Below are 144,179 nucleotides of genomic sequence, written 5' to 3'. Positions count from 1 at the left end.
TGAGGTATGGAAAATAATACAAAGTCAGGCTTTTCATTGAATTGGCTTGTTACTTTTATTTGAAAAACTGCATCATGAAAAGTTCCTTAACTATCTAAGAATTTATAATTAAAATATAAAATTACAAAAATATATTTGGTTCCAGATAATTTCAAATGGATCTTACTGTGGTAGAAAAGAAATATTTCAGTAGCAAAGCAGAATGAGGAAAATAAGTATCTTCCAGCATGAATTTTATAATAAATTCAACTAGGTCAAAATGATATGTAACTCACTATGAAGAGAAGGACTAAATATTGATTTACTTTGTTATTGATCTGAATCACAAAATAGATCATTTTCTAAGATGTAATGGAATTATCATAAAAACTCAATTTAATTCTTCTCCAGAGTAATTGTGGTATATTTAGGATATGGCTTTAATGTGAGTGGCTGTAACATAAGAAAATTAACATTATTATTAGTTTGAAAGAGATTTAAATTGTATTAATGTAAAATCACAAATTATCATAGAAAAGCTATGAGATAACAATTATAAAATAACATAAATAGTATACTTGGTATATTTAACTGAATATATTTCTTATTCAAACAACAGCAACAAATTTTATATGTGTATGTGTGTATTTGCTATCATGAAATTGTAATAATATGGTTTAACATATTTTCATTAAACATTTATTTCACAAGTTGAAAAATGTCCTTAAAATAGAAGTCATAACTTAACCATATATATCATTATAGCAGTTTTTAACCTATGTAAATTTTTGATGACTTCCCTTTACATAGGTGTATGATAATTTTCCTTCTCAAATAAGTCTCTTTTTAAAAAGATAAATTGCTGTGAGCCCACATCATCACATGTTTTACCTATTCTTTGAATAATCTTTGAATAATCACTGAAATTTGAGTTGTGAAGTTATACTATAAGTCATCTTTAAAAGAAATACTATCAAATCTACACAAAATATCTCAGAAAAGATGTAGATGAAGTGCTTCCAAACTCATTTTGTGAGGACAGGATTGCACTGTCAAATCCCTATAAGAAATAGGAAACATTTTTTTCCTCATAAACATAGATCTGAATTATTCACAAAATATTAGTGTATAGACTCCAATATATAAAAGTGATAATCTTGAAAAAGTAAGATTTATCACAGGAATGAAATGATGATTTATCACTTGAAAATCACTCAATGTTAGAACATATTAAAAATAATGTTATTAGAATATAGCATCATACTTAGATGCAGAAAAAAATTGACAAAATGTAACTCCAATTTACTAAAAAGAAAATATCTAACTAGAAATAAAATGGAACGTCCTAAGCCTGATAAAGGGCATATATGGAAAACCCACAACTAACGTCATACCCAGTGATGAAAACTAATCTTAACCTGTATTTTAGGAATGAAGTGTCCACATACTTGGAAAGTAAATCTTAGTCTGCTGCAATGAGCAAGTTTATAACATGAATTAGCTCATGGATGACTGAAAAATATAGGTAAATGACATCAGTATATGGCAGAAGTTGGATTGTTTCCAGTGCAGTTATATGTTATGCCACCAGGTAATGACAGTTGAACCCAAAAGGCACTAACACAGCTGAATAGAGAAAGCTACAAAAAAACCTGAGTATTGATACATGCCTATTCTTTTTAGTATTGCTTATTACCTGTTTTTATAACTTTTTGTTGTTTTTTACATTTTTAATATTTCCTTTAGTTAGCAGCCTCAACACTTTCTTACACAATTTCCATCAAGCTATATTCACCTTTTTTCTAAGGTAAAAATTTAAAGTGCTATACAATTCCATTGTCAACTTTGTTATTCTTGTAATTGTTTCAAGTTAGAGTTGGCCAAAGGAGAGGCCCAAATGAGATTTGGGAAAGAGAAGTAAACCAGTGGTCCTCACTTTCTGACTCACTATGGTTTCTATGGAGTCAAAAAGATGTAGAGATACTGGGTAAATTCCAGATTGACTTCACTCACCTCTACTATGCCTAGTTTTTCTCAACTGCTGTACTACAACCTGTGGCCCAAATGCTTATATGAGATGCTTGGCTATAGAACCACAGAATGTTCTCCTGGATCCAATTCAGATACCAATTCAAGCATCAGTCAGGGGTCAATCATTAAAGCAGAACATTAAGAATGGGAATCTGCAATTGGTTCTCAAATCTGATTAGATTTAATAAAAACTAATTTGATTACCATACAGGGTATATATTAATCTTAAAGGACAAGTACATGTTTACCTAGGCCTTTACTCCACCTCACCAGGGAGTTCCAAGCCCTACTTATTTATCTGTAAATGACAATCACATACATTCCTTTAAAGTCTACTATAAAAGGATGTTGCCAGGAGTAAGGAGGACACTAGTAAATGCATAGCATGCAATAAAAAAAGAGTTCTAAATTAATAACAGTAAAAAAATTCTATAGAAACTAAGTTTCCATATGATAAAGTAGCTGCTGCCATAGAAGACTTTAACTATAATAAGGAATATAGTGGACTTTGTTGTTTCAAATTTCACTGGAGAATTTGAGCTCAGATTAAATTCTCAGCCTGCTTGAGTTTAACCACATGCAACCTTCTAATTCTTTGATACAAGTGGGAGTTAAGGGATGAAATCAACTGTTTGGACATTCTGTCAACCATCACCAAATTATTTTGTCAATAAAGTGAAATAATTTTGTAATTAAAATCTCACTCTAACTTTTAAAAACAATATTACTACAGAAAATATTAGATTATAATGTTGGAAATAAATGATGTATATCTGTTGAATCTCTGGATATTATAAAAATTAATAAACAGAAACCTCAATTAAAATAGAGTCAGGTGGCCAGAAGGGGGAGCTCTCATGCCCTAAAACAATAGCAGAGCCCAACACGAAGAAGGAAGGCTTCCTCTTTTTGCCTGGCAAGAGTTCAGCCAATGAAAGACTATCACAACTCAGCCAATGAAAAGCCACTGTACTTAGAACTCTCAATTCCTCCATTGGACTCTTTATTTACAATAGCCCTCCCAACTTCCTTTTCCTCTCTATAAAAGAGTTCTCTCCTTGTTACTTGCACATCGCTCACTATGGTTGCAAATCGAAAATTGTTATTCTTGGCTGATCCCTAGTAAACCCATTTTTGCTGGAGAAATAACTGGAAGCCTACTTCTTTAAGGTCAACAATACAATAAGTTGCTTTCTCAGACATTTAGTCTAAGAGAACTGAGTGTCCACTTGATGGATTATTTTTTTTAAAGATATTTTTCAATAGCTAAAAAAATTGCCAAGGACAGCTATCATAAAACAATTACATTAAGGAAGAGAAAATGCTTCCTATTTTTAATTTCAAGTTACTAACATGGTATCTTATCAAATTTATCAGTGAATGGAAAAGGATAATAATGACAGACTTTAATGGAATCCCATTATACTCAGTAATGTATAAGTTGCCATTTCCTAGCGGAAATGCCATTTTTCTAGGCTAATATCTCAATTTGAGTCTTATAATAACATCTGTATTGCAAGGATGAAATAATTGTTTCAAAAACTTAGTCTCTTTATGCAATGTGTTTTATGAATCTATCATTGAATAACAGTTTTTTCAGCTTGTAAAGTTTTCTTCTTTACTTTAAAAAAAAATTATTGGTGTGCTTTAAGGTCAGCCTAAGGGAAAGCAAACTAATAGTTAGTGAAAAAATTGTTCTATGCTAATTTAAACTTTCCTAAGTTGTACCCTGAAAAACTGTATGTAAATTAAGATTATTTTACATTTTGATTCAGCAGGAATCTTGTATCAACCTAGATTCAGAATATCCAATACCAGATATAACCAAAATCTTTGGAACTATGAAGTATTTTTATTCACATGGGTCATTTCCCACACAACTATGCTCACTATAAAAAGCCTTTTCTCATATTTTATATTTTACTTCCAGAGTTTTCCACTAAACAGAAATACAGTACTTGGGATTCTCAGCCAAGGAGTATATAATCCTACTACTACAATGTATTTATTTTATACATTAATAAAATGTGTTAAGTCTTAAAGTAAAAAAAAATAACAATAATTCCAACAATTCTGACAGTTAATAAACTAGTTGTTAATAACCTAGTTCTTTTTATTTAATAGAGCAATCCATTCAACTTAACATGTAAGTACAACCTCAGTGCTACTAGAGATTGATTAGTTTTTAAAAAAGAACCACAAACCTCCAAACTGTGATACAGAGATATATCTCTCTTCAAAGTGCCTTATTTGGATTAACAGTAAAGATTCTTGTCGAATCAAAATGTAAAATGATCCTAATTTGCTTAAACAAATTAATATATATGCTTGTATGTGGTAAGCAGCAATGGATCTGGAAAATATTTTTTACTGTGTATGTATTAGTAAAAATCGTCAGAAGCAGTTTACTTTCAGCTGTTAAGACCAACAATAAACCTTCATTTACTACCTTAGGCATATAACCTCTCTAGCCTTATTTAGTAACGTAGTCTGCAGGAAACTTGCTCACCTTTCAATCTCATATGACATGTTGTTGGCCCATTTTGTTGATAATACTATGCAGATTGCAACTAGTGAGCAAGAAGTAGCACTGACTTTAGACATATTGGTAAGACATTTGCATATAAGAGGGTGGGAAACAAATCTGACAAAACTTCAGAAGCCTGTAGCCTCAGTGAAATTTCTGGGAGGTCAGTGGTGTAACACATGTAGAGATTTAAGGTGGAAGAGAAATATCTGACTCCTCATAATAAAAAATGAGGCATAACACAGAGTGGACCTATTTGGATTTTGGAGGCAACATATTCCTCACTTGGGTGTGCAATCCTATCCCATTTGCCAAGTGACCCAAAGAGCTTCTAGTTTTGAGTGGGGCTCAGAACAAAAGAAGGCTCTGCAACAGATCTAGACTCCCATGCACACTGCTCTGCCACTTGGACCATATAATCTAGCAGATCCAATGGTGCCTGAAGTGTCAGTGGCAGAATGAGAGACTGTGTTGCCTTTGGCAGGCCCCCCCATAGGCCCCAGTCTCTTAGAGTTTTGGATCAAAGTTTTACCATCTTTTGAGAATAGCTACTCTTCTTTTGAGAAACAACTTTTAGCTAGCTACTGGACCTTAGTGGAGACTGAACCATAGGCCACTAAGATACCATGTCACCTGAGTTGCCCATCATTTATATCCCACCAAGTCATAAAGTTTGCTGTGAACACCAGCACTCTATTACCAAATGATAATGGGTTTAAGAGGCCCTGAAGGCACAAGTAAGTTACATGAGGCAAGTGGCCCAAATGCCTGTGACCCCTACTCTTGCTACACTACCTTCTTTCTTTCAGTGACACTGTGGCCTCATGGAGAGTTCCCTATGAACAGCTGACTAATAAAGAGAAAACTTGGTCTGGTTTATAGTTAAATCTGGATGATATGCTGGCACCACCCAAAAGTAGACAGCTATAACATCACAGCCTCTTTGGGGGGCATTCCTGAAGGAAAGTGGAGAAGGAAAATCCTACCTGTGGCCAGAACTTTGAGTATTGGACTCGATTGTTTGGTTTGCATTGAAAGGAGAAATGGTCAGAGGTACAAGTCAATATTGATTTATGTACAATGCCCAATGATTTACCTGGATCATTAGGGAATTGGAAAGAATACTATCAAGAAATTGGTGACAAGGAAGACTGGGGAAGGGCTATGTGAATAGAACTTTTAGAATGGGCAGTGAATATAAAGGTATTTGTGCCCCACATGAATGCTAACTTGAGAATTTTATTCCTCAAGTGTATATGATGATCCATTATATGGATGCCAATTAGTCCCTTTCCCCAGCCAGCCCTGTCATCATCCAGTGAGCTCATGAACAAAGGGACCATGGTGGCAAGGATAGAGATTATGCCTAGGTCTAGCAATTTAGACTTCCTCTCACCAAGGCCTACCTGACTACAGCCACTGCTGAGTGTCTAATCTGCCATCAGTACAGAACACTGAGTTTCTGATAAGGCACCATTCCTTAGGGTGATCAGCCAGTTACATGTTGGAAGGTTGACTACTTAGGACTGCTTCTATCTTAAAAAGGGCAGCGTTTTTTTCCTTACTGAATTGGCATTCTGGATATGGATTTGTTTCCCTGCAAATAATGCTTAGGCTAACTACCATCTGTGGACTTATAGTCTTAGTCATTGCCATGGTATTCCACACAGCATTGTTTCTGATCAGGGAACTCAATTCACAGTAAATGAAATGTGGCAATATGCTCATGCTCTTGGAGTTCACTGGTTTTACCAGGTTTCCCATAATCCTTAAACAGGTGGCTTGAATGAATGGCAAAATGGCCTCATGAAGACTCATTTACAATGCCAGGTATGTCTCAATACCTTGAGGGCAGGAACAATATGCCCAAGGAGGCTGTGTATGCTCTAAACCAACCTCCACTGTATGGGGCTCATCACCACGTAATTAGGATTCACAAGTCCAGGAACTAAGGAGTAGCACCACTAAGTATTACCTCTAGTGATTGAGCCATGAGCAAAATATTTGCTTCCTGTACGCATCAACCTTAAGTTGTACTGATATAGAGGTCTTAGTTCCAAAGGGAGAAATGCTTCCAAAGAGAGACACAATGTTTCCAATGAACTGGAAGTTATGACTGCTCTGTAGCATTTTGGACCCCTCATGCCTCTGAATGAAAAGACAAAGAAGGGAGCTACTCTCTTGAATGCGGTGATTAATCCTGCTTACCAAGGACAATTGTACTGCTACTACAAAGTGTATGTCTGGAACACAGGAGGGCATCCTTCAGGGCATCTCTTAGTACTATGATGTCCTACGATTAAAGTCAATGGAAAATTATAACAACTCAGCTCAGAAAGTATTGTTAACAGCCGAAACCCTTTAGGAATGAAAGTTCACATCACCCCACCAGGCAATGAACCACAACCAGCTGAGGTGCTTGCCAAGAACAAAGGTATATGGAATGGGTAGTGGAAGAAGGTAGCTATAAATAACAACTCTAACCATGTGACTAGTTGCAAAAACAAGGACTATTAACTGTAATGAGCATTTCTTCTTTATTATTGTTATAAATATGTTTGTGTGAGTGTGTGTGTGTATATTTATAATATATATATTTATATCTTTCTTTCCTTATCCCTTTATAGTGTACCATAAGATATATTAATAATAGTTTATGTCTCAGTACTTACGTATGTGCTATCAAGAAGAGTCACTTAAGACTAAGTATTTTGAATTACATTCTGGGGAAGAGTTTAGTAGCATGTTTTTGGCTATCTGTAGAGCAGTTGTATCATGTTCAGTGGAGTATGGATTTGTTGTTGTCTCTCTTTGTAGATTAGGTGTGAATTAAGGAGATGTGCATGGGTCCTGAACAAACAAGAGGTGAACTGCGATCATCAATTTTTTACGTCAACATGGCTAGGCTATAGTCCCCAGTTACTCAATCAAACACTAATCTAGGAGTTTCTGTGAAAGTACTTTGTAGATGTGAGCCACATCTACAATTAATTGATTTTATGTAAAGGAGATTAATTGGTGTGGATCTGATCAAACTACTTGAAAGGTCTTAAGAGCAGAGCTAAGCTTTTCCTGAGGAAAAAGGAAGAAGAAATTCCCCCTGTGCAGTGCAATGTCAGCTTCTGCTTGAGAGGTTCCAACCTACACATTTCAGAATTGCTTATGCAGCCTCTAGAGTCACATAAGTCAATTCCCTATATTATAGAAATAAAATGCATTGAAATATGCTTACTGCAATTAAAGAGCATATACCTGCATTCAGTCCTCCTTGGCCTATTCCCTAGTATTACTGAGGGATACACTATTCCCAGAATTCTGTAATATACCATAGTTTCATGTCCAAGAACTCAAACATCAGATAATTGATCATCTGCCTTTGCTTATATCTCAGAATGCCAGAAACAGTGGGACTGAGAATTTTCTTGTTTATAATTTTTAATTTTTTATATAGTTTTGGTGTTTAACATATTTATAGGTGCTGGCATGGGTACACATTGATGTAAGCAATATTCGTGGATCAAAATTTGGGGAATAACTATTTTATTTTTCTTCAGTTCTTGCGGGTACATCTTATGCTGAATTTATCTATTGATATTTTCATTTAAGATACAATGCATTAGAGTGTAATGAATATAATGTAGTGCATATAATTTAATAGAAGATACCCAATATGTGTAAGGACAAATTAGGATTATTGAACAACTGTCAAGGAAAAATGGCTCTGAACTACCTAGCACTTCACTACATTTAACTCCCGTGATAACGCTTCCATAGCATTCACACTGGAATGTGGATTTATATGATCACTGGAGAGAGATAAGTAGAGGGGAAAACTGTTCAATATGTTGCAACTTCCATAAAACCTTGTAGAAATTTATTGATTTAAGCTGCGCTGGAGATACAGTATGTCCTAGTCTCATAATACCAGCAAACACAAAAGGTAAAACAAATAATCCATCAAGCATCCTCTATTTTTTTCCCTTATCCAGTAAAGGGAGTGGGTGAGAGGGAAGGTGGAGTTCTAATAGCAGTAATGCTCTGTATATTATTACTTCTACTATTTTCTGCCCTGATGAAGTGACAGTATAGCATGATTGAAATAACATTGGTTTGATTTTTGCATGTAAGAAGATATGAAAGTTCACCACTTGAAACCTTTTCCAAGTTACATATACATTGTGAGTATTATTTTCTCCAATGAAGAAATGGAATGGGACTACCTTTCAGAAAGAGTGCATGTAAGGTGACTAAGAGAGTCTTGGCACATACTCAGTAAACAGTCATTTAAAAAAATTAGTATCTCTCTATTTTCATTTGTTTTTGAGATGAAAAGAATTTCTTTAAATATCTTGTCAGGAGAAATGCAATTGACAGGACATAAAAATTAGGTAAAGCCAAAGGAGCAAATTTGGCACAATTTGAACAGCTTCATTGGCCAACTTAGAACCTTTCAGTCCAGTTTAAAGCAGTGTTTTATTTAACAGAGGGGAGGAAGTTTTCCTAAGTCCTCAAAGAGCCGCTGTCACTCAAGGATCAGTATGTTCATGTTTACCTATGATCCTGTACATCAGTAATAAAAAGTTAAATTTTCCATCTACTAGAGTTTATTTTGGAGAGTATTTCAAAGGTAAAAGATGCTGTCACACAAGAGGAAGCACTATCTTCTTTGGCAATCTTTAAAATCAGGTTATTTGTTGTCAGCTATGGGAATCTGACGGAAGACATCAAAGCAGATTCTGTGATTAAATAGTGATAGCTCTTCAAACAACGAAGCCTGGTCGCCAAGAAAACTGAAGAATTGTCCCACTATGATAGTTAGGAGGGAAAAAATGAGAGGCAAGGAGAGAGGCACCACATAGAATGTGAGCCTCCAAAATCATATTAAAAATGAGGAAAATGATACCTATGTTTTAACCTCACTGTGAGAATTATGATTATCTACAATACATAATACATCTATTACAGTAGTAGTCATGTCTCAACAAACCATAACTGTAAAGGATTATGATCATTAAGTGAGAAAACGATTGCTGGGAATGAGAGGAACAGGCTATATAGTCTACTACTAAATTGCATTTTGATTTTGGATAAGACATTTATTCAGATGGGAACTAAGATTTAATTTTTATCTATGAAATGAGTGTTCCCTTGGGCTCTAAAACACTTCTTATAGGCTGAAGTTCACAATAGTTTAATAATATTGATTAATTAATTCAAAAATATTATGTATATACTCTAAACCAGGCATTGTTCTAGGGGCTAGAATCTAGTCACTGGAAAAAGTGTCCTTGACAAAGCAGATAAAATTCCTTTCTCAAGGAACTTAATTAAATTTTAATGGCGATGAGGGGAGGCATATATAGAAAATTAAATGATTAAATAATGAATTATTAAATAATAAAATAGAGTTTCTCCAATGATATTAAATGATATGAGGTAAAATAGATGAGGGAAAAAGTTGAAAAGGGCTTATACATACAAATAAACACACCAGAATATTCTCACAGGAGTGGCAATGGAGAAAAGACCTGGCAGAGGTGAAATATCTAGCCAATAATAACACTAATAATAGTAATAATACCTTTAGCTATTTTTTAGCAGTTTACTGAATGGTTTTCATGTACCTGGTATTGTGCTATGCAAGTTACCTGCAGTCCCTTAGTTGATCTTTATACAAACCTCATTTTTACAAATTAGGTTAAAAAAGTTAATTAATTTGCCCTAGGTCACAGAGCTAGTCTGTTGTCAAGTTGGAATTTAAATCTAAGATCATTAGACCAGAAGTCTTTGTTCCTAACAACTATAGTGCACTTCTATAAGTGAATAAGACTTAAACATCATAAAACTTCCTCAACGTCTCATACATGAAAGTCTATGTTGAAAACTCAGGGGAAAATGCAGTTTTTACCTACTTCCAGTGGATGTACCATTCTCTCTTTGAGAAATGTCCTCAGCTCTGCCTTGATATTTCTCTGGCTTTATTCTTTACGAGGCACCACAGTACCTCATAAAAACACACAAACACACAAACAAACAACTTCTGAAAGGCTTTGAATATTTGCCTTCTTTCTAGTTCTCATTATCATGTTCTTTGCTTCTTCACCTGTGACTGTTTGGAGGAAGAGCCAAGGTTGTAAAATGAAACTATTTATCCTTCCTAAAAATAGATCCACACATTCTGAATGACTCAATTTGAAAGTTGTAAAATCTTTTTTATCCCCTTTTCTGGACTATGAGGACCCAGTCGGTCACTGATTGAGGAAGTTTAAGCCAGAAACGTTGGAACGTTGATATTTACTCCCAGGCTTATTTCACAGCTAATCACTTTAAAATGCAAATTTTCCATCCATATGTTAGGAACATGACCAAGTATCTATTAATGGATGGACAAAATACAATATGTTCCAGTCTGACACAGGTTACAAAATTATATTATGATTTAAATTTGGTGGGGAACTGTATCTAATAATGACAATTGAGAATATAAATATGCTTGATGAAAATTAGATGACCCCTTATAAATAAATTATATTTAAACATTTATGCCAAAACATGAAATATTTGTGATATTGTCACAATATTTCCTTATAAATCTTGTAGTGGTATATCAGTGGATTATAAATTACACTGTAGTTTGCCATTACTAATTTTTGTTGGTAAAATAGTACTATTTTCAAGTAATAGAAAAATTTCTTAGTGAGTTTAAAATATATTTTGGCATCCCTGTTTTGCAGCAGGCTGGACCTGGGCAGCATGGTGTGTTCCCTAGAAATCCCTGTCTGTGGCTCAGGGTCCTATCCCTACTAGGCACAGACACTGAGACCCATCCCAGAGTTCCTGGATGCCCTGGCCTGGGGCATGTCCATGTACAGTTCGCTCCCACACTCCTGTCAGGCATCCAGGCCCTTTAGGCCTGTGTGGACAGGGACCACTCCTGCCCATCAGACCATCTTTCTATTTCCAGCAGTTCTGCTCACAGCAGTTCTGATGCAGAGCCTAGAAAGGAAGCGCCACTAAGAACTTTAAGGCTCTAATTTTGTGCTATATATCAAATATGGCAAATCTAGAATAAAACATCATAGAATGTGTAATAGTGAGGATGCAGAATAGGGACTATAGCATTATCTGGGTTTTTTTGTTGTTGATTTTTAAAAAATGTCCTCACTGAAATCATGTTATCAGTATGTAATTAATTTAGATTTGATAAAAGATGGATGACATGTGAGTGAAATCAATACTTTCATCCAGGAAGGTTTTGCATTTGTCACATGTAGTGGTTTAAATGGTAGCCTCCAAAATAGGTCCATGCCAAATTCCTGGAACCTGTGAATGTAACTGTATTTGGAAAAGACATACTCGCAGATGGCAATAAATTAAGGCTGTTGAGATGATGAGATCATTCTGGATTATCCAGGTCAGCCCTGAATCCAATGGCAGTTGTCACTACGGAAGACACATAGAGGAAGAGGAGAAGACAATGTGAAGATTTGAGTGATATGACCACAATGCGAGGAAGCCAAAGAAGACAAACAGCTGCCAGAAGCTGGAAGAGGCAAGGAAGGCTTTTAGCCTACACTGGCCTCCAGAACTGTGAGAGAATAAATGCACATTGCTTTAAGCTTCTAAGTTTGTAGGAATTTATTACAGCAGCCATAGAAAATTAATGCAAATTCTCCAAGATTAGGTAGATGTCTTTCATCCTTTGGATGTTAAGAAACTTCTCTCCTTAGCCTCCCTGTGTTAATGAGCAAAATGAGTTAATGACGAGACTCTATGTGGAACTAAAAATGAGGAATAGTTATCTTCAATAATTATCTAACTACTGTCGGTATGAATGCTCAATCTGCTGGTAGCAGAGAGCATGCTGAGCCTTTTATATGGCAACCCTGCTCAAGGAGGCTAGTCAGCCATTAGGTGGCATGGAAATTATAAAGAAGGTCTTTGAGGGACATTGATTCATCTTCACCAGACTAGATACCTACTCTGGATATGTGTTTATCTTTCTTGTCCAGAGGCCTCCTACAGTATTATCTTCTCATTACTTACAAAATGATTGTATCTATCAGCATGGAATACCACATGATGCTAACTCACAGCAAAGAAGATATGGAGTGGAGGATAAGCTATGGCTACCAAATCTCCTGTCTTATTTTTTTTTTAAATAAATTGAGACTAACTCTTTGAAGGTAATTACTTGTACTTTTACCTCCCTCTTGGGTAGGAAATGGGCATCTTGTTTCCATTAGTATAGAGGCATCTAATACTAATATGGGAGCTAAATGTAATGGGAGAGCAAATGTGAATTTGTGTGATGCAAGAAGTGACTTATATCAGAAATTTCCTTTTACATAGGGCAACTGAGTAAATACATTAAGTTTGGGACACAGCGTTTTCATTGTGGGAGAAGGCTGATGAAAATATTAAATGCAGAAAGAAAAGGGAAAAATCATGTGGTGCTGGTTAAATGTGCAGTATCAGTATAAACTTGCAATATTTTATAAAAAATATTTTCTCAGGTATGTTCTCTGAAGTACGCTACATAATGCTACTCATTAGGAATGAGCATTTCTAGTGTTTAGAATCAGTATCTAAATATTATTCCCTACTTAAAGGAATTAAGATTCCTTAGAGAAATAGCTGATTCCAGGCCTCAGGAAGGGAAAATATGAAGAAACCTGGAACAATATGTTTTGCTAGAAAGTAAGAAATTGTTCAAAGAATAGGAGTACATCAAAAAGAAATGGGACTCCTATTGTCCAAATTTGTAACAAACATTAAGATGATATGCTTTACCCAAATGTCCCAAAATAATGTTAGTAATGAATCACACATACTGTCATACAGAGTGAAGTCAGAAAGAGAAAAACAAATACCATATGCTGACGCATATATATGGAAACTAAAAAAAACAGTACTGATGAACCTAGTGGCAGGGCAGGAATAAAGACGCAGACGTAGAAAACGGACTTGTGGACCCAGTGGGAAAGGGGAAGCTGGGACAAAGTGATAGAGTAGCACTGACATATATACACTACCAAATGTAAAATAGATAGCTAGTGGGAAGCAGCCGCATAGTACAGAGAGGTAAGCTAGGTGCTTTGTGACCACCTAGAGGGGTGGGATAGGGAGGGAGACGCAAGAGGGAAGAGATATGGGAACATATGTAAATGTATAACTGATTCACTTTGTTATAAAGCAGAAACTAACACACCATTGTAAAGCAATTATACTCCAATAAAGATGTAAAAAAAAAAGTACATTTGCACAAACTTGAAAAAAAAGAAAAAAAAACAATGAACCAATGAACAAGAGGAATCCATGAGTCCACGACAATATAAATAAATAAATAAATAAGGAAAGTTATTCCCTAAAATAGAATGCACACTATATAAATGTAGACATAATGGTGGAATTAGATAATCACTGATTGTCAACTAACATAAAAATAATTAATTCAGACAATATTTATTCTAGCAATAATCATTGATGCTATAGTTAGTGAATAAAAATTTGTTGAGGAATTATATACCTCCATATTTGTAACATTTATTAAAGGGGAAAATTAGTAACTTTTACAAGGTAATTTTGTCTAGATCCTTCATATGAGTTTGTTAATAAGCAATATATTTATGGAGGAGTCTAATTCTGTAGTGAATAATCCTGAATTGATTGTTATTATTATCATTATAATAATAAAAGTAACACATTTTGGACACAGGACAATTTTCTTGACAGTGAAAATGTTGATGTTTTTATAGCTAAGATCCTCATCTAAACGTTTGTTTTAGTCCAAAACTCTTAAGTCAATAAATTCAGGGATTAAGAGTGCAAGGTCTTTACTATTTTATAAGGACATTTTAGGTATTTCTCAGCACCTGGTGATTAAATGTATTGATATGTCAACATATAGAAAACATAAAAATGTGAATATGAAATAAAACGGTCTACGGATAGATTAAATTTAATTTGTGGTTGTGAAGGAATTATTTTACTACCTTTCTATGTGTATGCACTATCTACTGAAAATTATATCATGGAAATATGTATTTTTAAAATGTCACCAAAAAAGCAACCAATTAAAGGCATGATCTTCCCCCAAATAAAGAGCAGACATGATTTTCACATCATTTTTATTCTGCTCAACTCAAGGACTCTCATGGAAATATCTTGTCAGAGTAAGTAAGCTTTCCTACAGGCATCATTAAACACATAGAATGAGGCAGAGTCATTGGTAGGGATCACGCAGAACATCTTACTTCTCTGTGATGCTATTTCTCCTTTAGAGAAAGCATCTCTATTATAACGAGACAGGACTATAATAGAATTACCTAGCTGAAAGGGAGATCCAAGATGGATCACTTTACTTCAATTCCTTTTACAAAATATTCTCATAATATCTATAGTGTCACATTTTTTACAGTAGGCTGTGACCGTTCCATTGAGTAAATTTGACTAACAGTATTAAAAGATCCATCACATAAAACACAATTCGATCATAGTTAAAACAAAATTCTACATATATTTTTATGTCGAAGTAGTTTTGGGCTTCAATGATTCCACTTTCTGGGTTTAAATTAGTACGCCCTTTAACACGGAAAGATCTTTTCTTCTAAAATAAATACCGAAGATGTCTGTAATCATTACTCCTCCTAACTAGTCCCTTATTCATGTATGCATGTGCTGTTGAATATAATTCTGCTATGGATATATAATGGGGATTGCATGAGTATTACCAATTTTAAATTCAGATTAATTCCCAATTAGCACTCACTGAGAGAGGTGGATCTAGATTTTGTGAAGCCTGATTCTTACTCAGTTTGGGGGACTGTCTTTAAGAAAAAGAATGCAAAATTGCAATATAAACATATGTTTAGTACACGTAAAATTGTAAAACTTGGATACTATTATAGGGCGGAAAGGACAATACAAAGAAAGCCATGGGGGAATGTAACTTATGTGTGCAAAGATTAGTCTGGTACTTAGGAAAGGAGGACGTAGGGCATGGAAAGATCCTTTGGGGACAGCACAGGACAGTGCAATTTACATGGACATTGCAGCAACATGTGCATTCTAACCATAACAAATATTAGTGGTTTGACCTGAAGCAAATGACTGAATCTTCCTGAGACTCAGCTCTCTCATTTTGAAAAAGAGAAAATAAAAACTAACTCATGGATTGTGGTGAGGACAAGGAATATATTGAATGTTAAAACACTCATTTTCCTGAAAATAAGAGCTTACAGTTTAGAGGTTGAGGATGCAGAAAGTCACAAGAGAATGCATTCCTCTGATGAAAACAAAGTACGCAAGCTCCAAAGTCATAAATATTCTTGCAGTTATCAGAGAAGTTAAATAAGCCCTTTCTAGGAAAAACTATTTTACCTTTAGCACAACATTGGAGAAAGAGGTGGCAGCAATAAACATGTATATGAAAAAACCAAGTAAAATTTTAATGGACTTTTAAAGACCTAATATGGCTCAGAATACCAGTTTAGAGTTATCTGGTATCCCAGACACAAAAGGAATCCTCACTTACTCACCAGCTATTGGTGAGTCTCCACCTGGTGCTCACAGGGCAGGATGGAGGCAGGGAAGAAAGTCTGAAAGAGCAACCCTGTTGTTAGTATACAGATCCAAAACCCTACCTGCTTTCTGAATCATTTCAAACCTATCTTAGGAAGCAGAAGCCTTCTGTCCCTGAGGCAGTGGCATAAAACCCACTACAACGATGCAAACAACTAAATATCCTCCACTTCCAGAACTACATTTATCAGTGAAAACTCTAAACTTGCTGTACTCACCTACTAGATGAAAAATTATTCAGATAGGCTATCTTTCTATTGCTTGTTTCTACTATCAGCACCCACTCTAAAACTCTCATTTCCCTAACTCTCCTCAGAATCACTTAGCACATGCTCAGATCCTATAGTGGGGACCTCCTAACTCCTTTCTGAAATGAGGACAGTCCTCAGCATTACCTCACTGGAAGAGCCTTATTTACTCACACCGTTTTCATGGCCTCATGGTAGGCAGAGTATACTTCCCCACCCCTTAACTTCAGGTTTGGCGGAGACTTGTTTTGGCTGATATGATGTTAGTTGTTATGATGTAAGCAGAGGCTTAGAAGGGGCTTTGGGTTTTTTTTGAGGTTCTGGCAGTACCATGAGAAAAACGTGCCCTGAGTAACCGCTGGCCACTCAGGCTGGACCACAGACTGAGGCCCGTGGAGCAGACCCAGGAACTGGAGCCAAGCCTGGCCAATCTACATCCTGCAACAGAGTCATACCAGCTGTATTTCAGACTACAGCCAAAGCCTGAGCTTCTCAGGCTGACTTGCAAAACTGTGATGGGAAAAATAAAAGATTCTATGTATATGCCACTAAATTTGGGGGCAGTTTGTTATGCAACATTATAATGGATATAGCTGATTGTTACAGAAATTGGTACTAGAAAGGGGGCACTGCCAAAGTGGAAAGAATCCTGAAATATGTGGCTTTTGTTATGGAACCAGGAAGTGAACAGTGAGGAAACTATTATAAAAGTTGGAAAAATGGTGTCATATATTATGTAGTACTGAAAAATGTGGGTAAAATGTCATCTACAGTAACTCATAGGACAAAAATATCTATCTAATAAATATTAAGCATGTTAAGGCAAAAATTGTGCCAGACAAAATTAAACAGATAAGGAAGATTTTATTACAGACTGAACTCAACTCTGCTGAAACAAAAAGCTGGAGGGTTTTTAAGTACTGGGCTGAGCTTGTGGAAAAGTACTGAAGGACTTCTGGGGGGAAGTTGATCTATAGATGTGCCCAGCACATGGAGCTATTCTTAAGTTTGCCAAAGTTCTTCTCTGTGATTCAGTAATCTGTGTTTCCTAATTTGTGCCCATTGAGGTTGGGCTCCTACCTCCCACAGAGAGAGAGACGGGTTTTCAGGACTTTGAGAAATACCTTTCCTGTTGTAAAACTGGCAAGAGGCTGAGAGAAGATATACACACATTTCAAAAGGGCCAGAAAGAATTTACAATTATAAATCTTCTAAAATAAATGCCAAGTATATTCTAAGAAAAGAGGCCCGGGGGCTATAGTTAGGGAGAAACCATTGTAAGGTTTCGGCAATTTGAGGGGAATGTTAATGCCATCCTGGTCAAGGCTTAGGTAAGAAACTTTGAAGAAAGACTGTTGAAAGGGAAAGAAGTGGCTACAAGCTGCATTTGATAAGGTATCACCTCCCAACACCCGCTTCAGCTTAACAACTTCTACTTCATCAGATAGTAGATGGACGCTTATGAGAAAAATCAAATCACTGACAGGAAATAAAGAAATATTACACTCTCTTGGTATATAGTACTTGTAAATATCCACCGACTACATTTGACACAGTGATGAATTCATGCCTTGAGCTTTATACTAACTAACTAAATTTGAATTATTTACTCTGAAACTTTCTGAACAATCTTTGGCTAATTACTTAACTTCCTCACTCATATAATAAAAGAATAATAGGGCTTCCCTGGTGGCGCAGTGGTTGAGAGTCCGCCTGCCGATGCAGGAGACGCGGGTTCGGGTCCCGGTCCGGGAGGATCCCACATGCCGCGGAGCGGCTGGGCCCGTGAGCCATGGCCACTGGGCCTGCGCTTCCGGAGCCCGTGCTTCGCAACGGGAGATGCCACAACAGTGAGAGGCCCGCATACCGCAAAAAAAAAAAAAAAAAAAAAAGAATAATAATTGTTACCATAGAGGGTTTTTGATGATTAAGTTAGAAAATTATCTTCAGGAATTTGTCATTCTATAATAGGTAAATTCTATAGTTTAGAGAAAGCACATAATAGAAATAAATTTCAGAAAGAGTCTGGAGGAATAGTCACCAGCACAAATGGCTTAAATTATACATAGCTAACTTAAATTCTTCCCAGAATATCTACATGTTTCAATAAAAATCAGCATTCTTTAATAACCAGGCAACAACAAAAAGATTCTGTGTATTATTTTCTGTTGAATCAATTTTATATTTTCCTTTTTCAAATGCAGTCCCTTCAGTCAGAACAACCCTAATCTCCCACCTCTACTACTATAATAATCTCCTTATTGATTTTGCACCATCCATTCCAGTTACAAATTATGCTCAAAAGCACAAATCAAATGAACTTTTCAAAATGCAAACACAAATTACTTTGGCTTAAAACCCTCTGAAGATTAATATTCCTTTCAAGATTAAAAAAAATCTTTAAAATTTTCTTTAAAAACTCACTAGTCCTGTCCATGGTTACTTCTCTAGCTTCATACTCCACCACTATCATCACTGATTTTGAGTCTCCACCTTCTTACTATACAAACCTTCTTTGGGGGATCTGCACAAGCTGTTCCCTCTGTTTTGAGCTCTACCACATCCATCTCCCTCTAGGAGCCAGCACCTACATATTCTTCTAAAGTCACTTCAGAAATCATATTCTTAGAAATAAAAACTGAACTCCCAGATTGACAGGGTTCCTGTTTTAATTTGTATAAAATTGAGAACCTGTGTTCATAGCAATTATTTTTGTTTTCATTTTGCATTTATTTGTATGATCTTCTTTTGTTAGTTATCTTGCCCTTTCCTGTAAGGTTCATAAGGGCTGGGACAATGCCTGATTTCATAAATATCGTATCCCTAGGACCCACTATACTGACAGAAATGTAGTAGGTATTAGATAATGATGTGTTGACTTAATTGGTTTAACTGTAATAGAAACTGCAAATGTCAGTACTTGGCCAATACACTAATCACTTATCCTCTGTCTCAAAAAAGGAAAGTCTCAGTCTGTGACATTTTTCCTCAGGACAGATGTGGATGTCAGTGGAAAGGCCCCTTATTATTGGTTACTTCCCTTATAAATGGCTAGAAGACATGGGTTTAGCTTGGTCTCAAATTCTCATTTAAATGTATGTATGTACCACAGCAGCCTCAACTGCTGATGGAGACTCGGGCCACTTTATTACTTTTTGTCCAGCTCCTGTCTATCAAAGAAGAGCCAGCTTGTCAGAGATCTCACTACCACAAAGCTGTAGATACTAGAAGACTTATTTTCCAGACATATACTTCTTCTTCAGAGTTTAATTACTATTAGCTCATTTATTTAAATGAGTTAACTGTGATTAGTTTAACATTAATACAAGTAAAATATTTCTCTTTGACAAGATTGGGTTGACAAATGCATAACTATCACTGAGATATTTGAAAGTAAAACATTTATATTATCTGAATATTAAAACAAGTCAGTATGGCCTCCTCTTTTTTAAAGGAATACAAAAATATAAGTGTTCTGTGTAAGAAAACTAACATGCAAAGTAACAAAATTTTACCATTTCTTCATCTCCATCAAACTTAATAAAATTCATTTTTCTAAATATTTTATATATAAAACAAGACAATAGCAATGGTTATCTTACTGAAGAATGGAAAATTCTGCTCCTGCCTAAAGGACCTGAACAGATTCCTCAGGCATATCCACAGGACACTGTAAGACTGGTTGACAGCAATCCTGTGCTGAATCACCCACAATCAGTAAACCTTGCTCCCATAGACCTGCTCTGGAAGCCCATCTAGTCAAGGACCAGCTTAGCTTCACTTTGAGCCAATCAGAGCATTGATACATTTAAACTAAACTCTTTGCTTCCCCAAGCTCTATAGAGATATGTTGCCTTTTACTTTGTTTGTATTGTAGGGGCAGTTTTCTTCTTTTTCTTCGATTAGCATGGGTTCTCTTGGAATAAAAAAAGGTTATGTAGGAATGAAAAAAATTTATAATGGTAATGACTTTCATCATTGCATGCTACGTGACTACTGTCCAAATATCATGAAACTGTAGGACTTCCTCAAATGACATATAATACACACTCTATCCCATGCCATTTTATCCAGTTTTAAATATATAAAGCAGGCAATATAGTTCTCAGCCAAACAATGATTACATTGAGAATCATCATGACATTTCAGATGCATTTCTTTCCCATATTAACTTGGAGAAACTTATCCTCCATTCTTTCCTTTCTTCTAATGTGCCTGTCACATAGCCCCTCTGGGAGTATTGCCAAGTGCACCACTCCTGTTGTCACTGCAATTATTAAAGAGTAACCATTTCTGATATTCATGAACAACTAGGCCAGTTAACATTCTACATTTATCTTTTCTCACTGTTCATTTGGAGGGGACAATGTTTACAGAAGGTAAATTCTAAAACATATCCTAGACACTCCTGGGTCTGAGAACAGAGTTCAGATCTGTTGGTCCACCACCTGACTCTGGATTAATACACCGCTGAGCAAATTGTTCTCTTGTCTTATGGAATCTCTCTTTATGGAGAGATTTATAATACTAAAATGGTGCATGTATGTCAATGGTTAACATGATTTAGAACATCCAGGGTAGTGATAGTATGCCTTCAATTAGGCCCATTAATTTCCCCAAACATCTTTCTATCTCTTGTATGCTCATCAGCAAATATATTGAGCTTGATTTCCATGAAACTGTCAGTAATTCCTTTATAACATAGATAACACTAAATAAAATATTAAATGTATGTTTATTACACTAAACATCATCACCTTGTTTTATATATAGGCTATTAATACTGCATTAAGTTACTTAATTAATGTAATTAATCAAACATTAAATAAATGCTTACTATACCAAACATCTGTCTTTCTCAGCAAAAGGGTTCCTATCACATTTACCATATGTTTTCATAAATAGGAGTAGTTGTGAAAAGCCAATGAAGATTAAATATCATATTCAGAGATTCTGGAGGTTATAGCCATACTTCAGTCAGAAAATAAAACAAATCCCAACAAAAAGCAAAGTTTCACCAATATTAGTTTCTAAGTATTATTGGAGAGCTCTGGAATGACATGGCACATACATGTCTGACTATCATCACTGTACCATTGAGTAGTTAACTCCATGGTCCAACTGTAAGGAAAGAACAGTTATGAACACATTTTCTATGCTGTACTACAATAACATGAGCAGCTTTGACAGTTCCCTTAAGAGGGCTACTCCACCTCATCTTCCTCATCCCCTGATCACCGTCCTCAGAACACATTCTATTCTATAGTGTTAACATAGTATATTATTGATTTTGGATGAGGGTACATGATTTCTCTCAAAATTGCATTCAGGCATATTGTCCTATCAATTTAGTGACATGGATGTTCCATATACATATTACCTCATCCTCCTTCCATGCTTCCACCATATACTGGAAACATGAGTGTGAATTGGTCTCAATGATACACTAAATATATAACTATAAAAACCGTGCTTCCCCAGAAAATACTCTTCTCCTCAGAGTGTCCTCACAATTACCCCTTCTAGAGTAACATCTGAGATACATGGTAAGCATTATCATACAAGGCAAAGTGTAGCAAAACATTATCTCTCACAGTCTTATAACCGCCTCAACACAGTGCCATATGTAGCTCAGTCCCATGATACAGGTGCTTCATTATTGTATACTCATTGTCCTGTGAGGTTCAGAGGTAAAATCTTTTTCGGATTTTCTGAAAAATGACGACTGTATTAACTATAGTTCATAAATCAGGAAGCAAATGAGAATTCCAATCTAGTGACATTCATTCTGATCAGTAAAGGTCACTGAAAACCCATTGATCACTTATATTATCTGTCAAATTATCATTCAAAGCTCAGAAATGAGTTTTGGTCTAATTGCATTTAGAGGAAAAAACTATTTTGATAATTTTTCCTACTAGTGCCCATCACTCAAAGAAGCTATTCCCTTGTTCTGAGAAGTTCTTTATAGAAGAGGCAAACAGCACTATTCCCAGTACTATCACTCACTTTCTGTGTCCTTTACTTTCAGTAACTACTTCTCCCTTTTTCAAATTATCCACATACTAATCCATACTCTCTCCCACTGAATACAATTCAGAAACTTACTTATAAAACCGGTAAGGATATAACTGCATCAGTTCTTTCCCTGGCATCTGTTCCCAGGATTGAATTGTCTAATTTCAGAGGTATTAGAAATTCAGAAGCTCTCCCTCTTCTACCCTGGACAAAATTATAGCTGATCTCCTAAGTCTTAGCATAGCCATACACAAGATTCTTTTAGGGATACCTACAAAAAGATTTAAAGATATAGAAATAATGTCTTGTACCAAGATGACTTTTTGGCTGACACCTGCAAATATAACACAAGAAAACATGAATTCCAACAACACAGAAAATTTTTGTGAGTCAGTGTAGTAGGCAGCCTCTAAGATGAATTCCAATGATCCCCACATCCTCGTATCCACATTTTTGTAATTTGCTTCTAACCAATAATATGCAGCAACATTGATGGGATGTCGCTTCTGTGATTAGATTACCAAGGAATATGACTTCCATATTGCTAGCTTACTCTATTACCTTCATGGTTGCATGCTTTGATGAAGCTGCTGCCATGTTGGACAGGCCCATATGGCAAAAAACTGTGGTTGGCTGGAGGCAGCTCAGAACTGAGGCCTTCAATCCAACAACCCTCAAGGCACTAAATTCTGCTAACAACCACATGAGTATGACCTCCCCCAGTCAAGCCTTCAGATGAGACCCTGGCCTTAAACCACACCTTACCTGCAGTGGTGTGAGAGACCCTGAAGCATAGTACCTACTTAAGTTTTGCCCATATTTTTCGACCATAGAAATTGTGAGGTAATAAGTGTGTGTTCATTTAAGCTGCTAAATTGTGTGGTAGTTACATAGCAACAGAGATAATACAGTTGAGAAAAACAGAGTTTTATTATGGCATAATTCTCTACACCATCTTCCCAACTTTGTACCCTAAGAACCTTTAAAAAGGAGATCGCACTTTATTTTCTTGCATGCAATGTAGCAAATATTTATCAATGCCAACCTCTAATTTCTTTTCACCCTCTGCTTTTTAAAACAAATAATTTAATCAAAGACTTTATATTTATATTATATTATTACCTTGAGAGTTAAATATAATAGGTAATGGCCAAATGACAAGGTGGTATTTAGCCCATTGCTGAGCAGCAATCATTTTAAAATAGGTACCTTGATCCAAGGAAATAGAGATGACTGATAGAATACATGTTTTTCCAATTTGTTCACTGTGACTTTTACTATAGGTTTGGCAGTAAGTTATATAAATCTCAAATTAGAATACATCTAGACTTCTGAAAGGATCCATTAAAATTTTCCATAGGTAAATGGGTCCATTTGCCAACTATGACCAAGATACTGTCCTCCAAAGCAGTCATCCTGTGGCAAGCTTTAAATAAGTCTGATACACTAGCATTCTAAAAAGTCTTTTGAATCCATTGTTGCCTATTATTACATAAATATTAATTAATAAATGATTATATTGGTGATCACTTCATATAATTTGTTTTTGTTTTGATATTCTGATTGGAAATTCTATTAGCCAAAGTTGGATTTACCTACTCTTCAGTAGAGAAAAAGAATGAAAGAAGAAAAAGGAAATAAATGGGAAATTACAAATTTTAAGGGGAAAGAGAAAATCATATAAAATACACAGTACAATGACTAAGACAGAGAAGTTGATAAAGATAAATATGTAACAACAGAAAGAAAAATCTAACCATTTATTATGAATACACTCACTGAATCAACAATTCCTGCTTTTCATCACTTTCTTTTCATTCAGTCTAGATTGGGAGTTAGGGACAGTGGTAGCATCTTGCCATTGCAGAATATTTAACAGCCTGGGCCTACAGAAACTTCCAGTAGTTACCTAACACAAAAGATTTGCTCTGATGACTCCAACATATACCTTTACTTATTTCAAAGCAGAAAGGCAGATTACTTACTGAGGGCTTCCTGTTATTTAAGATAAAGACAATCATTATAAAAGCAATCTAAACTATTATCTAAATCCAGATATACTTTTATTTTATTTATTTTATTTTATTTTTTCCTGTACTTCTCTTCCCATTTATTATGGGCTTAGTAATAACAAAAATGATTTTAAAATGCAAGAAATACACATTAAGTCTAAAACTCAATGAGACACTCCTCTTGGTTTCACTGTATTTGTTCTTTTTGGGTACAGAGAACTCTGAGGATTGTCATGGTTCTCTCCTGATTCTGGCTGCTAATTTATTTATTGGCTTCTCTTCCTTATCCTTGAATCCTTTAAGTTTCCCAGAGCAATCTCATACATGATATATATTTGATCCCACTAAATAACTTTCAAATGAATTAGTCAGTTAAAAGTGATCTATAAACTTACAAGTTTCTTATGGTTTTGAAATGACAGGAACACTCAATTTGGTGAAATGTCATTTATAGAAACAGTACCTATTGATAAAATTATGAAGATTAATTAAATAATGATGATAGATTTTTTTCATTTAAAATCATAATATATTAATAAATGTTTACATGTATTTTAAATCAAGATTCCATTAACCAACACATGTTGTGGTAGACAGCTTTCTGTTAACATGTTTGAAAAGCACCATATGAGACCTTGGGCAATTCTATTCCAATATATGCATTCTCCTTACATCAGTCTTCTCATTTTCTATACTACACTTTGAAAGATACTACAATTATGGCTTCTTTAAGTAAAGATGGAAACCAGGAGTTGAGCAACTCATGTACTTCACTTTAATAGCTGAACTTTGACAATCAAATAGCAATCAAAACTCTTGTGACCTTGCAATGATTGTAACGCCAAACAGTAGAGGATGAATTGTGGCTTTAATAGAAACAAAGAGAACCTATTTTTTAAAAGTATGAACTTTAAAAGAATTCATGATTATAGAGATACTAGTAAAATTGGATTATTTTCTTAATACTGAGAATTGCAACTTTAAATTTTTTAAGAATTTAATTTGGAAGGCAGAGAATACCAAGGTTCAATTAGTACTTTATAAGATTTTGTAAAGATTGATATTTTGCATTCTAATATTAAAATCAACTACATACTTAATGGATTACTTGTCTCTATTTCTACACTGGGTTTATGCAACTTTGAAAGATTAAAAAATCAGGTAATTTAGGGTAAAATATTTGGTTTACTAAAATTTACTGGCTTGTCTAAAATTTTACAAAAATATGCCTGGTCAATGGGAAAGATATTAATTCAGGCTTTGAATAAACATCATACTATTTTTTCTAAAATAATTTCAATTAGCAATAAAAAATTCCTATAAGTTAAAAAGAAGACACATTAATATTTTGAACAAATTTTCTTTAACTTATGAAAAGTAGGTGTCTGTTTCAAACATTTAGTGATCATAAAAATAATAAATTCATAACACATAAAATATTAAAAATAAATATCACCTAGAAGAAACAAAGCTTGCCCATAATTCTCAAATAGAAGATAATGAATATTTGCTGTATTTCTCATCACTCATTTTTCTGTATGCTTTTTCTTTTCCTTTTTTTTAATATAATAAGTTTGCATTGTTTTAAATACTAATTTTTTCACCAGTATACTCTGAACCCTTTTCAATAGCAGTAAAAGATCTCCTAAAACATAATTATTAATATCTGAATGTTATTTTGGCATATAAATATACCATAATGTACTTAATCCAATACACATTTTTTAATAATATTAAAACATGTACACACTGCTATATTTAAAATGGATAACCAACAAGAACCTACTGTATAGCAGAGGGAACTCTGCTCAGTATTATGTAACAACCTAAAGGGGAAAAGAATTTGAAAAAGAATAGATACATGTATACGTCTAACTGAATCACTTTGCTGTATACCTGAAACTAACACAACATTTTTAATCAACTATACTCCAATATAAAATAAAAAGTTAAAAAAAAAAGCATATAGTTTTTTTCCCCCTAAACATGCATGATCTTTTTTCCAGTACTCTGGTAGTTTCTGATTAGCTGCAATAATTTCCCCTCATGGTATTTGTGGTCACCAGATTGCAGGTGACTAGATCATCATACTTAAAAGAATGAAGCTATATGTTTACTTACACAAATTAGGTAAGGGAAAAAATTAGTTAAAGTAAGATAGAACTGTATTTTTAAATTAGATAGAACTTCCTTCTTTGAAAACTAAAGTTGGTTTTGCTCTTTAAAATCATGTTTTATCTATTCAGTAGATAAGCCTCAACACAAGAAGAACTGTAATGTGGTTCTCTAGAAAGGTTATTTCTGAAATACTAAAGAAAGACACCTATCCCATCATCCCTGCATATGGGGACCAGGATTAATTATTAACTACCATAAATGCCAAGGGAAGAGATGAATGTTTTGTAAAGGTGACACACAAAATCAAAATATCCTTTAGTCAAGGGATTGAAGGGATATTTGAAAAGGATGTTCAGACATCTGAGAGTTCTTTTCAGCATTTCAGCTTTAGCAAATACTCTATCAGGCTATTGCCATATAATTTTTTGAGATTTAGTGAAGTAGCTAAAATCAAGAAGACAGATTTCACAAAATTATACGATATCCCATCATTTTGAAATCGTCCAAACAATTCAGCAACAGAGAATTTGGATCTATAAAAGGTTTTGTCTAATATCATTTAGTATAATGGCCATTCCTGCATAAATAGACCTTGTGATTCAGGATAGTGAAACTATGTAGTTTTTCTTTAAAATGTGTAAATATACTTTAATTATTCTTTATTCATTTTCTTGCTTTTAATACTGATGGTTAAATTTAGGTGTCTTAACAAAACATTGACTTAATTAGTTTTCTTCTTTGTATTATTAAGGCTAGGCTGAACTGACAGATAGATCCCTAAAATTGTAAATGCTTAAATGCAAAAAAAAAAAAAATTTTTTTTTAGTTTATAGAACAGAAAAATGGTTGGTGGCAACCTAGGCCATCTTCAATACATGTCTTACAAATTAATTCTCTGGGTTTCCATCTTGGCCAAAGAGAAGAGGAAAGAGCAGGGAGAAGCATGGGGGCCAGTTTTCATAGTCCTGGCCTGTAAGTGGCAAACATCCCTTCCTCTCCTATTTCACTGGTTAGAACTCAGTTTCAAGGTCACACCAAGTAACAAGAAAGCTTAGGAAATGTGGTCTACCTGCTGCACAGGAGAAGGGGAAAGGGATCTTTTAAAACAATTATCAGCTTCTTTAGAATCTTCAAAACTAAAGAGCCTATATGAAAATAAATGCCAGCTCATACCCTGTTCCAGTTTTCTGAAGAAGTTCTTCATGACTAAATTCTTAGGAAATTCAATTGATATTAATATCTTCAAAAGCCTGAAAATCAACTGACCACACACACACACACACAAAAAAAAAAAAAACATGGCTAGTTTACTCCTTAATCATTTTCTTTTGAAAATATTGACATAGGCAAAAAAAAAAAAAAAAGAACTTATATCCATCAGAATTTTCAAAAATCATAATGTCATTTGAGGAAAAGTTTAAGAAAATTCATCTGAAAAGTCAAGGCTAAATCCTGATGCCCCAGAAATTGTATCATTTTTGAGGATATAATTTGGATTTTCTAGATCATTTCTTCATCTGGAGTCATGGAAAAAAAATCAATATTCATAGTTCAGAGTTGTTGCAAAGATATTTCATTTAATCTAATGTAAAAGAGCAATGCTTCATTCTGGTATTCACACAGCATGCATCTTCATACATTTTCTATTACTGCCAGTGGTTCTCAAACTTTAATGTGAATTCAAATCATATGAGGTTTAAGGTACAAACACAAATCCATGCACTTGCTTTCTGAGGTCCTGACTCTTTGGAGTCAGAGTCTCCATGTTTCACAAGTACACGAGGTACTTCTGATACAAGAGACCCAGAGACCAAGTTTATAGCACAGTTAGACCTCAGTGTCTTTGAAGTGTGAACATCCATCCTACATCATTTTGTATTTCTCAAAACTGGGGCCATGTTTTCCCCATATTGAGCACTTTATTAGTGACTGTTAAAGAATTAATACTTTAGTGTAATTTAAACATAAATTTTAAAAATTAAAATAACTGTTTGAAAAAAAAAGACACCTCTGCTACTTATTTTTTGATGTGATCAAGTCATATAATTCTCTGGATTTCAGTTTCTAAGCCTGACAAATGAGAATTATATATATCCTTGTATGGTGTTGAAAAGATTAGATAAAATGTATACATAGTGTTTTGCACAAAGTAGACACTAAATTTATCATAGATCTTATAATTATTTTATTATTCAGGTATACTAACTATATTTAATTCATTTAAGTTTCACCTAGATAATATACAACCTAGTAATCAAAATATATATGTTTTTCACATTTAGATCATACGTAAAAGGGAAATTTAATCAATATAATTTTTTAAAGAGATATAATTCCTCAGTGATGTTGGAGTACATTTAAAAAGTACAGAAATGTAGTGACTAGGCTAAAGATTTGATGTTAACTTTTCAAACTTAAACAATCCACTTTATTTATCTGAGATTCTATATTCTTAATTAAACAATGAAGAAGTAAGCATAAATGAAGTGGAAGGCATCTTCAACTGTAAATTCTATGATGATATGGCCCTTCTAAGAAATCATATTGAAGGAAATAGTCACATGTCAGACCATGAAATCCCTTTTTTCCTATACAGTATCAATATTTAAAAAAATAATAGAAAGTAAATTAGTATTTAAATAAAAACATGTCTAATTGAATTTAATTGAATATATAATTCAAAGAAAAACAAAGTCATTCCATTTTCAAATTTTATCTTTCTGTGGTATTTCTGAAGTTCCCAAAACGTCTTAGATGTGTTCCATATGTTACAAATGAAACATTTTTCTACCAATTTTCACACTAGAGAAAACATTTCAAATACTAAAGTTATGCTCAGTATAATCTGCTGAAATTACATTTGAATAATAATGTATAAATCATTTTTAACATGATCATTAACCCAAAGCTATCTGGTATTAAACTGCCTAAGAGACCAATACTTAGTGTTCCCTTAATCGTCACTTACAGGAAATATTTCTAGGAAGAGTGCAGGGATTACTCTGGAGTTGCAAATCGTGATTATGTGCTTCTTTATCTACTTCCTTGTTATTCTCAGCATAACACAGTCTGATATTTCATTGTTGTTCTATTTTATTTAATATCTAAAGGACAGTTTACAAACCCATATCGTATGCCATATCTCTTCTATAATTAAAATTTATTTTTTATTAAATATAAAGGGCACTCAAAATTGCTTCCTTTTCCTGTAACACATTATTTCAGTAAGCTTTCTATTATATTCTGGTATATACACATTATATCACACTATTATACAACATCATGAATACTCTATATTCATAAATTTGGAAACTATATGTTTACTTGTTTTGTTTTGTTTTTTAAATTTTAACATCTTTATTGGAGTACATTTACAATGGCGTGTTAGTTTCTGCTTTATAACAAAGTGAATCAGCTATACGTATACATATATCCCCATATCTCCTCCCTCTTTCTTCTCCCTCCCTCCACCCCTACCCCAGCCCTCTAGGTGGTTACAAAGCACCGAGCTGATCTCCCTGTGCTATGCGGCTGCTTCCCACTAGCTATTTTACATTTGGAAGTGTATATATGTCCATGCCACTCTCTCACTTTGTCCCAGCTTACACTTCCCCCTCCCCGTGTCCTCAAGTCTATGCTCTATTTCTGCATCTTTGATCATGTCCTGCCCCTGGGTTCTTCAGAATCTTTTTTTTTTTTTTTTAGATTTCATATATATGTATCAGCATACGGTGTTTGTTTTTGTGTTTCAGACTTACTTCACTCTGTATGACAGACTCTGTGTCCATCCACCTTACTACAAATAACTCAATTTCATTTCTTTTAATGGCTTAGTAATATTCCATTGCCACATCTTCTTTATCCATCCATCTGTCCATGGACAATTAGGTTGCTTCCATGTCCTGGCTATTGTAAATAGAGCTGCAATGAACATTGTGGTACATGACTCTTTTTGAATTATGGATTTCTCAGAGTATATGCCCAGAAGTGGAGTAGCTGGGTCATATGGTACTGCTATTTTTAGTTTTTAAGGAACCTCCATACTGTTCTCCATAGTGGCTGTATCAATTTACATTCCCACCAACAGTGCAAGAAGGTTCCATTTTCTCCACACCCTCTCCAGCATTTATTGTTTGTAGATTTTTTGATGATGGCCATTCTGACTGGAGTGACGTGATACCTCATTGTAGTTTTGATTTGCATTTCTGTAATGATTAGTGATGTTGAGCATCCTTTCATGTGTTTGTTGGCAACCTGTGTAACTTCTTTGGAGAAATGTCTACTTAGATTTTCAGCCCATTTTTGGATTAGGTATTTTTTTTTTTTGATATTGAGCTGCATGAACTGCTTGTAAATTTTGGAGATTAATCCTTTGTCAGTTTCTTCATTTGCAAATACTTTCTCCCATTTTGAGGGTTGTCTTTTCCTCTTGTTTATGGTTGTTTTTGCTGTGCAAAAACTATTGTTTCATTAGGTATCATTTATTTTTGTTTTTATTTCCATTTCTCTAGGAGGTGGGTCAAAAGAGGACCTTGCTGTGATTTATGTCATACAGTGTTCTGCCTATATTTTCCTCTAAGAGTTTTACAGTATCTGGCCTTATATTCAGGTCTTTAATCCACTTTGAGCTTATTTTTGTGTATGGTGTTAGGGAATGTTCTAATTTCATTCTTTTACATGTAGCTGTCCAGTTTTCCCAGCACCACTTATTGAAGAGGCTGTCCTTTCTCCACTGTACATTCCTGCTTCCTTTATCAAAGATAAGGTGACCATATGTGTGTGGGTTTATCTCTGGGCTTTCTATCCGGTTCCATTGATCTATATTTCTGTTTTTATGCCAGTACCATACTGTCTTGATTACTGTAGCTTTATAGTATAGTCTGAAGTCAGAGAGTCTGATTCCTCCAGCTCCGTTTTTCTTTCTCAAGATTGCTTTCGCTATTCAGGGTCTTTTTTGTTTCCATACAAATTGTGAAATTTTTTGTTCTAGTTCTGGGAAAAATGCCATTGGTAGTTTGATACGGATTGCATTGAATCTGTAGATTGCTTTGGGTAGTACAGTCATTTTCACAAAGTTGATTCTTCCAATCCAAGAATATGGTATATCTCTCCATCTGTTTGTATCATCTTTAATTTCTTTCACCAGTGTCTTAAGTTTTCTGCAACAGGTCTTTTGTCTCCTTGGGTAGGTTTATTCCTAGGTAGTCTTTTCTTTTTTGTTGCAATGGTAAATGGGAGTGATTCCTTAATTTATCTTTCAGATTTTTCATCATTAGTGTATAGGAATGCAAGAGATTTCTGTGCATTAATTTTGTATCCTGCTACTTTACCAAATTCATTGATTAGCTCTAGTAGTTTTGTGGTAGCATCTTTAGGATACTATATGTATAGTTTCATGTCATCTTCAAATAGTGACAGCTTTATTTCTTCTTTTCTGATTTGGATTCCTTTTACTTTTCCTTCTCTGATTGCTGTGGCTAAAATTTCCAAAATTATGTTGAATAATAGTGGTGAGAGTGTACAACCTTGTCTTTTTCCTGATCTTGGAGGAAACGGTTTCATTTTTTCACCATTGAGAACGATGTTGGCTCTGGGTTTGTCATATACGGCCTTTAGTATATTGAGGTATGTTCCCTCTATGCTTACATTCTGAAGGGTTTTTATCATAAATGGGTATTGAATTTTGTCGAAAGCTTTTTCTGCATATTGAATTGAACATATGGTTTTTCTCCTTCAGTTTTTTAATATGTTTTATTACATCAATTGATTTGCTTATACTGAAGAATCCTTGCATTCCTGAGATAAACCCCACTTGATCATGGTTTATTATACTTTTAATGTGCTGTTGGATTCTGTTTGCTAGTATTTTGTTGAGGATTTTTGCATCTATGTTCATCAGTGATATTGACCTGTAGTTTTCCTGCTTTGTGACATCTTTTTTTCTGGTTTTGGTATCAGTGTGATTGTGATCTCATAGAATGAGTTTGGGAGTGTTCCTCCCTCTGCTACATTTTGGAAGAGTTTCAGAAGGATAGGTGTTACTTCTCCTCTAAATATTTGATATAATTCGCCTGTGAAGCCATCTGGTCCTGAGCTTTTCTTTGTTGGAAGATTTAAATCACAGTCTCAATTTCACTGCATGTGATTGTTCTGTTTATATTTTCTCTTTCTTCCTGGTTCAGTCTCAGAAGGTTGTGCTTTTCTAAGAATTTGTCCATTTCTTCCAGGTTGCCCATTTTATTGGAATATAGTTTCTTTCAGTAATCTGTCATGATCCTGTGTATTTCTGGAGTATCATTTGTTACTTCTCCTTCTTCATTTCTAATTCTATTGATTTGTGTCTTCTCCCTTTTTTTCTTCATGAGTCTGGCTAATGGGTTATCAATTTGTTTATGTTCTCAAAGAACCAGCTTTTTGTTATATTGTTCTTTGCTATTGTTTCCTTCATTTCTTTTTCATATATTTCAGATCTGATCTTTATGATTTCTTTTCTTCTCCTAACTTTAGGTTCTTTTTGTTCTTCTTTCTCTAATTGCTTTAGATGTAAGATTAGGTTGTTTATTTGAGATGTTTCCTGTTTCTTGAGGTAGGATTGTATTGCTATAAACTTCCTTCTTAGAAGTGCTTTTGCTGCATCCCATTGGTTTTGGGTCATTGTGTTTTGGTTGTCATTTGCCGCTAGCTATTTTTTATTTCTTCTTTGATTTCTTCAGTGATCTCTTGGTTATTAAGTAGTGTATTATTTAGGCTCCATGTGTTTGTACTTTTTACAGATTTTTCCTATAATTGATATCTAGCCTCATAGTGTTGTGGTCAAAAAAGACGCTTGATATGATTTCAATTTACCGAGTCTTGATTTGTGACCCAGGATATGGTCTATCTTGGACAATGTTCCATGAGCACGTGAGAAGAAAGTTTATTCTGTTGTTTTTGGATGGAATGTCTCATAAATATCAATTAAGTCTATCTTGTTTAATGTATCAATTAAATCTTGTGTTTCCTTATTTATTTTCATTGGATGATCTGTCAACTGGTGAAAGTCGAGTGTTAAAGTCCCCTACTACGATTGTGTTACTGTTGATATCCCCTTTTACAGCTGTTACCATTTGCCTTATATATTGAGGTTCTCCTATGATGGGTGCATAAATATGTTATGCATTACAATTGATATCTTCTTCTTGGATTGATCCCTTGATCATTACATAGTGTCCTTCTTTTTCTCTTGTAATAGTCTTTATTTTAAAGTCTATTTTGTGTGATATGAGAATTGCTACTCCAGCTTTCTTTTGATTTCCATTTGCATGGACTATCTTTTTCCATCCCTTCACTTTCAGTCTGTATATGTCCCTAGGTCTGAAGTGGCTCTCTTGGAGATAGCATATATATGGGTCTTGTTTTGGTGTCCATTCAGCCAGACTATGTCTTTAGGTTGTAGCATTTAATCCATTTACATTCAAGGTGGTTATCAATATGTATGTTCCTATTACCATTTTCTTAATTGTTTTGGGCTTGTTATTGTAGAACTTTTCCTTCTGTTGTGTTTCCTGCCTGGAGAAGTTCCTTTAGCATTTATTGTAAAGCTAGTTTGGTGGTGCTGAATTCTCCTAGTTTTTGCTTGTCTGTAAAGGTTTTAATTTCTCCATAGAATATGAATGAGATCCTGCTGGGTAGAGTAATCTTGGTTGTAGTTTTTTCCCTTTCATCACTTTAAATATGTCCTGCCACTCCCTTCTGGCTTGCAGAGTTTGTGCTGAAAGATCAGCTGTTAACCTTATGGGGATTCCCTTGTATGTTACTTGTTGTTTTTCCCTTGCTACTTTTAATATTTTTTCTTAGTATTTAATTTTTGATAGTTTGATTAATGTGTGTCTTAGAGTGTTTCTCCCTGGATTTATCCTGTATGGGATTCTCTGTGCTCCTGGACTTGATTCACTATTTCCTTTCCCATATTAGGGATGTTTTCAACTATAATCTCTTCAAATATATTATCAGTCCCTTTCTTTTTCTCTTCTTCTTCTGGGACACCTATAATTCAAATGTCAGTGCATTTAATGTTTTGCTAGAGGTCTCTGGGACTGTTCTGATTCTTTTCTTTCTTTTTTCTTTATTCTGCTCTGGGGTAGTTATTTCCACTAATTTATCTTCCAGGTCAATTATTTGTTCTTCTGCCTCAGTTATTCAGCTAATGATTCCTTCTAGAGATTACATTTTTTTATTGTGTTGTTCATCATTGTATCTTTGGTCTTTAGTTCTTCTAGGTTCTTCTTAAATGTTTCTTGTATTTTCTCCATTCTATTTTCAAGATTTTGGATCATCTTTACTATCATTACTCTGAACTATTTTTCAGGTAAACTGCCTATTTCCTCTTCATTTGATTGGTCTGGTGGGTTTTTGCCTTGCTCCTTCATCTGCTGTTTCTCTGTCTTCTCATTTTGCTTAACTTACTGTGTTTGTGTTTGAGAGCAACAAACTCAATAAAAAAATCTACCAATGATAATACACTCTAAATACTAAATTAAGAGAGACATAAAACCAGAAACAAATTAGATGCAGAAAGGAAACCCCAAGTCTTCAGTTGCTCCCGAAGTCCACCACCTTAATTTTGTGATGATTCATTGTCTATTCAGGTATTCCAGAGATACAGGGGACATCAAGTTGATTGTGGAGATTTAATCCACTGCTCCTGAGGCTGCTGGGAGAAATTTCCCTTTCTCTTCTTTGTTCGCAAAGCTCCTGGGGTTCGGCTTTGGATTTGGCCCTGCCTCTGCATGTAGGTCACCTGAGAGCATCTGTTCTTCACTCAGACAGAACAGGGTTAAAGTAGCAGCTGATTAGGGGGCCCTGGCTCACTCAGGTCAGGGAGAAGGAGGGGTACAGAATGCGAAGCAAGCCTGTGGCAGCAGAGGCCAGCGTGACATTACAACAGCCTGAGACACGTCGTGTGTTCTCCCAGGGAAGTTGTCCCTGGATCATGTGACCCAGGGAGTAGCATGCTGCACATGATTCCCGGCAGGTGTGGGTAGTGACCCGCACTTGCACACAGGCTTCTTGGAGGCAGTGGCAGCAGTGTTACCGGTCCATGCCCACCTCTGGGATCCGAGGTGATAGCCACAGCTCATGCTGGCCTCTGGAGCTCACTTAGGTTGCGTTCTGCTGTCTGTGGGCACATGGAGCAGGAATCCCCTCTCCTCGCGCACCCCGCAACAATGGTCTATTGCCTCTTAGGCAGTTCCAGACTTTTTCCTGGACTCCCTCCTGACTAGCTGTGGCACACTAGCCCCCTTTAGGCTGTGTTCACACAGCCAACACCAGTCCTTTCCCTGGGATCCGACCTCTGAAGCCCGAGTCTCAGCTCCCAGCCCCCACTCTTCCCGGCGGGTGAGCAGACAAGCCTCTCAGGCTGGTGAGTGCTGGTAGGCACTGATCCTCTGTGCGGGAATCTCTCCACTTTGCCCTCTGTACCCCTATTGCTGCACCGTCCTCCATAGCTCCAAAGCTTCCTCCCTGCCACCCCCCGTCTCCACCAGTGAAGGGGCTTCCTAATGTGTGGAAACTTTTCCTCCTTCACAGCTCCCTCCCACTTGTGCAGGTCCAATCCCTATTCCTTTGTCTGTTTTTTCTTTTGCCCTAGCCAGGTACGTGGGTAGTTGCTTGCCTTTTGGGTAGTCTGAGGTCTTCTGCTAGTGTTCAGTAGGTGTTCTGTAGGAGTTGTTCCACATGTAGATGTATTTCTGATGTATTTGTGGGGAGGAAGGTGATCTCCACGTCTTACTCCTCTGCCATCTTGAAGGTGCCCCCTATATGTTTACTTTTAAAGAACCACAATTTTGCACCACATTGGTAATTGTTTTCTCATTTTGGTATAATTTCTTTTTGTATATTGACTTTTACAACAATGGTCCTTATATATTAACTCATAACCATATCTGTTATTATTCTGTGTGTATTAAAAGTGTACTTAATGTAGGCCCAGAACCATGGAAAATTATGAGTGGATATAGATGATAAAATGTACCTCATCCCTTTATGGACAATACATACCATTTGGAATTGAAAGTAAATTAATATGAAACATATAAAAGACAATACAGGGCATTATTTAATAAAGCAGTGAGGTATACCAAAAACTAGAAAGATATTTCAAAATACATACTACATGAGGCAGAGGAGGTATAAGCAGGGAGTTTTCTGTTTGCTTCTGTTATTTAGAAAGTTTTCAATAATCCTAATCCACAATGATTTAGTTTTCTTTGACATTCACTGTACCGGTGCTATGAAAAATATGTTACCCTTTTATTCCCCAAAAGAGCAATTTCTTAACTGCTCAAATAAATGTACAGGAGTTCTCCTTCCTACTAATTCTCCTTAACATTTGATTCTTATTTTGCTTCTCTCTTCATCATTAAAGTGCAATTTCAATGTTGACATTTTATTTTATTTTATTTATTTATTTTTTTTGCGGTATGCGGGCCTCTCACTGTTGTGGCCTCTCCCGTTGCGGAGCACAGGCTCCGGATGCGCAGGCCCAGCGGCCATGGCTCACGGGCCCAGCCGCTCCGCGGCATATGGGATCCTCCCAGACCGGGGCACGAACCCGTATCCCCTGCATCGGCAGGCGGACTCTCAACCACTGCGCCACCAGGGAGGCCCAATGTTGACATTTTTGCATGACAGGTGCAGAAAAGTCATGTGATAAATATGTGTTGAGTGTATAAAATAAAGACTAACTTTTACTCAAACCTGATTATCTCATTTAGTTTAATTTGAAATAACTGGCTTTATATTTACTTTCCTATTACTTCTTGCTATTTTTCCAGCAATCCTACATTGAAATTGTGTGGAGGAGCCAAAAATTATTTTTCCTTTATAAAGTTTTTGTATATTTCCATTTCTCTGCATTCCCTTGCCAGCCCTAGTTGAATCTCATTTCTGTCATACAACTGTCAACCACAAAACCAACAAACGTATTTTGGATAACTACATTATAGAATCTGGCACCCTATCTTTAATATGAGATTCAAGATGCACACAGATTATAACGTAAGTTTAAAATTCTTCTGGGGTATTTCCCAGAAGAATTTATTTTCCCCCTAATGTGACTGTGCTCTATTAAGCATGTCCACGTGGTGAGGTCCCCTTGCCAGCCTTGTGTCCCTGCCACTTATTACAATAATTATATGCACTTGCCTTCCAGTGGTTAAGTACTAACCCATGGTCTCTATTATTTCAGGATTTTATACACTATCTATCTTCCAGCCAAATTCTGTAATAACTTTTCAATACCATTAGCCCTTGCTTACAGAGGAGAGCAACCCCTGATCTTTTTAGTAGTATAGGTGTTCTTTCTTCTTAGTGAAATTTTTACAATCTTAAAAATAATACGTTTTCTGGGCCTTCTGGTGGAAAATAATATTATTTTATTGCATTTCCAACTGTAGATAGTACATCCACTTCAGCATATCTACTCCCTTCCTCTACCATTTCTTATTACAGCTTTGACATTTTATCTTTAATCAAAATTGGTTATCACATTTTACATTCTTCAAGGAGCCATCCTAGTAGTAAATTCACACCATTTCCTGGAGTCCTTCACAAGGGTTAAATCCTGTACCCTGTGCTGAGAGTGCTTCAAGTTAATCAATTCTTCCTTTCCCAATTTTCATCCTTGTGTCGCTGACCAGTACTCTCAGAATCTATTCACACATGTATTACCCCTACCCCTGCTGGTAAATGATATGTAGGTTTTCTAGCTCCTTTGTAGTATGGTCCTTTCCTCCTTTATCAAGCTTTTCATAGCCTATGTTTTAATGTGAATTAACCCTTGTTACAAGTCTAAAAGACAGGAGGAGGACTGGCCTAGAAGAGGACTCCTGACTTCTGAGAAAAGGCTCTGCTTTTTTTCCCTGGCAGATGGGGAGTTCTGGAGAGGCAGGTAACTTCTGCAGGCTCAGAAGTTTCAGAGGCGGGATAGTCAAATATTTAGGGACATTCACCTAGATATCTCCATCTCATGCATTAAAATCCCAGGTTTTCCCAACCAGAGCCCTGGCTTTGAAATGGTAGATCTGCTTTGGTTGGATATTTAGTTTTCTGTAAAGTTAAGCTCTTATTATGTCTTCATCTTGGTTCTCAGATTTCTTTGCCTTTCTTCTGCAGGAGAAGAGGGCTTCATTTATTTTTTTAAGAAATCCTCTGGCCTTCACTCTCAGTTTTCAATTACTTATTAGTTTTCTTTAGTATTGCATTGTTTTCTGTTAAATTAGTACAGTTTAGCAAAAGCATCAAATCCCATGGTCCTTTCAGTTTAATTTTCCCCAATAAGCTTGAAATGCCTGATATAATACACTTATTTATTTTCCATTCAACTACTACTGTCCAAATACACAAGCGATAAATGTTTTAACAACTGAACTTCCACCTTGTGCCAGAGGATGTTGATGAGGTTCTCAATGCTGGCTGAGTCATGCATAATCAGCTCAAAAAACTAATCTTATAACATGCTCCTGGGAGTACCCGATATCAACTTCTGCAGGTTGTGTTCGCTGGAAGCAGATGCCAAGATGCAGTTTGTGGTGCAGCATTGATTAGGGATATTTGTGAAAGAAGGAAAAGAAAATTGGGTTGAGCAGAAGAAGAAGTTGAAGGTGTGTCTAAAATGTGAATCAGGTAACAATACTCATTCTGGATTTTGACACATGGTTTTCTTTTGATTATTACGCTGGCTCACCATAAAGCTCGCCTCTTGGAAGAATATGTATTTATTTGCCAATCCAAGAAATTGTTTCTCTCCAGTATTTTTGTTTTTATAGAAAAACATACTGATATATTGGTATGGATCAAGTTTTGAAGAAGACCTCAAAGACCCATTTTTCTATCTGGAAAAATTCAGTTTCTGAGACTACAGATCTAATGGACAATCATGTGACTCAAAGTTTTTCATGGGAACTGCTATACTACAGGAATTCTTAAAGAAAGTTCATCTCACACCAGTCAGAATGGCCATCATCAAAAAATCTAGAAACAATAAATTCTGGAGAGGGTGTGGAAAAAAGGGAACACTCTTGCACTGCTGGTGGGAATGTGAATTGGTACAGCCACTATGGAGAACGGTATGGAGGTTCCTTAAAAAACTACAAATAGAACTACCATATGACCCAGCAATCCCACTACTGGGCATATACCCTGAGAAAACCATAATTCAAAAAGAGACATGTACCAAAATGTTCATAGCAGCCCTATTTACAGTAGCCCGGAGATGGAAACAACCTAAGTGTCCATCATCGGATGAATGGGTAAAGAACATGTGGCACATATATACAATGGAATATTACTCAGCCATAAAAAGAAACGAAATTGAGCTATTTGTAATGAGGTGGATGGACCTAGAGTCTGTCATACAGAGTGAAGTAAGTCAGAAAGAGAAAGACAAATACTGTATGCTGACACATATATATGGAATTTAAGAAAAAAAATGTCATGAAGAACATAGGGGTAAGACAGGAATAAAGACACAGACCTACTAAAGAATGGACTTGAGGATATGGGGAGGGGGAAGGGTAAGCTGTGACAAAGTGAAAGAGCGGCATGGACATATATACACTACCAAATGTAAAACAGATAGCTAGTGGGAAGCAGCCGCATAGCACAGGGAGATCAGCTCGGTGCTTTGTGACCGCCTGGAGGGGTGGGATAGGGAGGGTGGGAGGGAGACGCAAAAGGGAGGGGATATGGGAACATATGTATATGTATAACTGATTTAATAAAAAAAAAATCAGAAAAAAAAAAAAGAAAGTTAGCTGGGTTTACATGATCACGTACCTCATCATGTAACTCTCCCCAAGTGCAGTTTTTACTATAATTAAATAAAGACAAACAGTAAACTACTAGAAAGAACTTAAATCAAGTACCTCGGATTTTGCATATAAATATGGGTAAAAGACTGATAATGAAACCGGCAGAAATGAGCTTATTTTGAGTGTTTAAGTTGTGACAGGCTGGTTATATCCATTATTTCATCAACCCTTCAAAACTACTTTAGAAAATTTGATAGTATGTGTTAACTCCATTTTACAGAAAAGGAAACTGAGATATGAAGACTGTAGAAATTTTGCCAAATCACCCAACAAGTGAGTGATAGATGTGTAGATGATCCCCTGTGTGTCTGGTTCCAAAATCCCATGACATTCCCACTGCACCAGGGTTGTCTTCTAGAGTTAATTCCTAAGATTAATATATTAGTGTCAACTATTCTTAAAACTGTAAACATCACAGGTAACAGTCCCACAAATTCAAATTAGTGTCTTATATCCACTGTAATACAGGTTCAAGACTTATTCACTTAATTTAGGAGAGGAGGGCTTCAAGGTTTTGCCATTTATTAAAATTATTTAATCATGGGAGCAGCCCTTCCAGACATTTTTTCTGATTACTAAAATTAGGTGTTCCTGAAATCTTTGCTACTCTAGAAATGTTAGTTCACCATAGTATTGAACAGGTGACAGGAAAATGCCTGGATGAATAATAAAGGGAGTATTTGGGAGACATAAGTAATTAATGTTAATTTGATGATAAATTTCATGTAACATGAGTTGAATAGATGGAAACTAATGAGTCAGGGGAAGAAATGAGTCAAATAAACAGCAGCCTCAAGATCTAAATTGGCCAGAGTTTAAGAAGACAATTTTTTTTTTTTTTTTCTTTTTGCGGTATGCGGGCCTCTCACTGTTGTGGCCTCTCCCGTTGCGGAGCACAGGCTCCGGACGCGCAGGCCCAGCGGCCATGGCTCACGGGCCCAGCCGCTCCGCGGCATATGGGATCCTCCCAGACCGGGGCACGAACCCGTATCCCCTGCATCGGCAGGCGGACTCTCAACCACTGTGCCACCAGGGAGGCCCAAGAAGACAATTTTTTTTAACATTCCAATTAGGTAATCATCCAAAAAGGAGAAGTCACTTGCATCTCATTATTATATGAGAAAGACTGATGACACTGTTCCAATGTTTACATTACTCTATATTTTTCCCCACCAGGGGTAACAGCCAGGTATGCATGGACTGCACATAAACTGAACACCATGTTGTGAAACAAAGAGATTCATAGAACATCTGTACATTTTGCCTTTACAAAACAAGGAAAAAAATAAAGTAAAAATTTAAGTAGTTCAAAATACTGATGTTAATATATTTATACTATGGTATTGGTAAGATGGTCCCCTAACATGTCCACATCACCATCTCCAGAATCTGTGAATGTTACCTTATATGGCAACACACTTGGAAATGTGACTAAATTAAGAATCTTGAGATGGGGAGATTTTCCTGGATAATTATCCTGGGTAATTCTAGGATTATCTTGGACATTATCTTGGATAATTACCCTTGAGATTATCTGGGTTGGCCCTAAATGTAATCACAAGGGTTCTTTTAAGAATGTCAAAAAAATGAGGGCAGAGGAAGAAGCAGAAGATATGACAACAGAAGCAAGAACCTGGAATGATGTGAGGAGAGGAACTTGAACCAAGGAGTGCAGGCAGCCTACAGAAGCTTTAAGATGCAAGGGAATGGCACAAAAACAGAAATATAGGAAAATGGAACAAAATAAAGAGTCCAGAGATAAACCCACGCACCTATGGCCACCTAATCTATGACAAAGGAGGCAAAAATATACAAAGGAGAAAAGACAGTCTCTTCAATAAATGGTGCTGGGAAAACTGGACTGCTACTACATATAAAAGAATGAAATTAGAACACTTCTTAACACCATACACAAAAATAAACTCAAAATGGATTAAAGACCTAAATGTGAGGCTGGATACTATAAAACTCTTAACGGAAAACATAGGCAGAACACTCTTTGATATAAGTCACAGCAAAATCTTTTTTTTAATCCACCACCTGGAGTAATGAAAATTAAAAATAAATAAATAAACAAATGGGACCTAATGAAACTTCAAAGCTTTTGCACAGCAAAGTAAACCATAAACAAAACGAAAAGACAACCCTCAGAATGGGAGAAAATATTTGCAAAAGAAGAAAATAAAAAGGGATTAATTTCCAAAATATACAAACAGCTCATGCAGCTCAATATCAAAAAAACAAACAACCCAATCAAACAATGGGCAGAAGACCTAAATAGACATTTCTCCAAAGAAGACATAAAGATGGCAAAAAAACACATGAAAGAATGCTCAACATCACCAATTATTAGAGAAATGCAAATCAAAACTACAACGAGGTATCACCTCACCCCAGTCAGAATGTCCATCATCAAAAAAATCTACAAACAATAAAAGCTGGAGAGGGTGTGGAGAAAAAGGAACCCTCCTACACTGTTGGTGGGAATGTAAATTGGTACAGCCACTATGGAGAACAGTATGGAAGTTCCTTAAAAAACTACAAATAGAGCTATCATATGACTCAGCAATCTCACTCCTAGGCATATATCCAGAGAAAACCATAATTCGAAAGAATGCATGCACCCTGATGTTCATTGCAGCACTTAACAACAGCCAGGTCATGGAAGCAACCTAAATGTCCATCCACAGATGAATGGATAAAGAAGATGTGGTACATATATACAAGGGAATATTACTCAGCCATAAGAAGGAATGAAATTGTGCCATTTGCAGCAACATGTATGGACCTAGAGATTATCATACAGAGGGAAATAAGTCAGAAAGAGAAAGACAAATATCGTATAATCTAGAAGAATGGCACAGATGAACTTATTTGCAAAGCAGCGATAGAGTCACAGATGTAGAAAACAAACTTATGGTTACCAACGGGGGTGGGGGGGTAGGGTGAATTGGGAGATTGGGATTGACATATACACAGTACCATATATAAAATAGATAACTAATGAGAACCTACTGTGTAGCACAGGGAACTCTACCCAGTGCTCTGTGGTGACCTAAATGGGAGGGAAATCTAAAAAGGAGTGAATATATATATATATATAATTGATTCACTTTGCTATATAGCAGAAACTAACACAACATTGTAAAGCAACTATACTCCAATAAAAATTAACAAAAAAACAAAAATAAACAAAAAAAACCCCAAAGGAGTCTGGGCTTTCAGGAGTTAAAAAATATATATATTATTGATTTCCACTTTAATTTTTATTAGAAGGTAAATTAAACATTGCTTCATTCTAAAAAGAAAAATGAAAAGGAAAGGGAATGGGCTCTTCCCTAGAGCCTCTAGATGACACGAGTCCTGTGAATACCTTTTGGCCCAACATAACTGACTTTAGACTTCTGGCCTCCATAATTGTAAGTGAATCAATTTGTGTTGTGTCACCAAATTTGTTACAACAGCAATAGAAAACTAATGTTCATGGAATATTAGATTCAATTATAAGAATGAAAACATGTTTTTCTAGGACGGAATTTGGAATTAAGTGATGCAAAGAAACTAAGAGGGGAATTCTTTTGTATAGATTTGTCAAAAATGACTTTAGTCTATTTGTCAGGTGAATAGGATTTTCTGGGACAGAAGCAGCATTCCACCAGCATATTCCATTGCTCTGTGGTGTGATGGTGAGGAAGCAGAGGAGACAAGCTCAAGTAACAAGGAAGGAGGGTGAAAGAACTTGATATAAAAAATAAGGTAGAAGGTACTAGATACCACTGTAATTCTTGGAAAGTATAAGGCTCATGATGAGAAGAGTTACTCCATCCTTCTGAGAATGGGTAAAGAACAGTAATGAAAGCAATCAGAAAGTGTTGTAAGGAAGGACACAACATTTAGGCTTCAGGGGAATTTGAATCATAGTAGTGCCTTCCTCCTGGGAGAGAATTCCTTCCCTATTCCTGTAAAGAAGTCAATTTCCACTGAATACCACTCCTCATTAAAAGTGAATTCAGCTTGTCCCACTATGTCTATTCTGGCACCTATCTTCCCTAAAGCCAGTTTTCATCTAAACTTTCATCTTAATTAATCAACTTTGGCACATACATATCTTCCAATCTAATTGTAGCCCCATTAGGCTTTCACTGGAAGTTCAGGATCAGGGTTCATTGGGCTTCCAAGTCGAGGAGCCTAAGAAAAGTTTCTTCTCTGACCCTTGGCCATTTTACTCTAAGTGAGCATATAGCTTTGAGTCCCCAGCCAGGGGTTGGGCCAAAGGACCTTGGCCCCTTTGTCAATGCTTTTCCTGATTTAATTTGTCCCAGGTGATTTGAGGTCAGGTTTCTTATTTCCATTTTTGCCTTTAGGCTTTTAAAAAAAATTCCTCCAAACTGCATTAAATAGTGTGGATTTGTTTAGGCCCTTAAATGTTGAGGAGCCAGCAGAGTCTATCAGTCCACCTCACCTCTGAGAGTGCTGCATTTCAATCCCATCCATGTCTGCTTTATCAATTTTTTGCTTAATAACTATTTAAAGACTTCCATCCCCTGTCTTTTCCCATTCTCTTGTGAATCACTCTAATTTTTTTTAGCATCTGTTAAGACACATACTCATAAGAGGAAGCTGAGAAAACATATCTGACATGGCCGTTTAGACTGTTGCTTAATTTTACAGCAGTAAGTTTACATGGCGTGCTCATGAAAAAGGTGCCCACTTAATCACAGCATTTACCATGACCTGGATGAACATCTGATCATCATAAAGCCAATTCAGCGTGGCATGTATTACAGAATATCAGCCACTTCATATGGGGAGTTCCACCTTGCTTTTAAGGAGAGGAAGGACAATTCCCTTTCTCAGGAAAGGAGAATTCTATAGCAGCTGTTTTCTAGTCTACTAAGCTAACCATCCTCTCAGGAGTAACCTGCTGCATTTGGATCATGTATGGCCATATTGTTGAACTTGATGTTCAGTAGTAAGCTCTGGACATTGCAGCCACCTAAACATCTTTCTCCATTTTGCAGTATTCGAAACCAGGGAGCTTGCTCCTTTTTCAACAAAATGCTTCATGTTTTTTTTTTACCTTTCATTTGATTTATCATTATTGTCATTAGTAGTAGTAGTCATAGTAGTATTTTATAAACGAAGATTTTCCTCTTCATTTTTTGAGCCTAGAACTTTTCAAAGTTTATCATAATAATTATATCTCTCCTCAACTTTTTACCTTTTTATGCCCTGGCAACACCTGATCTAGACCGGACTGTTTTTAGTAACTTCTTTTACACTTCTAGGTGATTAAAAGTGGATAAGAAAATATGATTTTTGCAGTCGCTTGTAAGACTGGTTTATTCAAGGAAAAAAGTTAATAAATGTGTTTTTTTTAAAGCTATAGATTTTTACATTCTAGAAAAATACAAAATGAGTTTTGGTTTTATGTCAAATAAAACTGACTATTCAGATTCTAGAGTGGGTAGGATTCTATATAAAACCAGTTATGTGACTACTTAAGTGATGGCCATCCCTCCATTTAATACTGTCAGTACCAACAACAACACTAGGATTTAAAAATAGCCTTGGGATATGAAAATATGTGAACTACATATTTCTCCTCTAGAATAAAAAGTGCTACAGCTACACATTCATATAAAAGCATATCAAACACTTCAGTACAAGAAGTAGTTTTGGTTTCTAATTCAGGTTTTTAGGCACTTATTGCAAACTGAGAACAAAAGCATCATATAAATTCAGGAATTTGTCAGCTATTTGGACAAAACTATATTGCATATAAAGAAAGTTTTCATAGGGGTAATATTGAATTTTGATTCATGATGGTAATCTCAACACATTTTAAAGTGATACATATTATTTGTAATAGAGAATAAAACAAAAACAAATTTCCCTGAAAATACTGCTCAGAGAGTATTATAACACATAGTTACACTGGAGGAAAGTGAAAAAGCATTTGTACAAAAGCGAAGCTTTAAGCAATATTTTCCCTTCGTAAAAGTTCATATTATTAAAGGGGCTTCTGTGACAATGAAGAGTTAAATTATTGGCAGCATGAATCAGGAAAAGCACAGATAGAGGAATAAAGGATACATTAATTTGAAAGCACTTGTATTCCACAGCCTCACCCAGAATAGCAGAACAATTGTACGTGTCCCAGTGAATCAGTAGATTAGGGGAAGTATCTGTGTTCAGACTCTAAATTTTTTCTTGTATCGTTAAGTTTGCAATATTTCATGAGGTCAAAGTGTTTCTTCAGATTCATTAGTTATAACAGGAATGTTAATTCTGTGCATTTTGTTCTACATATTCAATATGACTATTAAGTAATTGTGTATACATGATGTTAAGGAGATGAATGTACCGTGTCACTCTACAGATCTTAATAGTTATTGAATGACAAATTTTAATCTCATTAAAACTGTCAGTGATGAGGTTAAAATATATGCCACTTATTATTAAAAGTTGATTTATACCCTAGGGCACCTGTACTTATCTCTAATGCCACCGTTCTTACTTCACTTTTTTGTAGCCCCCATTAGATTATGAATTAATCTTGTTTCTACATCCTGGCATAATGCTTGGCATATGGTCATCAACCTGTGTGTGTATACATACAAACAGACAAATATATATGTACATATATAATGTATAGTTATATAATGCATTAACTATATTATATAATATAAACATACTTGTTATTTAAATATTTTTGTTTGTTTGTTTTTTTGTTTGTTTGTTTTTTTGTTTTTTTGCGGTACGTGGGCCTCTCACTGTTGTGGCCTCTCCCGCTGCGGAGCACAGGCTCCAGACGCGCAGGCTCAGCGGCCATGGCTCACGGGCCATGGCCCACGGGCCCAGCCGCTCCGCGGCATGTGGGATCCTCCCAGACTGGGGCACGAACCCGTGTCCCCTGCATTGGCAGGCGGACTTGCAACCACTGCACCACCAGGGAAGCCCTATTTAAATATTTTAACATACATCATTACTATGTTATATACTAAATAATATTATACATGATAATCATTGAATGCCTGAGAATAGGTGGTAATTATGACACTTTCATGTTTTTTACTAAGATTTATAATTGACAATAAAGTGGATCAAGATACTGTGATCCTTTATAAGGCAATGTCGTATCATTTCAGAATACCTAATTATTCTAACTTAAATGACAATAAAATAGTAGCTGCTAATATTATGAATCTTTTCTTTGCCCATAACATTGAGGTAACTATTGTAAATATCATTGCCAATGCCCAATTACAGCATTTAAGTTATTCCTTTATAAATTTTGCTGAAACATTCACACATGCTTCCCCAAAATACTTGCCTATTTTAAATATTGCCTTATGAATTATGGCAACATTTTAATTTTGGTACATAGTATATTGAACTTAGTCAGTGTTCTATACATTACTAGCTTTCCATGCTGTATAAAGTACAATGCTACTCACCCATTTTCTCACATGAAATCCGTAATTTATTTAGGCAGTAAATCTCTTACTTGACACCACAAGATTTTTGAATATAATAGAGCTGTAAGAATGAGAAAAGTGAAATTACAGACTGAAACTTTGAGCAAAGCATCTCCAGATTGTTTAGATAACACTACTGGTTTTTAAAACACATTTATGGATGTTGAATATCACTTTGTAAATTAGGAAAATAAATACATAGTTATTCTATAGTTATTGTATTTTCATAAAAGGAGAGTAAGAAATGTATCCAGAATCCTAGAGCTAAAGAGAGAGACACAACTAAAATCCATCTTTCTCCAACTGTACTCAAGTACAATTTCCATCATGTCATGGAAACTCACTATCAGCCCCAACCATACTCATACATATAATCTAGATAGAGATATCTTTAATTCACAACAATATATGAACATGGGGGTAAATATTAGCATCATGGAAGGTTATAAAATGAAAACTAGTGGCTTTCAAATCTGCTCTCATTTTTAGTCCAAGTCTTTGGCAGTAATGACTTTTGAATGTTTTATTCATTTTGAGGGGGTGATATCTCAAACTAAGTAGTATTGTTAAATCTCTAATTACCTGTCTTTAACTCACACTGCTCTATCTACTGCCTTACTTTCTCTTCTCCAAATTTTCTTAGTTTTAATTTGTACTTTTTTGTTATTTTGGTAATTATTTATTAAGTAGATCATGCCGTAAGATTATCTTAGACTTTTCTCATGTTTTAAATTTCATATATTATGGATATCTTAACTTCATTTTAAAAACTGTAATAGCTACATAGCATTTTGTATTAATAACATAAGATGATTTGTTTACTATTATTCTAATTTTATTTCCAAAAACTGACAAATGGCTATTTAGAGGTGCACAGATAAAAAATATCCAGGATCTACAGTACAAGTGGGATAAGAGGCTCTAAATCTCTTTACATTCCTATAAAAAATGCGTTGGAGGGCTATTGATAGTACAAATGTGCTTAGTCTCTCGTACTGTCTTGCACTTGTCCACATCTGCTACTTATTAAACTACCCTGGTGCTTCTTATGGTCAAGAACTATCAGAAGAACACAAATAGATATAATAGGTGTTCTCTCTGTAATTCTTCAGGCTTTCAATCTCCTCCATTTTAAGCTAGGGAGTATCTGGGACCAGATATTATATATCAACATTTGTTATTTTTGTGATCTTTGCATCTATGTTCTTATTGTACCCAGAGTTTGTGATATCTTTCTTAGATAGTTTTACTAGTTTATAACCTGGTTTTCAGAAGATAAGCAAAACCACTTCAAAAAACCAGGGGTGGATAACAAAATTTTAACCCACTCCAAATATTTCTATTTCTACTTCAAATTCACCACTCGCCAAATTTCCTTTCCCTTTTTCATGTTACTATGTATATTTAATTATCAAACATTGTGTCTATATCTGTCTCTCTCCCCCCTCTCTCTCTCTAAACACACAGATATATATAGATATAGATATATAAACACACACACATACATACACACACACACACAAGTCTACCTCGAAAGTATTATGGCTTCAGTTCTAGACTACCAGTGTAAAGTGAATATTACAATAAAGCAAGTCACATGAAGTTTTCAGTTGCCCAGTGAGTATAAAAGTTATGTTTACACTATACTGTAGTACATAAAGTGTGCAATGGCATTATGGCAAAAAAAAGTATATACTTTAATTTAAAAATCCTGTATTGCTCAAAAATGCTAACCATCATCTGAGTCTTCAATGAGTTTTAACATTTTTGCAGTAGTAACATCAAAGACTGCTCATCACCGATCACCATAACAAATAAAATAATAGTGAAAAAGCTTGAAATAGTGTAAAAACTGACACAGGCACATGAACTCAGCAAATGTTATTGGAAAAATGGTGCCAACAGACTTGCTCCGCACAGCCTTCAATTTGTAAAAAATGCAATATGCTTATACATATATATACACATATATAGATACACACACACACACATATATACACACATATATCTGTGTAATATAAAGGTACTTCTGATATGTCTAGATTTTTATCTTTTTTCTCATTTTGAGACAAGTACAATACTTTATCATAGTTTATTAATATATTGTATAATATATAACATATTATAAAATATAGTAATTTGCACAGTGTGATGGTTAATTTTATGCATCAATTTGACTGGGCCACAGAGTGTCCATAAATTGGGTAAAACGTCCTAGGAGTTTCTGTGAGTGTTCTTAAGTGAGATTAACATTTAAATTGGTAGACTGAGTAAAGCAGACTGTCTTTCCTTATGTGGGTAGGCCTCATCCAATCATTTGGAAACCTGAACAGTACAAAAAGGTGACATTCTTCTGAGGAAGAGAGAATTTTTCCAGCCTGTCTGCCTCTGAGCTGAAACACAGGCTCTTTTCCTGCCTCCGAACTTGAACAGAAACATTGGATATTCCTGGGTCTCCAGCCTGCTAGCTTTCAGGATGGTACTACACCACTAGCTCTCCTGGTTCTCAGGCCTTTAGAGTCAGAGTGCTAATAAACCATCCATTGCAAGGATGTAAGTAAGGCTTGCTTACTCACCCTGCAGATCTTGTGGTTAGCCAGACTCCATAATTGTATGAGCCAATTCCTTATAAATATCTTCATTGTAATAATAATTATTAATAAAGAAATGATATAATGGTTCAATATAAATTGTTACCAATTACCTATTATCAATTAATTGTACTAATAGCAATAATTATTGTTATAAAGAGAATTAATTTACTGAATTGGCTCACATGATTATGGAGGCTGGCTGGCCCCAAGATCTGCAGGGTGAGTTGGCAAGCTAGAGACCCAGGATAGTCTATATATATGAAAATATTTTCCCAAAGTTATCAAATTTTTATATTCACTTCTTTATGAATGAAAATAAAATTTTCTCAATTTTCAAGTGAAAATATTATCATCTGAACTTAATTAGACTTTAATTAAAACTAAAATTAAAATAGCACTCCAAAATTTTAATATTAGATTATGCTTTATCTCATCATTTAATGGTGTGTTAATGTTAGTCCCTATAGAAGGCATTATAGTTTCTTCACATAATTACTTGTATTTATAGTTAAATATGTTTCTAAGTATTTTACTTACTGTTCATGGAAAATTTTTTCTCATCTCTTTTATTTTAAATAAACAAAAATGTAAACATATAGCTAAACCCCCAACTGTTTCCTTCTAAGCATCTTTTTCCCTAGAAATAAACACTACCCTAGGTTGACATGGATCATTTTCATTTAGTATTTAGCACTGCAATTTCTTTTTAAAGTCTGATTTGAATCATACAAAATTGCTATAATTGTTGGTCAAAAAGATCATACATTAGCAATTTCATATGACTCAATTTTACTAGATATATACCACTATTTTGAGGATTTTAAGTATATGTAAAGGCTACCAGAAAATGAGTTGTTCTTTGAAAATTATTTTTTAATTAATTAATTAATTTATTTATTTATTTATTTATTTTTGGCTGTGTTGGGTCTTCGTTGCTGCGCGCAGGCTTTCTCTAGTTGTGGCTAGTAGGGGCTACTCTTCGTTGTGGTGTATGGGTTTCTCATTGCAGTGGTTTCTCTTGTTGTGGAGCACAGGCTCTAGGTGAGCGGGCTTCAGTAGTTGTGGCACATGAGCTTAGTTCTGCGGCATGTGGGATCTTCCCGGACCAGGGACTGAACCCATGTCCCCTGCAGTGGCAGGTGGATTCTTAACCACTGTGCCACCAGGGAAGTCCTGAAAATTCCTTTTAAAAGCTACAAAGTTCTATTGAAGTTGGAGAGTGAATAAAGATTGTACTTGATATAAAAAAAAGTTAAGAACACACCCCAATTTTTTTTTTTTTTTTTTTTTTTTTTTTGCGGTATGCGGGCCTCTCACTGTTGTGGCCTCCCCCGCTGCGGAGCACAGGCTCCGGACGCGCAGGCCCAGCGGCCATGGCTCACGGGCCCAGCCGCTCCGCGGCATATGGGATCCTCCCAGACCGGGGCACGAACCCGTATCCCCTGCATCGGCAGGCGGACTCTCAACCACTGCGCCACCAGGGAGGTCCCACACCCCAATTTTTTAAATACAAAATTGCATCGTCTAAAGTAAGAAATCAATTAAGGAAATAGATTTCCATTTCTTTTGACTATAAATCATGTACAGTTACTCTTCATTAAGAAATCAAAATATCTTTTCTTCCAGTTTAAAAATTATTTGAGATATAATAGAGAAAATAAGTTGCTTTTTTAAATGTCTTCTGGAGGTAGTTCCATTCTTGAAAATTTTTGCTTAAATTACATATAAAGTTGGATGAAAACAAATGATTCTATTATTCCGTTTACCATATGTGCATTAATGAGATTGAGGAGCTAAGAGTTTGGACGAATTCTTCACCCAAACAAAAGAATTGGAAAAGTCATTTTTTTCTCTGCTTCACAGATTATTTGGGAAGAATTTCATAAACCATTTCACATAGTTTCCTGAATAATTTTAATAGATTGATGATGAAAAACTGTAGATTAACTAATTTTTTGTTGACTCTGAAATAAATGTATATTGTCAGAAGACGACAATCTAGACCATTTATATAATGTCAAATAATTCTTGCCAAGTAGTATTAAAGCTAGTGATGATTTATTCATTCTGAATTTAACATTTTTCAGATTTATATGTAAATTTATCAACAGCACTCTTTCTTTTATTTATTTCTCTAAAGAAGCTTTCTTCACAGAGATTTTTATAGCATTTAATAAAAATATGTATAATACTAGGTGAAAGGCAAAATAATCACTTTAATATATACTATATAGGTTATTAAAATACTGAATAAAAACAAGAGATAACTTCAATGAACTTGGTAGCATATTTTATGTTCTATTTCTTCACTCATACTTTTTCTGGATAAGAAAACTATTTTTGCCATCTTTACCTCGATTCTAACAGACATCAGTTCCCACAAGGCCATAAACATACCTTTTAAATTTAAAAAAAAAATTGAACAGAGAATAATATAAAGTTACAAGAACTGAAACAGGTCAGAGGGGTCTGAGGTATTCTAGAAATAGGAGGGTTTTTTTTTTAATTAAGTATTTAAATATTTGTTTGTGAATACAAATTCTCTAAATTCTTCTTGATATCCACTTTAATTTTTCACTTCAGAAACACTGGGCTTGTACAAGTCCTAATTTTCATTCTAGTAACTTATTTAGCATTAAATAAATAGACACTCTAGTCAGCCATTCCTAAGTGCATAACTTTTTATGCACTATCTTAGAGAGTTATTCCTGAAATGTCCATTTCTTATACCTATGATATTGTGTGATTTACTTCTCCTCTACATGGAGATGATAATTTTCCTGTTATTCCATATTTGACAAATTGGAGGCATCTTGATGATTCCTGAGAACCCATATACCCCTGAATAAAGTTGTCATTTTTGACACTTCTGCTGACTTGATCTGCTTGTCATTTAACATATATAATGCTGAGATAGCTTCTGTTTTATGTAGAAAATTGTAAGTGCCAGCCAAGTTAGGACCCATTAGAAAGTCTTATTGTTTTTCCTCCAAAGAAGAAATATTCTTAAATTCAACTGTGGACGTGTAGTGTATTAAAAACATTCCTGTGACAAGTCTGATGATACCTGGGTGGACCAAATTATAAAAACCTGAATAAGCACTAAGTCTCTCAGAAGAGAGTTTAGATAATTAACTATTCTTCTCACTTGTGATTGTATAAATGACTATATTACATGAGAAAAATCACATCTATGTGTACATAAGTATATGTATATGTGTGTGTATATATGTATTTCATATTTAATAAAACACTAGATTTTACTTTTGTTTAGTGGTGAAAGAACAGAAGGAATTGCCAAACTGACAACTATTTCCTCTCCCAAAGTGATGCTGGTTTCTTTAATCCTTCTCTAAGACAAAGAGAAAAAAAATGTACTACTACTAGGAGTTTGAAGTCATGTTGTTTCCTTTATTCTAAATTATATTTTAATTACACTATAGAGATTAATATCCTATCATGGAAGAAGCTGAGCTAACTCCTCTTAACTTTCAAAATTCTATGTCATTTCATCCCCTAATTTTATATGTCATGGTTTATATAATTTTCATTTTGAGTCAGTGATAATTTCTTGAATTATCTCACTTCTAGAATCAAGGTGAATTTTTTTATTTTTCCATTCAAATATACAAAAAATATATAGCTTTCTTTTTTTTTTTTTTTTTTTTTTGCGGTATGCGAGCCTCTCCCGTTGCAGAGCACGGGCTCCAGACGCGCAGGCCCAGAGGCCACGGCTCACAGGCCCAGCTGCTCCACGGCATGTGGGATCTTACCAGACCGGGGCACGAACCCGTGTCCCCTGCATCAGCAGGCGGACTCTCAACCACTGCACCACCAGGGAAGCCCAAAAAATATATAGCTTTCTTTATTATTTATAACAAAGCTCAAATTGCTCAGGAAGGCCCATGCCCACGCTTGACAGAACACAATTTTTTTTAATCTTGTCAATTAAAAGTAGATAAACATTTCAAAATTTAAATCAGTTTCATTAAGCCTAATACATTCCATTTTGTATATATTCAGTGAATTAAAAATTCAAAGTCATCAAACCTCCCTCTACCCCATTCAAAAGATATTTCTCTGCTTTTTCCAGTCCAAGATAATGACTGAATGTAGTAGGAAGTTTACAGAATCTCATGGTAGCAGTTGAATTGGTCTCTGTTTTTCTGTCACCCTACAGAAGTTCAGTGATATCTCTGGCTGAGTCTTGTTCAGGACACCTGCTGTGGACCCTTACAACAAACTCTCCTTTTCCTGCTCTCACATCTATTGTTTTCTCCTCTTTCTCACAGGACTCAGCACCTGAAGACTCAGCTATATTCTCTGAACGTTACTAGATGATTTGTGTCTTCATGGTTTCATTCTAAACCAACTAGGCACTTACAGGAAATAAAGAAATTAATAGTAATAACATCAACATTCATCATTATGTGCTATGGGGACACTGATTCAGCCTCACTTGTTCCTATGCTTGGGACTGACAAAAACTTACATGGCTTGGTCTCACCATAAGTTTATTTAATTTTAAATATACAGCAGGTACTAGAGAAGTGGACTATTAGAAAAAGTTGTATGATTCTATTTGGAAAATTAAAACATAGACACACCTACAAACAGAAACACATATTTTTATATAGGTTTCTACACGTTTGTATAAGCAAAGAGGAAATTGTCTAGGGACACAAACTCTTGAAAACAGGGCACCTGACAATTCAATTATACCTTAAATATTTTTATACTTAAGTAGGTAGCTTCTTATACCAAAATTATACTGCTTTCATAATAACAAGCAAAAATTCAAATGTGAAATATTTTAATATACCTATGTATAATTTGTTTATCGACCAAGTTGGGCTGGTAGCATTCAATCAGAGAGAAACTTTACATATCCTCACCAATGTCTTTAATTCCCAGACCCTGAGTCCCACAGCTATTTCATAGCTTTTATAGAAATATTTAGGAACAAAATTCCAGTTCTTTTTAATGACAAAACATCACTGTCTCATCCAAATAAGGCTAAGTCCTCTCTCACATTTAGTGTCTATTTTGGATGTAGAAATCTTCTATTTGGAAGGGAGGTGAGGAGTCGGACTCCTGGTTAAAAACCCGTGTATGATTTTTCAGGCCAGATCACAGGCACTAAGAAAGCTTCATCTGGTAGGCCTCTTGGGGAAGGGCTGCTTCCCCACACCAGACTTAGTGCACAGTCAGTGCACTGCAGTCTCTGAAAGAAGTTGCAGTCAATGATGCAGGCCCCTCTGGCCAGTCACTGTCTTTGCATGTTGACATTCCTAGTCCAGGCACCTGCATTCCTAGGTCTCTTATCTGAGGCCTTGAACATGGTATCTTCAGGCCCTTTAAGGGGGGAGGAGGGAGAAACCTTGGGGACACATTTCCCCACTCTCACTGAGAACCCGGTATTTTTTCACTCCTGGCCCTTCTCTTCGCCTCCCCAAGCCCAGAGTCCATAAAACTGCTGGAGCCTTTTGCTCAGGACTCCCTCAAAATAGAGGACGACCACCTCTATGTCTGTGTTGATCCAACTGACCCTCCACCTTGGGGCCTTTCCACGGGCAAAAATAGAACAGGAGGAGTTGGAGCTTTGAGTTTTAGACTCTTGCTTAACACCCTCTCAGTAAGTGATTAAAGACCTAATCCTTTTGTTTTTGGTTTGTTGCTTTAATCAGCTACTGACACCTGGCAACTCAGCTCTCTCTCTCTCTCTCTCCAAGCTCAGCTGAGTTCCTCACAGGAGGAAACATATGTTTCTTTTCTTTCACCCACAGCAAGGTATGAATTTTAAATTGTACAAATTCAGGATCAATGAAGAGAGGAATTAGAGAAAAGTGGCTATGTTGTTATGGCTGAATGGATGAACATTAGTTCATTCTGGGCATAGCAGAAATACAAAAGCTATTCTTAAAAATTTCCTCTCCTGAAGTCTCAAGAACAATTCCCCCAAACACAAGCGTGTATGCACACACAACACCTCCACTGCCACTACAGTGAGCCTTTTGGATCAAGTCCCTTTGATCATAACTGAACTCTGGCTCCATTCCACAGATCCATTTGGCCCATCAGAAAATCCATCTTATCTCACGATTACAGTACCTTCTAAACTACTTCCTTTCACTAGAGGTCTTCCAATCTGCCTCTTGCCTTTAGGATGTTTGTTTGTTTGTTTGTTTAAATCACTAGGGACTCAGGAATCAGTCCCTGTTTTTTCATCCTCCCCCAAGTTCCAGTGACCACACACTAGGATTTCTAAATAAAAATCTTAAAAATCATTTCATGTAACTTGAGGGATAAGAGAGAAAAGGAACAATATCCAAAGTCAGTGTTATGCAAAGAATTCCTCGTTACCAACTCCCTGATCATTTCCTTAGCCTCCCTTTATATATCCTCGAGGTTTGCAATGCCCTACAAATCATCAGACTGTTTTGACATGATTTCTTGTCTAGTTTTACATAAATCTCCTAGCAGTTCAGACCCTCCCCTTTTCATTTTTTGAGTTTTGATGCCTCAGAAGAAACACTGAATATATTGTAACTTCACATTTATACAAAAAGCTGTGACATCAGACATCCTCATCAACTTAGGGAAATAAGGTTCTACATGAGCTGAAGAGTGATTTTCTTCTCCTCAATGTAAGAAGGAAATGAATTTTAAAAACCTTAAAATTCTACCATTGTGATGACTGAACTCATGAAAAAATTATTGTGCCATGATTCACTGAAGATCTTAGCAATATATTAAATAATTGAAGACCATTTTACAAGCTAACAGAGAACTTATTCTAGGAGATCTATTTCCCAGATTCATATAACAATGAATATTTTAACATTTTCATATCTATTTAAGAATGCATTTTTAAAGAAAATATCAAAGGATTTTCTCTAGATGGTTTAACTTTAAAAATTATTTTTTTCTAATTGAACAAGAAACACTTCTAAATATGACTTGGTTTTATAGGTCTGCTCATGTGTTTATCAAATGCCTGATCTAGTTATAATCCTACCATTTAATATAATAGCAGAACAGTAGCCTGATCTATACCTTAAATTTTTGGTATCGATAGTGGCACTGTTCTTTACAAGTTGGCATAAATTAATTACCATTTTAAATTATTTCAACTTTTCTACATGTATATTGTTTACATGAAAGTATATTTTGAAGAATATTAAAAAATGTGTGTATGTGCCAAAATTTCTGGTATTATTTTTATATCGTTAAACTTATAAGAAAATACACAAATCATTAAAGATGCTTTGATGTTTTCAATGGTAAATTAAATATGTAATTTCTTACTTGACTATCTGCATGGAATCTTTGGCAGTATATTTCAAATGCCCATAGTACAATGGAGTTGAATTTTAGCAAATTTTGACAGAGAATTTTAATTCAATATTCATGTATCACCAGTGAAATATTTGAGCTCATTATCCATATAAAACAGCATGACCTAATTACAATGACTAGCTATACTAACTGTGGCTTAAAATAGTAATCTTATTTAACTAATATATATGAAAATTTAGATAATATTTGAATTGAAACTTACTTTTTTGTGGATTTGTATAAATCAATAGGTGTGCATAAGGTGTTTGTGCAAGAATTCCTGTTTTAATTTGTTGAAAGAAAAATGTTTTATAATGTAAAAAGAAAACCATTCATCAACTGTGACCATTTTGCATATTCAATAGAAACAGAAAGAAAGTTAACTGATTCTGTGAAATTCATAAAAATGGTTCTTTGCCCACGGATTTGAGATTGACTAATATGAATCCTTGTTAGGTGGGGATATAGTATTTTGTCTAGGGATAATTTTCTTGACTGAAGCAAATTTTTCTGAGTACTTTACCCAATATTCCACAAATTATGAGGTTTTTTTCATTCTAGCTGGTGGAGACATGGATTATTCCCAATCCTGTATCTCTCCAAATAGTAAGCTTATGCAATTTTGCACTTACAGAATCTGTTTCCTCTCAAGTTTTACTGTCCTCTGCATGATGTTCAATGTATTGTTTCATACATTTCATCCAGTTTTAGGTTGCTATGCTGGACAGCAAATGAGCCCAAGATTAAGACTGCTCTGATTCCACCTAATAAACTGTGAAGTGATCAAACTATCTCCAAGAAGTTTAAACACACTCCAGAGCAAAGCTCAATAATATTTGTAGGAATAACAAATTATCCATCATCAAATTTCTCCCAGCCATGACAGAGTAACAGGGCATTTGAGCTCTCACAGTGTGCATACCTCTTCTCTGATACCCTGCTCTGCAAACACTAGGCTCTTCGAACTCCCAAGGATTCTAACTCCATATGCTCAATTCAAGGATATCTGTGTGCTCTGATCTGGTCCCCTTTCCTTTGCTACAGCTAGGAAATTCTTTTTAGGCTTTAATTTGTGGCAATATCAGAACTTAGTCATTTGTTTCTTTTCTTCAGACAGCCAATGTCTGAAGACAGTTGTTTCTATATTTTGGGTTTTTAGTTGTTTATTTTAGGAGGATGTTGGATGAATCTTACTCCATCATGGCTTGAGGTAGAAATTGTCTCCAGAGATTTTTAATCTTGAAATTTAAAAAAACATCAGGTTAATCCACTATATTAATGATTTTATACTGATTTGACTGGGGAACAGAAAGCACATGCTTTAGATGCTTCAGGAAGACATATATGAAATAGACAGTGGGATATCAACCTGAAAAAAGTCAAGGGTATTTTTGACTCAGTAAAGTTTGTAGGACTTCTGTGACTTTCAGCATATTGGGATATCCCCACCAAGGTAAAAGACAAGCTGTTGAGCCTCATATCACTTATTCTGAAAAAAAAATGATAATCATTTTAGGCATTTTTGGATTTTGGAATTTAAATATATCATAGTTGTGTGGGCTATATCAAGCCATCTGTAGATTCACCTGTTAGACTTCCAGTTCCTACAGGACCAGAGCAAGAGAAATTCTCCAGCAAATCCAGTCTTCAGTACAAGCTACTCTAGGACTTGAGCCTTATGATCTAGCAGAAGCAGTGATACTTGAAGTATCAGTGTGATAAGAAGCCTCTGAAAAGAGCAATAGGAAAATCATGGCACAGAACTCTGGTGTCTCTCCCTTCTTCTGCAGGTAGCTATTCTCCTTCTGACAAATAACTATGGCTTGTTAATGGACTTTGGTGGAGAGTGAATTACTTACCATGAACATCAAGTAATCATGAGGTCTAAGCTTCGCATTGTGAACTTGGCACTGTCTGATCTAACTCCTTACAAGGGCCATAGGAGGGAGAATGTGCAGCAGCAAGGTATCATCAAATGAAAATGATTTATAAGGGGATGAGCTCAGGCAGACCCAGAAATGAAAGTAGGTTAAATGAGTACGTAGCTCAGATTTGTTTGACACTTTTCCTATTGTTTTGCCTCTTCTCCTTCAATCCATGCTATGGTATCCTGGGAAGTTCATTATGACCAGAGGACTGAGGAGGAAGAAATTTAAGTGTGGATTACAGATTATTCTAAATTATATGATGGTATAATCTGAATTAGTTGAACAGTTCAAGCATTACAGCCCACCCAGGGATAAATCTGAAGAAGCTGACAATAGTTTGGCTGGATGGCCAAGGACTCAGAAGAAACAGGATTGGGAAGTTGGTGACAAAAATGTCTATGGAAGATATACATGATGGACATTTCAGAATGGGCAAGGGCATCTACTGCAGAGGAGTTCTTAATCATCAGATGGCATTCTGATTGCTACTCTGATCTTATTGCTTATAAGGAAAATAATGTCCCCTTTGACTGCTTACGTATAGCTAGTCTGCCTCTGTCATTCTGGGATTGCATCGTACCAGATATTAGAGGGCTCACTTTCCATAGCAGCATTCCTAATCTCAACCCTGGTCACTATTAAGGACAGCCATTATTGGGCTTCTCAATATGTTGATACTCTCTTATCATTGGCACATTTCTTTCTTTTTCTTTTTCTTTTCTTCATTAAATAAGTTGTCCCCTAGGCTCTCTGGTGGATTTGTGGGATGGATTCTCAGGTCATACATAATCAGTCCATTCAAATAGACCCACTTCCCTAAATTCCTAGAAACTTTTCACAAATTTTGCCAAGGGAATCCTAGTTTTGATATGATTTTTGCTGTAGGCATGTGGTTCTCAAAATATGGTGTCAGAACCAGCAGCATCAGTATTGTCAGGGATCTTGTTAGAAATGTACATTTTTGGCCCCAAGCTATGCCTACCAAATCAAAACCTTCAGGTGGAAGCCCCAGTAATCTGTGTTTTACTAAGACCTCCAAGTGATTCTTACGCTAAAGTTTAAGAATCACTCCTGTAAACCATCATCAAATTCAGGTTTTATAGCGCTATCTCAGAATGAGGCCAGTTCCAAGCACCAAGTATACTTTACAAAACATCAACTATCAAGTCATAGATTAGTGTATTGTTTTCTCTTAAACATTGCACATGTTTGTTAAATAATGTGTTCATTAAATCAAGTGAACATGTATGTGGGAACATACAAAGAGAAAATAGTTATATATCCCTGCCACAAAACAAGACTCATTCTTAATTCTCAGTTTGTTAATTTATTTCTATTCTTTATTTGGTATATAATTGCATTTGCATTACTGTAAACATATTTTAGCATATTATGTTTTTGTCAGATGTTGGTATATGACTGTTATGCCAGCCTCATAAAATAGATTGAATAAAGATCTTTCCTTTTCTATTTTCTGAAAAAATAGCATGTAATATTGGCATTGTTTTATTTTTAAATATTTGATAGAATTTAGTAAAATTGTGAATTATGTAGGCCTGGGTGTTCTTTTATGGAAAGGTTTTGAATAACAATTTTAATTTCTTTAATAGAGATTTATTCAAAATTTCCCTTTCTTTTTCCTTAGTGAGTTGTATTTTTAAGAAGTTTTCAATTCATCTAAGCAGTTGAATTTGTTTTTCCATAATCTTTTTATCATTTTAATGTCAGTAGGATTTGTGATGAAAATCCCTGTTTTTATTCCTGATATTGGTGAATTGGTTCTTTCTTGATTTTAATGACCAGTCCAGTTAGAGGTCTGTCAATTTTGTTGATCATTTCAATGAATCGGTTATTTTTGTTTGTTGGTTTATTGTCTAAATTGGATTTTTGCTATCATCTCTATTACTTATTTATTTCTATTTACTTTCAGCTTACTTTGCTCTTTTGTTTCTAGTTTCTCATATTTGGATCTTAATGTGGTAGGCAGAATAATGCCTCCCCCCAAATATCCACATTTCAATCCTCCAAATCTATAAGTATGTTACCTAACATGACAGAAGGGACTGTGAAGATGCAATTAAATTAAGGATCTTGAAATGGGGAGACCATCCTGGATTATATTGGTGGGCAGAATGTAATCTTTAGGGTCCTTATAATGGAAGGTAAGGGAGTGAATTTTAGAGGAGACCATAGAAGCAGAGGTTAGAGTAACACCACTGCTGGAAAGGCTCATGAGCCAAGGAATATAAGCAGCCTCTAAAAGCTAGTAAAGGCAGGGAATGCATTCTCCTGTAGAGCCTCCAGGATGTATGCAGCCCTGCCTCATAAGACCCATTTTCATATTTCTGACCTCTAAAGTGTAAGATAATATATTTGTGCAGCATAAGATCCATTATTTTAGCCTCATAAGATCCATTTTCAGATTCTGATCTCCAAAGTGTAGGATAATATAGTTGTGTTGCATTAAGCCACTAAATTTGTGGTAATATATTGTAGCAACAATAAGAATATAATACACTTAGAAATTTATTTTTGTTTTATTTTGTAATATAAGAACTTAAAATTACATTTCCCTCTAAGTACCACTTTAGCTACATTCTGTAAATTTTGATATTTATATTTTCAATGCCATTCAATTAAAAAGATTTTCTAATTTCCCTTGTGATTTCATTTATGGTCCATGAAAATGTGGTGTTTTATTTCCAGATGTAGGCTTTTCCCAGGTATATTAATATTACTGACATTCAGTTATTTGTTTTAGAATACATTAGCAGCTGCCAGCCACAAGTAACTGATAAAAACTTGAAATGAACTGAAACTTGAATTAAAATATATGAAACTATAAATCATAACATTTCAAAGACTTACTATGCAAAAACTATATATAATCAAAATGTAAATATCTCATTAAAATGTTATATTAATTAAATGTAAATCATAATATATTCTATATACTGGGTTAAATAAAATACATTATTAAATTAAAATAAATTTTGTCTGTCCCTTTTTCCTTTCATGCAGTTAAGAATTTTAAATTGTATGTGTGACTTACATTTGCAGCTTACATGATCTTTCAATTGGACAGCATTGTTCTAGTCTAAGCCCACTGCAATCAACTTCCTCATCTCCAAATATATTTTTCCTCACATTTATTTATTCTATCTTCTTGTTATATGTTTGACTTTTTCATTATTCATAACTGCATCATGTTAGAAAGTAAACTTCAAACATCCTCAGCTTTAACAACCACAGATCTTACAGCTCATCTACTGCAGTATTAAAAATCTTCAATTTCATCATTTTCCCACACACGAATCCTACCATTCTCATTTCTGAATCTATTCGTATTACAATGCATGGCAATCATTATTATTAGTCCCTTGCAGGCATGATCCCTAAATTGCACTGTCTCCTAGTGTGACACAAACTCAAGTTAAACCCAATTACCAGCTTATATTTTGACTGCAGCTAAGTAGAATGAGTGCTGGTGAGGAAGCAACACAAATGTGTCTTGCTTAGTATTACGCTAAATTCATTGCATCAGGAAAAGAAAAAGAAGCATGCCACCATTGTCTATGATGTCTGATTTTCCATTCTCTCAAATGAAAATTTCACCTTCTTTCTCTCCTCAACCCTCCTACTTTAAGTCTATCCATTGTTTTGACTCTTCTTGACTCTGCATTTCTATATACATTTTAGAAAAAGGGTATTAATTTTCCAAAAAATGTTTTCTCATTCCCCAAAATCATACTATTTTGCTACTAAAAATTCAAACAAACTGCTGTTGTTTTCAGTGATTTTATAAAATTAATAGAGCCATTTCCAGGAAATTAACATCTCTAAAATATTGATTCTTCCAATCAAAGGATACATTATATCCCTTTATTTCTTCTTTAATTTCTCTCAATGTTTCGTTGTTGTCAGTGTAAAGAACTTGCTGATGTTTTGTTAGATTTATTCTGTAATAGTTGATGATTTTGATGCTATTATAAATGCTATCTTTCCTTAATTTATACTTGTTCTTCTTACATATAGATAATATACTTGATTTTCTACATTTACCTTATATATCAATTGAATAATTTCCCTATTAATACCATTAGAATATCTTTAGAATATTTTTGATTTTTTATGTACACGATCATGTTGTATGCAAATGAGTTGTTTCTATTCTTCTTTCCAATTCTTGCACCATTAATTTATTTTATATGTCTTATTGAATTCTATAAGACTTCACTAACATGTCAAACTCATTTCAGTATGATAGCTCTTGTCCAAGTTGTTTGCTTTGTCTAGAAATTATCATAAATTTAGGAAAAAAGGGTATGGAAACTTGAACAATTCATTTATAAATTCAACAATAATTTATTGATTTTCTACTTGGTTCCAGGTATGCTTGGAGGTATTCTGGATTCAATGGTATAAAAAAGAGACATCATTATTGCTTACTAATATTCAGTGGAGCCAATATGTGAATAAAATGTGTAATTACTTACCTTAAATCAAGTGATCCTAGAAAAAACTTGGAAGAGAAATTTTTAAGCTAAGATCTGTATTATCAGGCTGAGCCAAATGTACAAAAAAGGGTATGTATAACTTGGTATTGTTTTATTGTTTTGCCCAAAACCATGCAGTGGTACTTCCTTCAAACAGAACAAAATTCTGTTTAGTCCAACATAGTCTTTTTTTAAATATAGAACTCTAAATTACCTCCTTTGGACCTTTTTAATATTTTTAAATGAACTAATACATATTAAATGGGCACACTGTGTTTGTAATCAGAAAATATTTTGATTTGATTTGATTGCTAGTAAGACATTAAAACCCTACAGTAGAGAACACATCAGTATTCAAGCAATCTTGCAATATTTTAGGTTTTAGGGGGAATATTTTTAAATTCTGGTGTATGACATAATTTTCAAGTAGTTTTGGAATGTTTGTCCTGTTCCTTACATGAAGTAAGTGCTTCTATTTTATATAGAAGTATACATATTACAATATATAATATATATTCAGAAAAGGAAAATAGCACCAATTTAATAATGCATGAATACAATTAACATTAATACATTCATTTCAAAAGACTTTAAGACAAACAATCAGTTTCTGTTCTATGGGCACTACATTTGCACGAACGAATATATTGGGTTGGCCAAAAACTTTGTTTGGACTTTTCTGTAAGGTGTTACAGAAAGACCCGAAAGACCTTTTTTGGTCAACACAATAAATAAACAGAGAAGGTGCTTTTAGTGATATGGACAATGGGCACACTATTCAATCACTCCAATTCTTAGAACTGAGGTCATTTCTCAAACTGAAAATAATCTCCAGTTCTCCAGCTAAGGGCTCAAACTAGTTTGGAATTCAAAACAATATGAAGTCCTAATTAAATAAGTATGGAAATAAAAATTCATCATAGCCTTGTTTTGTTCCCACTCTTGCCTTTTTAGTTCTGTTTATACCATTTCTGCTCTGTCATTGTGATAAAGTCCCAATTTGTAGAAACTAGGTCTATGTCTTGTTCCTCTCTATGTATATCTGCCCTTTGATAACATTTCTAGGGTCCTACTTTCTCCCAGTCTTAGAATTGAGGAAATAACATGCTTCCATGAAAAGGGTATCTGTTGCTAGAAAGTAAATGAATTTTTGACTGCATTCAAAATTTACTGTGCATTTTTTGCCTTTTGATAAAAATAAGGCAAACAAAAATCCCAAAATAAAACAACCACACACAAATAAACACTAGCTTAAACTTTTCAAACTAATTTATTCTTAAGGACTGAGTTAAACCAAAACAAAAACTTCTCAAAGGAAATCTCATCTCTAGGAACAGCCTCTCTTTCTACAGCATGATCTCATGGGTTATTTTCCCTATGTCTTACAACATTTCTTCCTTTTGCTCTTCCTGCTGGCAGGCATCCACTACTTTCTCATAGTTTCTGTACCCTTATATTTCCATCCTGCACATTGTTTCAGCTTGCTGTCTCACAGGTTTTACTTTACATGTCATCTTTTTAGCATCTGACTTACTGTCTCAGTCTCTCTGTATCTTAATCCAAAATCAAGAAAGTAATATTCTATTTGTTTGAACCCTTTTGTGAATCTTCCAAGTGTAAATTCTCTGCACAATAAAAAGAACTGACATCTGCTGTGTCAGATACCCACCTGAGATAAAATTGGGTACAGCCTGAGAATGGGTAGGGCAATGTATAAAACATTACTCCACATTAATAAGGATTTTGATTTGGAAAACTTCCATGGATGGGGAACTGTGTTCCACAGGCAATCTGAGAACACTGTTTTCCTGCTAAATATCTACTTAAAATTCTTTTTCTGGTGTTCCTCCTTGCTTGTTCTATTTCACTATTTCCAATAATTCTTTAATCCATCCTATTATATTTTCGAGTGCTTTCCTCATATACTTTTGAACATTTACAGTGGCATCCTAAGTGTTAATTCTAATAATATCTTTACTCCTTCTTAACAATTTGCATTATTTTCCACTATTGAAACATTGTTAAACTTGATGATTTACAAAATTACTGTCAGTATTTTCTCCTGGTGCTTAATCTCCTTCCATATCTATTGCTTCACAGGAGGCCCTTCTTCTGCCATTCAGTTGATGTTATTTATTAAGGGTCTATATCTGGTCCTCGTTTTGCATTACATATCCCCATGGTGATCTCATCAACAGTCACAGATCCAACTAACATATGTATTACTATGATTCTGAAATGTATATTTCAAATATAAGCTCCTATCATGTTATAGAACATTATTTCCAATGTAACTATAATAGACTACCTCAAAATTGAATAAAATATTAATAGAAGAAAAAGTCCCAATAACTCATATCACTGTAAATTGGGTACAATGATAAATAAACATGGCTTCTGGCTTGAAAGACTTCAGACAGAAAGATTGTTGGGCACTAAAGACATTATTACAAAATATTGTTTATGTACAAACCAGAAATATGTTTAGCATAATGGAGCCTTCTAGATTAAACATCCATGGAGTTTGCCTTTTATTGCTCTCTGCTCTATCAAAGCTGTCAACTTGGTCACCTGCTAAGAGGTCACGATTTATAGATGTTTTCCCCAAACCATAAATTTTGAGTTGGAGGATGAAGGGATGGAGTAGATAAGCCACATGGAAGGCCAAGAATTATGAGCCATTTTTACTGACTGTGCAAAAGAAACACCGTTAAGTAAATATGAACACTCCAAGATAATACAAAAACAACACATTGGTATTCCACAGTTTTTCCTCACTGGAGTAATAAAGCACCATGTCAAGGAGAAAAGTTGCAGAGCTCCTATTGTATTTCATGGGCTGAAAAGGAAACTAGCCAGAATCCTGGTGGCATCTAGGGCCTGGAATCAGGGAAAATTTTTGTTGGTTTTAATAGAATTGGACATCTAAATTACTTTAGAGACTGTACCTCTGGTATTGGGGCCTCAAAGTACAACGTCTATGAGAGTTACCTAAAAGATTATATGGACCTTAAGAGCTATGAACTGGAAAACACAGGTTAGAGCACACTATGTTGAGCATAATACTGACAGAGGAGCATTCTAATGGTGTTTCTCTCTTTTAAACCACATTGATCCGTGCTGGAAGTTGGATCTGCAGGATTTAGCTCTAGTATGGCTCTAATCTGCTGGCCTAATTTGAAAGACCACATAAAACAGAGATATTGTGTGTCAGTAAGGAGCAAAGAGCAGCAGCAACTGTGATAGTATGATGGAAAACAGGACATTTCTCTTTTTCCTCTGAAAGTTTGACACACTGTTTAGATTCTATATGTCCCTAAAAGGAAAAAATGCAGCTTTATAAATAGGTTTTTTTTTCTTTAAGTAAATTTTATGCTTTCAAATGGAGCCACTTGTACTAGATACAATGTCAAATAAAAGAATTAGTACATGCCTTTAATGACAAACTCTGTAAGGGAAAGCCTCACAGCAATTATGCCTGGTCAAAGTTCTGAATAAATTATAGAATACTTACCTAGTGAACAAGGCAGTAACGAGTTAAGAGTGGTACTAGAGAGAAGGAAAACTTGAACCAATGCATTAAAGCATGAAACAGAAAAATATATCCAGCGAATTAGGAGTTTAGTAGTGATACAGTATGTGCTTCAAAATAACATAGATATATTTGTTCTGGTATCCATAGCACCAACACAGTTTTAAACAAAGAGTACACCTGTAGTAATTGCAGAATGAATGAATGAAAGAATGAGTGCATAAATTAATGTAAAGTAGAAGGAGACTGAATTAAGTAAAAAAGTAAGAAAAGATTAACTTATAAAGTTTCTTGTAGGCCATACTGAGACACTTTGGTTTTACTCTACAGTAAAATATTGTTGAGTTGTGATCATGGGAGTGTTTACCTTTTTCTCTAGTTGCCTGTGAAGGCAGTATGGAGCTCACCAGAGAGGAGGAACACTTCAACAATAAATCCTCTATATGCAAATTTCTTCACAAATCAAGACTTCAATATGTTTCTGAAAAAGAAATTAGAGAAATTTATTTAAAATTGTAGAAATATTACAAAAATGAAAATCACATATCTTAAGTATCATCTTGTTGCATATTTAAATTCTTCAAATGAATGTGAAATTCAAAATAATGCAATCACAACTTAATGTGTTTTAAATAACCTCATTTACCTCAACATTAATTTCCTCCTCTTAACATATCTATTACATTTCCATTGCAAAGAGCTTTACTTTCATGATTTGTAATCAATTTTATATTTATATTGTGATGAAAAAAATTAGTGTTTTGATGACTAAATCACTTAATGCAATAACTTCACTACATAAATTTACATAATTGCTCTGACCAAAACAAATTTGTATACACAGCTTGCGGGGGGGAAAGTGTCTTTGATGATATACCCATTTTATTGTAATGCTGTGCATCTGAATGACTTCCAATTTATTAAGACTAGTTGGCAAATAAAATGCTTTATACATACACACAAACACACACACACACATAATGGCTCTATGTATAATTAATCAATTTATATGAATTCAAATTCAATAAAATATATTTTATGTGTATATTACCAATGAAAGGTTTAATCTTCAGATTTTTGGCATTGAGAGAAGGGTTTCAGGTTCAACTTCTAAGTACACTCACAAACATGGAATTAGGAGTTAGTGCTGTTACAATATGTGCTTCAAAATAACAATAGATATATTTGTTTTGGTATCCATTATATCAAAGCAGTTTTAAGCAAAAAGCATTAATCATATTGCAATATACAAATGTACCAAACAAGTATGTTGTCATTTATCATAATGCCCTCAAGGTCCATCCATGTTGTAACAAATGGCAGGATTTCCTTCTTTCCTTCTTTCTCATGGCTGAATAATATTCCACTATATATATATCTCTCCACTCAACAGTTGATGGACACTTAGAGATAAGTCAGACAGAGAAAGACAAATACTGTATGATATCACTTATGTGTGAAATTTTAAAAACCTGAACTCATAAAAACAGCAAGTAGAATGGTGGTTATCAGGGGCTAGGGGTGGTGGAACTGATGAGATATTATTTAAGGGGACAAACAGCTAGTAGACAAATAACTTCTAGAGATCTAATGAACAGCATTGTGAATATGGTCAACAACTGTATTATAACCTTCAAAGTTGCTAAGTTACTAGATCTTTTTTTAAAATTATTTTTTAATTGGAGTATAGTTGATGTACACTATCATATAGGTTACAGGTGTACAATATAATGATTCAAAAATTTTAAAGTTATACTCCATTTATAGTTATTATAAAATATTCACTATATTCCCTGTGTTGTAAAATATATCCTTGTAGTTTATTTTATACATAATAGTCTGAACCTCTTAATCGGCTACTGCTATATTTCCCCTTCCCTTTCTCTCTTCCCACTGGCAGCCACTAGTTTCTTCTCTAGTGAGTCTGTTTCTTTTTTGTTATATTCACTAGTTTGTTGTATTTTGGGGATTCCACATATAAGTGATATCATACAGTATCTGTCCTTCTCTGTCACTCACTTCACTTAGGATAATGCCCTCCAAGTCCATCCATGTTGTTGCAAATGGCAAGATTTCATTCTTTTTTATGGCTGAGTAGTATTCCGTTGTGTGTGTGTGTGTGTGTGCATGCGTGTGCACACTTCTGTGTATTACATCTTCTTTATACATTCATGGACTCTTAGGTTGCTCCCATATCTTGGCAATTGTAAATAATACTGCTATGGAAATTGGGGTGCATATATCTTTTCTAATTAGTGTTTTTGTTTTTTTCATACACATACCCAGGAGTGGTATTTCTTTGTCATATGGTAGTTCTATTTTTAGCTTTTTGTGAAACATCCATACTGTTTTCCACAGTAGCTGCACCAATTTACATTCCCACCAACAGTGTAGGAGAGTTCCCTTTTCTCCACATCCTTGCCAACATTTGTTACTTGTGTTCTTTTTGATAATAGCCCTCTGACAGGTGTGAGATGATATCTTATTGTGGTTTTGACTTGCATTAAGTGACTAGATCTTGATTGTTCTCACTGTACACACACACATACACACAAAAAGATAGTGACATGACAGAGGTGTTAGCTAATGCTGTGGTAGAATTCATATTGCAATATATAAATGTATCAAATCAATATGTTGTATATTTTAAACTTATAGTTATATGTCAATTACATCTCAACAACAAAAAATAATAGATAAAATATTTTTAGAAGAGTTATATGTCTTAGGTGTGATATAATATAGAACTATCATTATGGAATGGGATTTGCATAACCATATGTGAATAGTGATTACTATGTAGGGTTTCTTAGCATTGGAAATGTGCTTTTATGTTCAATGTTCAGATTAATCTTCATAGAAAATTAATCTTAAAAACAAACTAGTGAGATTCAATAATGGTAATATCATTATTGTATTATCCCCATTTACACATAAAGTAAAGGTGTTTCCTAAAGGGACTATTTTCTTAAGGTTATGTTGTTTTACATGACACTTGATTAATGGCAAGGATTTGATTTTAAATCGAAAGGGTAGCAAGTATATCACATACTAATGAAGAGATTCTTCCTTGATCTCTAACTTCTAAATTAGTGCTAGTTTGTTTCTTTGTGTGATTTACTTACCAAAGTAAAAAAATCAAATTAATTATATTTTGCTATCTGCTACTTATAGTAAACTTGAGAACAGATGATTTCAAAATAAATCATTTAAATTAAATCTTCGTGGAAAGTAAATGTAATTAGAGGAGGAAAGAGTAAAAAAAAAAACTGTCCATTTTAATCAAAGTGTAGTAATCCTGTAAGAGTTTATAATTCCATGAAGCTTGTAGTCAGCTTATGAATAATTTCTTGAAGGTATCAGCATTCCTTTTTGTTTGGCTTCTGAAATATGTAAAAAATATTTTGAAGGATGGTTGACATACTACTGTGAAGATATGCAATGTAGATATTCAAACATAAATTTTCTACTTTGTATAAGTTAATGATAGACTGCCAAAAAGCATTTAATAATATTTCAGCATCAATTTTAATTTTATAAGTTTGAGGCAATCTTGTATTTTCTTCACTTTTAGTATCTGTGCAAACACCTTTCATCATGTTATGCCTGTGAAGCTTAATGGGATTCAAATTATGAGAAACTTTCTTTAAACTACACAAAATATAAATAAACTTTTAAAATTAACTTTTAATATATTAATTAGGAAAGATTTCACTCTGATATAAAAATATTAAAATGCAAAATATTTTGATTTATTGTTCTAATCAATTTGGAACATGTATTGAAATATGAAGCAAATATTAGCTATTTTCCTCTCAATCTATATTTATAATAAATGTGGAGAGCACATGGAAGAGGGACTCTGAAAGTAATGACTTAGATATGCCAAGTTATTTGGTATTTGAGATATCTTTTGGGAAATTTTTGTTAAATTCCATGAAAAACACAAAATGGTAGAAATTTTAATAGAATTTTGTTGGATCTACATGTCAATATTTTAAAACATTACTTTTTTTCCTATCTGAAAATATGGCTTCCCTTTATTTTTCTCCCTAGATGTATCACTTGTATACATTTTATATGATACCTTTTTAGATCCTTTGCATTAACATACATTTTCTACTGCTTGTTGAAAATTAATGATACTTTTATATATTGATTTTTTTAATTCAGATAACTTGCCAATCTCTTTTCATTATCTTAGAAGTAGGTCAAGTTATCGGTATTTTTTGTTCTTTCTTTGTCTTGTGTGTGTGCGTGTGTATGGTGTGTGTGTAAGACTTTCTAGCAAAACACATTCTGCCTAATTCTTACTTCCTAATACCTAAAATGTTGTATACTTTCATATTTCACTGCCTGGACAAAGACTACAGGAAAATGTTAAACAGTAATTTTGAGCATCATTAATTTGTTACTGATTTAAAAGTATATATTCAATGCTTCTTCATTGAGCACTCTAAGTTTTGAGGTTACTACCATTTTTTCAGAGTAAGCAGATTTTCTTCAATCTTTGAGGGTTTTTTTTCCATGAATATATTTAAAATTTTCTGAATACTTTACTGTACCCGTTGAGACAATCATTTGCATTTATCTTTTAATCAGTTAATATGATAAAACAGTTAACATGAAAAGTAATATGGAAATTATTTCAAATTCCTGAAATAAACTGAATATGGTAAAAGTCTGTTAACTTCGACTTGTGGAATGTGGTGGCTAACATTTTGTTAGTATTTTCTCATTCGAGTTGATAAAACGTTTGACACCTCTTTAGTTTTCAATTCTGTCTTTATCTTGTTATAATATCTAATTAATATCAAAGTCAAAATAATTGTGAGTGTTCTTTATCTCTTTATTAATTAGTTACTATAAGATTTAAATGATCTATTTCTGGATTATTTGGTGGAATTAGTTTCTTTATACATGTGGGCCTCATGTTTTCCTTATTGGAAGATATTTAATTACTCATGCAAAGTATAATGACTACAATGACATTTAGTTTACTGTTTTACCCTGTTAGTTTATCATTAACTTTTCTCTCGGAAATTGCAAATGTTAGCTAATTATATCAAGATCATTTGCAAAAGACCTTTCTAAGATTCAGGTATACAAACTCTTAAGATGAGTAAACAATTTATATATACACATATGTATACTTATATACACAATTATTAAATATTTTATCAATAAATTTAGCCTGTCAGGAAGTAATAAAGGAAATAAGGTAACCCCTTTAAGCTAATTTAAAAATCTTGGTATCTTATCTACTTTGCCTTTCCATGGTCCTCTACAAATAATTACCTTTATCTATTTTGCAACAATAAAAAACCCTACATAGTATTTTTCTACATCAAGGATCAAGAGTAGGAATACGTATTAAAGAAAATCAATATCAATGCAACAACAGCAACACCACCTTAATTTCTTGTACAGCACTGTAGGGTTTATATGATAATTATATTGGTTATCTCATTTAATGTGCACTGCATTTCTATCAAGAAAGGGTTACATTCATTTGACCAAATAATGTGACCACATTATTAACTGAGTCAGATTACATAGCTGAGCTGAGATTTAATTATATGTCTTCAGACAACAAATTCAATGTTATTTTAATTATACCTCATTTTCTTGTCTTCTCAAAAGAAATACTGTTTAGAATAATTTGAAATATTAAATGGCATTCAATGAAACCCAACCTGCAAATGCAGAATCTATTCTTTCCCCCGAAAAATACATGTCCTAATTTGGCTAGAGAAATAAGAAACACTGAAAGAGTGCTATAAAATAAATCTCTAATATGACAAACCTAAGAGCTTAAAAAGGCGGATCTATTCACACCTTTAAACTGGAAACATCAAAAGCATATCTGGAAATTGAATTTTCACAGTAGGGGCTGGAAAAGAAAAGTAAGAATAAAACGATATAGTACTTAATTATCATAATTCACCCCAGGTGTTAAAATGTTCAGAAAAGATATACTTATAATGAGTATCAAACCATGTATTCTCAAACTGCTAAAGATAAAAAGTCTTGATGAAACATCGTGTGTATTATAGAAGATAAAATAAAGGTAATTTTTGCCAACTATTGGTATTTTTTCCTGATATTCCCCTAAAATTGAAAAATCTTATATAGTTACATGTGTTACAATCTGTTGACAAATTGGGTGAGGCAATTGTTATAAGATACAAAAAGTCTTATAATAATTGCCAAATTATATTGTTCATCATTTAACAGTAGTTTATATATTGTATAATCTTTTATGAAAATCTTTATTAGCTTCACTAGGACTATTGTCACAGGTAAATGTAAGCATGACATAAATCTGAAAAATACAGAGTGCCAAAGAGTTATAAATTCACTAATGTCAAGAACTTAAAATTTGGAGAAAAACAAGGAAATTACATATTACATGTAAAATAATTAAAATATCTTACTGCCTGTATAGTTTGGAAATTTCACATTTTAAAATTCCAGTTAAAATAAGCAGAGAGAGAGAAAAAAGAAATTGATAACTACAGATATGGGAAACTTCCATTTTCCTTGTATGCAATAGGAATCAAGATTTCTTACTATTTCACTGAAAACCCATACATGAACTAAGAGAGGTTGAGAGAGAAAGAAAGAGGAAACAAAGCACTTTGAAATAAAGGTCCATTTCAGCATGACTATGTACAAAATTGAATAAAATTACACATTCCAAATAAGAATATATGCCTGTATCTCTCTTAAAAGATCCTCACAAGCAAGTATTACAAATGAACAATTCTAACTTAGGTTATTTGCTACAGGGAAATTTTATAATAAATACAAGACACACTGCTCTTCCATCTATACACACACACACACACACACACACACACACACACACACACATTAAGTGCTGAGAAGCATCTAAGCTCAAGAAAGTAAGTTTATGTTGAAGGAAAAAATTCATCCCCAAAGCTGTTATTAATCAAGTAGATAGGACTATGTAATATTCTTAGAACAATATTATCTTATGCTGTATACCTTACACTCAAACAGTGTTATATGTCAATTATATCTCAATAGTAGGTTAAAGTTGATAAAAGCAGAGGGAAATTTGTTAAAATACATAAAATATAATTATGTAGATGCTAGAATTTTTTGAAACTGATCAAAAAGTTTTTATTAGAATTTACAATTTCTCAGCTTCACATATGTATCCCATATTCTCTTTTCTCTCAGCATTCTACCCATATTTTGGATATTCATCTGGTGATAAGGCCATCATTCCTGAGAGTTGCTAGTCCAGCCTCTTCAGGGTAAATATAAATTTCCACTGGGTAAGAAAATTCACCAAAGTATCCCAGGATCCCCTGAGTTCCATCCTTGTTTCTTCCTCTCTTCATTGTGCAGCATTAATCCCATTTTTTCTTTATGTTCACCACCACTCTCCCTAGAGTACACTGTAAACTACTTTTTTTGATTCTTTGGCTACTGTTGCATGGGGTTCAAATTACCCCATTTCAATTAATATAACAGCTCCCCAAATATGTTGTAGACTCCAAGCTTTAGTACAACATTATTCCAAGTGCTAGCAATATTCTCTTTTATCTAAGTAGTGTTACCCAATTATGTTCACTTTGTGAAAATGTATTCCCCTGTGCCCTTTCAAACTGTGCACTTTTCTGTATGTATTTTAATTCAATACTAATGTTGTCATAAATATAATAAAATAAAAAGCTAAACAATAAAATAATTTAAAAGGAAAACTAGAAGATTTCTTGCATGTGCATAGAGATTTTCTGGAAGAATATTAAGGAAACACTTTTCTTGAAATTTGTGCTTTTAAGGGGACTGGATAATTCATGTTAATTATATATGTTTTAGTGCTGTTTGGACAGATTACAAATTATATTTATAACTTAAAATTTTTAAGCAAACCAGCTTTACAACAAATGTTAAAGAAACTTCTCTAGGCAGGAAAAACAAGACAAGGAAAAGACCTACAATAACAAACTCAAAACTATTAAGAAAATTGTAATAGGAACATACATATCGATAATTACCTTTAAAGTAAATGGATTAAATGCTCCAACCAAAAGACATAGACTGGCTGAATGGATACAAAAACAAGAGACATATATATGCTGTCTACAAGAGACTCACTTAAGACCTAGGGACAAATAGAGACTGAAAGTTAGGGGATGGAAAAAGAGAGTCCATGCAAATGGAAATCAAAAGAAAGCTGGAGTGGCAATTCTCATATCAGACAAAATAGACTTTAAAACAAAGACTATTACAGGAGACAAAGAAGGACACTACATAATGATCAAGGGATCAATCCAAGAAGAACATATAACAATTGTAAATATTTATGCACCAGACATAGGGGCACCTCAATATATAAGGCAAATACTAACAGCCATAAAAGGGGAAATCGACAGCAACACAATCATAGTAGGGGACGTTAACAGCCCACTTTCACCAATGGACAGATCATCCAAAATGAAAATAACTGAGGAAACACAAGCTTCAAATGACACATTAAACAAGATGGACTGAATTAATATTTATAGGTCTTTCCATCCAAAAACAACAGAATACACATTCTTCTCAAGTGCTCATGCAACATTCTCCAGGATAGATCATACTTTCGGTCACAAATGAAGCCTTGGTAAATTTAAGAAAATTGAAATTGTATCAAGTATCTTTTCTGACCACAACGCTATGAGACTAGATATCAATTACAGGAAAAAATCTGTAAAAAATACAAGCACATGGAGGTAAAACAATACACTACTAAATAACCAAGAGATCACTAAAGAAATCAAAGGGGAAGTAAAAAATTACCTAGAAATAAATGACAATGAAAACACGTTGACCCAAAACCTACCAGATGCAGCAAAAGCAGTTCTAAGAGGGAAGTTTATAACAATACAATCCTACCTTAAGAAACAAGAAACATCTCAAATAAACACCTTACCTTACACCTAAAGCAATCAGAGAAAGAAGAACAAAAAAACCCCAAAGTTAGCAGAAGGAAAGAAATCATAAAGATCAGATGAGAAATAAATGTAAAAGAAATGAAGGAAACGTTGGCAAAGATCAATAAAACTAAAAGCTGGTTCTTTGAGAAGATAAACAAAATTGATAAACCATTAGCCAGACTCATCAAGAAAAAAAGGGAGAAGACTCAAATCAATAGGATTAGAAATGAAAAAGTAAAGTAACAACTGACACTACAGAAATACAAAGGATCATGAGAGATTACTACAAGCAACTATATGCCAATAAAATGGACAAATTGAAGAAATGGACAAATTCTTAGAAATGCACAATGCTCCGAGACTGAACCAGGAAGAAATAGAAAATATGAACAGACCAATCACAAGCACTGAAATTGAAAGTGTGATTAAAAATCTTACAACAAACAAAAGCCCAGGACCAGATGGCTTCACAGGCAAACTCTATCAAACACTTAGAGAAGAGCTAACACCTATCCTTTTCAAACTCTTCCAAAATATAGCAGAGGGAGGAACACTCCCAAACTCATTCTACGAGGCCACTATCACCTTGATACCAAAACCAGACAAAGATGTCACAAAGAAAGAAAACTAGTGGCCAATATCACTGATGAACATAGATGCAAAAATCCTCAACAAAATACTAGCAAACAGAATTCAACAGCACATTAAAAGGATCATACACCATGATCAAGTGGGGTTTATTCCAGGAATGCAAGGATTCTTCAATATGCGCAAATCAATCAATGTGATATTAACCATATTAACAAATTGAAGGAGAAAAAACATATGATCAACTCAATAGATGCAGAGAAAACTTTTGACAAAATTCAACACCCATTTATGATAAAAACCCTCCAGAAAGGAGGCATAGAGGGAACTTTCCTCAACATAATAAAGGCCACATATGACAAACCCACAACCAACATCATCCTCAATGGTGAAAAACTGAAACCATTTCCACTAAGATCAGGAACAAGACAAGGTTGCCCACTCTCACCACCATCATCCAACATAGTGTTGGAAGTTTTAGCCACAGCAATCAGAGAAGAAAAAGAAATAAAAGGAATCCAAATTGGAAAGGAAGAAGCAAAGCTGTCACTATTTGCAGATGACATGATACTATACATAGAGAATCCTAAAGATGCTACCAGAAAACTACTAGAACTAATCAATGAATTTGGTAAAGTAGCAGGATACAAAATTAATGCACAAAAATCTATTGCATTCCTATACACTAATGATGAAAAATCTGAAAGTGAAATCAAGAAAACACTCCCATTTACCACTGCAACAAAAAGAATAAAATATCTAGGAATAAACCTACCTAAGGAGACAAAAGACCTGTATGTAGAAAATTATAAGACAGTGATGAAAGAAATTAAAGATGATACAAATACATGGAGAGATATACCATGTTTTTGGATTGGAAAAATCAACATTATGAAAATGACTATACTACCCAAAGCAATCTACAGATTCAATGTGATTCTTATCAAACTACCACTGGCATTTTTCACAGAACTAGTACAAAAAATTTCACAATTTGTATGGAAACACAAAAGACCATGAATAGCCAGAGCACTCTTGAGAAAGAAAAACAGAGCCGTAGGAATCAGGCTCCCTGACTTCAGACTATACTACAAAGCTAGAGTAATCCAAATGCAAACTCCAACAACACAGAACTTAAACCTTGACAAGCACATATACTCACTACACAGTTTAAACTCTCTGAAAGTGAAATATCAACATTAATTTTCCAAAAGTTAATGTTACATACTTCCAAGTTCTCTTGAAAGAAACACTTTACTATAGACATACCTAGAACAAAAATTCAAACTTCATTTTTACACTTATATTTTGATTATAATTAAATTTGCTAAGCATTTCTTCAAATTTTACAATTATTGAAATTTTTAAGTGTCTTTCAAAACAATTTAGTTCAAAATGATCTTTTTGTCATTATTTTTCTGTAGTTCACAAATAGTTCATTGTGAAGTAATATTCCTTTGGAAGTTGTTTTTTTTTCTGTATCACTCCTTAAAAGTCTGTTCTGTTTCTTTTGTCTTTTTCCTGATTTTAATGTTTTTTGCAAAATTTTTGTTTTGTTTTGTGATTTAGAAATATTACATTTATAATTTTATTTTTATCAACTAACATTTAAGTTTTGGTGTCAAAGATATTCTCACTTCATATAATGGGACATGAAAAACTCATTTCAATTTTCTGGAATAGTTTGAATATGAACAGAAATATGCTTTCCTTCATGGTTGTAAAGCAATTAAGGGCAAAGCCTTGCAGGCCTGCAGCCCTAGAGTTTTCTTTGTAAGAAAATATTTTTAACTACTTATTCCATATCTTCGATAGTTGCAGGAATAATTTGGCTTCCTATGTTTCTTTGAATCAGTTTTTGATGGTTTGCCCAACACGTCAAAATTTTCAAATATTCTGACATAAAGTGTTTAATAGCATTCTCTTTAACTTTTTAATGACTGCAGTTTTTTTTTTTTACCGTTTTTATTGGAGTGTAATTGCTTTACAATGATGTGTTAGTTTCTGCTTTATAACGAAGTGAATCTGTTATACATATACATATATCCTCATATCTCTTCCCTCTTGCATCTCCCGCCCTCCCACCCTATGTATCCCACCCTTCTAGCTGGTCACAAAGCACCGAGCTGATCTCCCTGTGCTATGAGACTGCTTCCCACTAGCTATCTTTTACATTTGGTAGTGTATATATGGACATATATACACTACCACTCTCTCACTTTGTCCCAGCTTACCCTTCCCTCTCCCAGTGTCCTCAAGTCCATTTCCTAGTAGGTCTGTGTCTTTATTCCCATCTTGCCTCTAGGTTCTTCATGACCTTTTTTTTTTTTTTTAGATTCCGTATATATGTGTTAGTATATGGTATTTTTCTCTTTCTGACTTACTTCACTCTGTATGACAGACTCTAGGTCCATCCACCTCACTACAAATAACTCAATTTCGTTCCATCATCAAAGAATCTACAGGGCTTCCCTGGTGGCGCAGTGGTTGAGAGTCCACCTGCCGATGCAGGGGACACGGGTTCGTGCCCTGGTCCGGGAGGATCCCACATGCCGCGGAGCGGCTGGGCCCGTGAGCCATGGTCCTGAGCCTGCGCGTCCAGAGCCTGTGCTCCGCAATGGGAGAGGCCACAACAGTGAGAGGCCCGCGTACCGAAAAAAAAAAAAAAAATCTACAAACAATAAATGCTGGAGAGGGTGTGGAGAAAAGGGAACCCTCATACACTGCTGGTGGGAATGTAAATTGTTACAGCCACTATGGAGAACAGTATGGAGGTTTCTTAAAAAACTAAAAACTAAAAATAGAACTATCATACGACCCAGCAATCCCACTACTGAGCATATACCCTGAGAAAACCATAGTTCAAAAAGAGTCATGTACCACAATGCTCATTGCAGCTCTATTTACAATAGCCAGGACATGGAAGCAACCTAAGTGTCCATCGACAAATGAATGGATACAGAAGATGTGGCACATATGATTGTAGCTTCTTTAGTAATATCCCATTTTATTGCTGCAATGTTGTATGGATATGCACCCTCTTCCTCTTTTTTCTTCTCTTTTAGAGCAGTATGTTTGTGTATTTGTCTATTTTTTCTGGTAGTCATTATTTCATAATATATTTTGAATCCATATTATTAAGTGTTAAACTATTGAGAAATTTCATGTCTTCTTGAAGGATTGATCATTTTATAATTATGAGTTATCTTCATTAGTTATTGCTATGTACTTTATATAACAATTCTATTAGATGTAAATTATATTTAGAAGCTTAATTCCAGTGTTTTGCTTCTGCTAATTCTAACTCGTTGTGGATTACTTTAATTGTGAAACTTGTGCTTTTGGAGTTTGAATTCACTTAAATGTGGAAATCAAATGTTTCCTTGAGATTTAAGAGTTTGACCCTAGCCAATAAGTTTCTGTTTTCTTCTTGCTATCACCCCAGGAATATTATTGTTCAGGGTAATAGTTCATGTTAATTAACTGTCTTGGAGTTTCAGTTCAAACCCCTAACACACCTTAGGGAAGACCAGTGCTAAAGATTCTCAAGGGAGACATTTTTATCCTTAGTCAAAGCCAGATCAAGACAGACAGTCTGACTTTTTCTCATTTTTTTGCCACAAAGAAATATGGAGCTCATTTAAGACAATGGATTCAGAAGTCTCATTTCCTATTCTCCAACTAGCTTCTTCTCAAGGCTTTCTCTCCTATAATTATGAGTCCATGGAAAAATCATTATCCCTTGGATATCATAATAGGTAACAACACCTCAAAACTACTGAGGTTTAATTCTTATATATTATTTTTTGTTTCATTTTTCCTCTTTGTTACTGGCTTCTGGGATTTCTATTTCTTGAGAGTTCAAGTATGGAATTAAATAATAAAATTTATTTATAATTTCTGCAAGAGAGTATTTTTGGATTATTTATATTGCAAAATTGCCAGTGGTAGGATTCTGTACTTACTTTTATAAGCCATTATAATATAGCAGATATTTTGTGATTATTACAATTTGAGTAACTGTGTAAAATGTCTAGCAAAGTGTCAACTAAATTAGGAAGTTAGGAAAACAATGCATGAACAAAATGAGAAGTTCAAGAAAGAAATAAAAACCATCAAAAAAAAAAAACCCCTCATGCCTGTTAGAATGGCTATCATCAAAAAGACAAGAGATAACAAATGCTGGCTAGGATGTGGGGAAAAGGGAACATTTATGAACTATTGGTGGGAATGTAATGTGTGGTACAGCCACTATGAAAAACAGTATGGTGGTTCCTCAAAAAATTAAAAATAGCACTAACATATGATACAGCAACTACACTTCTGGTATATACCCAAGAAAATGAAATCACTATCTGGAAGAGATATCTACACCCCCATGTTCATTGTAGCTGTATTTACAGTAGCCAAGACACAGAAACAACCTAAGTACTCATCAATAGATAAACGGATAAAGAAAAGTGATATATACCCACAATAGAATATCATGCAGTCATAAAAAGACAGAACCTTGCCATTTGCAACAACATGGATGGATCTTGAGGGCATTATGCTAAGTGAAGTAAGTCAGACAGAAAAAGACAAATACTGTATGATCTCATTTATATGTGGAATCTAAAAAAAAAACAAATCATAGAAACAGAGATCAGGTTTGTGGTTGTCAGACGTGGAGGGTGGGGGGTAGGAGAATTGGGTGAAGGTGATCTAAAGGTACAAACTTCGGTTTATAAATAAGTACTGGGGTCGTAACTTATAACATGATGGCTAGAGTTAACAACACTGTTCTGTGTGTTTGAAATTTGCTAAGAGAGTAGATCTTAAAAGTTCTCATCACAAGAAAAAAAACTGTAGCTATATGAGGTGATGGTAAACTAATTGTTTCACAATGTATACATATATCAAATCATTATGTTGTAAACCTTAAACTTGTATAATGATATTATATCTTGAAACCATAAAAATATATTAAAAAACTTAAAAATGTAACACATGAGATCATTCATATGTGCTACATAGATTACATTTTATTTACTGCTGTTTAATATAGGCGATGACCTTAAGATTTCTCTGACTTTCTGGTCACAAATGGAGATAGCTGTAGTAGAAAGATTTTATTCTAATTCCCATAACATTGCATGTTTACCTGGTACTATGTTCTTACATTTTAATTCTGCAGCATAACTAACCTTTGATTGAGTATGGGAAGTTGAAGATAGTAGACATAATTCTCCTTGAGTGAATTGTGTATGTCCATTCTTTTCATAAATTCTAGTTTTGTTTTTCTTTTCTGAAAATTATTAGATAACTATAATAGTAATCAAAATTCATGGACTTCACGAAATTTTTAATTGGTAACATAAGTGAGGCAATTGACTTTGAGCTTTTATAAGTATCAGATAATGTATTGTAAGAATTTATGACCAATGTATTCAAATGTATTCTCATCAGTAATCCTTGAAGGCTTTTTTTTGCTAATATATTAGTGACAGAAAATGTGTAAACCTCTTCATTATATAGTGAGTTTCATGCAGTTTCACTTTTAGTTAATAATCTAATTCCTGTAAATTTTGCCCCAAAGCTAGGAGCAATTGGTAGCAGAAGGTAGCTTTGGGGACCCTTCTGGTTTACATATGCATATATGCTAACTAATTGGATAATTTTGGTATTTGCTTACAGTTTCAGAAGTGTTACAACCAGGATTTTCAGACAGGCTGCTTATTACTCTCAGACCATATGTTGGATACCTGAATACTAATGAAAGTGCAATAATCTTTGGATATTCCTAGAGGTTTGAAGCAAGTTAATGGGATTCTTTGATATTAGCATATTTTTTCACCTTGATTTGGAATTATGTTTTGATCAAAGTTTTCTCCACTTTGCTACTCTAGAGTCCCTTCAGAAGCATTAAAGAAACAAGTTAAACCATGTTTTAGGCATCTTCCTTTCACTCCTACAAAGCAATATCAGGAATAATATTTATATGTGTTTACCAAAGGGAAAAAAATATGACCTGGATCATAAAATCTAGCCATGTAGGATGCACATAATATCAATGGTTATCAAAGGGAGAAAATTATAACCAGAATGAAACAAATGGATTAATATAATATATATAAATCTAAAGAGATCATTCTTAAGTCCACAGCTTATATTTTCACAAGTGTAGATTACATCATTTAAGGAAAATATGCAATAGTTATTAAATTTATTTGAGAGAGTAATCACAGGAATAAGCTCTCAGTGATTGAAGAATTTGTAGATATATACCCATATAAATTAATGTTCTTGTGCCCCAGTTTTCATATATAAGAATATCCATTAGGATAGTAATAGCAATGGACAGAAAATGGATATAATTCAAATGCACATCTAATGGTAGATGGAAAATAAAAGTAAAGTATGGAATATTCAAAAGTGAAATAGTAATTTATTATTAATAATATAATACTAATATTAATATTTAATATTATACTAAATCATATAAAGAGCTATTCTAATTAAAATAGTATGGTACTAGCACATGGATACAAAGAAATATCAATAGATTACAATTGAAAATCCAATAATAATTCAAGTCCATAGGAAGTTTATAATATGATAAAGGTGGTATCTCACATCAATAAGCATAAATGGACATTTTAAAAAAAATTGGCTCAGGAAATGGAAAGCCAGATGGGAAAAATAAATAAAATTGGGTTATACACACACACAAATTCAATATGGATCAGAAATCTTAATATTAATGGTAAAGCCATACAAATACTGGGAAGAAATTAGGATTAATTACTCTATAAACTGAGTATGGGGATAGGCTTACTTAGCTTGATTAAAAGAAATAAGAAAAATAAAATATTTTCATGGTAAAAATATATATTTATATATTTCCAGGAGAAAATATTTGTAACATATCACAAAAAAGGGCCAATATCCCTAACGTAAAAAGAATCTTTAAAATGGAAGAAAAGCATAAGGTAAAAATCTAAGGGAAAATGTACTTGGGCAAAAGGCATGAACAATCAATTCATTAAAAAAAGAAAACTGTAAAAATTGTCCTAGGAAAAGTTATTCATCTTCATTCATAATAGCAGACTTGCAAATTCAACCCTTAAGCAAGTGAATTTGATAATATCTAACAAAACTATATAATTACATATGCGTTTATTCTTTGAGAAATCTCCGTTCTAGGTGTTTACCCTAAAGATACACTTTTAATTATACAAAAATACATATGCACAAAGTTATCCAATGGAAAAATACTGAAAACAGCCTAAGTTCTCATGCATAAGAAATTGCTTGAAAACACTTTGGTTTAACCATACAATTGAGCACTATGCATCTGCAAAAAGTATAAGGAAGAGCTCCATGAAGTGAAATAGAGGGATTTCTAGGATATATTAAGTTTAAAAAGTGCACCTAAATATTTATTTATATTTATGTATAAAATGGTGTTTTTTGCTAAAAAGAAGGAAAATAAGAAAATATACAGTACTTCTACTATATATCTTGACTCAAAATAAAAATAATTGGAAGTCAATCTAGAACTCTAATTGGTATGTTTGACTTTTGAATTGGTAGTGGTATAACCACTCTGAAATTATTTTGTTTTGTAGGATTACATGTGAATAAATTTTGAGAAGCTGTTTGGAGTCTGGCTCCTCCTACTGGAGAAATAAAGTACAATTTGGAACTGAGAAATACAAAGAAAACATTTGCATTGGAATTAGAAGTATCTCCACATATTGGGCTGAACCAATGACATTTTAATCTTTCTTCTCTTTGTTCACCTAGAAGGCACAGAAGCGACGACACTCAAGTAGTAATAACTACAACCAGGACCCAGATATTTGTTTGTAAATATTGTTCACCAATAAAATGAACCCAAATCTCCTTGGAATCTCAGAGAAATTAGTAACTCCAGGGCTGGAGCAAGAAATACATAACATGAGCCTTAAAAGTCTTGAACCAGAAGTAAGGAAAATGCTGAAAAAAATGATGGGACCATGTAAAAGGAGTGTGGGAATAGTTTAAAAGGGGCTATTAGTGTCGAATCAGGCATGATTTGAACATCAAAATGAATAATGACAGTAACAGACTATAATCCATTGAAGAAATTACTAATCCAACAATCAAAGTTGATAAAATCAGATATAGGTAGATGACAGATAGGTAGATAGATGATAGATAGATAGATAGATCAGGGGAAAGTAAAACCTCTTTTTTAAACAATAGAATGCTAAATCATAAATATTGAAGAAATAATAGCTTTAGAAAATCATCATTTTATAAACATCATAGTAACTAATTCAGGTAAGATTCTTCAATAGAGATCAAGATTAGTGGACAAATAGTCTAAAAATAAATGTCTCTTCTGAAGTTCCAGGGACAGGAAAGATTTCCTAATTGGGGATGCATGTTAGTATCAGACTCACTGCAACTCAAGAAAACATGTGGGCTTAGAGATAAGATGTCTGCCCCACAGGGACCAATATGGGCTGACACCAAAGGCTTCCTCCATCACTTTTATTTCAGATCTTTTATTCTTGGAATCTACACAAATGATTCTCCAATATCAGACTACTTGAATCAGATCACCAATTTACTTATTAACATTCATTTCCCTGCTTCCCTTCCTACATACAGAATTAAAATATCTTAAGTTAGGGTCCTAAAATCTGTAATTTTTCAAAACATCCTGGATGACACATGCACACTAAAATATGGAAACCACTGCACTATGCTCTACTGCCCACAGGAAGATTCTTTCCTTGGGAGTTTATTGATGGTAATTCCTAGAAGAAGCTAAAACCTTTTTCAAAAACCATATGCACACTTTCTATCAAATTGCTCCTTCACTCTGAGAAGAAAAAACCTTTTTTAAATAAAATGATTCAGTGTGAACAAAGATTATAAGTTTAAAGAATAAGAATTTTAAAGCAAATGAGACAGAAGAAACAAAAAAAGGAAGAGTAAGAACACATCTATTTACTGGAGTACTTCATTACATTCAAGTTTAAGTACAAGACAGTGGAAATGAAAGGGTAATTCTATAACTACTTGTATATGCTAGTAGTTGCTTAAGAGAAATATATTACTTCCTGAAATTGCTTACCCTCATGTTGCCTTTTCCAACTCTTTTTTTAAATTGGCACTCACAGTATGCTAAATTTATTGTGAGGAGTAAAGACTCCAGATGTGACTGTGCTTCAAGTTGATGAAAGACATTGTGAGACACTGATGATCAATGATAATTTCTTACATTCTGCTCAAATCTTGGCAGTAACATGAGTAAATCCCACACAGTGTGGCTGCACCACATTAATTATTTTCTCTTACTTTACTCAAATGTGTCACACATATGAATTTAATAGCCTTCTTCAGATAAAAGCAAATAGAGGACTCAGTCAAATATACGTATGCAATTTTTCTAAGCTAGAAATATGTACCTAGAATAAATTGCTAATGGCAATTGATTTCTATTTCTATAACCTGGGAACAATGTGCCTTATAATATGTTTTGGAGGGTGGTCCAGTTCGTTATTTTTGCAAAGCAATCTAAGATTAACATTACAAGTGAATGGAAATTTCCACAAATAAGTATTTTCAATATTAGGACATGTTCTTAACCTTTGAAGTCAATGACAAATATCTCAAGTTATGCTTTATATTATGGGGTCTTAATCTGTTTTTCCTGTTACTATAACATTGAGCATCAGATACATTGGACAATAAATCCAGTGAGAGAGGTGGTACATGACAGTGAATATATTGGTTTAACCAGATTTGAGTTAAACTTGGCCTTGCCACTTAATATCCCTGAAAACTTTGGCAACAAGCTTCGATATTTTCATCTGTCAATCAAAATATTAGTGCTTGTTCTACAGTATGTTTATGATGATTAAAACGTACAATGTACATGAACTGTTCTTCTGACTTTTCTGTGTTTATAAGCAGCCAATTAATTCCTATGGATAGGATGAAGGTAGTTGATAATAGAATAATAGAAGCATATTGGATTTGAATTTGTTTATAGGATATCAGAGACCTGAAGGAGGAAAGTGATTTTGAAAATGACCTAGCCATGATAAACATAAGACAAGCTGAAACAGAAGGCAACAAATCAGGGAAGTCCTATAGGTACAAATTCAAGTGAGAACAAACCACTAAGGATCTTTCTTAATATTTTAAGACTTTAAAACCTCTATTTTCCTGTTTATTCTTACCTTAATGTCTAGAAGGTGGTAAAATTTCTAGATAAAGTGATTTTTTAGAAAGGAGTGCAGAGACATTGGAGACTGAAGAGTTTCTGTTTAACTGATCAGTAAGGAAGCCAGTAGACTTCTTGGTCACTAGCAGAGACATAGTCAGATTCAAAGTTCTGATGATTCTTGGTAATACATTAGCAGGCAAGACATTGTCATGTTGAAAACAAGTCATATGATAATGTCCTATATATTATTCCATAACAATTCAGAACAAGGATTATAAAGAGTAGTCAGTACCTCTTTTGAAGAATTTTAAATAAGGTATTTGAAATGTATGGGATGGGATCCTGATATCCAGTGAAAGATTAGGGCTATTGAAAGACTTGATACTTCATTTTCAGAGTCCTTTAGAGTCAGAGAAACATCAGATATTTATTAACAGCTGCTGCTGTACTACATAAACACCCTAATCTCTATTCTTTAACAAATATGATTTATTTCTTGCTAGATTAAAGTCCAATCTGCAGTGTTGGGGTGCAGATTCAACATAGTCACTCAAGAATACAGGCTGATGAAGGCTCTGCTATCTTCGACCGATGATCCCCAAAGTTTCTTTGTCAGAAAATGTGGGCATTACCCTGCTCACAGCCTCTTGGAGCTTACCAGTGCAGTACATTTCAGCCTGCCCTCCAACCCCCAGCATCTGTACCACCTGCATGAGGGCTTTCTTTGAAAATACGGGTCCACTCTGCCTGCAGACACTGCAGGCTGTCAGTGCTGCCCAGTACTCCATGTCCTCTGTAACAGCGCTCAACCAATGCCTGACAGGACCTGGTGGATAAGCATTCAATTTCTCCTGTCCCTTTTGGGGGGGGGGTAATTTGAGATGCATGGAGTTCTACAATAGGTATTAAAACTCTAGGGACTTACAATGTTAACTTGCCTCATTATATGCCTTAATTGTCTGCCTTCCCTTTCACGATCCTATGAGCCTGAAGGAAAAATATGACAGAATACATATTCAATTATTGATAAAGATTGCTAGATGGAGAAGGAGGCACTTGTGGGCTTAGGGGGTCATATAAGAAAGTGCTTCTAGATTAAATGATCAGGAAAAACTACCAAAATTAAGTGTGTACATGATCAAATACAGATCTATGTGAAGAGATTAAGTAAACTCTCACTTAAATATAAATTTAATATATATTACAGTAAAAGTACTGCATTAAGCTTATTTCATGTGATTGTATACAAAGTTAATCATGTTATAATCTTATATCTGCAAGAACGTACACACACACACACACACACACACCCCTTGTAACAACATAAGAAAGCTAGATGGAAAGCATTGTCTTAACTCTCTAACTCCAGTATTTAATATACCTGAAATATGTGCAGTTTGTCTTGGAGAGAAGCTTTTTATAACCAATCCAGAAAGCAGGATGTAGACCAGATTGACTCTTTTCAGACGGTCCAAAGTGATATCTATGTGGGCAGGCCTAGCCCAAGAAGCCATATCATTTTCAAGTGATAAGTTAAACAGGAATGGAGAGTTCAAAATGTACATAACAACAGCAAGTAAGAAAAGATATTTATAAATATATTCCCTAAGGAATGAGTTTGTTGAAATCAGTTAGGAATTTTTGGAATCTGCTTCCTATTAGGTACTCATAATACCTTGAAATCAGATTAAATCAACATCTTATTTTTTGAATTAATATAGAAGTAATTAGGAGAATACATTAGAGTGCCGAATAGATTTATTGTTGTTATTATTTTACTACCAGAAGCCAACACATACAAATGGTATACTCTATTATTTACACATTTCACAAAACAGGATTAAAATTTATCTAATTGATTTGTACATTATATATGAGTGTTTTTTTGAGAGTATGATATAAAATAAATCACTCTTGTCTACATCTATCCATCTTTCGTTTTTCAAAGGAAATATATATAGCACATTGTATAAATTGGAATTTTATGAATATAAAATTTCATGAATATAAAAAATATATCATCAATGGAACAGTTATAATTTCAAGATTTAAAAAAATTCTGTGCATGTGTACATGTCTTTTTTACATATCTTTTAAACTACTTTCCTTTTCCTTTCTTAAATTACTTTTTAAGTGTACTTTTATGGCATTTACCATACTGTACAACTACTTTCCTTTTCCTTTCTTAAATTACTTTTTAAGTGTACTTTTATGGCATTTACCATACTGTACTTTCCTTATCACTTTCTATATCTGCCTTTCTTACTAAACTCTGAATTCCTTGAGGGTACCAATTATATCTTATTCTAAATAGAGTAAAGGAATTAAATACTCCTTCTTGGTTTTGAAATGAAAGTGACATTTAGAGAAGCTTACACTACATGCTACTTCATTTGTCATTCATTCAGCCATTTATAAAATTGCATTTTCACTGCCTACCTTCTCACTCCTGTGCAAAGAGTTAAAACTAGAAGATGTGGAGCATAAATTTTATTCTAAAATCTGAGGGAGTCAGTAAATGGTACTGAGCAGTAAAAAGATATATATGATTTGTGTTTGTACAGAACATTCTAGAAGCAGTAATAAGGATCTGAGTGTAGACAACTAAAGAGAAATGAATAAGCAGAACATACTGTAATGTTCAAGATGAAAGGATTTGAGGTACTAACACTGTATATTTGATACAAACATTCTGAAGCTCTCCTACTATAGCTAATCCACAGAGATGGCCTCCAATGAATGAGAGCTTCTAGTACTCACACATAGTATATTTCCCTTCATCAAATTTTGGCTCACCTTGTTACTCTCTTTGATCAATAAAGTGCAGCTGAAGTGATTCTGTGTAGCTTCCAAAGATAGTCCTTAGAAGATCTTTTGGAACACCTGCTCTTAAAACCAGTGACTTTGGGGCTTCCCTGGTGGCGCAGTGGTTGAGAATCTGCCTGCTAATGCAGCGGACATGGGTTCAAGCCCTGGTCTGGGAGGATCCCACATGCCACGGAGCAACCAGGCCCGTGAGCCACAACTACTGAGCCTGCGTGACTGGAGCCGGTGCTCTGCAACAAGAGAGGCCGCGACAGTGAAAGGCCCGCACATCGCGATGAAGAGTGGCCCCCGCTTGCCACAACTAGAGAAAGCCCTCACACAGAAACGAAGACCCAACACAGCAAAAATAAATTAATTAATTAATAAACTCCTACCCCCAACATCTTAAAACAAAACAAAACAAAACAAAAACAGTGATTGCTGTTAGAAGTCAAAGCCACATGGAGAGGTCACACTGACAAAATCGATGTTGTTCTCACTAACATCCATGAAGGAGTTCCCAGACAAGAACCAGCATTGATTGGAACCAAATGAGTTAAATGTCTTGAACATTCCAACCCAGTATAGACTACAGATGCCTGTGGCACCTGATAACAATGACCTGGAGCAAAAGAACCATCCATCTGAGACACTATCAACAAATGGAATTATGAGAGATTTAAAAAAAATCATTGTTGAATAATCCAGCAGGTTTTAGAATAGATTTGCCGTGTAGTACAGATACCTAAACAGATATTGGTAACAAAAGTGAGCTGCAGCCGTGACAAAAGGCTGAAACATGTGGATCAGTTTTGGGACTAGCTGTCAGGTGCAAACTAGAAGGGTCCTAAGGAGAATATTAGTAAAGGCTGAAAGGGAAATTTTAGGCTAGAGAAAAAAGAGCCCTGTGTTAGAAATTTTGGCAGCACTATTTTCTGCAAAAAATGTGGGGAAAAATTATCCATTGAACTTATAGACCCGATGAATAACATTTCCTACCTTTAAGAGAGAAGCAGTGTCTAGCGGTCCTCTTTGGATTTTGGGAATATACTTCATTTGAGTTTGCAATTCCAAGCCATTTACCTGATAAGCTGAAAGGATGCCAGTTTTGAGTGAGATGCGGAGAACAGGTAATGCCAGGCTGCTGTGCAAGCTATTATGCCAATTGTCCATACAACCCAGTAGATTTAATGGTGCTAGGGAAGATAGGGATGAAGTCTGGAATATTTGGCAGGCCCTTGTGGGTGATTCATAGTACAGACTTTCATAATTTTGGAGCAAAGCTATGCTAGCCTCTATAGATAACTTCACCTGAGGAGAAACAGCTTCACGCTTGTTTGGGGGCCCTAGAAGAGACTAAATACTTAATTTTGACCACCAATTTACCATGAAATTCCATATGCCCATCATTAACTGGGTGTTGTCTGACTCATCAAGCTATAAAGTTGGGTGTGCAATGTAGCATTCAATCTTCAAATGGAGGTAGTATAAACAAACAAGGCTCAAATAGTTACTAAAAACACAAAGTTACATGAGAAAGTGCTCATGTTTCCATGACTTCTCCTACCACTAAATAGCCTCCCCTTTCCCTTAACTGGCATTTATAGTCCATGAGGAGTTCCTTATGCCCACTATTCAGTTAGCCTGGCTTAAAAATAATTCTCTATAATGTTTTGGTACCACCCAAAAGTGAACATCTGCAGCATTAGCACCCTGCTAAGGGATAGCTCTGAAGTAACATTTTCAGAGATAATCTTTCTATCAAGGAGTTTACCTTATTGTTAATTTTGACTGGAGGAAGAGATGCCCAGAATTTCAGGGTTACATTGACCCACAGGCTGCGACTAATAGTTTGGCTTGAGAGTCAGGAGCTTTGAAAGAATATGGTTGAAAAATTGTTGACAAAGGGGACAGGAAAAAGGTAAAAGACAGACATCCCTAATAAAATACTTGTGCCCCATGCCCATGCTTAGAAAAAAATAATGAAGCAGATAAGAATCTTAATAACCAGGTGGACAAGATGAATTATTCCCTGAATGTCAGTCAACCTCTCTCCAAGCTATCCTTCTCCTTGCCCAATGGGCTTTGAATAATGTGGTCACAGGGGCAAGGATGGAGGGTATGTATGGATTCAGCAATATGGACTTCCACTCACCAAGAATCACCTGGTAATGTCCACTGCTGAGTGCCAAACCTGCCAGCAACAGAGACTAATACTGATCCCACAACATGCCACCATTCCTTGAAAAGTCCCTCTGACCACACTGGCTAATTCTATAATGGAAGGTAGAGTGATTTGTTCTCATTGGAATAGATACCTACTTTGGATACTGATTTACATTCTCTGGTTTGAATGCTTCTGCCAAAATGAGAAAAAAGAAACATTATTTATATACTTATTTTATGTCCAAATCTCATCAAGTTTATGCCAACAGCATTGCTTCTGTTTCCCCAATATCACTGCTTCTTATCAAGGAAGTCGTTGTTCATAAAATGAAGTGTGCTAATGAGTTCTTGTTCATGGAATACACTGGTTTTATCATTTTCCCCATCACGCCATTAAATAGTTGAATGACCTTTTGTAGACTAAATCTTTTGCAGATTTAGTCATGGTGCTGGCTTGATGGCATCACAGCAGGGCTGGGGTAATATCCTTCTTGATGTATATGCTAAGAATCAACATATTGTGCTGTTTCTTCCATACCCTGGATTCATGGGTCTGGGAGTAGAAAGATTAGATTGATAGCACCTCCTCTCATAGTTATTCCTAAAATACAGTTCAACTTTTTGTATTCCCATCTTTGAAATTTTGGGCTCTGCTGGATGGATTAAAGATTGTGATAGGTAAAATTCTAAATGTCCCTCCCTTTTCCCCTGCCACACATACACAGCATTCTTGTTCCCTGGTTATTCAAACATTAAAGTACTTACATGAACAAATTATTTTATGACATAATCAACATCGCAAGTCAGCTGGCCTTAAGGTGTGAAAACTATCTGGTTATACCTGACTCAATAAGGTGCATCTTTAAAAGCTAGCAGTGGACTTCCCTGGTGGCACAGTGGTTAAGAATCTGCCTGCCAATGCAGGGGACATGGATTCAATCCCTGGGCCAGGAAGATCCCACATGCCACAGAGCAAGTAAGCCCGTGCACAACTACTGAGCCTGTGCTCTAAAGCCCATGTGCTGCAACTACTGAGACTGCGCCACAACCACTGAAGCCCTCGCGCCTAGAGCCTATGCTCTGCAACAAGAGAAGCCACCGTAATGAGAAGACCGTGCACCACCATGAAGAGTAAGCCCTGCTTGCCGCAACTAGAGAAAAGCCTGCGCACAGCAATGAAGCCTCAACACACAAAAAAAATTTTAAAGGTAAAATAAAAAATTATTTTAAAAAATGTTCTATATAAATAAATAAAAGCTAGCAGTAAAAGAACAAGTCAGGAGATTTGAAGCATGAAAAGTATTCAAAAAAATGCTTCTGACTTTAAAGGTGGAGAGGACCATATGAGGAGGAATCCAAGTGGCCTCTGGAAGATGGGCTCAGCCCCTGCAACAGCCAGGAATCTCAGGCCTACAACTGTAAGGAAATGAATTCTGCCAATAGCATAAAAGAGCTTAGAAATGTATTCTTCCCTAGATCCTCCATACAAGGGTCCAGCTTAACTGACACCTTGATTTTGGCCTTAGGAGACCCTAAGCAGAGAACTCCAGTTGATCCCTGGTGGATTTCTCATATACGAAAATTATGTGATAATAAATCAATGTTTTAAGCTCCCAAGTTTGTGGTAATATGTCCCAAAGCAATAGAAAACTAATACAGAAATCCTGGTTTCCAGGGGACCAACTACTTCCATCAGGATTGAACAATGGTTCCATTAAACTTGAGATCATGGCTGCCACTAAGTTACTTGGTTCATGTCAACTGAGCCAACAGGCAAAGGAGGAGCTTTCTGTGCAGACTGGGGAGATTCACTTGGTTGTTATCACAAAATAGGAGTAGTGAGAAATATGTCTGTTAGTCAGAAGGTCTCCTAATTACATCTTAGTAATTCCATATCCTTTAGGGAAAAAATAGTAATGGAAATCTACAACAACCCAATACAGAAAAAATTAATAATTGCTCAGACCCCTTGGTAATAAAATTTTGGAATACTGACAAAACAAAGAATCATGGCCAGCTGAGGTGTTTGCTGAAGGCAAAGAGAATATGCAGTGGGGTGGAGAGGGGGAGGGATAAAACAAGAATGTTCCAAATACCATGTAAGCTTTTGTGACCAGTGACATAAATAGGGCCACAATGCTTATAATAGTCCTGCATATATTAATATTAGTATACACATACCAAATATTTCCTCTTTTCCCCTCTCCTATTATATGAGATGTGATCATATATTTTAAATTCATATATCAGTGTTTGACAGGATATTAGAGGGAGTGTGTGATTCAACAAGAAAGGTATGAACATCATCTAAAATGAATTAAGTGGTACATAGTATTTTTTATTGACTATTATTGAGGAGAGAGTAAGCATTGTCCAAGGCATAGTTTGGTAGAGGCATGACTGCTATTGTCTTAATGGAGGTGTACGTGAATACCACATTGATTTGGAATTATCTCTGTGACTTGACTAAGCCGGGACTATGCTTCCCACAATCCCCTTTCCTGTATGCTTCTGAGTGAGAGTTGGTCTAAAGAGAAATTTGCCTGAGATTTGAAAAGTAGAAGTAAAACAGAAGTCACTGATCTCTGAAGGCTGCAGTAATAAGACAAATACAGAGGCACTAGAATATTCTAGCTTGCCTCTACCTTACACTGTTCCATGTCCACTCCTATGTGATTGCTAGCTCTGCTAACCAACAATGACATCAGACCCACTGCCAGACACAAAGACGGTAGCTATCACTGGGCTTTTCCCCCAGCTCCTCTTCCCATTCTCACTCTAGCAGCTACCTGTACCTGGCTTCCCATATGTCCTTACAAGCACCAACTTGCCTGTCCTCACTAGTGCTAAAGGTTGATGAAAAGTCTGTTTAGTACCTTTTCTATAATCCTTCAACAAATTCTTTTGGGCTGTACTTCCCAAAGCTCCCCAGAATGATGTAAGGCCATATTAATACTATACATTCCTATTTCCATAATAATTACAGTTGTTCTGATTTCCTGATTTATCCTTGACTGTTCCGACAATTTAATTCTTTCCCACAATTCTGCCCACCTCTCAGATCACAATGTCTCCAGTGACTTCCAGGCAGGTGGGAGTCCCCCTTAATGACTCCTCTGCAGCCAAGCCATTCAGCCTCACACCTAGAATTTAAAGTTCCTCCTGCCCCTTCTGGGTTGAGATTAAATACTGCATTAGACAGTAAGAGAACTGGCAATCTGGTGTGGCCTCCAAGTGGGTATATCATGCAATATAGAAGTGAGAGAAAATTAACTCCCGGCGGAGTGAACTTTAATTAATGCAGAATAGAACATGGAAATGAGCCTGGCAAGTGAATTTCCTCCTCTCCCACAGACTAATCTGAAATACAGCTTTTCCATGCATTCTATCTAAAGAAACACCAATGTACACACCTGCCAAGAGACATGTTTTGTTTCTTTTCAGCTCATTATGAAGCAGAAGCAATCACCATGCTGGATCACTTCACATTGTTTCACATCCCTCCACACCTCATTTCTTCTTTTCTTCATTTTCACTGTCCTGGGTTTTAACCTCCCAACTAAGCATCTTTGGTCAAGCTTCTATTTTTTTTTTTTTTTTTTTTTTTTTTTTTTTTTTTTTTTTTTTTTAACTAGAGCACCAAACTAAAACTCAATGACAAGCTAAGTATGAATACTGTGGTGATGGGAATGGAAATGAATGGAATAACTATGAATGACATGAAGGAGATAGAATAATTGGATGTTTTAGGCATAGAAAAAGGAGAAACAGCCAATTTTGCCAAATTTGGTGGATAAATATGCTAATGCAAAATATAAAGAAAACATGTCATGAATGAAAAAAAGTTTTGAGGGAGAGATAGGTTCATATGGAGGCTGAAGAATTGTTAGTCTGTTGAAAGTGATAGGCAAATTTTTCCAGGGATGGGATATAGAATGAGAATAAAAATGTGACATTGTCCATCTTATTAATTAGAATGGCTTTGAGTTCTGTTATGCTAGGGAAACAGCCACAACATGATGGCAAAATGATACTTTTGTGTGTGTGTGTGTGTGTGTGTGTGTGTGTGTGTGTGTGTGTTACACGGGCCTCTCACTGCTGTGGCCTCTCCCGTTGTGGAGCACAGGCTCCAGACGCGCAGGCCCAGCGGCCATGGCTCATGGGCCTAGCCGCTCCACGGCATGTGGGATCCTCCCAGACCGGGGCACGAACCCATGTCCCCTGCATTGGCAGGCGGACTCCCAACCACTGCGCCACCAGGAAAGCCCCATTCCTTTACTTTTTGAATAAACATTTAATTACAGAATAGTTTTTATATTTAGATTACTTACAATAGCTTTTACATTACATTACTTTTACATTTGCAGAAAATTGGAAAGATAATACAGAGAGTTCTCTTTTTCCCCTGTCTTACATTAGTATGGTTCATTTGTCATGCAAATGAACAATATTGATACATGATTGTTAACTAAACCCTAGTTTATTCAGATTTCCTTCATTTTTGCTTAGTATCTTTTTCTGTTCTGGGATTCCATCCAGTCTACCACTTTATATGTTGCCATCACATCTCTTGGCACTCAGTTTTGGAGGCTTTCACTGTTTTTGATGACCTTGACCATTTTGAGGAGTACTGATAAGTTAATTTTTAGACTATCTTTCTAGATGGGTTTGTCCGTTGTTTCTCTCATGATTGTATTGGGTGTATGGGTTACTGATGATAACTTTGATCACCTGAGGTTGTGTTTGTCAAGTTCCTCTACTGCCAAGTTACTCATTCCCCCCCCCCCTTCCATACTGGTATTAGAAACCAAGATCTGGGCACTAAGTGTGCTTGTTGCTCATCTCTATCTATATGTTATCCTATATGTTTATCTCAATCTGTATTAATTAGAGTGAATTCATACTGATGTATCCAACACTAATCCAGTACCACATGGTTCATTCTAGCCTTCTGGCATTTTTTATCTATAACCTCCCGTGTCATCAGTGAGAACCCGGAGCCACTGTGCTCCATACATTTACTTATTTGTTCAATCTCAGTATACATGTGACATGTTAACCCACACCCCTATGGGAAATAATTTTACCAACTAGAGTACAGAACTAATGTACAGTTACTCTTGTTCTTAGAGACTCCACGTATTTCCAAAGTTACTTAGATAAGAACATTTTTTCAACTACAGTATTGAGTGAAGTTATATCATACATTTTTAGTACAGTTAAATTATTTTGTTGCCATCTGAATTCCATCCTGAAGTCTCCTGATCCCTTAATTAATTGTTTTATTCATGTACATTAAGGTTCACTATTTGTGCTAGGTATGATATAACCAGTAGAATCTAACCTAATCTCTTTTCTTACTTTCATGGTATTTTATTAGAAGTCCATGGTAATTCTTAACCTAATTCCTCCATAGGTATTTCTTTTTCCTGTGACTTCCTTCAGCAAGATTTTCTCTTTGTCTTTGATTTTGTGTGCAGTTTCACTGTGATATGCCTAGGGATGTGTGTGTTGTGTGTTGTGTATATTTTGTTTTGCTTTGTTTTTATATTTATACTGCTTTATTTTTTCTGCAGTTCCTGGATATGATTTTGGATCATGTCATTAATTATGAACATATCACGCTTTTGGATATTATCCCAAAGTTTCTGGACTTTCTATTTTTTCATTCATATTTTACTCTGCATTTCCTCTGGGGAGTTTTCTATTGACTTATTTTGAAGTTCCCCTATCCTTGCCTTAGCTGATAAACACACAGAAGGCATTACTCATTTCTGTTACTGTGTTATTGATTTCTAGCATTTCACTTTGATACTTTCTTAGGGTTTCATCTCTTTAATGGCACCCGTTACCCATCTGTTCTTGCATGTTGTCTACTTTTTCTTATTAGATCCCAAAATATATTCATAATTCTTATTTTAAATTCTTGTACTGGTAATTCCAACAAATATGTCACATATGAATCTTATTCTGTTTACTTTGTCTCTTCGATGTATTTTTTCTTACCTTCTGGTATGCTATTGTAATTTTTTTAAGTTGAAAGCAGCTGTAATATAAGGTAATAGATACTAAGATAACTATGCCTTTAGTATGAAGATTTATGATAATTTGGCTGGGATTTGGGCCAGATTTAACATTTAATATAGCTATAGGTACCAGAGGCTTCAAAATCACCTACTTTCTTTGTTTTTGTTTCACTTCTAGGCTTTCAAATTCCCTTATGTATTGCTACTGAGAATCAGTGTGATGTTGGTCTTCCAATGCAATGCACTGTTATCATATTGGAGGTTTATGGTGTGGGGATAGAGTATGGGGAAGAGGACATTCTATAATCTTAGGGTTGTGTTTGTCTTTTATTGGACTTTCACAAGTTTCTCTCCCTTCTTCAAGGACATGCCCGTATCCCCATTTCCTTCCCTGTCTGAAGCTATCCCCATCTATTTTCTCAAATTCCTGACCTCTGGTGGCTATGACATTTTTATTTCCTTTACAGAAGACATGAAGGCTGAAACTGCCTGGAGTTGGGCACAATTCCCTTCCTTTAGATGGGATAAGGTTTCAGAAGCGTCCTCTGGGAATCCCTTCCTCCTGGATACTGGGCCTTTGTTAGGGAAAAGAGTCTGGGAGAAATCCATCATGGTTAGTCTACCCTTCCCCCTTTCAAGACTATGACAAGATTTCTCTCAGATTCTCACCATAAGAATCATGGGGGTTCCTGGAAAGAAAGCTGTGAAGACAGTGGAGATTCCAGATGACACAACCTTCAGAAGTTTCTCTTCATTCAGCCTCCAGTAATTTTTCAAAATTACCATTTTGTGGTGACCAGTGGCTTCTGCTCCAGGTAAGCAGATAACCAATGCTGTATCTTGTGAGAGACACATGTCTCTCTGGATTTCAAGGCTTTGGTTTGCCTTACAACCAGAATTTTCTGAAGGGTCCATGAAGACGCATTGGTTTTCACTTGTTCAGGTTTTCTGGTAAGGATAGGAGTGATGACTTCCAATCTTTTTCATGTCAATATGTTCAGCATGCTTTTTTTGCTATTATCATTTATAATTGCCTTTTAATGATCATTATTGGATTACAAAATTTTGTTTTTCTAATTACTATTCCACTGCTAGAAAAATACTGGGTATATTTCTATTCTTATACAGCTATCTTTATATATTAAATGTACATGTTTATAGTCATTTGTATTAATATGTCAACTAGAATTTAATTTTGCCAAAAATAAGACACAAACTTTGGCATATTATCACTTTTCTTCTCCTCTCGTTGTCTGTTTTTTGTTATTTTAGTTCCAGTTCCTTTTCCTTTTAAAATTATTTTCATCAGATGAAAATTTTTCATGTAAATATGAATGTGAAAAGGAGTTTTGTATGTCAATCTTTATTTTACATCATGCCTCTGCTTTCTTTGATTTGTTTGTTAAGTTGGTTAACTATTTTATTTTGCTAGTTGTTCTAGAATAGTTCCTTCAGACATTGACTATAAATTATAAGGTTGTGTATCATTATATAATTCATTTTTAAAAATTTACCTTTATATTAGAATGCTATTTTGGGTGGGTATTAAACTCTAGATTATAAAAAATCTTCCTCAAAATATTAATCTACTGCTTTCTACCCTAATATGTTAATTATAAGAAATCTGTAGTCAAAGTGAATTTCATTTGTAGGTGGCATTATATTTTCTTTATAATGCTCTGAAACTTTTGGGGGAATTTTTCTTCACCCTAAATCTCTATATGTTCAACATAATACTCTAGATCTGTGCCTTTTTTTTTTTAATACAACATATGGTAGATCTTTACATTTGAAAATTTTGCATTTATTTCTGTTTTAGGAAATGGTTTTACAGCTCTTTATTACTTCTCTATTCTCTTTCTTTTACTTTCTGGAGATTCACACAAAATATAGAAAGGGATCTGGGAAAAATTTTTTTCTCCTTATCCTTCATTTACATGCTAATAATAGTTTATCGTCCTTTGTGCATTGATGATCTGGGCAAATATTCAGCTGAATATTTTCTTAGTTTAAATCTGGTTGGATAGTTGATTTCCTAGGTTCTGAAATAGGTAGGTATTATGTTCCTGAACTGGAGAAAGGGAGGCTAGGTAAGTCTCTGGACTATTTCTCTTGTCCACCCCCATTCTCAGTTGCCCATGCCCAAGCTATTCTGGTGTAGGTATACTGTATGCAGATTTCACAACTCTGTGAGTTAAAATAACATGTAAATGCCTAAATATTGAGGTTAATATGAATTTTTAAAGCTCACATTTCCATCTTTCTTCCCATGTTATTCAATGCTTTTGTAGTCATTACTTTGTGTGTCTTTTTTTAAATTTAATTTAATTTTTTTATACAACAGGCTCTTATTATCTATTTTATACATATTAGTGTATATATGTCAATCCCAATCTCCCAATTCATCCCACCACCAACCCCCTTCCCTGCTTTCCCCCCTTCATGTCCATACATTTATTCTCTACATCTGTGTCTCTATTTTTGCCTTGCAAACTGGTTCATCTGTACCATTTCTAGATTCCACATATATGTGTTAATATACAATATTTGTTTTTCTCTTTCTGACTTACTTCACCCTAGTCATTAGTTTTTAAATGTATATATTAACAGATACTTTAGTAAGAGTGGGAGAAAATATGTCAGGCATTATAACCTTACCAAGTTATTAACACTAATATTAATAAATTTTATTAAGATTTATTAACAAGAATATTTTTAATTTTGTTCTTTAAAATGTTGATTTCTTTCACAAGCACTGTTTTGATCTATGAGGGATTTAAATGCAAAGATTCTGGCAAAAGCAAAATGTATGAGCACTCTGACATTCCTTAACAGACTTTCATTGTTGAATATACTTAATTGAAAGTATTACCTTAGGAAAAAAACATTATTTCATGAATGAAAGCTCAAGATCTATATCAGTTAGAGAACTGTAACCATTACTCTCAAAACAAAGTTTGGATTCATTATTTTCTGGCATTCTGGCTAAGAAAGCATTGATGCAAAACTGCTGCTAGTAATAGATGACAGTTGTTAAAGGGAAAAAGGTCAAGACATCAAGGCTAAGTTAAATTACATGGCCATGTTTAGGGACTCCTGAAAGAAAGACTATTAAAGAAATAAACACCTTCTGGATGCATTTATTTCAGAAAATCTTAAAAGAGAATTTTAATATGTTTTTATTGAGAAGTTGACTTAATACGATTCTCAAGATTTGTTTTTCTAAGTAAATGTCAGATTTCCGTATAAAGAACACTACTGGTCATTTCTGAAGTGCAAATAATGTCAAGATTAAATGTATAATCTTTACAGTATCAAGAGGTATCTGGCTACAATTTCATCATATGTCATATGTTTTCTCTTTCATGAATTTTGACTTTGTCTTTTCCTTGTCCATTTTCCTTGTTCTCCTCTCTCTATACCTTTTGACTGCCTCTACTTATTCTCAGTTTCTTCTCCTTCACAAATTTAATATGCCTACAGATATCTCAGCTTCCTCAGTGTCTTGATATTTCCTTATTTAAATAAGAAAATCTAATTACTCTCCATTAGTTTCTCATGGCATTGCTCTGTATCAATTTCTCATATGCCCTTCGCCCCAAGTAGGCCACCTATCATTTACCCCAAAGTAATGTGTCCTAACCAGGTATGTACCAGGAGTATCCCAGCCCATCTAGCAAAAACATATAGCCACCTAAAGAGAGGAGCTAGGATCAATGTGCCACTAGAAGATGTAAGTAGAGGCATTATCATGAATGACTTATTTGGTATAATAGTAATTACTTCCTTTTCAGTTATTTTTAATAAGCATTATAACTAGCATTCAAAATACTAGTGCTGAATATTACCATAATTAACTTATAAGTACTGTTTTTGTTCTCTTCTGAATCTTCAAAATTTGGGAAAAGTCATGGAACTGTGGCTACCTGTATCACTTTACTTTGATGATTGTACAAATCAAAACAAAACAAAACACACACACATGTGATTCAATAATTTGAGAAAGAAAACAGATTAGAATAAGTTGAGCCAGATTCAGTCCCTCTTTTAACAAGCTTGGTCTGTCCATATTCTCTGTTCTATTTGATAAACATGATAAGTCAAGTAAGCAAATTTTGGCATCAATTAGACAATGGGTCACAAGATCAAATGTCTTAGGCCAGGGCCCAGAACTCTGAAAGTCTACTAGCATCCAGGAATAGATGTGAGTTCTGTATACTTGTCACCAGTAAGAAACTGAGATAAGGAATGTAAGTCAATCAATTATTTAAAAACAGATAACATTGCATTACACAGAATTAGATACAAATTTTCTCCAAAACTAGCTTGACACATTATTTACTTTTAAAAGCTTTATTGAGATATAATTTTCATAACATGCAATTCATCTATCTAAAGTGTAAAATTCAATGGTATTTAGTACATTCACCAGTAGGTGCAACCATCACCAGTCAATTTTAAAACTTTTTCATAACCTCAGAAGGAAACCCCTTACCCTGCAGCTTTCATTCCTTATACACACACACCCCATCACCCCTACACAATCACTAATCTACTATATATGTGTATTCCTGCTCTGGATATTTTATATGAATGAAATTATGTAAATATGTGATCTTTTGTGATTGGATTCTTTCACTTAGTATAATTTTTTCAACATTCATCCATGTTTTATTATGCATCAGTATTTCATTCCTTTTTATGGCCAAATAATATTTCCTTGTAGGAAATATTTTGTTTATCCATTTATCAGTTGATGGATATTTGGGTTGTTTCCACCTTATGGCTATTATAAATAATACTGCTACTAACATACATGTGCAAGATTTTGTTTGATCTGCAAAATTGTTTTCCAAAGCAGCTGTGCCATTTTAGACTCCCACCAGCAAAGTATGAGGGTTCTGATTTCTCCACTTCCTTGTAACACTACTAATATCTTTTTTTTAATTATTTATATCCTAGTGGTATGAAGTAGTATCTCACAGTGGATTTGCATTTCCTTGATGATTAATGATGGTGAGTATATTTTCATATGTTTATTGGACATTTGTTTATCTTCTATGGAGAAATATCTATCAAATTTTTTACTCATTTTAGGTGGGTTACTGAGTTGAGATCATTTATATTTTTTTAATAGAGGCACAATTATAAATTTCCCTGTTTTAGCTGCATCCTGTACATTTTGTGTCTTCATTTCTATTCATCTCAAATGTTATTTCTGATTTCCCTTTTTATTTCTTCTTTGACCCACCTGTTATTAAGAAGCATGTGGTTTTATTAACATATATTGGTGAGATTTTTGATTTTTTTTTCTACTGTTGATTCTGATTTCATTCCATTGTGGTAAAAGAAAATACGTCATGTTATTTCTAACTTTTTAAATTTATTGACGTTTGTTTCATGGCCTAGCATACAGTTTCTTCTGTGGAATGTTTCATGTACCATACAGAAGAAAGTGTATTTGTTTGTTGGGTGGAATATTTTAAAGATGATTGGTAGGTCTAGTTGGTTTATAACATTTTCAAGTCTTCTATTTCCTTGCTGGTCTTTAGTCTAATCTATCCATTAATGAAAGTGAAGTATTGAAGCCTCCAAATACTATTGTTGAATTGTCTACTCTTCTTTATTTATTTCACCCTTTTCCTTCACACTTTTTGGTGTGTTTTTGTGCTTATAATTGTTTTGTGTTTATAATTGCTATATCCTCCTGATGAATTGACCCCTTTATCATTATAAAATGTTCCTGTTTATCAATAGTAACATTTCTTGTTTTAAAGTTTATTTTATCTTAGCATAACCACTCCAGCTGTCTTGTAGTTTTTGTTTGAAATATCTTTTTAAGTCTTTCTTTTTTTTACTCTCACTCTGTATGTGTCTTTTGTGTTACTGCTGATATATTCAGACATATATATACCATTTTCCTTTTTGCTTTCTGTATGTCTCATATCTTCTTGTTCCTCTATTCTTCCCTTACTGCTTTCTTTTGCACCAAGTAAATATTTTCTAATGTAGAATTTTAATTTATTTCATAATTTTAACCGTATTTTTGAGTTCTTTTGTACTAGCTGCTCTAAAGTTTACCATATATATCTCAACTTAACTGACTCAGCTTCCAACTTGTACTAGCTTAATTCCAGTACTATATACAAATATTATACCTTTATATCTATTCCCTTTTCCATCTCATTGTTGTATTATCATCATGCATATTACATTAATGTGCAAACTCAACAATAAATTGTTATAATTAGTTTTACCATCCATAGTCATTTTCTTAGCCCTTGCTCTCATGTGCCTCTTTTGTGCTGTTATTGGCAAATATATTACATTTCTATATGTAGGCCCTAAAAGAAATTATAGGCCCTACAATAAATTATATAAAAAATATATATTATGCAAAGACTAATATATAATAATATTTATAAATATGGATTATATATTATCTATAACACATGTATAATTTTATACAATGGTTTCTTAAATGAATGAAGAGAAAAATGACAAAAATATATATATCCTTACTGATTTATATAGTTATATATTACTCTTTACTAATGTGGATTTGAATTACCACCTAAGATCACTTCTCTCAGCCTCTAAAACTTCCTTTAGTATTCCTTGTAAGATGGATCTTCCAATAACAGACTCTCTTATTTTTTCTATACCTTGATAAGTCCTTAATATGCTTTCATTTTTTAAATATAGCTGTGCTTGATATAGGATTCATGTTTGACAGGTTTTTGTTCTCTTTGAGCACTCTGAATATGTTATCCCACTGCCTTTTGGCCTCTATTCTGCTCTTCTGTTCAAAAGTCAGCTATTAATCTTTTGGAATTTCCATCTAAGTATTGTGTGATTTTCTTTCCTTACTGCTTTCAAGATTTTTTCCTTGTCTTTGACTTTCAACGTTTTTATTATGCTGTGTGTGTTTGTGGGTGTTTTTGCATTTATCCTAGTTGGAATCTGTTGAGCTTCATGAATGTGTAAGTTATTATTTTACAAAAACTTTGGGAAGTTTTCAGCTATTATTTCTTCAAACATTATTTCCTCTTCTTTCTCTCTCAATTCCTTCTAGCATCCTCATTATATACATGCTGGTGTGCCTACTAGTGCCCCATATTTCTCTGAGCCTTTTCATTTTTCTTCATTCTTTTTTCTCCATGTTCTTTGGCTTGCATGGTTTCTATTTCTCTGTCTCAAGTTCACCTTTCCTTTCTTCAGATCTACTGCTGAATTTAAATCTACTGTCTTCCTTTCTTCAAATCTACTGTATGAATTAAAAACTACTGTTGAACCCATCTATGGAATGTTTTATTTCAGTTGTTTTACCTTTCCACTCTATCATTTCCACTTGGTTCTCTTTTATAATTTCTATCTTTTATTGATATTCTCTATTTGATGTGACATTTTCATCATACCTTCCTTGACTTCTTTAATCATAGTTTCCCTTATTCTGTTAACATAATGGCTACTTTAAACTATTTTTCTGTTATGTCTGATATCTGTTCACATCTACAAGCATTTTCTGTTGCCTGCTTTTTATCCAGGGTATGGGTCATACTTTCTTCTTTCTGTGTATGCATCATATTTTGCTGTTGCAGTAGTTGGAAGCTGGACACTTTAAATAATACATTGTGCTAGCTCTGGGAACTGGTCTCTCATTCTCATCAGGGATTTTTATTGTTATTTGTTTATTTGTTTAGTGATGATGAATTATTTTGATGAACTATTTATTACCCCACTCCCCCACACACAAAGTGTTAAGCCTATGATATTGTTCCTCTGGGAGATACAATTTTAGGTGTGCCCAGCTGGACTGACAGTGATTTTTTGTTTGTTTGTTTTGGGGGTTTTTATTGTTTTTTTTTTTCCATCCTTTTGTTTCAAATTTTGAGTGTGCCTCTTGTAAACAATATTTTTTTATTCATATATCCCCATGTGATTTGATAGGGCTTCTTTCCTCTCTTTCCCTGACAATGCCCAGCTGTTAAGCTCCACTACTTGCCAGCTGATTGCTTTATTAGTTCAACAACACCTTCTGGCATAGATTACCTTATAAACTAATCAATCAAATTATAGCTCCTTTGAAGGGACAGTTTCTGAAGTCAGTGCCTGATATTTGCTCTGATCAGGAGGGCTTCTCTCAACTATCATATTCCCCATTCTTTCCCACAAACTACATGATTTGCAGTTTAGCCTGTATCTTAAATTTCCTCCCAATTGCCTTTCACCACATTCTCCACTGTTATTGAGAGCACTCTTAGGCTTGAGCTTCTCCATACTATGAAGTAATTGAAAGTTACTTTTGTAAAAGATTAAAAGCTCTCTCTTTTAAGGCCAGTCTTTTGCCAGAAAAATCAGTAAGCCAGGACTCTGGAGCTGGGGATGGTAACAGTGGCAAGCTTCTCTCTGAGTGGCACCTTCGCTACAGAAATGGAGTCCAACTGAGAGCCAGAGAGCGAGAAAGTTCTATGTTCTTGGCTGCATCAGTCTGGAGTGGAGTCTCTGCCTTGTTAAATAATTATTAATTATTAGTAATAATTAATAATAATTAGGAAACAAACCTAAGTTCATATTCAAATGTGATTATGCTGAGTTCTTAAGGTTTTCTTTAGTCTTTAATATTAAAATGAAAATCCTACATACAACTCCAATTTCATAAAAAATGTACATGATGGGATGAATTATCAAGTTAGAATTAAGATAAAGTTGTTATACTCTGAACTTAGATAATTATTAAAATACAGGCTATAGAACTTCTGTTGGATTATTTGATTGCCAGCCATGTTTAATTTTTTTAATTTTTCACTTAACATAGTAGGAAGCAAATCAAATAAATTTTCAACAGTGAAAGACTGTTAGATGTGAATCCAGAAGAAATAACTCCTTCCAATTATTTTGTATCCTTAAGAAAATAATGAAATTTTTGAACCCTCAGTGTTTGTTCTATAAAATAATCTTAGCAGGTTATTTTGCTAAGTAAATGAGATGATACATGAATTGTTAAAATACATGAATTTTATAAAATCATATATAAGTGAATTCTAGTTTATAGTTTATGTTTATTGACATAACTTAAATAATTTTGGTTAATATTTAGTGCATTTTCTACTATAATATACAAACTTGCCTCACCAGCCTGTAAGAGGGAAAAGGAAGTAATCAAATTGTCCTAAGGCAAAAAGAGTAGAACACAGCGTGTTGGAATATACTGATCTTGTAATGATTTCAGTACAAAATCATGTGTAATTAATGATGGGCAGTAGATAAAACTGAGTTTGAGTTTGAGCTCTATCACTAAGTAGCTAGGTAATCATGGTTAAGGGGTTAACCTCTCAGGATCTATACTCTGTCTATTCCAGTTCTACTGTATTATGATATAGAGTAATATTAGATAAGGAGAGGGGAGAGCAGAAAAATCATTTGTGACTGATTGACCCACATATCATATTATTACATAACATTTGGTACATTAACACTGGATGATAATGAAAACTCACCATTTATATTTTCTACCAACACTATGGTTTCCAAAGTATTATTATCAGTAATATGAAATACAGTCACACTGGAGATGGATGACACTATCCTAATTTTTCAAAGAGTAAGGTCAAAGAATTGTACATGGGAATTGAGGGAAGGAAAAAAGATACATAAAAGTAAAGTGAAAGAAAAGAAGAAATACATCTTAGTCAATTAAAGAATGGAAAAGGTCAAAAAAAGTAGAAGTCTTATGATGTTTATTCCTAATAAGACCAAAGTTGGTTTAAAAAATAATAGCCCATGCAGAATGCAAGTGAATTTCTAAGTCTTCTGCTGAGGTAAATGCTATGGATGCAATAAATTCACATTTCTGAGCCTGAGATCCTGCCTATCACCTGCTAGTGCACTAAAGAATAGAATCAAGGTTAACATAGAAACATTAACTTCCGGCACTTTCAGAATTAGGTGGAATGATTGATTATGCAAAGAATAAGAAAACTCATTACTGGGCTTCCCTGGTGGCGCAGTGGTTGAGAGTCCACCTGCCGATGCAGGGGACACGGGTTCGTGCCCCGGTCCGGGAAGATCCCACATGCCGCAGAGCGGCTGGGCCCGTGAGCCATGGCCGCTGAGCCTGCGCGTCCAGAGCCTGTGCTCCGCAACGGGAGAGGCCACAACAGTGAGGGGCCCGCGTCCCGCAAAAAAAAAAAAAAGAAAAAGAAAACATTACTATACCTCTAAAGTTCATAATCTTTACTTATTTTAAACATCCCATTTTAAAATGTACATTTAACACAGTCACTAAAAATCACCCCATGTAGTGAAAATGTTTAAATGTGTTTATGTGTATTATCTGCATGTTAATTTTCTTAAATTTTTTAATTGATATTTTAAAAATATTAATGCATGGAGTTATTTAAGGAACTTGAAATGCTTTGATCCTGGCCCCATGGGCCTGTGCAAAGGTCCTTGTAGTTTTTGCCCCAGAGAGGCACATGGTCTTTATAGTGGTTGCTGGGTGCCAGGGCCATACCTGGGATACTGGAGGATGCTAAAAGAATTGTAGGCTTGGAATTGAGGTGCAAGGAGGTGAAGTGATAAGAAACTTACTGAACATAATGCAGCAGATTAAAAGCAGAGAGTTTAGGAAGGGGACCAAGATGGTGGAGTAGGAGGACATAGAGCTCATCTCTCCCCACAAACACATTAAAAAATACATCTACATGTGGAACAATTCACATGGAAAACTAACTGGAGCCTGGCAGAAGAATTCCTACACAACCAAAGCTGCAAGAAAGATCTCCATGTAACCAAGTAGGACAGGAAAAAAAAGGCATGGGGTTGGAGCCTGTGCCCCTGGGAGGGATCTAGAATGAGGAAAACATCTGCAAGGGCAGACTCTCACCCTGGGAAATGAACAAGTCAAACCACAATCTAGGCATCCCAGTCCTGGGGTCCTGAGGAGAGGTGATGGGTCCCTTTGTTGTCTGGAAAATCCACTGAGACAAATAGAAGGTCTAGTGAAGCCTAGACTCTACTTGGGAAAACAGTGCGTGTGCTAGCTTGCTGACAATCAGGGAGGAGAGAGCCTTGTACTGGTGGCTACTGCCTGCTTTACTGCACTTCCCAATCTGAAGGTGCAAACATCCTAGCCCTGCTTACTCCACACCACAGCCTGGCATGATATCTGGGCAGAGACTCAGTCTAACTGCACAGAGACAGACCAGGGTGCCTGGAGTGTGATCCAAGTGGAACCCTGGAGGCTACTATCAGTGTGTGCACAGAGTAGTGAGTGTAGTCACGGGGTCATCTCCAGCGTGCATATGGGGCAGCACAACAAACTTGTACAGTGGCTACGTGGTGAATCTTGGGCAGATAGGCCCTGGGAGAGAACACATCTAGCTATGCTGAGACAGGCTAGAGAGCCTGGGGTATGGTGTGGTGGGGCGGTGAGGTCATTGTCCATGTGCTCTGGAGTACCCAGGGTTTGTCTCCCAATGACAGTGCCCTGGTTCTGCTCATTCCACACCACAGCTTAGTGCTAGATCTCGGGTAGACAGGTGTCCTGGGAGAAGTCTGCCACAGAGGCAGCCCAGATCTCAGACAGCAGCACAGCCAATGCAATCCCTGCAGCCACAACACCCTAATCCAAAGTCTTAACCTACTCCATACCACAGCCTTGCACTAGATCTGGGATGAACACAACAGAGAAAGGGATTTGGTCTTGGGCTGCTTCTAAGCAGAACCACAGGCGTTTACACACAAGGTGCATAGCTCCTCTGTGACTGCACAGGCCTCACTTGCTTCAGCAATCACTGCCTTTGGGGCAGGGTATGCACTCAAAGGCAACGGATCCTGATTGAACCAGACCCTCAGGATTTATACTTCACCAACTGGGGAGCAGACCCTTCCCCTGACAGGGCTGTAACAACCATGGAGCAGAGAGGAAGCCCTGCCTCATATCCATCATGGACTCTAGATACTACAACAACTTTATCCCCTATCAGGGGGAAAATGAGCAGCACACTCTGAGAAAAGACATGGCTGGCATACAAACTGAAACCAGCCCTTGCACCAAAAACAATGGACACACACAGTCTACCCTGGGACACTCACACATAAATACACCATTTCAAGAGCACAGTAGATAACTGTTTCTCCTAAATTAATAGAGACAGAGGAGGCTAAGTAAAATGAAAAGGTAGAGGAACAACTCCCAATTAAAAGAACAAGAGAAATCCTCTGAAAGAAAAAATAATGAAACAGAGCTTACCAGTCTACTAGACTACAAGTTCTAAAAGGAGATAATAAAAATGCTAACTTAATTAAGAAAGATTACTAATATAAATGCATAGCACTATAATAAAAAACTAGAAACTATAAAGATAAGCCAATCAAAAATAAACAATTTGATTGCTGAGAAATAAAATCAATCTAGAAGCAATGAATACCAGGCTAAATGACACAGAAGAACAAATAAGTGATCCAGAAGATAGAATAATGGAAGTCACCCAATCAGAACAGCAAACAGAAAGACAAATGAAATAAAAAATGAAATCAACATATGAGATCTATGGGATAATATAAAACATGCCAGTGTATGAATAATAGGGATTCCAGAAGGATAAGAGAGAGAGAAGGGGATTGAAAATGTATCTGAAGAAATTACGGCTGAAAACTTCCCAAACTTAAAAGAGGAAACAGATATCCAGGTATAGAAAGCACAGAGAGTCCCAAACATGATGAACCTAAATGGACCCACACTAAAACAAATGTTAAAAACAGAGGATTCTAGGGCTTCCCTGGTGGAGCAGTGGTTGAGAGTCCACCTGCCAATGCAGGGGACATGGGTTTGTGCCCGGTCTGGGAAGATCCCACATGCCACAGAGCAGCTAGGCCCGTGAGCCATGGCCACTGAGCCTGCACGTCCAGAGCCTGTGCTCCACAACGGGAGAGACCACAACAGTGAGAGGCCCGCATACCGCAAACAAACAAACAAAAAAAAAAAACCAGAGGATTCTAAAGTAAGTAAGAGAAAAACAAAGGGTAATTTACAAGGAAACCCACACAAGGCCATCAGCTGATTTTTCTTCAGAAACTTTGCAGTCCAGAAGGAAGTGGCATGATATATTCAAAGTCCTGAAAGGGAAAAACCTGAAACCAAGGATACTCTATCCAGCAAGATTATCATTTAGACTGGAAGGAGAGAGAAAGAATTTCTCAGACAAGCTAAAACTAAAAGAATTCAGCAATACTAAACCTATCTTAACAGAAACATTGAAGGACCTTCTATAAATATAAAAGAAGCAAGAATCTATAGGAAAGGAAAAATCACAGCTGGAAAGGCAAACATATAAAAGGACCCATCACTTAAACAAGCCAGTACATACATTTAAAAACAATCAAAAAATTGTAAAAGCTATTATAACTACAATTAACAGTAAAAGAATAAGCATGAAGATATAAAATAGGACATCGAAATCACAAAATATGTGGGTGGGGAGTATTAAAATGTAGCTCTTTTAGAATGTGTTTGAACTTAAATGACTATCAGTTTAAAGAAAGTAGATATAGTTATGGGCCAACATACTTGAACTTCATGGTAAACCACAAGTCAAAAATATACAATAGGTTCACAAAAACCAAAAAGAAAGAAACTCAAGTGTACTACAAAAAAAATCATCAAACCATAGAAGGAAAAACAAAAAGAAGAAGAGAGGAACTACAAAAACAACTAAGAAGCAAGGACTAAAATGGCACTAAGTATATATTTATCAAAAAATACTTTAAATATCAATGGACTAAATGCCCCAATCAAAACACATTAATAGAGTGGCAGAGTGGATAAAAAAACACCTACAATATGCTGCTTACAAGAAACCCAATTTAGGGCAAAAGACACATAGATGGAAAGTGATGGAATGGAAAAAGATTTTTCATGCAAATAGAAACAACAAAAAAGTGGGTTCAGCAATATTGATAGACAGAATAGATTTTAAAACAAAGCCTAAAAAGAAAGACAAAGAAGGGCATTATAAATGGATGAACACAGAAGAGGATATTACACTCATTAACATATATGCACCATACAGAAACACCTAAATAATAAAACAAACACTAACAGACATAAAGAGAGGAAACGACAATAATACAGTAATAGTAGGAGACTGTAAGACCCCACTGACATCAATGTACAGCTCATCCAGACAGAAAATCAATAAGGTAACACAGGTCCCAAATGACAGAATAGACAATTTGGACTTAATTGTTATCTACAGGACACTACATCCAAAAAAATCAGTATACACATTCTTTTCAAGTGCACATGGAATGTTCTCTAGGATAGACCACCTACTAGATCACAAAACAATTCTCAAAAGATTTAAGAGGATAGATATGATTTCAAGCATTTTTTTCTGACCATATTATAAAACTAGAAATTAACCACAAAGCCCCCAACAAAATATAGGCAAGCTGAATCTAACAATACAGAAAAAGGATCACACACCATAATCAAGTTGGATTCATTCCAGTGTTGCCATGATGGTTCAACATATGTAAACCAATCAATGTGATACCCAATATTAACAAAAGGAAAGACAAAACCCACATGATCATCTCAATAAATGCAGAAAATCATTTGAAAAATCCAACACCCATGCATGACAAAAACTCTCATGAAAGTGGTACAGAGGGAACATATCTCAACATAATAAAAGCCATTTATGACAAACCCACAGCCAACATAATACTCAACAGTAAAAAGCTGAAAGCATTCCCACTAAATTCAGGAACAAGACAAGGATGTCCACTCTCACCACTTCTACACAACATAGTATTACAAGTCCTTAGACACAGCAATTAGATACTAAAAGGAAATAAGAGGTATCCAAATTGGAAGGGAAGAGGTAAAACTGTCACTATTTGCAGATGACATGACACTCTATATAGAGAACCCTTAAGTCTCCACCCAAAAACTATTAGAACTAATAAATGAATTCAGCAAGTTAGCAGGATACAAGATTAATATACAAAAATCCATCATATTTCTTTACAATAGTAATGAAATATCAGAAAGAGAAAGTAAATAAACAATCCCATTTAAAATTGCATCAAAAAATAACTAGGAATAAACTTAACCAAGGAGGTGAAAAATCTCTATGTTGAAAACTACAAAACATTGATAAAGGAAATTGAAGATGATTCCAAGAAATGGAAGGACATCACATGCTTTGGATTGGAAGAATTAATATTGTTAAAACTGTCATACTACCCAAAGCAATCAAAAGACTTAATGCAATTGCTAACAAAATACCCATGACATTTTTCACAGAACTAGAACAAATAATCCTAAAATTTACATGGAACCACAAAATACCCAGAATTGCCAAAGCAATCCTGAGGAAAAAGAAGAAAGTTGGAGGCATATCCCTTCCAGACTTCAAACAATACTGCAAAGCTACAGTAATCAAAGCAGCATGGTATTGCCATAAAAACAGACAAATAGTTCAATGAAACAGAATAGAGAACCCAGAAATAAACCCAGGCAACTATGGTCAATTAATCTATGACAAAGATGGCAATAATATACAATGGAGAAAAGACAGTTTCTTCAACTAGTGGTGTTGGGAGAGCTCGACAGCCTCATGGAAATCAGTGAAATCAGAACACTCCCTTCACACCATATACAAAAATAAACTCAAAATGATTTGAAAACCTAAATATAAGATAAGACACTGTAATACTCCTAGAAGAGAACATAGGCAAAACATTCTCTGACAAAAATTGTACCAATATTTTCTTAGATCAGTCTCCCAACGCAAAATAACTAAAAGCAAAAGTAAACAAACGGGATCTAATCAAACTTAAAAGCTTTTGCACACCAAGAAAACCACCAAGAAAACAAAAAGACAATCTACAGAATGGGAGAAAGTATTTGCAAATGATGCCACCAACAAAGGGTTAATGTTCAAAATATATAAACAGGTCATACAACTTCGTAATGAAAAAACAAAACAACCCAATTGGCAGAAGACCTAAATAGACAGATGGCCAACAGACACGTGAAAAGATGCTCAACATCACTAATTATTAGAGAAATGCAAATCAAAACCACAATGGGGTATCACTTTACCCTGGTAAGAATGGCTATCATCAAAAAGTTTACAAATAGTAAATGCTGGGGAGGGTATGGGAAAAAGGGAACCCTTGTACACTGTTGGTGGGAAGGTAAATTGGTACAGCCACTATGCAAAATATATGGAGGTTCCTCAAAAAACTAAAAATAGAGTTGCTATCTGGTCCAGCAATCCCACTCCTGGCATATACCCAGACAAAACTCTAATTCATAAAGATACATGCACATCAGTGTTCATAGCAGCATTATTTACAATAGCCAAGACATGGAAACAACCCAAGTGCCCACCAACAGACAGCTGGTTTAAGAGGATGTGGGGGATATTCCACACACAGTAGAATATTACTCAACCATAAAGAATGAAATATTGCCATTTGCAGCAATATGGATGGACACAGAGAATATCATATTTAGTGAAATAAGCCAGACAGCAAAAGACAAATACTATATGATATCACTTACTTATGGAATCTAAAAATAATACAAATGAATCTACATACAAAACTGATACAGACCCACAAACATAGAATATACATTTATTGTTACCACAGCGGGGAAGGAAGGGGGAGGGACAAATTAGGAGTATGGGATTAACAGACTACTATATATAAAATAGATAAGCAACAAGAATTTACTGTATAGCACAAGGAATTATATTTAATATCTTGTAATAACCCTTAAAGGAATATAACCTGAAAAAAAAGCTGAATCTCTTGCTGTACATCTGAAACTAACATTATATTGTAAATCAACTATATTTCAATATAAAAGAAACTTGAAATTCTTTAATCAAAGATCAATATATATCCCATTTAACTTACCAAGAAAAGGGCAATATAATCAATTCCTTATAAAAATTATGAGACTAATACATGCAATGTCTTATCAAATCATATAAGTCTTAAATTGCAACAAAAATTGGTTAGCTAAGTAATATTTGAGGATGATGCAGATTCTCCCAATGGCTCAGCCAGTCCAAGTTTATGTATCTTTGAACTGCAAGTTAATCCATCAGGCTTTATAAAACTCTTGAAATAAGTGTCATCACTATTAAAAAATAATATCCCAAGTAATTGAAATAGTAGAAACAACAATTAACAATGCTCTATTTTTTTTTTTTTTTTTTTTTTTTTTTTTGCGGTACGTGGGCCTCTCACTGTTGTGGCCTCTCCTGTTGCGGAGCACAGGCTCCGGACACGCAGGCGCAGCGGCCGTGGCTCTGCGGCACGTGGGATCCTCCCGGACTGGGGCACGAACCCGTGTCCCCTGCATCGGCAGGCAGACTCTCAACCACTGCGCCACCAGGGAAGCCCAACAATGCTCTATTAATAACAGGGCAAAGCATATCTTCTAGTAATATGACAGTGCTATGATTGTAGTGCCTAGAACATAATGTTTATACGAAATTTCATTGGCTCACATACTGAAAGTATCATAAAGTTACATTTTAATCTCTCTTGAAGGTACAAAAATTACTATTGTTTATGAATTCCAAGTGTACAAATATATAATGAATAGGGTGAAAGGTTTTCATCAACTATGTCATATAACACAACTTTAAATATTATATAGATGAAGAAAACAGCAAGATTGCTCCATCTTTAGCTACTATTTTGCAACAGAAAAAATTGCATAACTTTTTTTGCATATACCAAAATGTGTGTGGCATTGTTAGAGCAAGATAGGAGAAAATAAAAATATCAGAATCCATTAACATAAATCCAATAATGAATTTGTTTCTTTTTTGATAAAAGTAATCTGGATAATCAATACAAATTAAAGTTAGCTTATTTTTAGACTATTAAATAATTTCCCCTTTGTTTTTAGTTATTTGTAGATTATATGAAAAAATAAAAATATATGACATATGTCCTTGTGTTCCCTATGTTTTTAAGATTTTGAACAATCTATAATATTTAAATAATGAGTAATATTTGTGATAAGTATAATTCATTTTATAAGTTATAACTATATTTATATCATACAAGATTAAGCTAAAATAAAAGAGAATGTTATTTAGTTTAATAGCACTTGAGCTTATATATGTAGGTATACAGATATATGAATAAAATTATCAAAATGGACATTTTTATAATAAAAAGTGATATATACAAATACATATTTAGTAAAATATTTAAAACCTCACAATTTTAAGTTAAAGACATTTACCTTCCTTTTGCAACTCAGATTGTTTCCATGGAAACAGCAGCTGGCACACAGAAGCAGAATGTTTATAACTTTGATATTTCAGCTGTACTTGTAAGGTAGATGATGGATGTGTCATTTTTCAAATAAGCACCTGCAGCTTTTGGGTTCCAACAGGTTCACATACTCTAACATTTTACCTCCTGAAAAAAGTTTTAGTTCATGTTTCTGTATAAATCATAATTATGCCTGCTTTTAAAAGAGGCTTAATTCCTCTAGGTTTATTTTAGAAAATGACTTTTTAAATGTAATAACTGAGTTGTGGTAACTTAGAATTATAATGATCTGCAGAGCCCTCAGAGTCACAATGAGGAAAATTATCATGATAATTTGCCTTAGTTCAGACACTTACTGGTGGTAGATTCTCTCCAGAGCCACCTTGTTCTGTATGGCATCCCTACTCTAGTTCATTTCTCTTTGGCTGAAAATTCATGATTCTAGGAGGTTTTATTCTTAGTGGTAAATAACATCTGGGTAGTAGACTGGTTTATCCCTCTTTGCCTTTCCTTCCCCACCCCTCAACTAGCCAACAAGTATAATAAATTGCTGACTTTTTGACAACAGTCATATGTTGTTATTGACATATTTCCGCCAGACATAGACTATAAAGTGCTAATACTCTGCTGGCTCAAAAAATCCAAAGAATTGCTTATTTAGATGTTCATTATCCTTTCTTCCTGTCAATGCATTTAGAAAACTTGCCAAAGCCTAAATAATGTCCACAACAGAAGTAGAGTGAAACAGAGATCACCTGTGCTAAATAAGAGGTTTCTCAATGAAAGTTTCAAGATTGTATTTTCAATTCCAGAAAACATAGCAGTGAAAGGAAACTAAAATTATATCCTTCTAAAACATTACATTCTTAATTTTATATAAAGGACTCAAGCAAGATGAACTGAAAGAGTTGATATTAGGGTAGCACTTCAACATGAAAAAAGGTACTCAGAGCCTATAAATTTATACCAATATACATTTAGTCAAAACTGTCTAATCAGCTGGCCATGATAAGCAGTGACTGTTTTTAATGGGAACTTACTTGCTATGTACAAAGTGATCAATTTTCAGTAATTCAGTGGAGCTTATTGAGCAATGGCTGCACCTAAGACATTATCAGGCTTTTGAATAACAGAAAGTAATTAAAGAGAAAATAGCACCATTTGATAACAGTCCCAGAAATCTACATCTGAACCTGAGACTGGTCAACAATTTTCATTAAAAATAGAGTGTCCAAACTTATGATGATGTTCAAATCTCAAATTCTATGTTGGCTTTAGACGACTTGTGTGTTCTATCGAAGAAAAAAAAGGCAAATGGACTTATCCAAACGTGTTCTGTGAATTAAGTAAAAAACTAAAACACTTGTAAAACAAGTGGAAGTAATAATGAAAACTAAAAATGCATATACACTATGACCACGTAATCTCAATTTTGGAATTCACACCAGCAGAAATATTATAGTATGGCACTGTTTTCAGTGGGGAAAAAAGGAACAACTGACCATTGGGAAATTGTATGTAAATAATATATTTGTCTTCTCAAAAATATATAGCTAAGGGCTTCCCTGGTGGCGCAGTGGTTGAGAGTCCGCCTGCCGATGTAGGGGACACGGGTTCGTGCTCCGGTCCGGGAAGATCCCACATGCCGTGGAGCGGCTGGGCCTGTGAGCCATGGCCGCTGAGCCTGCGCATCCGGAGCCTGTGCTCCGCAACGGGAGAGGCCAGAACAGTGAGAGGTCCGCGTACCGCAAAAAAAAAAAAAAAAAAAAAAAAAATATATATATATATATATATATATATATATCGCTAAGTAAAAGAATTAATTATCACTGTTTCTGCCCAACTGAAATTTTGTTCATGGCATTTTGTTAAATTATGTCCAAAAGTTGCAAATGAATGCATGTAGAATGTTTATTATTATGAAGATAAAATCATAACAAATGAAAACACATGTATATACCTATAAATATGTAAAAGCATGAGAAAAATTCTAAAATAAATATAGCAGGTTGGCAATTTTTGGCTGATTAGGGATAGATAGGATTGGAGGAATAGGGAAGGAGCAGGTGATTGATATTTTCTTTGTGTATTTTTTGTCTCATTCTTACAACAAACACTACTTTTTAACTAAAAAATATGAAGAAAAATATAAGAAATAAGGCAAAAGGAGGCACATATTACTGTTTTCACTCCATGAGTGTCACAAGCAAAATAATGTTACTGGATTGATGTATTTGCAAATGTTAAATGTCACGCACTTATTCACTCGTTAGATAAATGAGTCAGGCACAGTTAAGGTGATTAGGAAACATCAAAGAGTAAATCAGATAAATATCCCTGCCCTAGTGTATATTCTAGAGGGGGAAGACAAATCATGAACAAAAGAACATAATGATATGCAAATTATGTAGTATTTTAGAAGGCAACAATCATTATGGAACAAACACTGAGTAGAACAGGGAAAAAGGATCAAAAATTTCACAGTTTTACTTTGAGAGGTCACGTTAGGTCTCATTGGGAGATGACATTTGAGCAAAAACTCAAAGGTGATGAAGGCGTGAGGCCATTGACCTGGGATAAAAATATCCCAGAAAAAAGGGATAGCCGGTACTTTCTGCATTAAAAAAACTCACAGTGAAAAATTACTTTAAAAAAAATTTACTCATTGTTCCACCATCAACTTTTCCTATGAACTCAGTGCTTTTCTTAAATGTCATGGTATCTATAACAACAATATGTAACTGTATATAATGAAATATAGCACGTATATTTTAATTCATTGATGGTTTTACAACCACAGTTTTGTTTAACCCACACATTGTGCATGATTTCTATGAACGACATTACCAAATAGAAATCTGGGGATGTGAAAATGAAAAAGAAGTCCCTGCTCTGGAGGAACTTCTGTTTCTATGAAAGAGAAAGTTACAAGGACACTATCACTTTTTGGTTTGCACACCTAGATACTGACACATTGGCTGATATACATTAGGTATTTTAATACCTTTTTATAAAAAGGCTATTTTTAAAAGCTATTAGCAATATAAAGTAGTAAACACTACATCCAAGCTGTGGTCTACCCAGCTAACAATAAACTATAACTCCCTTGACTGAACCCTAAATTTCTATTTTCTAAACTTAATATATTATTCCCATCTAGTGTATATTTTATACATAGTATCAGGTTATTTGTTTACAGTGATTATTTTCATATGAAATCAATTAAACATGGTCTCCTCTATGCAATTAGGTGAGAATGTTTTTAACATAAAATTAACACTCAATAAATAAAGATAAAAATAAGCATTGGTTGATTTCTTGCTAGAGTTGTTCATGTATTTATTTCTACAATTTTAATCACATCAATATACACTGATAAGTTTCCAATGGAAATTTGGTTTGTTTATTTTATGTGTTCTATGGTTGGTTTTGGCTCATTTCACAAAAATGTTTCAAAAAAACCATTTTAAATACAAAGGCAAGGAATTGGGCACAGCATAAACTACATGGCTTACAGAGGAGAAACACTCCAATTCTTTCTAGTTCCAGTTATGTTTGGAGAATATGATGGAATTTTAAGCAATTCAAACATCTTTTAAATTATCAGCATCTTAATTTGTAAATGGGGATGAAATAATATCTTAACGAGTGGCTGTGATACTTCAATGAGATTTTGTGGATATTCTTCAGAATGTAGAGTTTAGTATGCAATTAGTGGTTGTTTAAAAACAAATAAGCTTGTTTTAAACATTGTCTTGATTTTTTTTATCTGTTTAATGTCCAATAAGCAGTTCATAGTTTTCTCAGTCCCTTTCTGTGACTTTTTTTTTTTTTTTTTTACAATATTCATGTCTTCATCTCCCTTAATCTCCTCGCTTGTCTTCCTGGCTTTTTGACATTCATCATAATGGCTTCATGATGACAATGAATTTGTTTTTAGTACCTGAGAATGCGGTGCATCTGAACATGCATACTACTTCATTTAAATCACCTATATACATTTTCACTTTGCTAATTAATTGAGGAATTTAATTTGCTTTTTATAAGGGGGTTTTAATATTTAATAATTTAAATGATTCTTCTAATGATTCTTCTAATGGCACTACAAAAGAAGAGCAAATATTTGTGTAAACCAAGTTTTTATGCATCTTACACTTCTTAACATAAAATCATCTTGGGTAAGCAGGGAATCTGTTTTTTTTTTTGCTTTGAATACCTAAAACTTTTTCTAAAATTCAGTTTATTTTGGAGAATAAACTTTCTGATACTACATTTTACAAGGCTGAGTTTATATTAATAAATTTTGCTGCATAATAATCTACCCCTAACTCAGTGGTTTAAAACAATAAGCATTTATTAGCTCAGTAATCTGCAGGTCAGTGGGCAATTATTTTAGTGTGGTTAGGTTCACTTATGTATCCTCAAACAGCTGCTAGATCATCTGTGATCTGGCTTTTTTTAGGAGAGCCACAGGTGTTATGTCTCTAGTCCAGGTTCATTTCCAATCTGTATAATCTATATGATTTTATTTCATTTTTATGCCTAATTACAGTGGCTAAAATCTTAGGTACTATGTTGAATAAGAGTGATAAAAGCAGACTTCCTTGCCTTGTTCCTGACATTACAGGGAAAGCCTTCTGTCTTTTATCATTAAGTGTGATGTTAGTTGTAGGTTTTCTGGTACATGCTCTTTATCAAGTTGAGGTAGTTCTCCTTTATTGCTAACTTGCTGAGAGTTTATATCATGAAAGCTATTGGATTTTGTCAAATTTTTTTCTGCATCAATTGATATTATCAAAATTTTTTTTCTTCTTTAGCCTACTGATGTGGTGAATTACATTGATTGATCTTCAAATATTGGATGAGATTATTTCTCCACCTCTGTAATCTGGGCTAACCTATTCAGTGATAGAAGTGACTCCTGCCGCTGATGTCACATGAACAAGTCTGGGTCAGCCTTGGCATGGTCTTTCTCCATTGTCTGGATCCATGCATTATTTTTCTAGATTCCTGCCTCACTCCCAGTTGCCTTCACAATGTGTAAAGGTTCAGACTGAGCCCAATTCAGGCATTTCCCATCTGAATAAAGCAGGCACTTGACCTGGCTATAGCCCAGGCCTGGGGTGAACCCCACAAAAAAAAGGAAAGGAAGAAGTAAAACTGTTCTTTTTTGCAGATTATATGATTGTATATATAAGATATAACAAGAAGTTTACAAAAAGACTCCTAGAATTAGTATGTCAGCAGTAAGTCAGCACAATATCAACATACAAAATTCAATTTCAATTCTATATACTAACAATGAACAGGTGGAAAACCAATTTTAAAACACAAACACACATAATTACTCCAAAGAAAATGAAATACTGAGGTATAAACTTAACAGAACATTTATGAATCTGTATGTTGAAAATTACAAAATTCTTTTAAAAAAATCATAAAAGACAAATAGAGAGATTATTCATGCACTCAACACAGTAAAAGTGTCAGTTCTATTCAAATCAATTTACAGAGTTAATGCAACTAATAGAAATTCCAGCAAAGTTTTTGTAGATATAGACAAGCTAATTCTAAAATGTATATGGAAAGGACTGTCCCTAGGATAGCTAAGTCAATAATAAAAATAAATAAATAAAGTGGGAATAATCATTCCCTCTGCTATTAAACCCTACTGTTCAGTACAGTGGTCAAGACAGACAATTTTGGCCCAGGGAAAGACATACAGATCAACAAAGCAGAAACAGATCAAAAAAACCCAGAAAGAGACGCACGCAAATATGTCCAGCTGATTTTGCAAAAGTATAAAAGAAATTCAGTGTAGGAAAGATATATAGCCTTTTCAACAAATAGCTCTCACACAGCAGTATAAAAGCAAAGTATCTCTTTATGGGCAATAATCTCCTTGTTCCTAAAAATGTCTAATTGGGGGGAAAACTAGTGATTTAAATCTGAAAAAAAAAAAGAAAATTGAACACTGAATATCTTTTCCTTTGTGTTGGAGAGGGGGTTGGGTTGGTAGCAGATTTTTGTGTTAGTTATTACTATGCTGCCAAGAGGTGATTCTACTTAATTGTTGCTCCTGTTCTCACAAGTTCCATGAAAGCTCTGAGCTGCCAGCCTATGGACAAAATTCACTTAAAAACATACTAACCAGCTATTGTAAGGTTTGATGCACTATTATCATTATCCTTCACTAAGTACTTAATATTTTGATTAATTAAAAAGCCCTAGTTTGATGTTATTTCTATATTATGAATTATGGTACATAAATTTATAAAGGAAGGAATATTTTTAGGTAATACAATATAGGTTGCCATCTGTTTAAAAATAACAGAAAATGCTTTGATTAGCTTACTGTGAAGGAGATCTATGTGAAGACAATTTAACAGTGAGCTTTTAAATCTTGTTCTTTTTGCAATCACTTGGTTTTTCAGAAGCTTTTTTTTTTTTTTTTTTTTTTTTTGCGGTACGCGGGCCTCTCACTATTGTGGCCTCTCCCGTTGCGGAGCACAGGCTCCGGACGCGCAGGCTCAGCGGCCATGGCTCACGGGCCCAGCTGCCCCGCAGCATGTGGGATCTTCCCAGACTGGGGCACGAACCCGTGTCCCCTGCATCAGCAGGCGGACTCTCAACCACTGCGCCACCAGGGAAGCCTTTATAGAAGCTTTTTATTATGTACCAACTACAGACATGGAGAATATTTAGGAAAATTATATGTTTACTGATATATCTAGATTTTGCAAATGTGCAGGTGAATATCACAAAATTAACAATATTATTAAATACAGAAATATGTAATGTTTGCAGTTACATATTGAGACTGTAATAGAGGAGCTGCCCACCCCAAAATACTTGTCTCTAATTTAGTAGTCTCTAATTTTGGGCAAAAATGACAGAAAGGCAGCAATAAAAGTACTCAGAAATAATTATCAATTAATTAAAAGAGTATCATCTCCACCAGTTAAAATGTATATTTACTCAGTAATTAAGTACTCAAAAAAAAAAGCAAAATGCAGAAGTAAATTTTCAGATGATTATGAACTCCAGCCAACTATGTAATTTTAATAAACTGCCAAAGCCATAAATGTCCCTTTAATAGATGGGATAGTAAAAGGAAAGCCTAAACCAATATGCATTGAGGACAGATAAATTTGTTATTCATGAAAAGAGCCAATTAATAAAAGAACACCTAGAAAATTATTTGTGAAAACTTTTAAAATCTAGGAAGATATTATTTTCAGTGTTCAATAAGTTTGAATGTCATTTCTGAGTCAAGAGGTTTCCGATAAAAAGTCTTATTGGTGAAAAAATGTGGAATATTAATGCAGCTGTCAGATCATTTTAGTGTATGTGTTTAGATGTACATATATGTTTGTCTGTTTGTGTGTATATATATGTATAATGCCTTACTACTATTACTATAAGTAATAGAACCATATGCATTATATAAACTGACATTATTTCTTTAATTTCACCCAGGTCATGCCAACATTCTAAGTTAAAGTAGCTGTATTGAATAGGGCCATCTTTCATATCTAAGGTAAATATCCAAAGTTTGATTCTCAGAAAAATTCATTTAAAAAAGTAATTGAAGAAGGGAATGAGGAGTTAATGCTTAATGGATACATTAATGGTACAGAGTTTCAGTTGGTGAAAGAGAAAATGTTCTAGAGATAGATGGTGGTGCTGGTTGCAAAAGAATGTGAATGTACTTAATGCCATAAAACTATACATTTAAAATGATGAAAATGGTACATTTTATATTATGTATATTTTACCACAATTTTTAAAAAGTGATTAGCCACACAGATAGTGGGTACCTGTGATATGATGTGATGATAATAACAAAGTAAAAAACAAAAAACACCAAGCTGGGAGCCTTGAGGAAAGAATGAATAATTCAGAGACTTCTATCTCCAAGGTTAGTAAATTAAATTTATGTAATTCCCTTCCTTTTAATTACTTTTCTAATTTCTTCTCCAAATTCATCCTCTCATGTTTTATGTTTTCTTTTTATTTCCTTTCTGCTAAATTATTTCAAGTGTGTATATACTTAATAATTATACTATAAAGTTATTTTATATTAAATTATATCATTCTTGGAACTGAAGCATTCAAGAAAATTTTCCCTAAGATTCTTGAACACTAGCACACTTTTTGCATCCTAATGAAGCAATAATTTTACAAATTACCTGATTCTATACAACTATAAACACACTTAGGCATTCCCAAATCACTGAAACCAAGTATTTAAAAAACCACAGGGCTTCCCTGGTGGCGCAGTGGTTGGGAATCTGCCTGCCAATGCAGGGGACACGGGTTTGAGCCCTGGTCTGGGAAGATTCCACATGCCGTGGAGCAACTAAGCCCGTGAGCCACAACTACTGAGCCTGCGCATCTGGAGCCTGTGCCCCGCAACGGGAGAGGCCGCAACAGTGAGAGGCCCGTGCACCACGATGAAGAGTGGCCCCCACTCGCCTCAACTGGAGAAAGCCCTCGCACAGAAACGAAGACCCAACACAGCCAGCCAGCCAGCCAGCCAGCAATAAATAATAAATAAATAAATAAATAAATAAATAACCCACAGATCTCACACATATGTGGAATCTAAAATTGTCGAACTCATAGAAGCATAAAGTAGAATCATGGTTAGAAGGGGTTGGGGGAGGGAGAAATAGGGGAGATGTTTGTTAGGAGATACCAAGTTTCACTAATGCAAGATGAATAAATTCTTGAGGTCTAATATACAACAATATGACTGTAGTTAACAATACTTTCTTATACACTTGAGATTTTCTGTGTTCTCATCATACACAAAAAAAGTAATAATGGTCTACAGTAATAGGTATATTAACTAGCTTGAATGTGATGATTTTTTTCACAAAGTATATGCATATGAAATAATCTAATTGTACATCTTATATATAAAATTCATAATTATCAAATATATCACAATAAAAATTAAATAAATAAAAACCACATGTTAATGTAAAAAGTAAAGTTGGAGAATTGAACAAATCCCCTTTCTCTAGGAAACCTGTTTCCATTTTTTCTACTTATTTTATCTGCTTTACATATACATAATACACTAAATTGTTGCACTTAGCACTAATCACCATAAGGTTTAAAAACATGATATAAATGCACTTAAGGTTCTAATTTTATTGGCAGTTTGGACACAGATACTATGGTAAAATAGAAATGTTACTTCTGAATTAAGAGATTATATTGTTCTTATCAATTTTTTTCATTAACTTACTTGCTAAAGTTGATAATAAGCATATGATATGTTGATAGTTGAAATAGTATATTTAACTATGCATGTTTCATCTTTTGAAAAATACCATTTCCTTTCACTAATTTAAAGTCTGAGATAAGATATTGTTTGCTTTTGTGTCAGTTTTTCTCTATGTATTTATCCAATTTAATTTATTTCATTTGCAACTCTAATGTGGTGATTAGATAGTTAATTACAGAATGTTTGTTAGTAAAAATAGGTAATATTTGAAAATACAAACCACTGCGTTTAAGCATTTCATATCTTTATTCATTTTATATTAATAGATTTACATTAATAGATCTGAAGAAAATCCTATAATTTTCTCTACAAATGCTGAAAAGATCTTTGACAAAATCAAACATTTATGATTTAAAAAAAACACTATTAAAAACAAGAAAACACCACAAAAACGTTAAAAACTTCTGATGAAGTGGGAGAAAATATTCACAAACTATACTACAAAGGGCTAATTTTCCTAATATTTAGAGTATTCTTAAAAATGCAGAAAGGATGAAAAACACTAATAGAAAATGTGAAAAACACATGAAGAGACATTATGAAAAAAGGTGTAATGGTCCTCAAATATATGAAGAAATATTCAAAATCACCCTTAACTGGATAAATGTAAATAAAACAACAGTAAATTCCATTTCCCGTGTGTCACTAGTAAAATATGTATAATATAACAACACATTCTGTGTAAGGCTGTGGGAAGACATGCACTCAAATATTGTTTGTGGGTATGCAAATTAGTATAAAATATGGAGAATTTGATAATATCTAAAAAACTATGTATACGTTAACCTTCTGATCTAGTAATATATCATCTAGGTATCTACTTAAATATAGACATCTAACAATGTGAAAATATATATGCATAAGGTTATCCATTTCAACATTGTTTGTAATAGCCAAATGTTGGAAAAATTCTAAATGTCCGTACTTAGAAGAGTGGTTGAATATATTATGTTACGCCTACACTATGCAGCAATTAAACAAAGATATCTAGGAACTGATCTGGAGTTATTTTTAGGACATACTATTGAAAGAAACAAAGCGTAAAGTAATATTAATGATATGCTTCTCTTCATGTAAGAAATAAGGATACATGCTCACTCGTGCAAAAGGAATTCAGAAAGAATAAACCATAAAATTAAGAAATTATTTACCTACAGAGAGCGGATGTGAAAGTGGTGGGAAAAAAATGGATAAAGAGGGAGCAATATTTCTTGAACTGTACCTTTTTGTAGGACTGGAAGTAACCAGGTAAGTAGGCAAGGTGCCTGAGGTCCTTATGCTTTGCCTTTTACGTGCCTGACATACTTCACTCTAGCCTTGGTCCTGACTTTTTGTATAGCTTTGACACTTAAAACCATAGTAATATTTTACATATGTACATACAAATATACCTACATACATACATAACTATAAATATAGAAGCAACCAAGATTTAGAGGAACCCAAGATGGAATACAAGCAGTAATAAATAGACCTATTTACTTTGCAAATGAAGAACATAACCATACCAAACAAGGTGGGCAAAATAACAACGTAATCTAAAGCTAAACCAAAAATAACTATAAATACTGTACTCTAGTTAATAAATCTGTTTTGCATACAGATATGGTTGGCGACTCTGTAATTACTTTATATGCATACTAGTATTAAACAAATAAGTAAAGATAAGGTAGATATTGAGAGTCAGGTTTTCATGTTAAAGAAAGAAGTTACAAATAAGGGAAAGGGAAGACAAGAATGAATCTTGTGGTATTGGATTGGAGTCAGAGACATTAATATAAACTCATGGTTTTATTTATACACACACACACACACATATATATATATATACATATACACATATATATACATACAGTTAGAGAAATAATTACATGTGTATGTACATAAGTGGGTTAGCATAGCTGCATATATTTCATAGTTTTGCCCACTGAGAATAGGCTTCTAGATGCAATGACATCTCAGTAGTAATAAGCACACCTAGGGCCAAGAGCTAGGTTTCTAATTACCATTTTCCAATTAAAGGAACAGGACTCCTTTAAGGAGAGTTTGAACCTAGGGCTGGGAGAGAGGGAAATATGAGTCTGGAACACCTTCTAATGCCAGATAATAATCAAGATCTCAAAAACGAATGGGGACATGTTAAAAGACAAAGCAGCCAAACAAACAAGAGCTCTCAATAGCCAAAGTGGGAACAATTTGAGGACCAACAACAAAAAAGCAGGTTTGAATTATATCCATATAATACAATAAAAATTAATGAGTCCATACTGATTGACAAACCTGTATGTATCCACACTGTTGTTATGTGTGTGCGCATGTATGAGAGAGAGAGAGAGAGAGAGAGAGAGAAACAGCTCTTAAGTCCACAAGAATTCCAATTAATAAATGTAAAAGAGGTGAGAGAAACACACAATCACCGTTAAACAAACACCTCAGAAATAACTGATGCAGGTATGATTCACCAGTAAAATCAGTGGGCAAAACTTTGGAGAGAAACAGGATATTAACAGTCTCAAAGGATCTTCCTCAAGGTATTTATTGATTACAAAAGGAAAAAATAGTGCTTTATAACGGAGAAACCCAGCAGATACCACCTTAACCAAGTTATCAAGATTAACATCACTAGTAAAATACATATCAACATCAGGTAACACCTGGTATGATGCACTGACAGGATATAACAAATTCATGTGATATTCTTACCCCAAATACATAACTTCAACCTAATCATTAGAAAACATCAACAAACCCAAACTGAGAGACAATTTATAAGATAACAGACCAGAATTCTTCAAAAGAGTGAAGGATATGAAAGACAGGAAAGAGTGGGGAACTGTCAAACGTTAAGGAGACAAAACAATTAAATGCAATGTGGGATCCTGGACTGGATTCTAAAACAAACAAAAAAATGGCATCAAGGAGGAAGAAAGCTGGTGAAATTCTCATAATGTCTGTAGTTTAGTTAATAGTATTATACCAATCTTAATTACGTGAATTTGATCATTGCATTATGGTTTTGTACTATAATGAGAAGCTGGATGAAGAGCATATAGGAATTGCCTATACTATTTTGACAACATGTCTATAAGTCTAATATTACTTCAACATACAAAGTTTAAAAAATGAATGAAAACTCATTAACCTGTGGGATAATATCAAGCAATTTAATGTTTGTAATAATTAAAATCCTGGCAGAAGAGAAGAAAGAGAACAGGACACAAAAATCTGTAAAGAAATATGGCAAAAAATTTCCCTACATTGATGTAAAATATCAACCTACAAATCTAAAATATCCAGCAAAGCCGAAGCAAGTAAAATCAAAGAAGGCTGTGCATAGATATACCACCATACAGAGGAACACCATAAACTGTTGAAAACCAAAGCATCTCAATGCAGAATAAAGTTTATTTACATTTCCAATTATTTTCTACAGCTTGTCAATACTGTATGGAGAAAATGACAAATTGTATACTTTTAAACAAATGCAGAGAGACTGATGAATTCTTTCTGACAGTTTATGCCTTCTAAAATTCTCATTAGTCACTCAAATTTTTCTAAAACTATATGACAGGTAACGGAATAGCATCTTGGCAGCATACTCTATATTGTACATATTTAATGTACAATGTCCTTTTCTTGCACCAGGAATTCTTGTATTTTTTGTAACTTAGGATATTTATAATTGGATAACTTCATGACACGCAAAATAAAACTTTGCCCAAAGCATGTTGCTCATTTTTCTACAAAAGTCCTTTTCCCACATTTTCTTCATCTAAACCCTGAAACTATTATTACTCCTTTACTTATCATATCCTACATCTACTCTTAGCATCTTTTATTTCATCCATTCCAAAGAGTTTTTAAAATATCATTGAGAAGTTAAACAAAAAGGCAAAAGCTCAAAGACTATAAGTCATTAATTGTGCACATATAAGAGATCAACTTCTCTAAGTCATGGAGGAATTATGAACTGTACCCAAATTGGTATTAAATGAAATCTGACACTAACTCATTCATTACCCACCTTCCCTCCCCTTAGAAGTTGTAAATATGCCCAATAACCTAAAGTCAACCTAATTACTGACCTTTTTTAAACCATATTTTGTAATTTGTCTTTCTCTTAATATTTTCTGATCTCCTTGATTCTGTGATTCACCTGTCTGCTTAATTTCACTCCTGCTTTTTTGTGTTTTGACCCATGTCTGATCTATTATTAACATTATTAGTTGGAATGTTTATCACTTTCATTCTGAGATTTCATCAAACATTCCTTGAACCAGCAAGGCCTTTCCCTAATGTGAGGAGTTGGCAACTATCTATCTCTAGGCCGGCAAAATTCACAATTAGAGTACAAACACATGGAGAACATTTTTGAGAAATATTAAAAGGAACAATGTGTGACTCAGCATTTTATGATAGTTTATGATCAAGTTAAGTACTGCCTCACGCTTTTTCCTTGAGTTGCACTTCAATTGCAAATCAGAGTTTAACAATTTGTCATACTTAAATAGAAAGGTTTAAACTATATTTAGATCTACTGATGCGGTATGAAAGGTAGTCACATCAGAATTATCCTCCATGAGTAATTTGGGCACTGTCATTTCCTCACTGGTTTTTAGGAAATGTGCCAAATCCTTAGTCATTAACTCTATTTCCTGTGGAGATGTGGTGGCAGACTTCAGGAGAAATGCAAATATAAGCTACAGCCATCTCCTCAGATTTGACAAGAGGAAAATCAACAGCTATATGACTCTGGACTTCTGCCATAAGCAATCTCAAATAAATAACTCTGAACTTAAGATATATGGGCATGTTGAAATTCAAATGAGGGCTTGAGAGTTGCAAGGTTCATTTAAACACCCCAGGATGAAACATTTTTAGCAGTGTTCCCAAACCTCTAACCCAGATTTTCTGGGGCTCCTGCCTGCCTCTATCCAATTTAACCCTAAAGTTACTCTACTTATTCTGTGTATTAGGATTATGTGGATTAAAAAAGTATATACTGTAAAATAATAATGAATGTGTTGTTGATAATAGAAAATATTTTTCCTCAGAAAATCATTAATTAGGCAAAAATCTACTACATAAAGGCATACGAATGATTTCATTTACTTAATGGCATTTCCTTGATTCATATTTGTTACAACTGCCAGCAATTCCTAATGTGTGTAATAGACAAAAAAGAGGGACGCATTACCTCCATTAGGAATTGTAAATAAGGTGACCATATAATTCATCACCCAAACCAGAACATTTCTGAGAATGATGAAAATTACTTTAGAATATCTCATAAGCTAGAAGTGTCCTGAGCAAATCAAGACATATGGTCCCTTGAGCTTTGGAGGATGTATAGGTACTAACTTAGCTTTTTGAAAGTAACAAATGTTACTCTCATTGGTGATTAATCTATACAACCAATCCTCCTGCTCTTACAAATAGGTCAGAGTGTTCTAAATAAAACAAATAACATGGATCCGTGTTATTTTAATTGACTCAGTCTTATGATGTTGTTTTAAATTCTTCTCATTTTTTGTGGCTTTTGAAAGATATTTGGCAATTATTTCTTGGTTTCTAAAGTTAATCATCTATTTAGATTTTATTCAAGTAATGGGAATAAAGATCATACTTAATAAAAGTTTAATTTGGATAAAAATCATATTTATTTATATTGAATTAGGAGGGAAATTAGGATGTAAATTTATTTACATGGGATTGGGAGCGATATAGTTTTTATTCATAAATAACATTTTATAGATAGTTTTCTTAAATATTTCTAAGGCTCAATGAACTCCACCACTGTAGTGATTTTTAATATAGTAGACAGTCCACAGTGTTTCACTGGAGGTATTTATTTATCTTTACATGTGTATTTATCTTTGGTCCCTTACAATTACTAGAAGGATAGTCTGAGGGCTAACAGTTCATTGGAAAAAATCAAGCTGGCTGCCACAGATTTGAGTAAGTCACATTATCTCTTTGATACAGAGGTGCAGAGCAGACATTTAACATTCCGTGGGGCATCCTATAGTCCTTACCCACACAGTCTTTGAGGCTTTCAAGAATGAAGCCAAAATAAAATTCCTTCCAAAACCTCTTTTATCTTAGTCAACCTTCATTATAAAATGTGAAATTAATTGAGATGACTGGCTATTGCACTAAGATTTTCTGAAATTTGATTTCAAATTATAGGTGGGAAAATGATTATTTTTGTCTCAGAACTAGAAGAAAATTGAGTTAAATGAATTATTATTATTGCATCTAATAAGTATATTACATCCCTGAATCTCCATAATTCATCATTCCATTCTTTAACAGGATTTGAATTACATAACAACTGATATTCTGTTATATCGCTGCTATGATTTCAATGGCCCACAATGCAAAGTAAAGGCTGTCTTAGGTCTAATTATGAATTATGCAACTACTCTCTTTTAGTTTCAACACTGGTTCCAGGGCCACAATTCATAAGAAAGAATCTACATTTTCTATTTTAAGAGTGATTGTTATGGAAAGTTTTACTTTCTTTTCCAATGCCTACACTTTGAGAAAATATTTTTATTCTTTCCAAATATATATATTTTATATGATTGTGTGATTTTTGCCCACAAGGTATCTTTTATGCCTCACCCTATGCCTGAAAGTTTTTTGTAAAACCATGAAATTATTCTCAACTTTATCTTCTCACCCCAAATCAATCGGATTGTAACAAAAGTAATTTACTTCCCTAATAATTCTAAATAGAAAACTCCCATATTGTGAAGAAAAAAAACATTTCTTATTCTAAATATAAATTATTATGTGATGGCTGACTTTTTGCTCTTTTGGAATTCTGTGATTCATGAAATGAAATGAAAAATTCTTGAAATGAAATGAAAAATTTCATATTGAAATGAAAAATTCTTAAATTTTGAAATGAAAAATTCTCAGGACAAAAAAAAAAGTTTTTCAACTTGTTTTGGACAGTACAAAAGTGTCACTAAGTGTAATTTTGAGGATTAAATATATTTTTGGTTCACAAAAGTAATGTGTCCCTTGAGGACAATTCTATCTCCAAGTAGATTGGCAACACTACCATAAGTGGGTTTTTTGTTTTTCTTTAGTTGCTTGATATAATTATAATAGTTATTTAATGGCTAAATAAAATCTGAAATATCTAATTATCAATTTTATCTTTTATTGAAGAAGCTGGCTTATAAATTGTCTATATTATATTTTCCCTTAGTTGTAAAATTAAGTTTACTCTTTGGGAAAATGCTCAACAGTTTAATAAGCATAGACCAGATATTTTACTACACAAAGTTGTAGTACAACTTTGTGTTGGGAGAGTGGACTTAAAAGCACTAATACTTCTTTTTGTTTTTTAATTGGGGTATAGTTGCTTTACAATATTATGTTCGTTTCTACTGTACAGCAAAGTGGAGTTCCCTGTGCTATACAACAGGTTCTCATTAGTTATCTATTTTATACATATTAGTGTATATATGTCAATCCCAATGTCTCAATTCATCCCACTTCCCCTTACCCCCTTGGTGTTCATACATTTGTTCTCTACATCTGTGTCTATTTCTGCCTTGCAAACTGGTTCATCTGTACCATTTTTCTAGATTCCACATATATGTATTACTATACGGTATTTGTTTTTCTCTTTCTGACTTACTTCACTCTATGACAGTCTCTAGGTCCATCCACATCTCTAGAAATGACCCAATTTCATTCCTTTTTATGGTTGAGTAATATTCCGTTGTATATATGTACCACATCTTCTTTATCTATTCCTCTGTAGATGGACATGACCTACAGAGGTTGTTTCCATGACCTGGCTATTGTAAATAGTGTTGCAATGAACATTGGGGTGCATGTGTCTTTTTGATTTATGGTTTTCTCTGGGTATATACCCAGGAGTGGGATTGCTGGATCATATGATAGCTCTATTTTTAGTTTTTTAAGGAACCTCCATACTGTTGTACATAGTGGCTGTATCAATTTACATTCCCACCAACAGTGCAAGAGGGTTGGTTCCCTTGTCTCCACACACTCTCCAGCATTTACTGTTTGTAGATTTTTTGATGATAGACATGCTGACTGGTGTGAGGTGATACCTCATTGCAGTTTTGACTTGCATTTCTCTAATAATTAGTGATGTTGAACATCTTTTCATGTGCCTCTTGGCCATCTGTATGTCTCTGGAGAAATGTCTATTTAGGTCTTCTGCCCATTTTTTGATTGGGCTGTTGTTTTTTGATATTGAGCTGCATGAGCTGTTAATGGGAGAAAATATTTGCAAATGAATCAGCGGACAAAGGATTAATCTCCAAAATATACAAACAGCTCATTCAGCTCAATATCAAAAAAATAATACTTCTGAAGTTATTTACATTCCAGCATTAAAAGGGTAGTTAATTGGTGACTTTGTTGACCTGAAAGGCTGGAAAGAGTGCAGTATCTGACTAATGCACCTGTTGAATTATCTAAAATATTTTATCTCTCAGTAAAAGAGAGATTTCAGTTATACACACCATTCACGCATGTACTGTACTGCCACTGAAAATTAAAGGTAGTTATGCTGTACTTCAGCATAAGGTAGCTCATGTACTTGCCAAAATGGGTGATTCACAGGCACCTCTTCAGATGTCTGTGACTATGGAGAGCTCTCTGCCTACGTGTGATTGTTCACATCTTGGCTTACACTTCTAAATGCAAATCCAACACTAAGGGACATTGTGAATATATGACACATGGGAAATCTGTTAATTCTGTGAACAAGTATTGGGCTTCTTCATGTATTCTTCATCTTTTTAATGAGGCAAAGTGATACAACACAAAATGATGCTGTAATTTAATTAAAGTAATTTGTAGGAAGTTTAATTCAATTCTTAAAATGAGATTCTAATACATATTTTATTCCAGTTACATCTCTTCACATTTAAAATGGTATTTAGAAATAAATTTTATTTAATGAATGGAAACAGACAAATTCCTTCATTTGCTGGCTGGCTGGTAATAACTGAGGGATGGACTAAGTTATGTACTAATGATGCTAGGCCAATCATAGAACTACTTTCTTAAAAATACATTAATTAAAACACAATGCCTTCCCTGTTCACTTTGACCTACATTTTTGGAAGTATGAAAATCTTGGTTTGACAATTGATTAGAATTCCATTAGGCAGAAAAGGGGGGGAGTTTAAATCTAAGTGGATTGTTCATATTCAAGTTACTACAATAGTAAAGTGGAATCCACAGCCATGGTATGTACTCAAAGAAAATATTTCCATCCACTATGTGGCAAAACAGTATCTTCTCATAGACTGGATTTACACCATTTTCTTGAATTTAATGGGAAGATTATTTGGAGCAAAATTCTATTTGGTGCCAAGGCATACGTCACTCATCCAGTGTGAGACACAGCTAATATTCAAAGCAAAACTGAGTCTTTTCCTTATTCTTTATGACTCTCGACAGTCCCCAGATTCTCTACAGAATGTGGCTCTGTGTTCATTTTGTTTTAAGTTGCCCTATTATCTAATCTTCTATATGAGAGCAATCTTAATTTACCTGAAAAATTACAATGTAATAATGAAACTGTGGAATAATTTAGTAAGCTTTCTTATAGCTCTTCATGATGAAAGTAATGAGCACAAGTTTTTAAAATAATAGTTTGTATATAAATTGATTACTAATATAGAATCTTTAAAATCCAGATTAGATTATAATCTTTTTTCATGTAACGATTCTCATATTTCTCACATATGCTAATGAATAATGGATAACTGCATAGAGACATGATAGAGTATTGTCAGAACTCATAAACTATAAGCTTCACTGATTTTCAGAAACCTTTTACAAAATTTTGAAATCTTAAACTTCTATTTTAATTCAGTTTAACAAACATTGCTTTATGAGTGATTAGGTGATTTTGGTGATACAAATATGCAACTTCCCAAATTGTTATTGCTTCCTCTTTCTAGTCTTCCACAATGGTTCCTCCACCTTGAAGTGAAATTGGCCTCTTAGAAAACTTGAAGCCGTTCAACTGTATTGAGTCCTGACAGCTACAAGTACATCATTATGATGCCCCCCCAAATTTTTTTTTTTTTTTTTTTTTTTTTTTGCGGTACGTGGGTCTCTTACTGTGGTGGCCTCTCCCACTGTGGAGCACAGGCTCCGGACGCGCAGGCTCAGTGGCCATGGCTCATGGGCCCAGCTGCTCCGCGGCATGTGGGATCTTCCCAGACCGGGGCACGAACCCATGTCCCCTGCATCGGCAGGCGGACTCTCAACTACTGCGCCACCAGGGAAGCTCCCCCCAAAAAAGTTTAATTAACATATATGATAGAGGCCTCCAGCAACATGATTCCTAAAACAAGCAATCAAACAAACAATAAAAGCCAATATCCTAAATCTGAAAATAAGTTTAGGTTATATTTTTTGATTCACTCCTATTCTTCACACTTCTTGATGATGCTTCCTCTAGGTTTCTCTCCTAAATACACCTTCATTCACTCATTCTGTTTATATGTACTTGCATTCATTTTATAGCAGATGTATTCATTTTCATATCACACTACACTGATGAGAGGCATTTCCATAAAGATGACTGAATACCTCCCTGGATATTTGACTACTAGGAACTTTGAGAAGTCATTTTACCAATTTGTGATGCTAAACTATGGTCTATCAATCTCACTAGTTAGTTGTTTGTTACTATTATTATATATAAATCATTTATAAATTAAACAAAGAATGTGATATTGGTAGAAATGTACATCAAGATGGGTGGAGAACAGTAATTATATGTACCACTGTATTAATGATAATCTAAGTGCCTTTCATATTCATGAACTCTTAAAACAAAAGAATCTATAAAGCCACTATCCTCACCCAAGAAGTTTACTAATTACAAGGCCTCACCCCGCTCAACTTATATTTCATAGTTTTGCCTTTGTCTTCTTTTACATGTTTTAATACTGTCTCCTTTAGTGGGTCACATAATTAGCATGTAGGTTTGAGTAAATGAAAGTTTCTGTCATTATCTTGTTTCATGGACCTTGACCTAGTAGAATAGAAAGAAAGCATATGGAAATAAAAAGTAGCATAAAGATATGTGGGTTAGGGCAATGATTCATATGCAAACAAGGATTTAAAATAAAGATAATCCACTTTATCCTGAGTTGATCAAGGGGAAATGATCTGAATGGGACTAAGAAGAAGTCAGAAATTCTGCCAAGAAATGTAGATGCATGTATATGACAGGTGTGGGGATCAAGGAAGGGATATTGTGAGGGTGCTTCTTGTCAAAGAAACACAATGAACTTACATCTTAAGATATGAAATTTAAAAAAAAAGATGTGAAATAACAGAATGATGGGTCACTCAAATGTATTTAATGAGTAACTACGATAGATAACCTGTTTTGTTAAAGCTAGAAAATCTGTAGGAAGATTTTACATATATATAAAGATATATATATATATATATATATAAAATCTAGACATATATATCTAGATTTTACCAACCATGTTCTTGAATACAAGACAGAGTAATTTGAATTTTATTTAGTACGATTATCTCATGGCAATGCTATACTGCCAGCACTAGAGGACTAAAAGTATATAAGCAGGAGGTCAGTTAAGAAGGCACTGCAATTGCAAATGCAGTATATAATACTATATAAGGTAGTGAAATGGCTATAGGACTAAAGGATAAATGGATTTGGTAAAATGCAAAAAAAAACAATCAATAAAACTTTATCACTGGCTCTGAAGAGTAAAATCGGTATTTATAGTTTAAGATAGAGCTATATTATTCTGTTACATTTTAAACTCTCGAATCATATCAAAGTGTTTGAGCATCCTTCCTTAATTATTTTATTAAATAGTGCATAAGCCAGCCGTAGTGACACAGTCCAGCATACCAGTGGGCCAATACCAACTCTGGGGACCCAAGAGCTCTGCAGCCAGAGACCACAGGACCTGGCTTTGCCTGCCAGCAGGCACTAGCCTGTAGACTCCCTGAGCACTGGTCCTACCCACTAACAGGCTGAATCCAGTCCCAAGCCCCCTAGGCCCTGGCCCCATCCACCACTAGGAAAACATCAGGTCTGAGAGACCTTGGGCCCTGCAGCCATGCACCCTATGATCTGGTCCCACTCACCAGCAGGCCAACATCAGCTTTGGAACACCCCAGACCCCATAGCCAGCCATGTCAGGAACTTGCCCCACCCAGATCTAGGATCCCTCGGCTCCACAACCAGTCATACTGGGACCCAAGTTTACCTATCAGTGGGGCAGCACTAACCCCAGGACCCTCTGCAGCTATGCAGCTAGCCACCTCACCTGGACCCACCAACCAGCAGCTAGTCTATTTTTGTTTTAAAGTGTTAAACCTCATGGTAACAACAAACCAGAAACATAATAAATATATATGCAGAAAAGATAAAGGAATCCAAATATAACATTAAAGATAGTCATCAAATCACAAGGGAAGACAGCAAAAGAAGAGCAAAGCAACAAAAAAGAACTACAAAAACAACCCCCAAACAAGTAACAAAATGGCAATAAGTACATACGTGTCAATAATTCCTTTAAATGCAAATGGACTAATTGTGCCAGTAAAAAGACAGAGTGGCTGAATGGATACAAAAAGAAGACCCATATATATTCTGTACACAAGAGACTCACATCAGATCTAAAGACATACACAGACTGAAAGTGAGGGGATAGAAAAAGTTATTCCATGCCTCCCCCAAAAAAAGAGCAGAGTTAGCAATATTTATATCAGACAAAATAGACTTTAAAACAAAACTTAAACAAGAGACAAAGAAGTACATTAGGTAATGATCAAGGGATCAATCCAAGAAGAAATAACAATTGTACATATATAGGCTCCCACTATAGGAGTACATAAATACATAAAGCAAATAATAGCAGATGTAAGGGAAAAAGTTGACAGTAACACAATAATAGTAGTGAACTTTAACATCCTATTTATATCAATGGAGAGATCATTCAAACAGAAAATCAATAAAGAAACACTGGCCTTAAACGACACATTAGCCCAAATGGACTTAATAGATCTATGTAGAACATTTCATTGAAAAGCAGCAGAATACACATTTTTTACAATTGCACATGGAAAATTCTCCAGGATAGATCACATGCTAGTATATAAAACAAGTCTCAGTAAATTTAAGAAGACTGAAATCATATGAAGTATCTTTTCAGACCACAATGCTATGATACTAGAAATCAACTACACGGAAAAAAAAAACTACAAAAACACATACATGTGGAGGCTAAATAATATACTACTAATCAGCCAATGAAGGAATCAAAGAGGAAATCAAAAAATACCTTGAGACAAATGAAAATGAAAACACAATCCAAAATCCATGAGATAAGCAAAAGGATTACTAATAGGGAAGCTTATGGTGATACATGCCTACCTCAAGAAATAAGAAAAATCTCAAATAAACCAACTAAACTTACACCTAAAGGAACCAGAAAAAGAAGAACAAACAAAACCCAGTTAGTAGAGGAAAGAAATCATAAAGATCAGAGCAGAAATCAGTAAAATAGAGACCAAAAAAACCAAAGAAAAGATCGATGAAACTAAAAGCTGCTTCTTTGAAAAGATAACAAAATTGATAAACCTTTAGCCAGACTCATCACAAATAAGAGTCCAAATCAATAAAATCAGAAATGAAGGAGAAGTTACAACTCACACCACAGAAATACAAAGGATCATAAGAGATTACTATGAACAATTATATGCCGATAAAATGGACAACCTGGAAAAAATGGAAAAATTCCGACAAACTTACAATCCCCAAGACTGAATCAGGAAGAAATAGAAAATATGAACAGACCAATTATCAGTAATGATATTGAGTCAGTAATAAAAAAACAAAAACTCCCAACAAATAAAATCCAGGACCAGTGGGTTTCACAGATGAATTCTGCTAAATACTTAGAGAACATACCTATCTTTCTCAAACTATTCCAAAAAATTTCAGAGAAGAAACGCTTCTGAACTCATTCTACAAGGCCCACATCAGCATGATACCCAAACAAGACAAAGACACCACCAAAAAAGAAAATTGCAGGTCAATATCACTGAACATAGATGTAAACATACTCAAGAAATATCAGCAAACCAATTTCAACAATATGATAAAAGGATCAAATACCATGATCAAGTGCAATTTATCCCAGGGATTCAAGGATGGTTCAATATCCACATAACAAACTGTTATTATACACCATATAAAAAACTGAATAATAAAAATCATATGATCATTTCAATAGATGTAAAAAAAGCTTTTGACAAAATTCATCACCCATTTTTTATGTTAAAAACTCTCAACAAAGTCAGACTGAGTGTATCTCAACATAATAAAGGGCCATATATGACAAGCCTATAGCTAACATCATACTCAACAGTGAAAAGTGGAAAGTATTTCCTCCAAGATCAGGAACAAGGCAAAGAAGCCCACTCTCACCACTTTTATTCAATATAGCATTGGAAGCCCTAGCCATAGCAATCAGACAAGGATAATAAATAAAAGGAATCCAAATTGGAAAGCAAGAAGTAAAACTGTCACTGTTTGTAGATGGCACGATTCTATATAGAGAAAGTCCTAAAAAAAAAAAAAAAAAAAGCCACCAAAACAACTACTAGAACTCAGCAGAACTCAGAAAATCCTAAAGATGCCACCAAAAACTACTAGATCTCATCAATAAGTTTGCTAAACTTACAGGATAAAAAATAATATACAGAAATCTAAACTCTAACAACAAACTATCAGGAAGAAATTAAGAAAACAATCCCATTTACAACCACATGAAAAAGAATAAAATACCTAGGAATAAACCTAACTAAGGATGTAAAAGACCCATACTCAGAAAACTATAAGACACTGATGAAAGAAATTGAAGGCAACACATACAGATGCAAAGATATACTGTGCTCATGGATTGGAAGAATTAATATTGTTAAAATGCCCATACTACCCAAGGCCATCTATCAATACATATTCAACGTACTCCTTATCAGAATACCAATGGCATTTTTCACAGAACTAGAACAAATAATTCTAAAACTTGTCTGGAAACACAAAAGACGCCAAATCAATCTTGCTGGTGATATCAAGCTCCCTGACTTCTAACACTACAAAACTACAGTAATCAAAATAGTACTGGCACAAAAACAGACACACAGATCAATGGAACAGAATAGAGAGCCCAGAAATAGAGACACATAGATCAATGGAAAACTTATATGGGCAAATAATGTATGACAAAGGAGGCAGGAATATACAATGGAAAAAAGATAGCTTCTTCAATAAATGGTGTTGGGAAAACTGGACAGCTACATGCAAAAGAATCAAACTAGACTACTTTCTCATACCATATATAAAAATACAATCAAGATCGATTAAAAACTTAAATGAAAGTTGCAAAACCATAAAACTTCTAGAAGAAAACATTGGAAGTACACTCTTTGAAATTAGTCTTAGCAAAAATATTTTGGATCTGACTTCAAAGGCAAGGGAAACAAAAGCAAAAATAAACAAATGGGACTGTATCAAAATAAAAAGGTTTTGCTTAGTGATGGAAACTATCAACAAAACAAAAAAGCCTGCCTACTGAATGGAAGAATAAGTTTGCAAATGATATATTCTATATCAGGTTAATAGCCAAAAGTATACACAAACTTGTACAACTCAACTTCAAAAACACAAACAACCTTATTAAACAAATAGGCAGAGGATATGAATAGACATTTTCCCAAAGAAGACATATAGATGGGCAACAGGCACATGAAAAGATGCGCAATATCACTAATCATGAGGGAAATACCAATCAAAACAATAATGAGATATATCACCTTACACCTATCAGAATGACTATTTTTAAAAAGATAAGAGGTAACAAGTATTGATGAGGATGTGGTGAAAAGGGAACACTTGGGCACTGTTGGTGGGAATGTAAATTGGTTCAGCCACTGTGGAAGACAGTATGGGGATTCCTCAAAAAATTAAAAATAGAATTACCAGATGATCTAGCAATTCCACTTCTGGGTATTTATCCAAAGAAAACAAAAACACTAATTAGAAAAGATATGGGCATCCCTATGTTCATTGCAGCATTATTCACAATAGCCAAGATTTGGAAGAAATCTAAATGCCCATCAATAGATGAATGGATAAAGATGTGGTATATATATACAAACATAACAAATTAGAAACAGAGTCATAGATACAGAGAACAAACAGGTGGTTGCCAGAGAGTAGGGAGATGGGGGGAGGAGAGATATAGGTGAGGGACATTAAAACCTACCAACTTCCAATGAGTCACGGGTATGAAATGTACATGTGGGGGGAATATAGTCAATAATTATGTAATATATTTATATGGTGATGGATGTAACTGGACTTATCATGGTGATCATTTTGAAATGTATAGAAATACTGAATCACTATGTTGTGTAATAGGAACTAATGTACGTCGTTTATTCTTCAAAAGGAAACCAACACGAACAAAGAAACACATAGAAAAGAGATCAGATGTGTGCTCCCCAGAGGTAGTGGGGTAGGTGGCAGAGGAATTGGAAGAATGTAGTCAAAAGGTACAAACTTCCAGTTATAGTATAAATAAGTATTGGGGTATAATGTACAACATAATAAATATAATTAACACTGCTATATGTCATAAATGAAAGTTATTAAGAGATTAATCCTAGGAAATCTCACCACAAGGAAACAATACGTTTAAAATTTTCTTAAATTTTTAAATTTAAAAAATTTTTAACATTCATATGTGAGAAGAGAGATTCCTAGTTTTGAAAGAATGGAGTGTTTACCATTCACTTCTCTCAAAAGTCCATTGTAGTAAGCGTACATTCAAAATTTACTTTGTGGAAAACAAAAAAGATGGTATTTAAAGATAATTTATAACAGCAAAAACCACAACTCCACAAATACGCTAAAGAAGGTTATGGTGAATTTGAGAGCATTTATTCCTGTGTAAGCTCTGAGAGGATCTAAATTTAGAATAGGCAAAAGAGAGGGAGTGGGCTATAAATCTGTTGGCAAGACAATATTAAATTTATGAGTTGCCTATACATACCATTATTTTACCAGTTTACCCATGCACCACAGCATCTGTCAACTACACTCTGAGTTTTTCTAAACAAAATTAATATTTGTCTTTAGACAATATTCAGTTTTTTATTGGAGGTAAAGCATAAAGAAGATAAAAGCTAGAGATAACTTTGGTCATTTATAATGAAAATATGGAATGTGGGAGAAAAAGTAGTTCTATTCAGATATAAAGACCATTAAAGTACTCTGTAACCAGAAAATAAAAGTCTCTTCTTTTTAAAAATGTCAGGTCATAAATGTAAATATAATCTATGACAGCTACCTGTGTACTAATTGATAATACATTCTTAATTTGTAAGTGTGAATTTAGACTCAGCTCAGTTACTTGAGAAAACCATTAGATACAAATAGAAAGAAAATTATTGAAAAATAAATCAATCAGATAAAAGTGCTAACCCTACAGATGAAAAAAACACAATACAAGGAATCATATATAATTCGCTAACCCTGCGGATGAAAGAAACACAATACAAGGGATCATATATAATTAGAACATAAATTTAATTACTTAGAAAGAGTCTAGAGTGTATTGCCTACAAAAACAAGAATGAGTTGCTGTGAAATAAGCACTATTAGAGAACAAAAGATTTAATTGTCAATGTGTAATATGTTTACATATGTAGTTATAGGACAAGTGAAGACAATCTTACCAGGACTTTTTGCAATGAGAAGCCCAATTTTGATACTAATATTCCAAATGTGTCAAGAACAGATCCACCAAGTCTCAAAAATCTTAAATTCTAAACTGTTTATACCAGCAAAAGGAAACAGAAAAACTTCAACTTGTACAGATACAACTTAATTTAGAGACACTCGTAGTTGGTTCCAAGGTCTAAAATTATTCTTTTTTAATGAAGGTGATATAATTCATCTTGTTATAAAACAAAAGAACAACAAAAGTAAGTATGTATT

This window comes from Mesoplodon mirus (genome assembly GCF_964341445.2).
Source record: "Mesoplodon mirus genome assembly, chromosome: 4".
NCBI lineage: Eukaryota > Metazoa > Chordata > Mammalia > Artiodactyla > Ziphiidae > Mesoplodon > Mesoplodon mirus.
The sequence above is the reverse complement of the archived record's forward strand: the minus strand, read 5'-3'. Positions refer to the sequence as shown.